We start from the raw sequence: 121,829 nt of genomic DNA on the forward strand, positions 1-121,829 counted from the left end.
CACAGAATTCATTAATGCAACCGTTTAATTTCAGGTTTCGAATCTAAGGCACACAAATATGGGGAAGATGAGGAAACATTTGCTCTGCAACGTGCCGAGACTGGGGATGCTAGAATTAATAGAGATCCTCAGACTCAAGTTGTGAACCAGCAGAAGGAATATCAAAGGCCACAAGGAAGAAGACCGTTGCATAACACTCAAGAGAAGGATATTTTCAAAACATCTTCGAGCTCGAATTTCTTTAATAACAGGAATAATGGCAAAGAAAATGATGAGGACTATGATGATAATGCGAATGTGAACCAAAACAGGGATTATGAGCAGAAACGTAAGTTAGTCAGAAAGCCTGTGCAAAGGAGGCCTGTGCAGCAGACTACTGAAGTCGCTGATACTTATAAACCTACTGAACAGCAAGTTAATACCAGGAGGCCCCAAAGACCTACAGGGTTTGTTAATAACTTTGCTGGCAGCTATAATCCGACAACTGGAAAACCTACTACTAGCACGATTGCACCAACTGTAAATAACAACTTCAGAACAAGGGCGCAAAGACCATTAGTGAGTCAGCAGAGTAACCCTCCAACTCCTTCTTACACTATCAGCACTCCAGCTCCATTCAAGCGAAACAAACCTACAGAAAACTACCCTCAATCAAGACCTGCCAGTAGCGTGAGCTATAATACAAACTATGATGTGCCTAAAGTAACCAATAAGCAACAAACTGAAAACTACCCTTCTAATAACCCTCAATACTCCAAATCCACCACTCCTTTTGTGAATTCTCAATACAATACTGCTGCTTTCGACAAGAAGCCCACAAGTCCAAAGAAAGTTGATAACTACAAGCCGACAACATTCTCCCCTAATGCTAAGCCATTTAGCATCCCTAAAAGCCCCAATGCTCAGCAAAGCACTCTAAATTCCTTCCCTACTACTTTTGCTCCTAGGACTCAACAAGCATTCACTCAAATTGCGCAACAAACCAACACCTATAACACTCAAAATCCCACAACTTTTAATCAAAACCCTTCCACCTTTAACACTTTTGGTCAGCAAAACTTCAACAGTCCTAGCACTACGCAGAGGAGCACTACGTTTACTCACTACACTCCTACAGTGCCGAAAATTACCCCAACTACCCCTGTGAGCAGATCAAATAGATTTGATGAGACTCAGTATGATGATGGCTCCTATGATCCCAAGTATGATTATAATGGAGAAGAGGAGTTTTTGAAGGCGTCTCATAGTCAGAATATTGCTAGTAGTAGGAATGAATTGTTGAGGTCTCAGAAGAAACAGCAGCAGCAGCCTCAAACAACCACTACCACCACTCAAAGGCCTTTTGAAAGTTCTAGGAACAATTATAATACTCCTACAAGGGAACCTGAGAATTATCCTAAATCTTTTCCCTCAACAAATGCTCAAGCGACTCCAAAACCTGCTCCAAAAACCACTCCAGTTCAACAAAAGCCTCAAAGTCCTAAAAAGATCAAAGATGTGAGTTACGATTATGCATACTATGATAATTTGGGACCTGAGCCGGATTATCAAATAGACACTGAAATCAAAAAGGAAAAGGCCAGAAATTAAGTTAAGTTTACCGAAGAGGTTGATTTAAGTTATTTATAAGTAGTTATTTGTAAGTCTGTTATTGCCTTTGGGAAAAATTTAAGCAGTATTTTAGGGAATTTACTTTTCCAGGTATAATTGAAGTCTCTTAAGTTTGTACATATTATCTTTTGTAAAGCGAAATATGATAAATACATAAGAACTGTTAAAGTTTGTAGATTTATTATCATCAAAATTATTTTAAGGAGCACCTAAACTTTGCGCTCTATGACTTTATGCAAATGAGGATTCGAAATCCTCTCTTAGTTTGTGAGATACCTAATCATATTTTTGTGATTTTGAAGGAATTGTGCGATGGAAGCCACTAAAAATGTTCTTCCAAAAATTGATGTCACTCCTTTGAACCACATAAGAAATCTCGAAATTTTTACAAAATTTCCAAAATGTATCTATTTTTTGCCAGTTTTAATCTTTAATGGCTAATATCTCGGGAATACATAGAGAAATTTTCTTAAACTAGCCGTCTTTATGCGTAGCTAGATGCCGCAAATGCTGAAAGTACGACCATAAAACGGATGAATGCAGCAGTATAGATTGATTTAAGCCGTGTTACACATATGGAGAAGAATATAAGGCCTTGGATGGTCGGTAAGAGTGGAAATGTTCTGCGGGTAACAAAGGAGGACCTAGATTGGGAAGCCAAATTCAGAAGGGTTCTCTGCCAAAGCAAGAAAAGCAAATAATACACGCCTACAGTGCAACGAAACAAAATAATTGAAATGTTGCATTAACGAGTAAATGTGTCAAAAGAAACTGATTCTCAAATCTCATAGAGAAAGATAGTAAAAGAAAGATAATATTATAAGATAGTTAGTCAAAGAGATTGGTAGTAGAATTTCGCATGAATTATAGCCCATCAATCTCACTACTGTCATGAGTCGAGTTCTTAAAAAAAATATGAATCATTAGTGAACTTTTTACTTATTTTTGAGGAATCTAAAAGTGATTGAAATCATCAAGAACGCTCCCACAATATGAAGTTGAACCAATTAAAGACGGTATTCTAGGTAATTGAAGGTTTCCAAAATTAAAAAAATATCTCCATACTGAGTAAAAATGAAAAAATATCATGTAAATAATTAATTACTTTTTTCGCTACTTTCTGAACCTTAAAAGCTCGCTGAAATATAGAACAAAACTGATTATGCGATATGAATAATAAAATGTGTGAATAAAGGACAAGATTTTTTTTTAACGTCGTTTAACTTACTTTGAGGGAGGAACGCACCTGTGACTACCAACGCAATGAGCACCACAGCTCCGATTTTTTCTCGCAAAAGAAGAAAAACATTTTTGGTAATACCCACTACAACGTACGATACTAAGTGACAATTATATGACATTCATTTTTAGTCAATTAATGTCAATTACACGGCATCAATTTTCTATCAGTAAATGTCATCAACACAACACCAACGTTCAGTCACTTAATATCAGCTACACTAATAACATACATATCTCACAACTCTTTGGATTACAAGAACATTCGATCCAACGGCTTCAAAACATTTTAAAAACTTCTAAAGCCTTTTTTTGCAAGCGTATGGTTCACTCTTCGAATCACGGTAATGATGCACAATACGAAATAATATACAGTGTGTGCAATAATAGAGTAATAAACAAACATTTAAAAGATGGTAATAATACGTCTCTTTGTTATTTCATTTTGGGGCTGTAAGACAGAGTCAAAAGCTGTCAAATTGCCTATTCGAATCAAAATTAAGTGAATTGTGAACAATTAGTCGCCTTTGTGCTTTATAAATTTGAGTGAAAACGTCTTAGGGAATATATTTTTCCTGCTCAAAAGAAAAGAACATGATTTATTTCTAAGATCGAAAAAACGAATCCTGATTCATTCCAAAATAATGCAACTTTGGATTTTTAGATAGTCCAAGGAAATTTAATTGGTCCTTGTTTTAAACATCGGACAATTGTCATTCTCAGATACTTAGTTAACCAATTCTACATGATTTTTAAAACGATAATGCAGACAAAAACTTTAACAACAGCTCCTAAATGTTCAAAAACATTATCTTACCAAATATCAACGACTGCTGGCCTCAACTAAACTTTTCTCACATGGAACAAATGTATCCACCAAATGTCAAGAACAAGAAACATAAACTTTTTAATATTATTTATTTATAACGTTTTCTGTTAGCAAACTTAGTGTAAAACTAGTGTATTGTCATACTAGTTTATTAAAAAGCTATAAACCAGAATAGGGATATATTATGTTTGCACTAGCTGTCCCAATAGAATTAGATTATTAGACAATTAGACTATTAGATTCGTTTTTTTACATTTTTGACCAAGCACAGCTACAAGCTACATTGCCATCTAAGGTGATGAAGACGAAAGAGGATCAGTCTCTATTGGATACCTCTATTTATGAGGCATTTTCGTATAAAATAAAACAAATTCATAACAATGAGATTTTTTTAATTAAATAATATATTATTCTATGAGTATTATTTATAACAATGTCAAGAGTTAAATTCAGCATTTAGGTCGGTCATAAAAATAGTATTCACTCCATTTATAATCTATTTGCAATTAATACTACGGAAGGGATGTGAGGAAAAGTTGTCTAATTGTCGACAAAGTACAGAAAGATTCAATTAAATCGACGATTTTTTGAGAGTTCACTAGTTTTGGTTAAGTATAAAAGGTTGTCGATTTAAGTGAAACTAAATGTGCATAAAAATCCCTAATCGAGCGAGACTTCTTGTAAATACGTACATGGAGTATTCGAAAATAAATCAAGATTTAATCTAAATATTTGGCTTAAATTCTTGTGATTCATCTTAAATTTGCTGTGCGAGTACGTGAGCTATCGAGAAAACCAACCAGTATTACATATACATATGTAATTTTTAACATTACAGGAGTTAACAGGAACTAAACGGATTACGTCCTGAGTAAAGTTGAAGTGGCACCAGAAATCTCCAAGCAACCAAACATTTTTAATAAAAAATTCTCCAGAAGACCTTTTTCTTTGGATTTCCGATATTTTTTGTTTTGTTCCCACCTCTATCAGCAAAGTCCTTGCAAGATAAATTTAGCGTAAAATTAATTTATTAATTTAGAAATAAAATAGTTTTAAAAAGTTCCTCCTCGGCAGGGTTTCACCCTTAATGCTTCCCAGAAGCTTAGAATAGAGGGTGTAAGTGTGAGAAGAAACCGCTACTTTTAGGCTGAAAAGGGTTAATATAGAGATATTTTTACTATCTTCAAAACACAATTATTTTTCCTCAAAAGCGTCAATATCTTCCTACTAAAGCCCTCAAATTCTTTACATTTTGAGCAACTTTCCCTAGCGGCAAACTTTATACAATAAGTAAACTAAATAAATAATAGTATAGACAATTAGACACACTCTCCAACCCACTTTCGAATTATTTACAAACATTTAGCGGGCTTAACTTTTGTACAAATCAACTTATCCTCATCAAAAAAGGTTCTCTGATCACAAACGTACTTCAAGTCCAATAGTTGATTCTTGCTATACCCTTGAGTACAGTAATGGAACAGCCTACAGTCTCTGGGATCCGCGTAAAATCTGTTCGTCTCTTTTCCGAAACAGTTAAATACGTAGTTCTTTTCCATTTTAGGGGAAAAATGGTTCTTGGAAAGTGGAGTAGTATGAAGAAGCATTTTTGCCAATTCGGATCTGGTTTTGGTAGGGGAGGCACTTTTGAGCAGAGGAGCTTCGGTGGCTCGTCTACTGACTAATTCAGTGTTGAATCTATGCTTGCCCAAGAGGTTTCTTGGATTGCTTTCAGGCCTTCGACGTGGAGGACGAGTCCTTTTTGAAGTGATCGTTGGTATGGTGGTGGTAACTGGAGATGTAGTTGTGGTTTCCAATAATACTTGGAATAAATGACTAGAATTAACTTTTTGAGGAGGACGGTTTGATGGCGATATTGAGGTGGTTTCAAAATATTTCTCGGTAGAAATTGAAGTGACCTCGGTTGAGAGAAGAAACTTGGGTTGTGGAGTGGTGGATTCAACCAAATCATTTATAACATGCGGGTTATTCAGATTTGAGTCCAAAATTGTTACAGGAAAAGAAACGGATTTTTCAATCTCTACAGTAGGTAATAATGTGGTTTCTGTATGGTCTTCCAAAGAAGTTGTAAAAGTTGATTCATTTAAGAGGGTAGTTTTGGTGCTCGGTTCAGTATTAGCTTCTGATAGTTCTGGTACTGCAAAGACATCATCGTATAACCTATAATTCTCGGCTTTAATGGAAGAAGATGAATATGTGCTGTTCAGAGTAGTTGTCTCGAATGTAGTTCCAAAGCTCAATTTATCTTCAAAATTAATCAAAGGAGTTGTAGCGGTTGTATCGTCAATAATACTCTTAGATCCTTCCAAACTATGTTGAACTTTAGAAAGCTTTTCAAGCAAACTTTCTTTATTTTCTGCTTCTTCAGCAAGCAAGGTTTTAGTGGCGAAAATTTCTGATGTAGTCTCCTCTCTGCTGGTAGTGACCGGGGTAACGAAATAGGGAATACTAGTCATATAATTTTCAGTTAGAGGCTCATAAGATACCTTTGGTAGATCAGTAATAGGAGCATAAATAGTGTCAGAATCTGCAAAGTACTTCAAGAGTTTTACTAAGTAGGAAGGATCACTTGAAGTTGAAATTGAGGGCTGTGTACTCTTCGAGAGTGTAGATTCTGTTAACTCTGAAGCTGTAGAGGGGTGTACGAAATCTTCATCATGATGATGATGATGATGATGAACAGATTCTGAAGTTCGAAAGGCAGTTGTGGACTCTAAGGTTGTAGATTGATGTTGTTCTTCTTGATCATGATGATCAATTGATTCTGGAGTTACAATTGTAGATTCAGGGGTTTCAGAGCGATGTTCTTCTGCTTGATAATGATGGTCAATAGATTCTGGAATTGTAGAAATTGTTGTAGACTCAGATTCGGTAGTTTGGTGTGATTCTTCTTGATGATGAATATATTCTGGAATTGGAGAAGCAGTTGTAGATTTCGCGTCTGTAGTATGATGTGGTTCTTCTTGATGGTGAATCAAATCTAGAACTACTGAATCAACTTTTGGATCTACATTTGCAAATTCTGTTTCAGGCAAATCATTATCATTTGAAAAAGTGCTGTTGAAAATTTCAATACCATGAATGGTCGTAGTAAAATTTAATGTTGATGGAGTTACATCATTAGTATCGATAATATATGTAGTGGATTTATCAAGAGTTTTATTTATTTCAAAATCAATATCACGTCCTGAAAAAATATCTACTGGTGGATGGTACATTTCAATTGACTTTTCAGTAGATGTAACTACTTTTGCAACCTGACTTGAAGTCTCAATAACTTCATTTGCCTCAACACCTCTAGGCGATACATCCACATCAATCCTTAACGTGGAAAGAACTTCTGTATTAAACAACTGATGATGCAATGGCACATTCTCAGTAGCACTGGATGTTGTGGAAGAAACTTCTCGAAATCTTGACCTTCCTCTTCCTCTGGTTCTTTTATTACTATCAATGACATTATTAACTTGATTGGAAGTGTAACTAGCTTCTTGATAATTATCTACATGCCTCTGTCTTCCTCTATTTCTTCGTCTGGGGTGACGTGAAGAAGAAACTTCAGTAGTTAAAGAACTTGGTTGAGGACCAATTTCTTCACGAATTTGAGAAATAATATTAATTTCCGTGTGTTTATCAGTTTCACTCGAGTTTTTCTGAGGAATTTGTAATAAATCCAGTTCAGTTGTGGTTATTGGGGGTGTAGTCAGTTGGTTTTTGATGTTAACGTATGTGTATAGCTCATAAGCGCCTATTGGAGCTTGGTTACTCGGTTTAAACCCCTTAGGACTTTCCTTTAATATAACCTTTTCGTCATCATGTTGTTTATAAACTATAGGTTCAAAGTTATCATCTACGTAATCTTCAGGATTAAACCTTTTTAGAGGAGTTCTAGCAAAATCTCCTATATCCATCTTTTCTTCAATTTTAATAGATTTCTCTACAACTTCCTCTGCATGTTTTTGTTCTTTACCTTGTACCCCTTCTGCATTTTTATCAACTGTTCCTTTTTCTTCACTCACAGCAACGTTTTCAGTTTTAGATTTATCATGAACATTTTTACTATCTTCACCAAAATCGTGCCCATTCAGGATATTAAACTTGCTATCAACCTTAAACAACCCACTATTCTTTATTCCTTCAGTTACATCTTCCTTTGAACTAGCAAAATAAACCTCACTGCTCTCTGATTTCTCCAAAGTCTCCTTTATAGGTGGAGCCAATTCATCGTTGATCTTCCTAATGAGGTCCAAAGACACTGGACTAGTAGCCGGAGGCACTGTTGCTGTAGCCTGATGACTCTGATACCAATTAAACAAAAACTTTAATACCTCAACTGCCTCTTTTTCATTCCTGATTACCTCAAAAGGGTTCAATTGCTTCTTATCATCAATACTCCTCTTTTTTCGTTTGATTTTCGGAACATCATGATAGAAGGGATCTAAACTCACATCACTGTCTTTGTATTCATCATAGCTTGTAGGGGGATTATCTAATATTTGAGCTGCTCCAATAGTACCTAGAGAGTAGTTCAGTCTCCTACCACTGGCATCACTAACACTAGCACTAGCGCTGATTATTATTCTTGGGGGAGAGGGATGGTCCTTGGTGTATCTTTTGTTTTCAATGTGATGTTGAAGACTAAAGGGGGCTGGGGAACTGAAAGTTAATGGAGGCAGAGTAGGGAGAACGGGGATGGGGATTTGCACCCTTTGAGGCGTTTTTTCAGTCCTTGGATGATGATTTGCATAATGGCGATGTGGTGATTTCAAGGAGTTTAAATAAATAGTCCGACTGGTGGTATAACTAGGACTAGCTTCCTGGTGATAATTTTGCTTTGGAGTGGTCGATCTAAAGTGATATTGGTTGGCACTAGGAGGAAAACTTTGACTGTGTCTGAAACTATTAGTCTGAATCAAAAACTGCGGTTGTCTCGAATGCTCAGTAGCTCTAAACTCTTCATCGGAAAACCCGAAACTAATGTCACTATTTTCATTGCTATCACTATCTTGTATGGCGAAAATACTTGTGGGGGTGGAAGACGCACTAATACGTGTTCTTTCAGGTTTCTGTAAGCGCACACTTTGCTGCTCATCACTATCAGTCACATCATCGAAGTTGTGATGTGATTGAAAGTGGTTTGTTCTTATATCAGGAGGAGCTCCCGCGTTTAAACTAATGTTAATCTCCTCAGGGTTGAAGCGGATGTCTGGAGTATTCACTGGAAAGTGGTGTCCAGAGATAGCACTAGTTGTAGTGGTAGTTCCCACAAGGCGAGGAGTAGTGAAGTAGTGGGATGGTTTAGCTGTCTTGGTGGTGGTGGTTGGGGCAGTGGTAGTTGATTTAGCCGCATGGGGCTGTTCAGTCTCTTGAGGAACTTCTGGGTTATCTATGGAAAATGATTTTAGGTAAATGAGTAATTAAAGTTCCAGCAGTTTACTTCCGCAATTTTACCTTCAGAATTGGGTGCTGAGTGTTGATACAGCTCCAAATTTAAGCTGTAAAATTGCTCAGATTTTGAGCAATCAACTTCGTCTATTCGTTCGCAAACTCGAGTTTCCTTGAAGAAAAAATATTTGTACGAATTCAGTTTGCTTGAATTGCATGTTACCTGGTCAAAAACGGTTCCATTTAAACACAGAAACCTAATATCCATGCTTTCATCTGCTTGTCCTTTAGTGCAAACGTGAAACATCTGGCAATTTGTTTCTATGTCGGCATAGTATCCTCCGATCACTTTTCCATGGCAGGTAAAATTGGTGTCGGGTAGATTGTCGAAGTCCAAAAACTACGAAAATTTCAATTAAAATGTGCACAATTGAGTTTCGAAATATTAATTAAGCTTCGCTGCTATTGTTCTTTCATTAATTGTCGATATTACCACTGAAATTGATATAGAAATCAAATTAAGAGGAATATTAAGAAAATCGGTTGTTGGGGTTAGTAGAGCAAAAACACGCGAACTATGCTAATACAGTGAAGAAATTATCTGGGCTGTAGTAAGGTGTTGCTTAAAAATAGTTTGGTACAAATTGAATAGTGTGGCAACTCATGGTGATAGGGAGAACATGAAGAACAACAAAACGAAAGTTGCATTTAATTCATTCTATTTAAATAAATTTTCAAAGAGGGTTGCATCTACTCTCTGCACCTTTTAATCGTTTCCGCCACTTGGTCCACTCAATGCTTCGAAAATCTGATCTCAAAGAGGGTATCGCATGTGAAAATAAAAGGGATATTTCCCTGATGGAAATGTTAAGACAAGAGAGCAGAAAATTATTATACAAGGTTAATCAGAAAGACATGAAAATGACGGACAACCGAGGGAACTATTCACCCTGAAATGTAATAGAATGTAAAAAAAATGTAATAGAAAAAATATAATAAAAATAGAAATTTGAATTTATATTATGAGTTAGCTCTTTTTTATTTTTATGTTTTGCTTTTCTCTTACATCTTAATTTCGCATTCCGGTGTGTTACACGGAAAAGTAAATTAGATTTGGAATGTAAACGTACTTGGAACGATTACACCTAAACATGACTTCCTACAATCTTATCTTTTGATTTAGTAAACAATTTAATAAGATTATTATTGATCAGTTATATCATGGCCCATTCGTTTTACCGCCCACTCCCATCAAATACCTTCAAGTCTGAATAACAATTTAATTTGAATTAATTCCATACATGCCCAGTTATAAGGTCAATTGCACATTTATTGACGATTTGATCATATGCCAGAGTTATCGGCCTTTTGACGATCATCGTCGAGAATAGAAACTGTTTTTCCTATATGAGAACTTTTCGAGAAATTTCCCAAAGTTATCATTTCATAAATCATGGAATTTGCAGTCTAAAATCAGATATTATCTCTTTCAGATTTCCTTCATGTGGAACTTCCTGGTTCCCATGCGACTCTTACGAAATGTTAACAACTCGCTAATTATTTCTTTAAGAGGGGTCCTAATATAAGCAGGAATTTTGACACTCATTGTTTCGTCTGTGGTTTTATCCGGTAAATAAGTAGAAAGAAAATTTGGCTAATAATTAATAGTGCAAGTAATGCACTGGTAACAGTTCTTTAGGTACAAATGCGTTGAAACTGTTTGTTTATATTTTATTTTCCATGACGGAAACAATGAATTTATGATTAGCGGGCGTTATCATATTTTTCAGGTCGTAGCTAACGGCAACGGGCCGTAAAGTTACAATAACGTCCGTCACTCTTGGCAACGAGATGTAAAGTAAAAATAACGACCGAACAGTATGAAATGGAGAGAGTTTTCATTTTCTGAAGGTATTAATTGATGATGAGTAAGTCTAAAAATCCTACTTTTTCCTATGGAGCGCTTTACGCATTCAGGTTAATTTATCTATAGAAATTTCTATGCCCATCTTAAATTAGGCTTGCTAAGCCCGACCCTCGTATACCTTGGTTTCCTAAGAAATAGAGTATGTAACAGGGATGTACAAAGGCGCGACTTGGCGCAACCCAATTTACTACATAATGGAAAGAAAGCTTTTTTAATGGGAGTTTCGGCATGATTTGTTTATTATTGATAACTCTGTATATTATTGGTATCATAGACAATTAATTGTCCTAAATTCAAATTTTTGGTCTCAAGCTTCCCTAATGTCCCTTATTAATGCTAATTCCCCTTCTTGTTAGAGAAGGAAACTAAGTCAAGTTGTGAAACAAAATAAAACCTTTCTCTTTTGATAGTAAAGACATTTTTCAGGTAAAATCCAGTAACACGTTATTAAAACATGGCGAAAATCAGGTCATTTAGACATTCACAATACACACTGGCATTTTGTTTAACAACTATCTACCACCTTCAGCGTACCTAATATTTAATACCCCTGTTTAATGATTATTACTGATCCTGCGACAAATAAAAGATAGAAGTACTACTGTATAGCATTTATCTTTTATCTAGCACAAGTGCATAATGATTATTAATTGTTTGTTAGTAAATGTCCAACGTTTTAAACACTATTTGCCCGTGTTGTCTCAGCAGGGACCATATAACCAGGAAACCTGCAGACAGTTACTTTGTAGTCGGTTGCATAATAATGGTTAGTGGCACTAATAAATCTTATTAAATAGATAACAAATTGAACTAAATCTAGATTGTAAACCTAAAAATAGAGTAATTTGCATACACCCAACTTGACACCTATAAGTAGAACAATATATCTATGATTCGCTTAAAAAACTGAACAAAATACTCAATTTATAACAATTTGTGAACTATAAGGAATATATATATATATATAATATATATATATTATATAATATATAATAAATAATAAGGCAAATTCATTTAATAATTTTCGGACTAGTGATGACAAACAAATTCAGAATTTTAATGCACGAAACATTGAACTCTGCCTCTGATTAGCTATTGTAAGAAGAAAGTAATATTTTAAGCAATATGTAGTGACTTGCTGAAACTGATTTTCTGAAGTTCCTGAGTAATCATATCCAAATATATTTTTTAATTTCTTACGTGAGTTTTTGGAATTTTTGAGCAACTTCGAGAAATTATAAGATGTAAATTTGTAAATTTTTCAACAACCTGAGTTCGCAGACTGAGAATTAAGAAAATATTAAACAGAAAAAGAACACTTAAGCAACAAAATGAGATCAATAACACGGAGAAACAAACAAATGTAAATGTTTCATTTTAAAATTCTTTAAGTAGCTGAGTAAAATTCTATTAAGTAATTAAATCTACATAGAATTTAAGCAATCTACTATATTTAAAGTCTTGTACTTACTCCTGCTTCAAGTGACAGCACCATAAACCCATACTGTAAGAGGAACAACCATCGTGCACCTGAAAAAAGAAAAAATATGTATAAAAAAAACATTATATTAAATATACATGTATCCTTAATCAATGAAATATTCATAAGTTTTCTTAAATTTTACACGTATTTTTAGTATTAATCCTGCAGAAACTTTAAATTTAATCCTCGTTTTCACATATTTAAAAACCTTCATATACACTGTTTATGCTAAAAAACAACTTTTCACTTAACTGAGTTTTTTTTCAACGTGGTTTTATTTACTAGAAAACTTCATGTCTAATTTGCTGCTGAAGTAAATTTTTTCCGCCTAAATGAGGAAAAGTTTTAATTAAACATTATTACATTAACAGAATTAATTAAATATAAGTTCAATATTGAACATAAAACCAAACAGTTTGCAAAGGTGCAAAAAGTGCATCAGAATTATTTAGACAAGTCATTTAACATTCATTAAAAAAAAATTAAATTTGCTATAAAAACGAATACGAAAAGAAAAACTATAGAACGTTATTTTCTTTGGTAATTAATTTTCAAGTATAAGATTTTGAATTTGCAATTTATTCTACATCAAATTTACATGCATATTTCAAAGTCTCTTCTTAAAAAATGATTCTGTAGAAATAAGGATCAACTAGATTTTCAATAGTGGCTTAAAAAAACAATGCTGGTATGGCCCTCCAGCACGTCTTCCAATATAAGGTGAAAAATATTTGCTTCTGTATCATTTGCATCACCTTGCAAGTGTTGGGAAAAAATTGTCGATGTATTTAGATTTGCCCACCTTATATTTTGAATTATGAAATATAAGGTCGGCATTGAAATATTATTGAATTCTATAACTGAGTTAAATTGCGAATATTTCCTTAATCTAACCTTTATACTCTGTATCTCTTATAGTTTCGCAAATGATGATTTGGAAGATCCCCATATACTCTGGTAAAGTAGCACCTGTATATTAAGGTACAAAAAAATATACAATAAAAAAATTATCCGGACTATCAAATTAACTCTAAAACAATATGTTATTCCGAAATGGTTACTATTTATAGCGTCCCTGACGATTGATCGTAGGTAACGTTTAACGAGGAAATGTCATGTATACTGCAGTAATCTTACATGGGTTGGGCGGTATATTAATCCTTGATTTTTATGGTAAAGTCATATGGGCGTTCCGCAAATCACTTAAATTCATCTTCACCTCCTGCTTTTATCCAGGTGTCTTTTACATGAATCACAGAAATTTCCTTTTTCATCAAAAGCAATGCGCAGTATAAGTGAAAATTGCAACACCTGCTGCAAATATGGAACGGAAATCTGCTGTTTAGTAAATCGGGTTTTATCTGATAATGCCACATAATATTTTATCTTATTAATGGTAATTCTAGTGATTGTCGGCAATATAGTATAAATTGAACAATGTAATTTTAAATCATTATTACTATAATGATAGGTGGGATATTGAAATTGCCACTGCTGGTGTTTTTAGTGTTACCTGTAGAACCATCAGATACATAAACAAAAATGAAGAAATCACGAAAATAATATGTTCACTGATCAGTATAGCAAAAAGTACTGACGATGTGATAATGATAATTAATAAATTGACGAGTCGTAACACGACTCACTAGTATTCCTCCCTTTACCTACTGTTGATCTCTCTGTGATACCAACACAGTTAACACGAATATCAACTTGATTTAAAATACGATAGCAATCTGATTCAAAAGCTACACACATTTATTTCATACCAACATCGTATTAAGTTCCATTTTACACGGTATTTATCGCCAACCATGACGCACCATAGTGCTCTCTAAGCTGAAGAGCGTGTCGAAAGAGATTGATTATGTTCGTGTTTAAGTTCCAACGGTGAAGGTTAAACTGCAATCACTCTAATTCGATTCTATAAAACCCAAATTTGTTATACTATGCAAAATATTCTAATTCCTTTATTCACATTGCTAGTTTCCTGACATTTTCGCAATTGTGGTGTACAATAATGGTTAAAAGAATGAGAACTAAAATGGACATTTACGTCGCAGTTAATCTGATCGAATAATTTCCACATGAGTGGTTCCAATGTTAACCTAATTAACCACCAAATTATCTAATAATTAATAATTAACGTCTTAGGTGTATTAATTGATATTCAAAATAATTATTGTAGATTAAAATCGTAAAGTCATCTATAATAATTACTAAATAAGACAATAATTTATTTTTTCTGCTCTTAGCTTTAAAATATATGATTATTGGGTATTGGAATGGCTGTAAAATAGATTTTCTCGCCGTTTTATGTAAAACGGTTAAATAGCGAATTAATAATGATACATATATACAAGGTGTTATTTAAGGATGTGGCCAACGTTCAAAGAGTGATTCTTTCAGTGGTTCTAAAAGAAAAAGGTTATATAAATATACGTAGGTTCGGTAATGCTACGTTTTCAAAATACAGGGTATCAAACTTTTTTTTAAATCATTTTTTTATAAAAATTTTAATAACCCTTTAGCCGATTTTAATGAAATTTGGCATTTGTTTATTGTTAAATATTTTTTCATTAAAAAAAATTGCCTGCCATTAGTTTAAATGTAGTTTTAATAAAATGTTTTCCTTGTTTGATTTTTCTTATTTTTAAATTTCTGGCGTTATCCTTATGCATGTCATTAACAAAAGAAGACAAACAATTTCTGAGTTAAAAGATCCATTTGTATTACATTAAAAACTGTTTCAACAAGTTTTAATATCTTCTTGTTATTTAGGAGTTTTTTTTTAAATAACGATAAACGATTTAATAAAAAAGTTTTATATCCTGTATCTTGAAAACGAAGCATTACCGGATCTATGTTTATATAAACTTTTCGCCTTAGAATCACTCCCTTGAAGTTTGGCCACGTACTTAAATATACCCAGTATATGTATCATCATTTACCTAGCAACGTAATTCGCTATTATCTTCATGGTTGTTTTATTTATCATTTCCACGGAAATGATTACCAAAATGTCGCTATGATTGATGCTATGACTCAAGTCGCGTTATTTTTTACTATTTCGGATTGAATTTATGAGGAATTTAGGTAAAGTTTATTGCAATTTTATAAAATTTAGTAGAGGAAAAAACCGTATATACATCGCGATTGTGAAATGTGTATGACCCTAATGTCGTAGAGCGCTTCAGGATTTAAACTTGGTATTCGGCTCAGAATAATATATTTCACAATCTTGGTGTATAATACACTATTATTTCTTAACTTCTGATTTTGACTATTATGCATTTGTCCATAAAATTGATCGAATTCTTGTAAATATACATATAGAAAGAATTTCTTAAAATCACATACATATACGTATTTCTACATAAAATCCTTGCTATAACAACCAACTTGACATTAAAAACCCGAGTTTTAATTAAAACATATTTAATTGCATTTATTATTCATACACGCACTTGACACATCTTTAAGACAAAGACAGTGTCAGGAAGGACATCCCTCGATCTTTAGATAAGGCTAAAAATCCTATAATTAAGTGTATTAACACAATTATTTTTAATAAGTTATATGGGGTTTGAGGTAAAGTACATGTGTGACTAATTTGACTTTGGTAATATTAACTGCTGGGGAAGGTCATGCAAAGGAAGGAAAATGCGATTGTAATCATGATAGTTTTTATTCTTGGTCTAGTCGGAGTAAAGAGTAATCGGATACGAACGTTTGCCGAGTTTGCAAATTTCGGTTCAGGATGTTGAAAAAAAAGTTAACACGTAAACATACTTTTCAAGTAGGTTTTAACACTGTAAATTTCTCGGAATCAGAAAACTCCGATCGTTTTCGGCCTTTGCAAAAAAATATCACGTAATCATCTCTTAATCAATGTTGATATTAGCGAGTTGATACTGGTATTCAAAATGGCGACAAAAGACGCTTTCTTGAAATAATAAAATGGCGCTATGTTTTTGACTGCTCATGTTTATATTAAAATAAAGAAAATTGTGTGCAATTAACTCTCAGTTTACAAGATAGAAAGGTTACTTAAACACCTCTATGATTAAAAAATCCTGTTATATTGTATGTTAATAAAAACATAAGCAATGAAACATTTGGCGTCATCTTGGCATTTTCAAAAAACGTCTTCGGCGGACATTTTGAACCCAAATAATCACCCATGATACATCATTGATCATAGTACCCATTGGATTATGAAAAATTAAAGCTTTCATTTCAATTTCGCGCACTTTGGGGAAAGCTTTTTAGAGAATGATAATGAATTTTATTATACTATATTATAATACTATATTATTTTATTATTTATTTTTGTTATTTCCTATTTTTCCTGCGTTGTTCCAGCGTTCTAACATACAAACAACTGCCATTTAATTCTTTTTTTGGATTAAAAATTTTTTAAAAAACAATAAAAACTGCACAGTTATTGTCGCACAGATTATTAAAAAGCAACCAAATTAATTCAATATACATTCAACAAGCGTTAAAAATTACCTCTTCTGACAAGAAATATTATTCAACATAGGAAAACAAAGCATAACAGTTATTATTACCAAGTAAATGATTAAGCACTTATCAATCACGACGATTCTCAATTTCCAATTCGTGCGTAAAATTTTTAAAATATTTAGCAAACATTAATAAGGAGCGGATCTTAATAATAATCGACTGCGTTAGGTTATTACATAAATGTTCGTGAGTTACAGCAAACATGTACACAGAATCATCCTACTTTTTCAAAATTGAGTGTTATGTAAATCTTTTATACGATACATTCTTTGATGAATTTATGACACATCAATCAATAACAATCTGATGGTTCTAAGTTGCCTGAAATTCTCTAGTTCACAGTTCAATCGGTTAAGGAAAGCAATTCATTACACCTTCCCATTTATCTAGCAACTCAGTGATCTGTAACCGATCTGCACAACGCCTAAAGCTGACATAATCCCAATTAGAAACATGGCCAAACTATGCATTATTCACTGATTTATGGCAAGATGATTTAAAGCTCTAAACTGCAATTCAATGTAAGTTCAAAGACGGTATTTAAATGTCAGAACCTGGTGGAATAGTCCAAACTGTGTAATGATATATCGCAATCGTGTTCCTCATCCATTGGTATTTGAAGATTATTTTGCCGGGGGAATTTTTTTTTAGGTGTGATGGCTTTTTTAGGAATATGAAACACTTCTAACAGGAGAAAGGATTCAATAACTTGTTTAAAAATGAGCTTAAAGGAATTCTTTCCGGTTTCGGACGCGGAAGGTAAAAGTCATTGGTATGCTTGAATGCGGTAGTTCACATAACACGTTAATAAAAATTCCATTTTACTGCTGCCATTGATATTACCATATGACGCAAATGCTCTAAATATCGGCAAGCAATTTTGTTATTTAACGAAATTTTTTTGGTAATGTGTAGGAATGCATATAAGAACCATAGCAATAGCATCAACTTAAGAAGTTTAACGTAAGTATGAAATACTTTATTTGACTTGAAGAGGGAATTACTTGAAAATGCATGCTTGGCTTGGCTTGAATTTTCTAAAACAATGCTTGACCTGGCTTGATTGAGATTTGAGATGTTTTATATCGTACCTCCTAATAATCCTCATACTTTTTTTTTTAATTATGACGAATGAATTCTCCCACTGCAATATTTATAAGTACACTGTCTGATCGAGTAATCGAATTGATTAATGTAACTCAACGAATTTGGATCTATACTAAATAGGAGCTTTTGATATTGGTCCGACTTACTTATCACGCTCATGAGAAAAGCAAAAACAATCCTATAGCGTATAAAATTTATTCTAATTTTGAAGGTGTATTGGAAGAGTGCACCATCGTTTTGAGAGAAATTGAAAGAAAGTCGTAAAATACCTTCTTTTAACACTATTTTAAACATTTTTCACATCTCTGAAAAAAAGGCAAATCACTGAGTTTTAGAAAATTTGGAAACTAAATAATTTGCAACAAGAATGAAGATTTAAAAGCAGACTTTGGAGGTTAGGCGCAGTTCTGTGAGGTGAAGAAGCGAAAATAAAAGAGCAAAAATCGACTTTTTTTTCATTCTTAGTAGCTCTGGGGAATGAGATAAAACAGTGAGTATCACTAAATCTCAAATCTTATAAATTCACATCAGAACTGAAGGTTTAAAAATGGATTTGGAGAATGTATATGGTCTATGTGGAGATGGAAAAAAGTTTAACAGATAAATTTAAATGGTTTCAGTTTAGAGTCCCCTCCTACACCCTGTTCAAAGAAGTTCTTTGCGAGTTTACGCATTATCTAATATAAATTTTTGGAACTCAGCAATAAAGACCTTTCTTAGAACCCTGAGTTTCAGTATATAAACATGATCTTCTTTTATATTATGAAAATATTTTAGGGAATGCAGATTCTCTGTGCTTTTTTAGTTTTGGACGGATGAGATCGAAAATATTGGGGACTCAGGATGATATCTAAGAAGGAGGAGGATATCCAACCAGCTATTAGTTTGTTGACTCGGTTTTATATAATTAGAGCTGATTAAAAATCAGTGCTCAATTTTACATCTCTATAGGACGAATCATCAGTTTACATACGTAAGAGCAATATTGTCCTCTCAATAAAAAAAGCATAAACCAAAGACCCCAAGTAGATAATTTAAATCCAAAAAAATCCTTTACAAACCCGCCTAAACAATCAGTATAGTACGCACCATTAACCGTGATTTCTTTCAACAATCAATTCATTAATTTAAGCAAAGACAACTGCACATTATCCATTACATAATAAGTGGTGCGAGAGCCGTTTCAAAAATGTTATGCAACCGAATTGCACTTAAAAACTGCCGGCTGGATTTATAAATAAAATTCGATTGTAAATAGCAAATCGCACCACTTTCGACTTCTTGTATATCTGCGATCAGATGATGGTTAACTGGGTCTTAGGAAAAGGATTTCGGGGATTAAAAATGTATTCGGAATCCCAGTTGCGTAAAAGCTCGTGTCCAGGAAGCTCCAAGCTGCGTGATTTTGCCATGTTTAAAATGGAGATAAGTTAATGGGCTTGTTTAAGTTATAAATAGATGCTAAAACCACGTTAATGTGCGGGGAAAGTGGAATAATATATCTTAATCTGTCTCTTAAAGCTAAAAGTGCCATAACAGCGTGAGGTACAGTTAAAAAAATAAATCTTATGAAATCAGGGAACCACAGTTTCATTTTTCATGAAAGGATATAAAAACATTGTCACTACCGAGATATCATCAGAAACATTTCGTACTAAATATTTATCAAAACTTTAAACTTATCGATCTCTTGTTTTAAGTTCGATAAGGAATGTTCATGGGAATACTCATGTCACTTGCTGGCCGAATTCTCCGCGAAGTAATGTCTTGGTGTACTCGAAGATGAGGAAAAGAAATCCTCATGTCATCTATTGGGAGTCCGTGAGAGGTAGAAAGTTTTCGAAAACAGGGTGCTTTACTGAGAAAAATATGAAGAAAATAAACTGGGAGAAAATTTTGGAAAATAAAGGTGCCCAGTTGAGTGGAAATGAAAACTATCATAAAACTTGATTATGCTAGTAACAATTATTACATTTTTCTCCTTGAAACTGAAATCCATGTAATAATTTTTCTGAAATGCCAAACCAACCGGTGAAGTCACTAGCAATATGCACACTCTGCTATTAAATAATTATGTTGCATAACTTGTCCTTTATTGACGACTTGATAAGTCCATCTTCAGGTTACGGTAATTATTTCGAAAATCTGCATGTAATTTAGGATTACAAGTACACAGAAATGCGTGAAAGTCTAACATGATACTATATTATGTCCTTCGTCCTTTCATGTAAGTAAATTCCTTCTATGGTTTCTAATGGTGCATAAAATCACCAATATTGCGATTATTGATTTCAGAAGCTGTTTTGAGGTTTTCTCTTGAACTTTTCGTGTCATTGTCAGCAATTCCCCATTCATTAAAAAAACCATAACATTTTTCTTCTGGTAACAAAATAACGATTTCCTAATAAGTAATTCTAGCTTGTATGGGCAGTTTCAATAGAATTACAGCCTGCAAATTGAATTATAACAACGTCAACTAATAATTTGACGGAAATAAGCATGCATTATAGTTAGCACATTGAATTTGCTTAGTATAATAGCGATTGTAAATTATCAATAAGGCCAATAGACCAGCATTTTTTTACATTGAAACAAATTATAGTCTCATTGTTGTCGAGAGGTGCTTTATTCTATATTGCTTTTGTTTAAAATGGCTTATCGGAAATAATAATACGACATTAGTTTCTAATCACATTCTTTGACTACTTTCAAATTGTCGATGGTATTAACGCAACAATGCATATGATTAGACCACACATAGATTCAGACCGTCGGGGAACTATAGGGAAGATTACAACTCACGTAAGATACGTCAACCATCAGTATGTATTATTGAATTATAGTTAACGTCAAACTAAGTCTCGTACATCATCTATGACGAAATAACATGGCCACATTGGTTGTTATCTCAAAAGAAATATACATTGCTGGAAAAAAAATCCGGGCAAGCTTATAACAACAGTTTTAGAAAACAATAATATAAAACATTTTTTGTTTTTTAACATAATCATATTAGAGAAAGTTTAAGAAAAATAAAATACATGCAAAACAAAAAAGAAATCATCTTAATTAAAAATTAACAAAAGAAACCAAATAATAATAAGCTTGTCCGGATTTTTTGTCCAGCAGTGTATATAGAACTTATTTAGTTATCATTATCATACGAAAGCAAAACGTATTAATTATTAAAAATATAATAAAATATGGTCAGAAATTTGAATGTGACATCATTTAGCTAAAATTCGATAATTCCAATGAGATATAGATGTGATCACTGGAAACATTTTAAACAGACAGGGTTGCCGTTAATCGCAAACCCATATTTGTTTATGTGTTGATTATTTTGTAAGGTTATCTTATAATATCGGTGATTGTGTTGAATTTTGCTCTTATATTTTCCTTTCTTTAGAAGCGTTTGTGTTGTAAATTGTTTATAAAAATTATTTAAATTTATAAAATTAATTTTATATAAAATTCGATAAGCCATACCGAGGAAGAAATCATTAGATGGTATGAGAGAGACGAATATTTGATAAAGACGAAATTCATCCTATAATCATTAACTTTAGTGATGACTAAATAATATTTGATTCGTATCAACTTTAGACGATATGTGTGCAATAAAAATATAAGTATTATTATTAGAGAGATAGAGTTTTATTTACTTACACAATAATAAAATTCTATAATTAAAAACATTTTTTTAATAAATCTTACAATTGACTGTCCTGAAACAAATTATGTGCACCGCCTCAAAGATTTGTTCGGAAGTCTGGCAACAGTGTAGGGCAGCACGACATAGAACTTTGATGACGTGCGAGACTTAGTTTGGCGTTTAGTATAGATCAGTATTGGATAGAGATAATCTGGATTAGTATTATTAGAAGTGGTGATATCTTCCAGACTCCTGGTGTTCTACTTCCTCTGGATCAGCGGTGGTAAACATATGATAACATTGCAGGTAACTTTTCGACGAAAAGTTCATATGCCTAAACTAGATTGGCAATTGCTACATTACAGAGAAAAGTACCTAAGTTTCAGATTTCTGCACGGTCATTCGGCTTTTTAAATGTTAAATTGGCATTCTGTACCACGATATATACATACTGTACATATTATGGATAATTGCCGTTGGTTGCCTTTTACCATTCTCCTACTCCATTCCCCTATTCTTTAAATCACCCCAGGAATTCTCGGCTAATTAAAGTGTTTTAAACTAAGTGCCCATTATGGGAATGACAAATTCAATTAAAAAGCAATCACGGATTTACTTTATCGCACCACATACGGCTAATCAATATTTGGTTCTGCAAAATATGTAAGTAGCCACAAATCGCCTCTCACCGCTCGAGGTTGCTGAGAAAATTACAGGTTATTTTGACCTATTACTAATCCTACAATAGGTTTCTTGATGATTTATTGTACAGTTTAGTGTAACTCCCCAGGATTAGTTCCCTGAGGATGCTTCCAAATTAGTTCTCGTCTAGCGTAATTAAAGGTAGATTTAGAATGAAGAAAGGTGTATTATGTATATAAATTTATATATTTAACTCTGTCCCAGATGAAGGGGAACAGCTAAAAGCTTACCTAATTTTGGGTAGCTATAACTCCCACATTTACTGTCGATTTTAGATTTTCATCCCACGACAGAAAACATCGTTGGTCTATACGTCCTTGGGGTTGTTTTTTTTTTTTAATTCATTCTTGTCGTACAGATAAATTACTTTTTGCACCCCACTCAGGTTAATCATTCCTACCAATTTTTTCCATTAAATATTTTTATTATCAAAAAAGCCTCAAAAGCATTCCGAAGTATTTGCTCAACAATTGACCCAATATTAAAAAAAACTCTTTGATGACTGTAAATTTACAATTTGTAAAATGAAAAGGAACTGTAAAAAACCACCCGACACATATAACAAGAATGGCGTTTTCCATTGTTGGCTCCATATCCATCATCGGCTAAGAAGTACCAAAGTTATAGCTATCCAGAGATGGGAATTTTTTGAATTCATCTGACACTTAGTTTACTTGAATTTATGAAATCAGCCTTGATAGACCTTCAATATTTTGCAATAAAGTACTTAAGCCTAGTCGGTCATGACCTTTTACTAACTATCACTTACATAAGAATTGTGTACATTGATCCCGGTATATGAAACACTAATTATTATTGCATGAAGATGGTGTAAACAAAGTAACATTTCTAAAGAAAGTCGATTTTTCAATTACAAAATGTAACCAAACGATATCCTGCTATATACCATCCTTCTTGCACTTAAAAAGAGGAATCGAAATTGTGTCAAAAAAATGGTTGGTATTTATTTATTCACTTTCAAAGATTCAAATTTCTCAAAAAATGGTGGATAATTAATAATCAAATCTTAAGTTTTATTGCCAGAAAATCTGAAATTTTTCGAAGAAAAACCATTGAAGTTCTAAGATTCAAAATCTAATACTAATTCATAATGAATTATTATATCAAAGCAAAAATTCACTATGTATTTTTGATTACCAAAAATAATTATTATTGAAGTCGATTGTGTATATAGACATGTATTTGATCTAATTTATTCATAACATATGGCGCCTTTCATTAAAAAGTAGTTTAATGTTAACAATGTCGCAATCTTATAAATAACATAATCGTAAAGCATGACATAAATCGAGTATGAAAGTTAAGTAGGTAACAGGAGTGTTAAGATTCACAAATTGTAACAATTATTTACGATAAAAAATTGTATATGAACCAGTTTGTTATGAAAAAAATCATTAAAACCTTAAATTACAGTTGTTACTTACCATCTAAAAAAAATCTTTTCATTCTGGTGTGGTTGGGCATTACTAAGAATCTGGAAAAAAAACACAATTCTCATATTTAAGTTATATAAAACATTTCATTAAAGAAGCTAGAAAACACTGGTAATGTAGCACTTTGCATATTTTAATTACCCATGCCTAATAAAAATTAAGTATTACTCAACCCTTTTTGAAACCACAATAATTAGTTAATTAATTTTTTCCAATTACTGAGGAATAATAATTATTACAGCTACCGTAAATCTGCAACTGATTTGTTACAGCTTTGTGCTTGTATATATTCTCTTTGCTTATTGAAGCGTACTCAAATTAGTTATAGACTTGGGGCATATTTGCAGGTGTTTCCTTTAATTATTATAAATCGTTAGAAACATCAAACTGCTGGTATGTTAAAAATTCTGTGTATATCGTTGCTTATCCCCGACTTAACAACGCCTAGAGGCCTTCATAGGAGAAAAATAACAAAAACATGCTAGGGCAAGATTAGAAGTTAAACCGCTTTTAGTGCCTTCAGTAATAATTGATATTCATGTTTTCCTAGTTCATTGTTTTTTTTCTAAACTTGATTTTCTAATTCTTATTGTTGTTTTATTTATTAATTTTCAAAGTGGTCTAGCAAAAAACAAAAAGATTTAAAACTGTATATGCGTATTTATAGATATCCCCTCGTAGCTACTCGTTATATCATGTTGTCAAAGAAACATAAGCAGTAGCGTTCTCATCGTACACTGGAAGAAAATATTTATTTCAATACATCCTCCAGGGTGTTTATTTGAATAATTGCAAGAATATAAATGAAAATTATCATTTTTCATAATACGTGTTAAAGTGTAATTGATGATAAAATTAGATTCACAAGGTAATCAAAGAAATTCTTTATGCTTTAAACTCGATTTCCATAACCCCAGTTTTTAGAGTTTTGTACCACTGTATTGTCCAAAACATTCATAATAAAACCTCAGTTTTGGAAAAATAACTGCATGTGAATAAAAATTATAAATATGTATACATAATAATGAAAAATGGGTGTGTGTGAATAAAAAGTTAAATTCTATTAAATGTCTCTTTGCGGTCCTGTTAAATGTTACGGGATGATGAAAATTCTTCTAAAATCAAGAAATTTTAAGGAATTATATACAGAGTATTCCCGAAAATATGGGCATGCTTTCGAATACATATACAGGGTGTGAAAATAACATGACAAGTTCCTATACAAAAAAATTTTTACAGACCTTCCCTACCCATATATGGGTTAGGGAGGAACTGTTGTAAAGAATTATGTTTCATTGCGATCAAATAAGAAACAGTGCTGGGATTTTGTGGCGGATACAACAATCCTCAACTCATCGTGCACGAGATATATCATATTACAAAGAGCCTATGTTGAACCCGCTTCTGAAATTTTTAATTAAACAGTTAAATTATCAATTCTTCATTTCGATTTCGAAAAAGTTTAATTTAATTAAAAATTCATTTAAGTAATAGGCGTTTTCTAGAAAACGGTTCATTTTATCAATGTCAAATAAGAGTACCTTTTTTTTAGTTTAATCTTTAAGATATCCAAAAATATTTTTCTTGTGTCTTTATCATACAGGCTGTTAAAAATATAAGTATTAATGTGTACAAGCTGGTTTGTTTCTGGCGAATTCAAACAGCAAAATGAGTTTCAAAGACACTATTTTAAGGGGCTTCAACTAATATCTATCATATTAAAAAATTATCAAATTATACCAAGTATTTTAAAAATTATTTAATAAAAACCGATTTATATCCTATATTTTGGTAGGGAAGGTCTGTAGAAACATTTTTTATAGAATCTTGTCATGTTATTTTCACACCCTGTACATGTATCCGACAGCATGCCCACATTTTCTAGGACACTCTGTATGGCCACAACAATCTTTTAAATAACGAAAAACAATCTAATTATGTAGAAATAAAACCAGAATTCCACTTCATGTGTGTAATATAGCCATCCATTGAACTTGACCTGCTACGCAACAATCAATCAAAACCATTTGAAAAATTAGCAGCAAACAATTTAAAGTATTTAAGATTTCAACACATTATTGTTGAAGGAGTAAATGATATACAATCTGATAATTGATGTATTACATTTTGACTAATTTGGGTCAGTAGTCTTATCGAGTACCGCCTTCACTTTTCGCATTTGTATAGTGTGTGAAGTGTAACATTTTTTGTTTAAGTGGAGATCGTTTCGGATTATTATTATTTAATTAACATATACCGATCATGAACCTTTGCGTACCGTTACAATGTTATTTGGATTTTATTTGTTTTTAAATTGAAGTGTAAAATTTTGAATGTTAACAATGATTATGTAAGAGGACAAACTACTCTAGCAAATGGTGTCTAAAACGTCATGAAAATCACAAGAAAAAGAGTGAAATCTGTACATAATACTTGGCTTTATTGGTCTCAAATTAGAAGATTGCTGCATATTGGAAAATGATGTAAAAATGAAAATAATATTCAATAATCACATTTACGTCGCTAAGTAATTCCCACACATTCAAGAATCTACTTTCATATTCTGGCCTTTAATTTGTCTGGACAATGCCTTACGTAAACGAAAAGTATTGTCCGATCTCCTAGTTATTATTACGAGTATCCGAAATTATCAAAACAATAAATCAGCAGATAAAGAGATATTTAATTTAATAAACTGTCTTGTAAGATCAACGAGCCCGACTTGATAAATTTGTTTGTCCATGTAATGGAGATTTTATTGTAGAAAGTGCGCGGAGTAGGTAGGTATTCATTAACGTATAAATGGTGGTTATTGTAGGTGCTTATTAGATCCGCAGAGAAGTTATTTATTTTCGGTTTTATTTATTATATAAAAACTTCACTTGAATTCAAATGACCATCATTACAGAAGGTATTTAGATCATTTACCTAACGCTCTCAACTAGACATTACCTCATTTAAAACTAAGAACAGATAAAGATCTATGTTTTTTGCACCCACGATGTGGGTGAGAACAGGCCTCTATACTTCACATTCACCATTATTATGATAGAAATTCTTACATAACATTTACATAGTTTGTAACTGAGTAATGCATCAGGAATAATATTGTAACTGTTATTATCACTCTCTACACCAAGTGGTCATGGCACTGAAGCGTGTAATGTATGTGTGTGTTTAATTGACGTTTCCAGTTTAGGACTATATGACCGTTCATGTAACATGTAATTAAGCAACTTCACCCTTTCGCCAAATCCTAAATGATATTGTTCCTGATAAGCATTAATATGAAAGTTAAAGATTGAATCATGAATAAGTGTTTGAAATGTCTGCAGAGTTTCTGAGGTAGGGTAAACGATGTAATTATTAGATAATTAAGGAACGTTTTTTATTCTATAACTTGAGGAAAATTTATTTTTTAAACTACAGGTACCACCTAAGCACGAAAGTAACGCAAACAAATGAATATTCAAATATTAATATCCAAAACACAAAACAACATAGAAAAAAAATTATGTTAAAAAAATACAGTTATTGGATAAATTATAACAGTTAATAGACGAAAGAATTACAGTTATCGGACATTTAGTTCCTCAAATTTTATTCATTCGAGTCTTTTTGATCTGTCTCAGAACTTTCTTCACGTGGTTCCTTGTAACATAAATGACACAAATAATCATCTTCATCATTTGGAATGTACTTTCTATGTGACACAGGAACAGACGAACGATGAAAATTTCTCTGACAAGTATCACAAATCAACTCGTTCGATTTTATTAACTTCAAGCATTTACCGCATATTTGCCTGTCTTTTTGACTATTTTGTAATTTAGTTCTCTTCATTAATTTCTCTTGTTTTTTCTCTTCGCGTTTTCTTTTCCTGTCTTCTTTCTCCTTTAACTTTTGGCATTCTGAATATAGTATGTTTCGATGCAAACATTCGCTAAAACTTTTCTGATGTTAAAGCAAAAAGGTATAAGGGGTTTTCTTAGTTTGTCGTTTATTTTTTCATTTTGGAGAATTTGGCCACACTGTAAAAGGGGAAAGAATTTTCTATACTTTTTTTAGTGAATTGTCTGGTTTTGTAGATGTTACCACTAAATCAAAGACCAGTGCAGAAATAGAGGCCGAAAATTGTGATTCTTTAATTGACGACCGAGTGGATGAAAATTGAATTGTAGTTGTTTCGATATTCGAGACTTTTCTTCTGTAGCTGCCTCATTGGTAATTGTGTTCAGTTCAGGTTAGGTTCAAGTTCCACTCATATCGTTTATTTGTACGTTCTCAAGAGATTCTTTAAGGGAAATTATCAAAATTACTGAGTAATACTTTTTGAAAATGTTTCCAAATTGAGTATAATTTGTTGAAATTTTCGTCCTTGATTTCTTGAGACGAATTATTACTTTCAAATTTTGTAATAAAATCTGGGGCTACGACTTTAACAAATTCATCGTAACTGAATATTCTGTCGTCGCTTTATCCATTTTCTTCATTCTGTTTATTTACATTTAGTTTGTCTATTCAAAAAAACATTACAGTAATATTTTCTTTTAAAGAATCTTTCTTGATGTTGTAAACATTTTTTGTTCCCTTTTTGTCCGATTTACAACCTGTAAATGGACACATTTTAAATCCCATTTCGTCTCTGTTATAAACCCGGGAAGGGTCCTCGAGTACATCGATCAAGTTTTAGTCTTCGAAGAATTTTTTGATTTCGATTAACCACTTTCTTATATCCGAGTCGGTCAAATAGGATCTAACCGATGAAACTATCGTGTCTCGTTCTGCCTATCCGCGACTCAAGGATTTCGTCGAAAAAAAACTTTCAACCACTTTATATCGGGATAATTATCTTTGAGAGAATTTGGTCTGGGGTTTGCTTTTAAAAATTTTTGAACAATTGGCATAACATCTTCCATTTTCTTCGAAAATCCTCTTATTCCCAATTCCGAAATCCACAAAACTAAACGGTGTTCTTCATTTGTTAAAAAAGGCAAAGGTCCAAAGTTACTTTTTTCCATGCGGATTTTTGAGTTGGAAGGGAATCGTGAATTTTGGAACCTTATATTTTGTAGAAACGGCTGTGACGCTTGCTCCTTTTTCATGCAACTCTTGCAGTGCCATTTCAAGTTGAACCAAGTTACATTGCGTTTCGGCATTTCCAATGATTCACCTATCTCAAATAAATATCTCTTCAATAACCGTCTGGCGTCGGTGTTCAATAACCGTCTAAATATAATAAAACTCAAAATCAATGATTGGACAGCATGTCCAATAATTGAAAGTTGTACTTGTTGTATTTACAGATGTTGGACAAAGTGACGCAATTCCAAAATATGAGGGTAAACCTGTAAAAATACTAAATTGACAGATCTAAATTATTGTGAAAATATTACAACAGTTCAAATTTCGATTGAAATTCAAAAAAATGTTGTTTTTAACATTGTTACTTCTTATCAAAATCTTATTTTGTACTCACTGCACTATAGACAACAACAATAAACTCACTGTAACTTTTCTTGTAAAGTATTCCTGGTGAATTCCCGATGGTTCTTGGCAGAAATGTCACGAATATCAATTTCTCTCGGTACAATATTCAATAATCACTATATTTGCGTTTATTGCAAATGTTTAAAACGAATCTGTCCAATAACTGTTGATGTCTAATAACTATACCATTCACCTTACATTGAAATTGTTTAAATCACGTGGAATCAATTTTCTAGATCGACTTGCAAACTTCTAACGATATTCTGGAAACTACTGATGAATTTGTTGACATTTAGAATTGAACATGTGTCATTTTACGGCTCTTTTGATTTTATTTCCACGATGCAGAATGATGATCGTTTCCCTTTACCATTCTGAAATATTCAACTTATGCCATTTTCTATTATTTCCACAGGTCAAAATCAAACATTTTTAGCCAAAAAATTACAAATGGGTCATGTGTAAGTTCCTAGAAAACCACCGAAATATTTGTGGTAAGCAAACCAATATTGTATATTACTATTTCTTAACAATTTGCGGTAAGTTTCATTAAAGCTATGACGAAACTCTTCGTTCTTTATTCGTGCAGATCGTAAAGATTTCATATTGAATTAGCTCAATTATAAATCTTTTTCTCATCATTGTTCTCTATATGACAGACTGAAAAATTCCTTTGATTGCGAGCCAAACAGGTTTTTAATTCAGGTTCATATTTTAGACAGCAATTTTTGCATAAGCAAAGCCCGCATCTGGTTAAAATGTATTTTACAGCAAGGTGGTATGACCAATCATAATAATTATTATAGTTATGTGTAGAAAGTACAGAAAATCGATTTTTTCTGCAATCATCGCAAATTAATGAACAGCTGAGGTGATTTAAAGACGCAAAATGTGATTATTTAACAAATAGTTTGAAAACTACTACTTTCCATTAATAAGTTACTGAATATGATATCTTTTCCTACTCATATTAAGAAGTGGAGAGATAGAAAGGACGGATTACGAAGCTTCAAAACTGACAGAACGGACCATATGCTTATGAACATAATATGTTTTGCCATGATTAAATTGAAAATTTCTTAAAGGAATTTCCAAAAAGGTTTACAAAGTATACTTCAAGAAAACAACAACACTACTTATCAGTTTTGCTGTACTCAGATGCTGATAAAATGTCGAAAGTGCTATCCGAAAAAAAATTCTTAATTAAATTTTACGAAACTCAAAAACTGTCTGAAGGTATAAATTTCAAGAAAATAAAAGTGACAATTAGATGTATATTTTTCCAAATTCAGATACCCATAAGATGGCGAATGTTTTATTTGGAAAATCAGCATTTGTCGAATATACTGGTCTTTCAAATTCTTTCTGTATGTGAACGGATATTGATATATTTTTCGTCTTTGGAGGGTCAAGGATATAACAGCAGTAAGCATACCAACTCATAAAAGTGGTCTCTTGGAATGCCTTTTGATGTATTTATATTAATTAACAATTCTACTGAAGTTCTGGTAAAAACTATTATTATTAACGTAATAAATATAATAGAAATCTTCACTGTCGTACAACCATCAAAGATCATCTGACAAGAAATGACTCACCCCAGCAATTTGCACGGTGAATCTTGCTCAACCCAAATGGATTAATAGTTGAAAGACGAGCACTGTCTTCGTATATTAAACGATTACTTAATATAAAGTTGAATGCAGACAAGGTCAAAGAGGTGAAACATTCTACAAACGTAGAAATTCCTTTACCACTTTATTATGTCGACAAATAATGAGAGACTTTAGTTGCAAATCTCGCGTCAAATCCGATTTCTGAAATCATGGCTACTTTAGTTGGTCTTAACAGGATATCTGTAAAGATGGAAACAAAATAATAATATTGAAAATATTTTTCGGAAAATGGAACTTTTTTCATTAAAAAAAACTATATTAACATAATCAAATTTTAATTATTAATTCATCCCCTTCTATATCTTATTTTTATAAATTGAATTATTTTAGTGCCATGTTCCTTAGACTGCACTTGCGTCGCAGGATCCTTGTATGTTGAAAGAGCATTTGTCAAGGACTTTCATACTGCTTTCTAATCATCAAACGACCCGGTGACACTATAACAATAAAATTATAATGCTCATGTTATATCATCGCAATGAGAAGATCGCATTATACCGTTCCACGAAGAGGCTGGTACCTACTTGACGATTGAACGCGATTTTAAATCGATTTTGTTATATTAAGATGCTCTGAAGAGGATCCTTATTCTTTGATTTGTGATGTAGGGATTAGTTTTGGGTTTGGTAAATAACACAATGATCAGCAAAATTATGCAGTTATGTGCGACAAACATGTTAACATGTTTAGTCATGAACTCTATAAGATCTTAATATGCATATTATTTTGTGTAACAATCGAGTGCTTAACCTTGGTCAAAATCAAATATGACGGGATTGTGGAGCAAAAACCCATACACAGCTGACTGTTATAATAAGTACAACGGTTGTCTATTTTTGCTCTCGTTTTTGTCTTACATCATGGGAAAGTCTGCAGGATTTAAACAAAACAGAATATATATATATGTAAGAAAAAATATTCCTTTCTTCGGAAAATAAAAAAAACACAAATTTACGCAAGACTTCTTTATTCGACCAAGATTGGGAATAGAATGCCCCCCCCCCCCCCCCATACAAGGTGTCGGAGTCATCCCCGTGTATCTGTTTATCTTCAAAAAATAAACGCTCAACCTTCCACATTCTTCCCACGCTTACATCCCTTAGTCATTCTCCTCACACCCCCATATGATAAACAGACCCTCTTTATCTTTTAAGGCAACGATCTACTTTAACTAGTACAAGTTTAGTCAATCTCCAATGGGACACTCATAGGTGTCTGTGACATACTACATACATATGCCCAAGGATAAGACATAACACCATCCTTGTAAGATAACAGGTTTATTGCTTTTGCATTAAATGAATTAATAACCAACCCCATATCACTTTCTTTATGAAAGCTCACATATATATATATATATATATATATACATATGGTCTTTGATTTTATTATTCACTTATATACTATCTATATAAGATGTCACAAGTTTAGTGATAAAGTCGTTAAATGAGTGCCTTAAACCTCCTGTCCTTGTGTGGTTAAAAGATGTTGATGATCGCGAATGTTGTAAGGAACTCTTTTATTTTAATCTTGACAACTACTTAAATAAACTAATTTGACAAAAAGTAACTATTCACAAAATACTCTAAAAAATAATAATAATTGGTGGTTTGCCAGACCTACCTATGACAACAACCAGATTATAATACACCTATAATGAACTAATTATTAATAACGTAAAACAGGTACTAACAATTAGCACCTGAACTAAATTACGTGCACCACAATACTCCCCCCCCAATAACGGAGGTATAATGTTAAGGGTATTAATCGTTACAATATAAAAATATAATTTAATTATGATTAATAATTTATACATTAGCAAAACGTACGGTTTTATCTTTCTTCTTTGTATGGTGATGGATGATTGGTTGGTTGATAAGAGAATCGAATTGATTATTAATTTTTGGATCTTGTGAGATTAAAAATGCAGGTTTTAACCTATCCATGGAAATATTCACTTCCTTATCTCTGACAACAATTGTAAAATATTTGTCTTCACGTTTTTTAACAAGAAAGGGACCTTCATACGGAGGTTGAAGAGATCTCTTTATGGTATCATTCCGAAGAAAAACATGTGTACAAGTGTTTAATTCAGGAGTTATAAAAATTTTTCTGTTAGAATGATGAGTAGTTGGAACTGGTTGAAGAGATTGCATTTTTTGTTTGAGGGTTTGTATAAAAGAAGAAGGATGGTCAACGATATTGCTGTCTTGAAAAAATTCACCTGGTAGTCTTAACGTTGTACCGTACAACATTTCAGCAGGAGAAACTCCTATCTCTTCTCGTAAGGTAGAACGTAATCCGAGTAAGATAGTAGGTAAGATTTCTGTCCAGCGTTCAGTTGCATAAGCTTTGATAGCTGCTTTTAATGTTCGATGCCATCTCTCTACTTTGCCATTTGTATTCGGATGGTAAGGAGAAGAACGGGCACGTTTACAGCCTAAAATTTGGGTTAAGGATTGGAAAAGAGAGCTTTCGAATTGACGACCTTGATCTGTAAAAATTTTAATAGGGGTGCCAAAACGACAAATCCAATTGCTATAAAAGCAATTGGCAACGGTTTCTGATGATATATTGGTCATGGGATAAGCCTCTGCCCAACAAGAAAATCTATCAATAATTGTGAGACAATAAGTGAAACCGTTTGAGGGAGGTAAAGGACCTATTATATCAATGTGAATATCATGGAATCTGGAATCCGGAATTTGAATTTGTTTGAATGGGGTAACAGTGTGTTTATGAATTTTGGCTTTTTGACAGTTAATACAACAACGAGTCCATTCTCGGATATTTTTATTCATTGAAGGCCAAACAAAACGGGATGAAATAAGTTTTGTTGTACCTTTAATACCTGGATGAGAAAGATTATGAAATTTATTAAATATAGCTTGTCGAAAATGTTTCGGTATGAATGGGCGAATTCTAGAGTTACTATCGTCGCAGTAAATCAAATTTTGTGTATTAGGAACTTGAAATTGTTTTAAGGTAAGTGATGTAAGTTGAGGATTTCTAAAAATGTGTTGAAATTCTGGGTCTGTTGTTTGAGCTTTTGCTATTTCATCGTAATCTATGGAATTCGGAAAAGAAATGGTTTGAATTCTAGATAGAGTATCTGCTACAATGTTGTTTTTGCCACTTATGTGAAGTATGTTGGTTGAGAATTGTGAAATGAAATCTAAATGTCTCATTTGTCTAGGAGATGCTTTATCAGATTTTTGAATGAATGCATAAATGAGTGGTTTGTGGTCTGTGTAAATTGTGAAAGGTCTTCCTTCAAGAAAATGACGAAAATATTTGATTGCTGAATACAGTGCAAGTAATTCGCGATCGTAAGTACTGTAATTACATTGAGTTTTTGAAAATTTCTTGGAGAAGAAGCTTAAGGGTTTCCATGAGGAATTTACCATTTGTTCTACAACTGCTCCCATAGCAAAATCTGATGCATCCACTGTTAAAGAAAGTGGGGCTGATGAACTGGGGTGATTTAATGTAGCAGCGTTTGCTAAGTCGTGTTTACATTCATTGAAAGCATTCACAGTTTCGTCAGTCCACTTGATTGGTGTTTTTTCATTTTTCTTACAGTTTTTGTGTAAGTCATGAAGAACACTTTGATGATGTGCAGCGTGAGGTAAGCATTTACGATAAAAATTGAGCATTCCTAGAAAACGTCTGAGATCTGAAATTGATTTAGGAAGAGGATAGTTTGAAATGGTGGATACCTTTTCGGGAAGAGGAGAAGAACCTTTTTCAGAAACTTGGTATCCGAGAAATTGAACTTTATGTTCGCCAAAAACACATTTGTTTAGGTTTATTGTCAACCCATATTGGTGGAGACGTTCGAAAATTGTTTTGAGATGCTCTTTGTGCTGAGCTTCGTTTGTTGATGCAATTAGGATATCATCTATATAAGAAAAACAAAAATCCAAATCTCCAAGTACTTCATTGATGAAGCGTTGGAATGATTGTGCTGCGTTTTTCAATCCAAATTGCATCCTTGTAAATTCGAACAATCCAAAAGGTGTGATTATGGCTGTTTTTGGAATGGATTCCTCTTCAACTGGGATTTGATGATAAGCTCTGATGAGGTCAATCGTGGAAAAAATTGTTTTTCCTTCGAGAAAATAAGAAAAGTCATGTAAATTGGGGACTGGGTATTTGTCTACCACAGTAATTGAATTGAGTCTGCGATAGTCTCCAACCGGTCGCCAATCGGAAGAGTTTTTCTTGGGAACCATATGTAGAGGGCTGGCCCAAGGACTATTTGAAGGACGACAAATACCTAAGTTAATGAGGTGTTGAATTTCTTGTTTTGCCAATTTAAGCTTTTCTGCTGAAAGGCGTCTAGGTTTGGAAGAAATAGGAAAACCTTCTGTGAAAATAGTGTGAGAGGTGCTATGTTTTAGTGATAAGGGAGTAGATGAGAATTTTGTAATTTCTGGAAATTGAACCAAAATGTCAAAATATTTGCATGAAGAAGGAATTGCATGAACTGATGATGTAGAAAGACAAGAAATTTTACCATTGTTTGTCAGATTAGTTGTGCTGTCGATAATTCGTTTACTGCCCAAATCTAGTATTATGTTAAAATAGTGGAGAAAATCAATTCCAATAATCGCATGATTTGTTTGTGCCACAATAAAATTCCATGTAAACGTTCTTCGGAGACCTAAACTAACTGTAAGAGTCTTGGTCCCGAAGGTGGAAATACATGTGTTGTTGGCCGCAAATAAGGTGTATTGAGATTGATTTTGTTGTATTTGAAAAGATTTGGGTAACAACGAAACATCAGAACCAGTATCTATAAGGAAATGAATACCAGTTAAAGGGTCTTTGATAACTAACCTGTGACTAATTATATTAATGTTTTTTTGTCTATCTTCGTTGGTGTTCGTGGAGATCTTCACTTGGCAGTCCTTTGTACCCGCGCCGTCTGCTGCCCACGACGACGCGATCGTTAGTTTTCCTTCTTGTAGTCACAAGGAGACACACACTTGCGAGCTTTTTCTTGGTAATTTTGATGGTACCAGCACCATGAAGAATTTTGACGATCTCTGCTGGGTGAATTGCGTCGAAATTTAGAAGATCTTAATTTCGAATGGGATCTGATTTGCCTCTCTAATTTATCCAAACGTTTAGTGATGTGTTTGAATTCTTCTGAAGATGTATTTTTGTTGATTTCATTGGGACTGCTTGTGCATACCTCTGACTTGATTTGAGAAACTTGGGAAAACTCTACATCAGCAATTTTATCTGCTATATTCGCCACTTCTGATAATGGCAAGGAACATGCCGTTAAAATGGTCTGCATATTGTGAGGTAATCTCTGCATCCAAAGGGTTTTCAACATCTCTTCTTGAAGTGAAGAGCCTCCCAAACTGTTCATTTCGGATAGAAGTATGGAAGGTTTTTTGTCTCCAAGTTGAAGTTGCGAAAAAAGTTTCTTATACTTTTTTTCTTGTGATTCTACGAGGGCATCCAATACCTTTTGACGAAGGGTTTGGAACTTGTTGTTCATGGGAGGTTTAATAATTAGATCTCTAACACAAATCAAACTTTCTGTGTCCATAATTCCGATAGTAGTGTGGAATTTCAAGTCGTCTGAAGTCACTCCATTGATAAAAAATTGTGATTCCAATTGAGAAAACCACAATTCTGGATCTGTTCTACTAAATGGTGGAGCTTTAATGAAGATTCGAGCTTCTTGGTCTACAGAGGGTTCGATGATGTTAGCTTCTGGCTGAATGGTTCTAGAACGTGGCATGATTGGATGAGATAGCTTGTGTTCTAGAGGGTTGATGCGTTGAGTTCGGAATCGGGGTCACCAATTGTCCTTGTGTGGTTAAAAGATGTTGATGATCGCGAATGTTGTAAGGAACTCTTTTATTTTAATCTTGACAACTACTTAAATAAACTAATTTGACAAAAAGTAACTATTCACAAAATACTCTAAAAAATAATAATAATTGGTGGTTTGCCAGACCTACCTATGACAACAACCAGATTATAATACACCTATAATGAACTAATTATTAATAACGTAAAACAGGTACTAACAATTAGCACCTGAACTAAATTACGTGCACCACACTCCTTCTTCGTGAATTTTAAAATCTAGGAGTAATTTTAATTACCGGATATACAGGGTGTCTCAAACTCGACGTCCTATCTTATGGAAATGAAAAGTAATATGACAAATTTAAACTATTGGTCTTCAATGAGGTTGAGTGACCTTCATTTCGATCTGAAGTTTATTTCTAAAATGTCGCAGTAACGAGTTATGACGTGATTATTATATTTTTCCTAAGTAAACACCCACATTCTGACGAAATTATGTTGATGCTATTTTTCCACATAATTTTTGTTAAATACATTCTTTCTTTCTTATGTATTATCGTTTAAAAGTTAGAAGCAAAAACGTCTTAGGAATTGTCACAAAAAAATTTAATTTTACAATAAGAACTAAACGAAAAACAAGAAATTAGTTTTTATAAAACTAAATAATTGGAAGGAACAAAACAAATATTATATTTAATTAAACATATTTTATATATGGTATAACTCTTCCCTTCTGCGTGGCATATTTAAAGTCTTTGCCTAATTTCCGTCTCAGTAGCTTTTCTTAATATTTCTTGAGTCAACTCATTACAAACAGTTCTTATTTTCTCCTTTAAGTATTCCAAATTCCCTGAAGTGCTTTTATAAACTTTATTTTTAAGAAACCCTACAAGAAAAAATCCATAGGAGTTAAGTTAGAAGACTTTTCTGGCCTTTGTTCAGGCCTGTTAATGTCAATTTAATTTTGTCCGAACAAGTTATTTAGGTATTGCTGTACAATACGAGCTCTAACAAACTAGATATAGTAATAAATCAAGGCTGGTCTGATATTTCGAAATATATTTTTGCGGTAATTCCTAAGACGTTTTTGCTTATAACATTTAAACGATAACACATGTAAGAATCATTTTCTATAACAAAAGTTGTGTGAAAAAATAGGATCAATATAATTTTATTACAATTTGAGTATGTTTCTGTGAAAAATATCATTGATGACGCCATAATTCGTTACTACAAACTTTTTAGAATTGGACTTCTTCAACTCGAAATGGAGGTGATTCAACACCATTGAAGACCCATAGTTTAAATTTTTTATATTACTTTCGGTTTCCATAAAATATGTATAAGGGTGACAAGTTTGAGACACCCTGTATATTTGAAAACCATTGGAAATTTGAATTTGAATTTCTAAGCGTCAGATTTCTGTGTATAGCATTGATATAATATGTATATAATATGTATGTGTGTCAACTTTCAAGATGGATGAACAGTTATTGTAGATAGTCAAAACAACTTTATTATTAATTTCAGACTTGTTGGTATGTATTTATTGCCACCCATACTAATTTGTTGTCATATAATACTTCCGCGGTTATATTTTTAAAACGTTTCAAACAACTTTCGTTTTCAAACCAACGTTAGCAATCTGACTTGTGATAATTTTTGCTAAATGGTATTCTATAATTGACGTTGATTCCCGCGTAAATTCTTGTTTGGAAAAAATGGTGAACTTTGCAATGAAAAAAATTGTATAAATAGATAATACATAGTATAATAACTTATCCTTCTAGGTCCTCCCTTATAAGAGCTTGTATATCAATATCCTGGCAACATTTCCAAGAAAAAAGAGATATTGTCCAGTGTTATGATTTTATAGTTTCTTTGAAAATTATCTTAATGGCAAAGTTGCCAGGAGGTTTATAAATTGGCACTAAGGACCATCAGATCAAAGTCCTGGCAACTTTATCTGGAAGACAATTTTCATAGAAACCTCGAAACTAACCAATATTTTGCCTTTATTTCAACGTTTCCATGGATTTTATCCTATTGGTAAAATAGCCAAGACTTCGATCTATTGGTCTTAAATCGACTAATAATTAAAATCGAATTTTACTAAATTTTTAGATATTTATATCTGTTCTGTCCATCTCATATTACTTTAGAGATATTTATTTCCTTAATGTTTGATGTGTGCATAAATTTTTCATTTTTGTTTATGGCAAAAATTCTCTCATTTAAATCATCGTCTCAAATATCGGCAGATGATTACTTTTTATCAAAGCTTTGTTCATATAGTAAGTCTGGAACCAACATAATACGATACAATACAATTATGTAGGAAGAAGAAACAATCTGGGATATAGTGGGTATGCACACCGTATCCGTTATATTGAATCATAATCAATATTACGCGTAAATTACAATTGCATAAAAAATATTAATTATTGCATTAGAACTCATGACTCATTGTCTGAAGGAGTCTTTACCGTTGACTTTAAATGGGCAGATTGAAATGGAAGTGTGAAATGTGTTATATGGCCCCAATGAAAGGAGGCAAAAGGTATACAATAAGAACTAATAATTGAGTCATGTAAATAAAATAACAAACATTTATAATAATTTGCATCTTTTTATAGCTTATATTCTATAAATAATTAATAGTTATTGAATTTCATTCATTACCTGTTCTACGCCAAAAACTGCTAAATTGTACTAACAGAAATCGCTATTCAATTTCTGGCAATATCTACCAATCAAAATTTCTTTTAAAAAACGCTTATTTTGTATGCATGATAAATTTGAATGAAAAAAAATCAATGTAAGCAATTTTTCATGCATTTATTACATTACATATGATTATATTTTTAAAGCAATTTTAGGAGCCAAACGTGGGAATAAGGGGAAAAATATGAGTACTAGATACAATTTTGGGATAATAAATATAAAATAAGTATAATAGAGTTTAAAAAAATAAAGTGTCGATATTGATAAAAATAAATAATAAAGATTTATTAAATAATAAATATCTTGGCTTCCAGGTTATAAATTTATTTAAAATATACGATAACTCTGCCTTTATTCGTTGTGAGCATCTCTCTACCAATATTTTATCTCTATTAACGCACTTATCCTATAGCTATAACCAACATTTTCATGATCATTGACATTTCAGTAATACATATTCTGCATTAAAATTGAAGCGAGGAAAATGTTCACGACCTTGAGCTATAAAAACAATTAAAGGCAACATAGGATATTAAATACATTGTCTTAATTAGCTATAGGGAACTTTTTTCAACATTCTCTTTGAAATTAATAATTTTTGTTTTAGTTAAAAATAGAGCTGAGTCAGTTATAGTAGCTACAAAGATATGTGTCCTTCAAAACAATTAGTCAGGGCATATTCTTTGGATTTAATGGATAATATCTGCATAGATATGATTCATGAGTCCAAGATTGACAGTTCATATCTAGAAATTAATCAAGGCAAAATAATTATATGAAATTCTTGACTTGATTTGAAAAGAAAATTTCTGGAAACATATATTCTCGTGTTGATTTTCCCATGGTAATGCTTGACTTGACATCAAGTACATTGTTTAAACTTTATACACGATTAACCAAACCTCACTCACGTAAAATTATTCTTCTATTTTGTATCTCAATGGATAATTAACAAATTAAACTTAACTACGTGTTTTCACAAATCGGCATTAGCTTGTCTTATGCAAAAAGCGAATAAATATTTATTAAGGTGTTTTAAAACGTTTCATGTAAAATGGTTCCCAAAGGCCGGCTGCAGCCAGTGTTTCGGCATAGTGGACTAATTTTGTAATTTCCTGTCACTGTTTTGCATACTGATTATCTCGAAATTTATTTTCATAACGTGTAATGATTTTATTAGATGGGACAAAAATTGGAACATTACAAAATACGAAAAAGGGTGGAAGTAGAAGGTGAAATGCAAGTGAAGCAAAGAATCGGCAAAAAATCATGTAATGCATGATTTTACTATTAGATCTTGTTGCCCCAACATCGAACAAAAACCAAAATATCATTACGCAATTAGTAAATCTACTATTCATGTTAACATTAATAATTTCCGATGTCGTAAATACCATTGCAGTGACATAGTCCTGAAATATTTACGCCTATCTATAGAAAAAAATCTAAGAATTTTGTCAGTGACCTTTCATAACTCCATTGCTGTTTCAATAGCAGTTACTGAGGTTTAGAAATGACAAGAATTTAGGTTTCTATAGTAGTCTTGATGCTTCTTGTTTTTTGCATCGGGGATATAAAAATGTACTACCACGAGATTACGACTTATTATAATCCATGATGTAATCTGAGTAATCTATTAAACGAAAACGAAAGTGTAGCCAAGAAAGAGATAGATGGGAACTTCTTACGAATTCCATATTGTGCAAATATCATGTTGGGGTAATTATCCAAGCTTGATGATGATGTTAAAGGTTAGATGCAGGAAGAGGTCTTATTAGGAGATTTAATTCTTGGGCTGGTATTATTAAAATGTGTTGAATAATAATTGCTGTTACGTGATTGATTTTGGGGAACTATTGTGAATGTGAGTGAAACATTTTTTGTGTTAATTTGGTGGAAGTTGTGAGTTTTATCCAAGGAGACACTTAAGGGCTTTTAAATATTTTCGACAACTAAAAAACCTAGTAGATCATTTAAATTGATTTGACTTGAAGTCAAACTTAAGTCAAGCTTTAATAGGCATTGACCGCAAGAAATTTACGTGTGTTTACGTGTAAAAGTTAAACATTGTGTAACTTTCTTAACGATATAGTACGTTACCTTTAAGATCAGTGTTTCATAAACTGCACTATGCATATGAACCTGTTTATCTTCTTAACGATATGTTAACGACACCTTACGTAACTCTATAAATCGGGCTTTTCATCTCAGATTTTCTGGATCATTCATTCTTTTCTCTGTTATTTGGCAACATTGTACCGTTCATTTGTTGAATCGAGTGACGTCTGCTGTCAACCTGTTGTCCTCGTCGGGTTTTCGGAATGATCCGTGGCTTGAGGGATCTTTAATCAAAATAATTTCACAAACAAAAATCAAGTTAAACATTGAAGAGAATTTAAAGTTTTGGTACTTCCATTTATTATTTTTTATTCTTTTATTATTTTTTTCTTTTATTTATTATTCTTTAGCTGTGCCTTGCGGTCTATAACTCGCCTGTTTCTACTTTTCGATTAAACATCTAATGAGGTAATTCGAAGCTAAAATCTGAAACTGCAGATCACAAAGAGAAATCTGAAATTACTCACCAAAACCTTTGATTAAAAAAAATCGAAAATTTAAACTTACTTTTCGTCAGTTGTCTATAGTATAAAATTTCTCAACTTGAAGAAAAAGAACGTACGCTAATGAAGTTTGTGCAGAATTATCTAGTAACCATAGGAGAGATCATGCAAAACCTTTTTAGCAATTTTCTTATTAAGGGCAGTATTCATTTCCGTATTCTTGGTTTGTTGTCATCAGATATTTAAAAGTTTTCAACTAGAGAAAAAAGGAGCGTATCCTAATGGAGCTTATGTATAATATTTAGTGCCGCCACTGAAAATACATTAAACATATAAACATTTTTTCATATTGTTTCCTATAGTTATTAGATACTTTTGGATAAGCTCCATTGGAATATGTTCCTTTTTCTCTAGTTGAAAATTTTTAAACATCTGATGTCAACAAATCAAGAATACAGAAATTAAACATTAAGATATACAGGGTCTCCCGTAAACTTTCGACAATACTTCGTTTATACAAAGCGTGCATAAGAGCCAAAGGGGGGTCATTTTGAACACTTTCTTTAAGTCTTTTTTGCATTAATTAGTATTATTTAGTATTAATTTTCATTAGTAGCGCAAATAAATGGTATTGTATTGTGATGGAAAACTTATACTTGTATCGTCTAACAGGCCAAACAAATATTTAGTGTATAAAGAATACGTACTTATTATACCATTTCAGAATTTAGAAGAACGGCGCTACTTTTTAAGCCTATGAGTTTCAAGATATATCTGTACATCCTTTGCTACAATAGGGCGCAAAAGTTACATAATAGAAATAGAGTTATAAGGAGTACCTCGAAATAAATATGTTTTTTTAAAATTCGAAGCACATATATAAAATCTTTTGATATGCTTTTAAACTATGACCATTGACGAAACTAATACGAACATTTTGTTTTTCTACAAGGAGTGATGTAACAGTGATAGTACGAAATATCAAGTTATGTCAATTTTTGTCATTTTTGAAAAAAGTGTAAATATCTCGACATCCATGATATTTTCATTAACGTTATTTTTTCATTTTCTGACTTCTCAAGGTTGGGCCTTTCATTAGGCAAAGTATTGTCGAAGGTTTACGGGACACCCTATATATATACGTATATCTTGATTTGTCCAAATTATATTTTTAGCACTTCAAGTTTACAACTTCTAACTTCAGAAACATAAATCTGCGCCATTAGAGTTTACAAATACCTAAAAAGTACATATACGAGATGTTCTAAAAAAAAAAGATCCGTAGTGGGCTTCCAGAGGTTGCGCAAAATTCTGTTTTCTCGGTCTGTCCAAATCACATTTATTATTAATTATTACTCGAAGTTAAAAAATTTTTGAATTCAAAAAAATTTACCTGCGCCAAAGAAGGTTAATCAGAAATATTTAAAAACTGAAGGAAAAGTTCCCCCTTCGTGATCAAACTCAGACTTCTCCTTCTCTCAATCTTCAATTGCAGTGTAATTTCATGAGAATTGGACCCGGAACACCTGACTAACCGATCAGATAAAACTTAACATTTTAGGACCCGCAAGACAAAGAAATCTGTTAGCAATTGTATGCAAATCAAAATTCACTTGCTCTCTTATTTGTACCTACTCCTGTTGTAGTACAAACAGATATTGTTGACTGCTGTGAACTGAATGTTTTCGGTTCAGTAGAGAATAGAAATTAGAAAACCCAGAACGACCTACTTGAAAAAATATTCTGTAGGTATGGATAATGCATGTCACAGATTTACATGGAGAGGGATCATTATTGTAATCACACTAAGAGGTAACTGACATGTAACAAAATCTTGAATGAAGAGTGAATAGGACGTAGGTAATGTTAATAATCTGGTATATTATGCTATAATTTTGGCAATTTCATTTCCAAATTTCAACGGATTAATTAGCATAATGATCGGTCATTAAAATCCCCAAACAGGTGAAAGACTCTTTTATTGGCGAAATTCTTTAGGTTTCTATCATGGAAATCTAGGCTGAAAGAACAATAGCCTGCCACTTATTCGGTTCTACCCCAGTTCTTATATAAGAAAAATGTTCAAAGTGAACAATAATTACAGCATTTAATATAAGCGACTGTTTTTCTGAATTTACAATAGTAGGTTACCCGATTACTCGTACATTATGTTTCCAGTTTCTGGTTAATTTAGCAATTTTAGATTGTAAGTGGCTGTATTTTTTCACATGACCAGTTTTATAACTACTCGTGAAATTAATGGTAAAGAGAGGTATTTCGAGGAATCTTTAAAACAATAACTTATGGTAGTAGTGGTAAAATAGGGGGAGAAAGTGCGATGCCCTAAGATCGGACCCTTAGGGGTCTTTTTTGCTCCGCAATCCACCACTTTTCAAGCCATATGTGTCCTGCTCTATCGTTGGAAGTTCTTTCCGTAGGAGAGAAGTGGCTTCGGAAATCCTATGTTTAAGACGTGACCACGTGTTTATTCTGTAATGACTTGTAAGAACTACATCTAGGTCCCCAATGCTATTACGTAACACGGGCTCTCAGCGACCACTGGAGTTATAAAAACTTCACGCACCGGATAGGAAAAACGGGCTCGGATAGCAAGGATTGCGGAGCCTCTGACACCACGGAACATTGCATTTTCTAGTGCCCGACTTTTCAAGAACAATGTCGAGCTGATTGTTCACGTAGAGACCTCTACTCGGGAATCCCTAATTAACGAAATGCTGTAGAGCAAGTCAAAATAGGACCGCTGCAATGAAGCCATCTTCACAATGGTCAGGGAAAAAGAACAGATGGAACGACCCGTACGAGAAGATTAAAACGTTCTATAACGGAATAGCATAAAACATAAGGAGAGAAATAAACAACCCTCAACAAAGCTCCAAGAAAAAAATAATTCATAGAAGCAAAACAAAAGGAGAACTAACAACTGGGTACAAGAAGGCAACCAACTAATCAAAACCATACACGCCTTCTCGGCTCCGTTGCTTATATTCCTCAGTGGCAGTCCCGTACTGTAGCAGGTTGGGTCAACAGGAATTCCGAGGTTTTTAGTGGGTAGACGCTTCGGTGAATCCCACACTATCAGATCACCAGAACAACTGACCAGGTGTCTTATTGAAGATTTTCCCTGTGAAAAAAAAGGTCCCCAATATATTGCCTATTCCTCCTTAGCATTCATATCTTGAATGTGCCCGGGGGGTCGGGCAAGTTCCTTTTCTTGTCTATATCTCTCTGATTGTATCTAGTTTGTCTTTATTGTTTTCCATGATATGTGTTCAACGCGTAGATGTATCTTTCTGCACCAAATCCGTAAAAGCGTGATTGGAAACCTTTCCTAGCCAAGTCGTCATCAATCATTTGTCTTAAACACCTATGGCCAGAGACCCGGCCTACAATAAACTACTAGTGTCTGTATTGTCAAGATTGACAGATAATCCTGTTTTACTGCATCATTGTTCTACTGTTCCATAAGCAATTTACATTTGATTACAGGCACTGCTCATGAATCTGCCCTTCATCATCACCAACCTCTCGTCAATGTATGCTTTCGTGTGGAATCTCTCGGTCTGAAGCCTCCCCAAAAGACCATTCATCAGGAGGCCGACAAGCCGATTTTCATTGGTTCCGAAGTCAACATATGTTATATGTGTGAACCCAGGGCGTGAATAATGATCCGGTCTCAGCATTTCAAGATAAAAAAAAGAGAGGAGTAAATAGCTCTGATTCACTAGGGGTTTAATAACTTTTTGTAGAAATATACTCCATAACTTACGAGGGACTGTAACTGTATAAATCACCTGCCAGAGTCGATGAAGCCTGCCCGATTTACTAAGTGGGATTTAAGATGAAGAATAGTGCATATAAAGCACGAGTGATTTTTTCTGAACCCAATTACTCTATTGTCCAGATTATCTTATTCCATATTACCGATATTGTCTTAAAACGAATCGATAATTTCCCAACACACATCTATGCAAAAAAATTCATTAGTTTCGGGTATTTAGAATTACGTAAAACATTCATTATATAACTAATATAATTGTGTACGAATGAAGCAATGCCCACTATTAAACTGGCCAAATAGCTAAAAAAATGTTAAATCTTAATGAGAGAAATAAAAATAAAATTTTCCTTTTCACCCATATAGAAAAAACCTATAATTTATGAATAGATTATAATAACCTCTTTTTAGTACTAGTAAAATAAATTCCCACAGCTATATGAAATAATTGATATTATCGTCGATTTAATCGCATTGGCCATCGTAAGGAATTGTATATTCACCAGTAAAAACCCAACTAGCCATCTTAAAGGTTACCTGTAAGAAAATTTAATATTATCTAAAACTGAGCATCTGCCACTATTAGCGATAGTTAATCATCTCGAAAATTATGAGATAATTATTAACGGGATTGACAGCCAATTAACATTATATTTCGTTGAACCTTTAATAGACAATAGCGCTAAAATACATAATTATTGTGAAGCTGAGTCAATGTGTATTTCTTCACTTTGCTTAAAGAAATTAAAAACAACATATTTTAATTTAGGCAAGAGAAATTTTATGAATATTTATCAGTACAATGCAATGTTTTGAAAGAATTTTAACAACCAAAAACAACTACTTTTATTTCATACTATTTGGGTACCTCTGTTTACCCTTTGCTGTACCATGTTGATTTGTAGTTGGTAATTCTAACATTGGAGTATCTGATACTGATAATATTGTCGCTAAACAATCTTATCGCACTTTAAATCTATTACTTAACAAATTGCAGTCGCCTCCATCACTGCTCCCGTATTTAAACATTATTCAGAAAAGAAAAAGATCTGTAAAGAAAATATTTTCTAATTTCTAGAAGAATTCTCTAAATCGGAATTAATTTTGGAAAAAAGAATGCTCAAAAATATTAGATTTTCAACCTCATAAGATTATATTCGGTTCGGCTTAAAGTTAGAATTCCCTGGAAGAAAGTGCTGAAAATTCCTGAAGTTGTTTCAATTTCTAGAATAATTTCGAAAATTAGGATGTGTTTTCTGAAGAAACTACAAAATCCGGAAAAGAAAGTGGAATGGATGTTAGATGACCACAAATCCGGAGAAAAATATGCGGAATGGGAAGAATTCTTATTCATTATTCAACAATCTAAAAGCTTGTTCCCCAAAGTTTTTGGGATTTTCATGAATTCTAGAACAATTCTCTAAAATGTAATTTAAATCTACAAAATTGAATTGCCTTTCCTGAAAAAGCATTTTCAGAACATATTACTAGGACTTATTAAAGTGAGAACTTTCTGACAGGTAAGAAAGTTTTTCAACTGGAACTATAATTCCCTATGAATACAAATGAAACAAAATTTTACTGGAATTTCTGCAAATAAAAATCTTACTCTAAATCAATTATGTTGTTTATTTGAGAAATTCGACTTTCTGAACAATTCTCAATTCTATGACATGTCCCAAAGAAGTCTTTTTTACTTCATTTTTAATATTTTCCGTTTTACGTATTGTACTTAAATTGATATCACACTTTCACATATATTTGTATTTTCAAAGCGATCATCAATCAATCACTTTCGTTCCCTAATGGTTACTGGAATTTGGAGAATATGGCACCTCACTTTTCATTCGTTTTTCAAACGAATTGCACGAGTTTGCAAACGTCGAAAGCAAAATGAAGTTACTAATAACAAAAAGAATTTGTCCTAGATCCGAAGAACATTCCGTATCATCAGGAGCGGAAAGTGACAGCGATATCGCAGCCACAAGGCTCTTTGGGTATTCTTCGATTCTTCGAGCACACCTTACTAGAAATCGCATAATGAGTACTTGTTAATTTTTGCATTTTGTAATAGAATTGTGATGAGACATGTTGTCCGTGTATTCTATCAAAATCGTATAAAAAATGATAAGTGAAACCGTTAGTGGAAAAAAGCTTACATTTTGTTCTCATTCATTGCTTGATTAGATAAATTCTCACTGAATATTAATTAAGCTTTTTTTTGCTAAAACTTATTCCCACGATTCGCCTACAATCAATATTTAATTTATAAATGAAACTCGTTCAAAATCCTAATACATACCGTTAGAAACAACATTATAGGTATAACCTACAAGCCCAGCTTAAGTAATTATAATTCAGAAAAATGCAAACATTATAGGAAATTGCAATTATTAGTCGCATAATTCAATAAAAACGAGCTCTTATGAAATTAAATAGACGTTTGGCCTATAAAATAGTCTATTTGGTCTTTCTAATTGAGGCAAATGATAATAATTAATTGTCTACCCACTATAGTCTACTTTTAAGGAAGTCGAATTTAAATGGACTAATTTGTTTTAATGGTAATAAGGAAGGAACTGCAGTGGGAGAGAAACTTTTCGTTACAATAAAAAAAGTCTAAGAAAATTAAAATAAACATTGAGTTTTTAAGTTAATTAAGACTAATCAAAAGACGTAGGAGAACTTACATCATTTATTAATGTGTTGGTAACATTACCTACAGGGTAATTTCTATAATGTAGAGGCCCGCAAATATATTAAATACATCCTTCAAGGACTCATTGTGTCCATTATCATTTTGCTAATCTGCTATTCAGATTTAACTGAAGCCAGAATTTAATTTCTCCTTTTAAATTTTTTCTTCACTTAAAAAGACAAAAACGTGTAATTTATCAGCTTCATTGAAGCTTAAAGTCTCCATTTTTTTTAACGCGATAAGAGCAATTACATAAAAATACATAAATCCTATTTTTGAAAAGTATGAGGCATAGAAAATTTACAATAAACACATTTGTTGCTGTGATTGTTATCAGTTCAATCTAAATGGCCAACTGGTAAGGTTACAATGGTATAGGTAGACTAATTAATTTCACGCAAATATATTCGAAAGCTTGAAGTTTACAACTTGCAATCGCACACAGTTAAATTTTAACAGTTATTATGTGTGCAGGACATAAATGTAGTCATGTTTCAATATAAGGAAAGCTTTATCACAATAACCCGCTCTCAGTTCTTAAGAAAAAATACAAATATACTATATGAACATTTTCATTGCAAATATCACAATTAAATTACATTAGTTACACACATCGCAAATCATTCTCACACAGGCTCAAATACAATGCTTAGCAGTTTCAAATTTAAAAGTTGCGGAAGCCTATAGTGACAGCACTACTAGATTTCCGCCTTCACAACTTCGCTACCACAGATAAACAAAATAGAACCACTAATTAAAAATTCCTAAAGGTCTAAGTTTGTTTGAAAATTTTTTGAAAACCAAAGCTCGAAATATCTATTGGTTCCAAGTACGCCTTTTTCTAACGACAGGTCAAATGTAGATAGTTCTGTTAATTGATAGCAGTATTTCACACTTCTATGTAAAATCATTGGTGTAACATAAAACTTTCATAGTACAAACATTTTTAAATTTAAATTACACTTCCTTGTTTTAAATGTTAAAAACACAATTTTGTACTCGGACCTCATATGGCTTTGTTTGAGAATAAATTAAAGTGCAAAATTTTTTGCAAGTATACAACAATATTACCTACATCTAAAATGGCACTCGGCACTCATTGGCGCAATTTGAAACTTTCACATATACCATAATTATGAAATTTCAAGTAGGCATGATTTTTGAAGGGTTCGAAGATTGAAATTTCGTAAATTTTGATTGCAGTCTTTTTAACAGCAAGAAACACAATTTCACATTCAGATTCGTACACCTCTATTTAATGATAGATTTAAGTGTAAATTTCATTTTATCTGTTAATTGCAGTCTTCTGTTATGAAAGACACTGGCATACATTTATTGACGTAGTTTCAAATTTTTGGATGTATAAAAATATTTGAACTATTTATTGTTCAAATATATATTTGAATTGTTTTTTTCACAGTCTAAATCATCAATGTTCTTCAAGGGGCGTATCACTCCAGAAAAGTAATCACACTCTAAATTGTCAGTATGATTTGGAATGTCTAATTATGAATACTCTAAAGCTACGTATACACTGAAAATTTAACTCAAATATCTAATATCAAAAATCTAATATTGGTAGGAGCTATAAACAACAAACGAAAATAATGAATTTTCACACTCTGTAATTGAATAAAGCATATCAGTATACAAGTTCAAATAAACTTTTCTTATTATTTTTGCGAGTTCTGTAATGCATTAAATTTTCCCGATTAAAACCTAAATCACCCTGTATATTTACTTAACATTAAATATTTTATCACAATAAAGTAATTTCTTTCGTAGGTTGCACTCGTTTTATAACAATTTAAGTAAACACATTATTTGTAGAACATGAATATGCATACCTAACATGGTTATAGTGTCCCTGAAATTATTGGAATTATTGAAAAACATTCTTGCAATTCTTTAACAATGTTCATTGTCCTTAAAAGAATCATCATCCCCTTGCATCACAATAAATCCACATTCTCGACGTCTGCAATAATCACTACTGTTTATTCATATTAACTAATTAAGGTGCTGGAATTCTATTAAATCAATCAGATGATGACATAAAACTTTCTCTATCGTTGTTATAATCGCATATAGAAACACAATATTCCCTCTTAAAGCATGGTATGGGTGATATTCCATTCATGTTTCACAACAATCGTTAATTACCATAGTAAATGCAAATCTTCAAATAAATTTAGAAAAATACTCTTGGAAGATAATAATAATTATAGAGTACCATCCAGTGTTCTCTTATAGTGCTAATAATAATGCAACAATGTTGAATTATGGCATTCAGATATATTTTGGGTCGATTAAAAAAAATAGTTGAGAGGTATAATTATATAAGAGTTGACTTGAACCTTCAATTTTTTGGAGAGATTTATATAGTAATAGGTATAGGAAGTGTATTGAATGGCAGTACCTGGCCTTAAGATTTGTTTGGGGAGAAGTTCCACTCACCTTTGCGAAAATAGTCCTTGAAAAACAAGTGATCCGAGCATGCCATTATCCTGTTGTTGTCGCGGTCACTACACTGATGCATCACATCCCATGGCAGAAGACGCGCTCTTTACCATAAGTACCATCACCCAATATCGGAACCAATTGCACATCGTTTTGGTCGTACCGTACCGCAGGAAACGCCGAACTAAGTCAGTCTCTTACAACGCCAAAACAGCAGAACGCGGCGGCCTTCTCAGGCATGGTAGTATACCTATGGTAGTACTAATTCTAGGTGCAGAACGTGGAACGACGAAAGATATATATGAAAGTAAGTAGATACAAGGCAGTCGGTAGTCATTGACGGCGAAAGGTGGGTTAATTACTGCGAAATAATGGTAACTGCTTAGGTTTCCAACGATATTGGGTAATATACGCAACCACTGGCCGGTCTTACTTTATCAGTAGGCACAACACATACCCCGATGAAAGTAATGGTGGCAGTAAAGATAATGTTCTTTTATCAGGTGAGATTTCCTTATAAGAATCTCATTAACATAAGCTTTCCGGCTTTATTGCATGAAAATGTGCACTGGGCCACTAATTAACGGTATCAGCGAAATTTATGAGAACAACACGATGTAAACTGACTAACCACGCCACTGTGGCGTCCCTTCGTTTCAGATCTACAGGGCGTTTCCTCGACATACAGAGAAAATTTAAGGAAATATCTTTTGGGCCAAAATTAAAAAAATGTTGCTATAAATACATATCCGGAATCGTTTCATTTCCGAAAAATAGGATGTTAGAAAGACAACTCTGGTGTTTTCGAAATATTATAGTTCTGCAGTTACATAGAAGACTGAATTCACATATTCTAGTTGGAAATAGGCATTTTAAAAATATTTTTGTAGATTTTAAAGTGCTCATTATATTTATTTTAATTTTTTGATTCATCAAGTTTGTTCAGAGATGTGTAAGGTTTGGAGTTTTAATTTTAATTTCGAAAACGAAACGAAGTACGAACAAGTATCAGGGCAAAGAAAAGTTACATTTCTAATTGCTCTATCCGAAATAATTATTGAGAATATTGAAATATATAAAAATTCATTAGGGTACTGGGAATCAGTGTCATCGACACGGTCAGTCAAAATCTATTACTCTCTAAAGTTAATTTACCTATATACTTACATTCATCTCTCTTAATTCTCCGGTAATTATTGATTGTTTTTAATATGATTCTTTTCAATTCCTTGAAACACAATTTTTTTCATCCATTAGACGAAAAAAGCGAGAGAGACAGAGAGAGAGAGAGAAACGTTGGGAGGTGTGGTTTAGCTAAGTCCATGCAAAGACCCCTGTATCCCCTGGATAATCGAATCTTTTCTATGATATACTGTATGTATTTGAATTTTTTCATCCTAAATACCAATCATACGAAGTTCAGTCTGCATATCATGTCATCACCTATAAAATATTCATATAACATAAGCTGTATCTGTTTAAGTAAATTATACACTTGTTAAACCTAAACAATGAAGCTAACATTGAACCTAAACATTGAAGCTACTAATTGTCAATTTATTAATAAGCTTCTATTTTGTTTATCAAAGAACCACTGACAGGTCCTTTTATCTACGGCTTCGATGTATCCGTTTGATTTGGGACTACTGACGATGACTTTTACTTTCTAAGTGTCACGACAGGAAGAACGAGAAGCCAATAAGATGAAGTAGGCGTACATACGTATGATTTACACTTTGTTTGAACGGAAGAATTTGCGGTTTCTTCTCGATGACCGTTTATGCTTCTGGTCTGTGCAGTAGATGAGCTACTTTACGTTAAAACGTAGCAGGTCTCAACAGATGTAATTTGCGTATAAAATTCAGCCATAGTTCCACTCCATTAAGTAAAACAATGATATGCTAATATTCTTTGGAACAAACTCTTATATAACACATATTCGCATAACGGACATGCGATTAGCAGACTACCGCAACTTCGAAAGTAAAGATTAAGACAAAAAAATGTGTTACTTTGCCATTAATATCGCCTATTTAGACAGTCAAAATTGATTTCTTCTTACGAACGTTATAGCATATATGAGTATATCGATATGGCTTATTGATGAATTTTGAAATTCATTTTTTAGGTAAATGTTTCTTCACTTTTGTTGCTAATTTTGGGGGAAATATGTGACTGCTTGTGGGGTTTTAAGGGAACTCATGCTCATGACATACTTTTGGATTGATTGGTATAATTGAACAAAGGTCATGTCTTTCTTAAATATAACTGCAACGATCTTTGGGATTGAGAATTCTGTCTGTTTTCTTATACGAAGACTTCTCCATGAATACTCAACTTTCCGATAATTTTACCAAACTTGGATAATATCAAATGATATTATATTTGTGAAGGAATCAAATCAGTTCGGTTCGATTGGGTATGAAGAAAATTACAAAAAAAGTGTCTTATAGGAGAGATATTCGTCTTATATCGTATTTGTAATTTTTTGGAAAAAAGTATTAGAAGAACGGAAAATAACAAAACTAAAGTGTATCGAATGTGAATATACATATAAAATCTCATTCGCTGAGAAAGAAACACGAAGATTGATTTGAAGGAAAAGATTGGTGTTTTATCATCTTACCTAATTTAACCTCTTTTATTTAGAACTTTATTATCTATGTTAATGATTACTATAAATGATATTTCCTAGTGTTCAGCTTCTTTTTAGATTCCAAGATTGGCCTCTTATTTAAATAAAAGTAATCAAGTGTTATCCATGCCTACTGAACAAGAAGCCACGTAGCGGTCATTATTAAATTAAATATATACAATTTCTTTAGTTTCATGCTACTTTGATAATGATTCCTTGGTAAGGATGCGAGCATGGTTTCGTTTCATTCCGTGACTATTATCAACGACCTGCTGGTATATATTGATATACATAAATATTTATATGAGTGAGAACAATTAATATGCAATCAACACAATTTCAATATCGATAAGATATTGAACAATGTCTTATCCACGTTGAACATAAAACAACATAAACATGTTTTATGGAAAAATAATTATCCTAGAAGACATATTATATACCAAGCTTGTGAAGTCCGTTATTATAGCCCGAACTGTGCATTCGCATAATGTATCTTTAACATATTGTTACGAAGTTGCATGTTGCATGATGCAGTTTAGAGAACATGTATCTATCATTAAAGTTAACATAATTATATTGTTAACCCTTACCTGGTCGAGCATCAATTTCTTCACACTAGTAATTGCCTTAGTCTTTAAAACTACTTCTAACGAGGAGTGGCCGAATAAGTAACAAAAGTTAAAAAGTACTTTATTATAGTCTGAAAATCGAATTTAACCCTTAACGAACGAGTGCATTTTTTTAGAACAATAACCAGTTGATCGAATTTTAACAAATTAATTGCTATATTACTAGGCAAGAAAAGTGCACCATTAATATCGCTTTTATGGAATTTTATGGAAATTTTCAGTAATAACAGGTGTGAAATGAATATACATATGTATACGTCACATATGAGCGTATATGAACATACGGGGTGTTTCCTAAATACGGTTGATAACTTCAAGACATAATTTCTTAGGGTATTTAAAGCAAAAAAGGTTCCTATAACCATGTGTTCAGGAACGCTTACACCCCGAGATACATAACGCTGAAAATTAAAACAACATACAGGGTAACGCATTTCACCTCCCATCTTCCATAGCTCGGTTATCATTAAAAGTAAGATTTTAGTATTGTGTATACTTTACCTGTGTTTTAGGGTATATTCCAGGAAAATATTTCTAATTATATAGGTTGTCCCAAAAAACGAAGATACCGAACTATATTTTTTAATGGAACACCCTATATATATTTATCATATTTAAATGTTTTCTATGATTGTCTACATATTCTTAAAATTTTGTTGAAATCGGTTAAATGATACCGGCGAACAAAAATTAAAACTAAAAAAAATTACATTTCCACCTCTAGTTTGAAAAATTAAGAAAAAATAGAAATAATGCCTATTTAAAGAAACTATTCAAAATGCTTATTAAGCATGGTTTAATAGTTTTATCAAAAAAGTTTCAATAATCGATATTGTATGTTACAACGATTACAAATCTAAAGTATGTATTCGGAATATCTTCCGTTCCCTTAAAGACACAAATTAGACGATTATGGAAAGACGTATTGCGTAAGGTTGCAAGATTACAAGGCATTTCCATAATCGTCTTAATTTGTATCTTTAAGGAAACGGAAAACATTTCAAACACATACTTTAGATTTGTGATAAATGTAAGATAATTGAAATTATAAAATAAATTCTATGAAACATTTTTTTGTCACATCCACCTTAGTTTTCTATTCGGTTTAATTACTATTGGAATGGTTTTCGGCGAATAACTTTTGACGCGTTAGAAATTGCGATAGACATATAATTAGAAAAATGTTTGTTTTTGAATTTTGCATCGAAATAGATTAAAACATACGAGGATCCCAATTTAAAATTAAAAAAAAAAACTTTAAAGTTTGAGCAATTTGACGCTAAGTTTTGGACACCCTGTGCAGTATAGATCATCGAAACTTTTTAAATAAAACTATTAAACCATAAGCATTTTGAGTAGTTTCTTTAAATAGGCGTTATTTCTATGTTTTATTAATTTTTCAAATCAGAGGTGCAAATGTTATTTTTTTTAGTTTTTAATTTTTTTCGTCCATATTATCCAATCGATTTCAACAAAGTTTTAGGAATATGTAAACAATTATAGAATGCATTTAAATGTGAAAAAAATGGGGGTGTTCCATTAAAAAATTATAATTCGGTATCTTCACGTTTTTTGGGACACCTTGTATATTTAAAAATATTTTCCTGGAATATATCCTAAGATACAGGTAAAATATACATAATACTAAAATCCTACTTTTAATGATAACCGAGCTATGGAAGACGGGAGGTGAAATGCGCCACCCTGTATATTATTATTTGAAACAAATTTAGTATCATTAGCGCTAGGTTCTTAAAATTTTGCAGTTATTTTATGTTAATATAAGCTGCATTTTTAGTATAAAGTCAATTTTTATCTACCATCATTGACATAGTCAATCGACATTTTCGACATAAAATGTAGAAGAGATGTTTAAACATGTTCATTATTTTCGAACTCTCCTAATATTTTACGACAAAAAATCCCACAATTTTTTTATCTAATATTAATCTATTTTTGGGAAAATGAAATTCTTCCATTTTGTGTCGAAACTTATTATTTCCGTGATTGTTGTTTGTAATGGTCAGCCATTTGTCTAATAGATTAGTATTAGGTAAAAAAATCAAGAGAATTTTTTTGTTGTAAAATGTTAAGAGAGCCCGAAAATAATAAAAATGTGAAAAAATCCATTAGCCTTTACATTTTATAACAAAAATGTCGACCGACTCATACTCAACTATGCCACGGGGGACACATAAATGGTTACTTTATACTAAAAATACGATTCTTTACCAACGCACAATAACTACAAAATGTTAAAGACCTAACATTGACGATTCTAAATTTACTTTAAATAATAATATATATTTTTTAAGTTCAACACCCTCTATCTCGGAATCTAAGAATAAGCGTTTCCGGTCTCATATTTATAGGACCTTTCTTTTTTAAATACCATAAGAAATTGTGTCCTAAAGTTATGGTCGGTACTTAGGAAACACCCTGTAGATATATGAATATTTATAATGTCGCGACTATGGCAGCCTTGGTTCGCTATGGGTAAAGTTCTGAAGTATACAGCACTGAGTGATTGTAAGATATGAGGGGTATACGTATGACACAACCGTGATGCATATATGATTTTTGTCACTACTACATTTAAATAGGTTTGATGAAATTAAAGTAAACTTGCCTAAATTAGGTAGAATTTCAATCTGAAGCACAAAAAAACAGCGCGTTTTAAACCATAACATCAATGGTGACGTTTCATTTGACATTTTCTTCTATAGTAACCATAAATAAAACAATGTGAATGATGACAATAATGTGACTGATTAGCTCACTAGATATACAGTACTGTTCTAAATTGTACCCCCTCTGTTAACTTTTTAAGGGATGATTTTTTTCAAAATTCCAAAAAAGGTCTTAAACAAGACAAAAAGGACTATATTTTGACAATGTTTCTGCATAAAAATTATTTACCGTGTCGCCGCTAGGCCAAAATGGCCATTTTTTTTAATGGCACTATGGGTCCAGCGACATCTCATTCGAAAGATATTTTAAAACTATGAACAAAAATGAAGTTTTTTTTGAAATTGGCCGATTAGTTTTTTAGAAAAAAAATTTATTTCCCAAAAATTAAATTTGAAAAAAAATTCTCAATCTATGCATTTATCAAAATTTCTGTTCAGTAAAATACAATTAGACAAAAAATTTGTTTATTGATACACTGACAATTCAGGAGATCAGTAAAGAATGTTTGATGTTAGTACAAAATTGAAATCTGTCTATCTACTTATCAATAATCAATAATCAATAAACAAATTTTTTGTCTAATTGTATTTGACTGAACAGAAATGTTGTTAAATGCATAGAATAAGAATTTTTTTTTTCAAATTTTAATTTTAAGAAATAAATTTTTTTTCTAAAAAACTAATCGGCCAATTTCAAAAAAACTTCATTTTTTTTCACAGTTTTAAAATACCTTTCGAATGTGGTATCGCTGGACCCATGGTGCCATTAAGAAAAAATGGCCCTTTTGACCTAACGGCGACACAGTAAATAATTTTTATGCAAAAACATTGTCAAAATATAGTCCTTTTTGTCTTATTTAAGGCCTTTTTTAGAATTTTGAAAAAAATCGTCCGTTAAAAAGTTAACAGAGGAGGGGATAATTTAGAACAGTACTGTATGAGCCATGTATATGTCATTCTTAACCTGTTACTCAACTGTTTTAGAAAAAATGTGAAAAATCGAACTTCATTTGTTCAACACAACTAATAATGATTTTTAAAAGTTAGTAGTGAAAATGTCTGTGTATGCCATATGTAAAAGCTATACAGGGTTATTCACCCAACCCGTTCATTAGAAGTTTACTGGGATCTAAAAGTGATACGAATTTGAAAATTTGGAGTTAAGTTAAGTTCGACATATATTATTTTTTTTAAATATTTTCAACTTGCTGTCACTTCCGGTTTAACCGGAAATAGCTGTAACTTGCTTATTTCAAATGGAACCCCCAGTATATTATTTTATTTTTAGATTCTACATAATATTTTAGGTACATTTTCTGTATAATGTTCTATACTTAGTTCTTACCGTTTTTGAGATATTTGATCTTGAATTAAAAACATGCCTCTAATGATCAATTTTAAAATTGCATATCTCTGTAGCTATTAAAGACATAATATCCATATTTTTCAGAATGTCAATACATAGTCTTAGGTTCACTCTTTCATTATTTACATGGCTTAGTATTATACAGGGTGTCCAAAATTCAGCTCCTGACATTTACATTTTTGAAGTTGCAAAAGTCGTTTTTTTTTAATGGGACACCCTATAACTTTAAGCAGTATCAAGTAGAAAATGTAATTCTCTATCGAACTATATTAGGGTTACCTATACCTATTCCAAACCATTTTCGAGATAATTAAGTTTATGTCAAACTAATAGTACATATTCATTCTGGTAAATTTTTATTATTCGCGTAGTTGGCCGTGGAAAAGAAATAATGACAGTTATTTGTTAATAATGACAGTTATTGTACGTTTTTGTTTTTCGGTGGCTGTTAGTAGCAAAATTAAAGTGAAACTTTGAATCAAAATGGAAGAATACGCCAATTCTGATATTCTCAATTTTGATGCAAGAATACACAAACGCTGATTCAAAGTTTCACTTTAATTTTGCTACTAACAGCCACCGAAAAACAAAAACGTACAACGCAAGTAATATCTGTCATTATTTCTCTTCCATGGCCAAATACGCGAATAATAAAAATTTACCAGAATGAATATGTACTATTAGTTTGACATAAACTTAATTATCTCGAAAATGGTTTGGAATAGGTATAGGTAACCCTAATATAGTTCGATAGAGAATTACATTTTCTACTTGATACTGCTTAAAGTTATAGGGTGTCCCATTTAAAAAAAACGACTTTTGCAACTTCAAAAATGTAAATGTCAGGAGCTGAATTTTGGACACCCTGTATAATACTAAGCCATGTAAATAATGAAAGAGTGAACCTAAGACTATGTATTGACATTCTGAAAAATATGGATATTATGTCTTTAATAGCTACAGAGATATGCAATTTTAAAATTGATCATTACAGAGGCATGTTTTTAATTCAAGATCAAATATCTCAAAAACGGTAAGAACTAAGTATAGAACATTATACAGAAAATGTACCTAAAATATTATGTAGAATCTAAAAATAAAATAATATACTGGGGGTTCCATTTGAAATAAGCAAGTTACAGCTATTTCCGGTTAAACCGGAAGTGACAGCAAGTTGAAAATATTTTAAAAAAATAATATATGTCGAACTTAACTTAACTCCAAATTTTCAAATTCGTATCACTTTTAGAACCTAGTAAACTTCTAATGAACGGGATGGGTGAATAACCCTGTATAGGACCGAATCAAATAATTAGAAAATCAGTTCAGTATTAGAACAGTTTTTAGGGCAGGAAACTTATACAAACTTAATAAAGATTTAAAAGTTACAAAGAGAAAACCGCAAAATGAAGATCAACACACAAAAAATTTAATACAGAAAATTCCTTGCGGATGTGAGAAATTTTATGCACCAAAATTACATTGAAAATGGAGCATTTTGTAGGATGCCTGCACAAACATGTAAAGTAAGGACGTTATATGACTGTGAAGTGCTTCTCTTGTCCTGTTTATAAAATAAGTTAATGACACGTACAATTAGGTCATTACTTATATTCAGTGCGGACGTAAAGCTGGTTGCCATGGAAATTTGGACATTGGAATGTCAAATAAAATGTCATAGTAAGTGTTATGATTCAAGAAGTGCTGCATTTTTGTGTTATCGATATAATTAATTTTTAATTTAGCTACTTTCATTAAATCTAATGATGGAAAGAATCATATATAAAACGCCATTATGAAATGCTTATGACCTCAGCGCCTTATATCCCACGGCGCTAAACGCCTCATGATTTAAATTTGACGTTACGGCAATAACGATGCGCTTCACAACCTTGCTGTACAATAGATTAATAGATCATAAGATCTGTTGCTTTGAAAATAATTGCTGCAGTAAATTTATTTATTATTTTTCAGGAATATTTCCTGTAATCTTAAAGCAAACAACAAAATAACAGCAGAATTTTTTTTTCTTCATACTCTACATAATCTAGAATCGTTAATACATTGTTTCTTGTGCTCTGACGTGAATGACAATGACGACAAATGGCTTGTCTTCCCGCGCGTTGCTGATGGTTGTAAACAAAAATTATAATTATTTATGGGATCTGTAATATTCAACTAACTGGTCCTAATAGATTAATTATATTTATAGTTTTATTTAGTTTCTTTGCACACTTAAGTGAAGAAAATACTGACATTGATTGCTCCAAATGTGCCATACCCACATCAAACATATACCTTATCTTTGAATTACCATTAGAGTTCCATTGAATCAGCCCAGAATGGATGAGCAAGTAAGAAAAAGCGAAACTTATTCGAAACTAGAAGAAAGTTTGAGCAACAATACAGAAATTCCCAAAAACCCGTACCAAGAGCAGATCACACAGTTTACACAAGTCTTTCAGTCTTCTAATAAAGGGGATCAGATGAAAGCATTACAAATCCTGGAATTGTTGCTGGACAAAAATGTGCACTCAATCAACGAAAATGTTTTAATCATTCTTGAGCAGGAAGAGCTAATTAGGAAAATTGAGTGTGGAGTTCTGGCCAGGATAATAGAAAAATGTATGCAGAAATTTTTGAATAAAAAAAATCATAGATGTTTAGCCTCACTTTTTAAGATGTGCCAGAAATATTGTGAGAAATATGGCACACAGGTAAGATAACAATTATTTTGTTTATTATAAAACTAAGTACCTAAAACTTGCATAAAATATCACAGCTCATCTTTTTATATTATTGTTTAGCAGAAACTATAAACTAACCTTCAATTAAAATGAGGCAATGGTATGAAATTTAAAGGATTGTACATGTGATGATGATAACTTACTTATTTTAATTATTTTCACCAGTGCCAAAACAGATTCAAACCTGTTATAGTTACCTTCTTAACCCTGGTTTATCAACTCATGTAATGTATCTTTAACATATTAAGAAGTAGCACTTTTATTTGCATATTGCAGTTTATAAAATACACACACCACACATATGCATATATCATTAAAGTTAAAGTAATTATATTGTTTACCCTTAACTAGTCAAATTACAATTTCTTCGTAATAGCACTGAACATAATCTCTAAGAGTACTCTGATTGCAGAGCCTGAACTAAGTAATAAAATTCATAAAAAGTATTTTCATCTTATCAGTGAAAATAGCTTTTTTTTACAGATAAAAAGTTGAAAACATTTTTTCCAATCAATGCACTATGTAATTGTTTTATAATCAAAATAAAAGTTAGCTTTTCATATTGTTGTTTATTATAACACATAAAAGATATACAAATTTTCAAAGGAAGTGGAAATATGTTAAATATTAAATTTTACATCAATGATATGCCATATATCCAGTTCTGTTACATTAATGGTGTGGTATAATTGGAAATTTTTGTTAAAATATCTAATACATTTTTTATAAGTAAAATTCAGCTTCAATCAAATAACATTGTCAATTGTAGCCTTAGCTTAACTTACTGAATATTTCATATGATCTGCAGATAAAAAATTATTTTTTATTTTCTCTTTTGGACGTTTCAAGTCTTTAATCTCTGTTTTACGCCACAATAAATAAAAAATAGCAAGCATGCAAACAATAAAATACATCTATAACCTCACAACAAGATAGCCAGTTAGCTAAAGCTTTCTTGAAAATTTTGTTAAACTGCTTTGTTTTTGTCTTGGATGATTTGCTATATTTTCATTTGGGGCAACAGACAACCATTCACCTTATATTCCCAATATTTTGCAAAATTCAGATCATTCACATATTTTTATTGTTTAATATTATTCACTACCGAGTCCACTACCGACCCCGATATAGTCTTTTTTTACACCAATGGTGTATATTTCTACATTTTACAAAAAGTTTAAATTCAATAATCTGTTTTTTACGAACCCACTAAATGAATGCAGCACATACATACTATATTCACCATTGTATCAAGAATTGCACATTAAACTAACAAATTTTAGCCCGATGATGAAGGGTTTTAGTCTAAAAACTGTTGAAATAATTATTAATTAAATATTTTGTGCTTATACAAAAACTTATGTAGTATTCGGTAGCTTAATTTATGACTGAAAGCAGTTATATATTTTAGAAATTTTGCCATGTTAAATGGAAAGAAAACTATTCTTGCAAATTCCAACTGAACGTGAATTGCGTTGCAGGAAGACTATCGCTCCTATACACGTTTGAGACTACCTTCGAGCTAGTTGTCTTGCGTGCCCAATTCTAAGCACCAACTGTATGCTCACAAAAAGTCCTAACACTTCCATCCATACGTTCCGTTTAACCTGGATACTTTGAAACTACGCATGCAAATACCAAGTCAAATGAAGCGTGTGTAGGGCCCTTATTAAAAGTGTTCAACTTTTATTTATATGAATATGTTATCTTCTTACATGCAGCTAATGAATATACAGAGTTATTTGCAACGCAACCGACATCCAACAAATGCGTGTAGAGGACCTAAAAACATGTCGATTTTTTATGTGAAGTTTTTTCTGATGCTTACGATTGTTGAGATATTGACTTCAGAAGATGAATAAAAAAATTTGAAAAAATTCAATATTTTTCGAATTCAGGAAAGCCTTAATCCAGAATAACTAAATTTGGCAAATGTTGTTTTATTGAAGTTTTTATTTGCAAAAAATTTGATGTGGTTGAAAGATCAATAAGGGGTGATTCAGGAGTGGGTCACTCTTAAAATAATATGAATTTTTTGAACCCTAATCGAATTAAAAATTAAGGTTGGATAATATGATAGTAAATTTAATTTTACATCTTTTTGTACTCTTACATTTTTCAGGGAAATCGTTTGCTATTGAGAAAAAAATATTTTTTGATTTGGTGTTAAAACCAATCAAATAGAGCAAGAAGAAATTATGTGCCTTAAAGGCTAAAAGTCCATAGTCCAACTGTTCTTCAATTGTTCTGTTGCTAAGATACGATTGTTGTCAAATCTGATGTTATTCAATTTTATGCAGTTTACAAATTTTTCGTGTATTTTATTTTCGTTTGTAGTAATTTTGTAGTCAAAATGGCTGAAATTTAATGAACAAGCTTAACATGCTGTTATTATTGGGGTTTTGTATTGTTCAAAAGTGTAATAGTGGGCCAAAACTAATTAAATCAAGCAACAAAAGTATGTGCTATTATAATAGTAAGCTTGAACTTAATCATAGCTTGTCAATATTCTTATTTAGAAAGATTTTGCAAACGATAACTAAAACGAGGTTTCATTATTAATAATTTATAATTAAATTAAATTAATTCAAAATTGAACACTATTGAAAACTAATTACTACTATAATCAAAAAAATACTAAACATATTGTTCAAAATGGCTACCATTTTTTCTTACATATAGATGCACCCTTTGTAGAAAGTTAAAGTCCACTCTGTTCAATAATTGTCAATTTTTATAATAGAACATTTATTGTTGATGCGGTTTCACAAATTTTCCTCAGTTTCAACTGGCGTTGAATATACAAATTTTTTTAAAGCCCTCTAGAGGAAAAAGTCACATTTATTTAAATCTGGTGATCGCAGTGGTCAGTGTTGACGACAATTGTTTCCACAACGTATCTATAGATTTGGAAAGTGTTGATTTAAAAATTGTTGAACATCCATACTGAAATGCGGAGGTGCCCCATCATGCATAAACCACATTTCATAATGCAGTTTTAAAGGCAAATCTTCCAGTAGCTGAGGAAGAGTATTTTGCAAGAAAAGCAAATAGGCTGAGCCGTTCAATTGGTTTGATAAAATAATCGGCCCAATCAAATACCGTCCTTCAACACTTACCCACACATTTATTTTAAATTATCTTTGGAAATGGTGGGTTATTGCAGCATGTAGATTTTCTTCTGAATATTGGTGACTCTTGTGCAAATTTATAATCCTTCTCCGTGTAAAGCAAGCTTCATCCGCGAAGAAAATGATCTTGTGAAAATAAATGTTCTGGTGTAGAATGAAATTACAAAAAATCACTCTTGGCTCTAAGTCTTGCGGTAATAGTTCTTGAACTTTTTGAACATGTTAAGGATGCAGCAAATTACCTCGTATAATTCGACGGACTGTGGTATATTAAATTGCCGGTATATACAGTGGCGGCCAACAAATTAAAAACGATACAATTTTCAATATTTTATGTTATAATACGTATGGTATATTTTCTATTTATACATAAATATTGTTATCACTTCATTTTAAGTCTGAATATGTAAAAAGACATAGAATTGAAAAATGTTTTGTATCCTATAGTATAAACAATTTATAAATATCTTGGACAACTAAATAAAAACGATTTATTTTTTACCTGTATTTTAGCCATATTTGTCGAATGCAATGTGTAGAAGGTATTTATTATTTAGTTGGTGTCTTGGCTTAGTAGTACATGATTCAAAGAAAACATACGTTATGGGAAAAAAGAAAAATTGTGATTCTGAAAAAAGGCAAATCATTTTAAATTTAATTCGAGAAGGCCATTCTTATAGTAAAGTTGCATCACTTCTAAAGTGTTCCAAGTTTATGGTGTATAATACTATTAAACATTATAAAACCCATGGTACTGTTAAAAATGTTCCTAGGAAAAAAAGGCCTAGAATAACAACGAAAAGAGAAGACCAAATTGTGGTACGTATGGCGAAAAAGTCGCCCCATTTAACAGCAGTAGATATTAGACGTGAAATGTATGTAGAAAACGATCCAAAGCCATCAGTAAGAACGATTCGTCGCCGCCTTAATGAGTTTCAACTATTTGGAAGAGTTTCCAGAAAGAAGCCCCTTGTCTCAAAAAAGAATCGTAAAATCCGATTGCAGTTCGCACGCGACCATTCGAGTTGGACACTTGCTCAATGGAAAAATATACTTTGGTCGGACGAAACAAAGCTTAATCGCATTGGATCAGATGGTCGTACGTACGTACGAAGGCCACCTAATGAAGAATATAATCCACGATACACAAAATTGACTGTTAAACATGGGGGTGGTTCGATCATGATGTGGGGCTGCATGTCATGGTATGGAGTTGGACCAATCTATAAAATAGATGGAATTATGAATCAAGAGAAATACAAATATATATTAGAAAATGTGATGTTGCCATATGCAGAAGAAAAATTGCCCGTTACCTGGAAATATCAGCAAGACAATGACCCTAAACATACGGCACCGTCAGTAAAAAGGTGGTTTGAGCAAAACGTGGTTGATGTAATTGAATGGCCCTCATGTAGTCCAGACCTTAACCCTATAGAAAATCTGTGGAATGATCTTAAAAAAATGATTCAGCCAAAACAATTTAAAAACATGGACGAGTTAGTGAAAGGTATTCAAGAAGCTTGGTATTCCATCCCAGTCAGTCGTTGTCAAAATCTAATTGAGTCTATGCAAAGAAGATGTCTAGCAGTGATAGAAGCTAAAGGCTATCCTACCAAATATTAACTTTGTATTGTAAAAATTAAAATATAGAAATCGTTTTTAATTTGTTGTCCATTGGTTTTTTGAAAACAAAATAAATTTTGTTAAATTCTTTTATAAATGACGTTTGTTTTGGGGTAAAATGTGTTGTACATATCTAACCTTTATAAATAAATATCATATGTAAAATTACAAAATGTAGTTTTCCAGGTAAATTAAATTTTGGATCGTTTTTAAATAGGTGGCCGCCACTGTATATATATATTCGTCGAGTGCTGGTTTGGGGTTGATTTTCAATATTCCCTAAAAGGCGCTCTTCATTTCGTACGCTAACTGTGTTAGCGCGTCCTTCAGCAGTATTTATGCAAAGAAAACCCGTTTCACGAGCTCTTTGTTCAACATTAGCAAATGTTATACGATGTGGGGGATGCGGGATAACACGATTGGGAAATTTTCGGTATTCTTGTACACTTCTTCGGCAATTACTCTGACAGAATCCCAATACTAATAGCACATCAATTTGTTCATCAAATGTGAATTTTCAGCCATTTTGACTATAAAATTACTACAAACGTAAATAAAATACACGAAAAATTTATAAACTGCATAAAATTGAATAACATCAGATTTAACAACAATCGTATCTTAACAACAGAACAATTAAAGAGCAGTTGGAGCATGGTTTTTTAGTCTTTAAAGCACATAATTTCTTCTTGCTCCATTTGATTGGTTTTGACACTAAATCACAAAATATATTTTTCTCAATAACGAACGATTTCTCAAAAAATGTAAGAGTACAAAAAGATGTAAAATTAAATTTACTATCATATTATCCAACCTTAATTTTTAAATTAGGGTTAAAAAAATCATACTATTTTAAGCGTAACCCCCTCCTGAACCACCCCTTATTGATCTTTCAACCACATAAAATGTTTAGCAAATACAGTAGACACTGGATACCGTGAACAAAATAAAAGAAGGCATGTTCACATTAGCGATTTATTTATGTAATCGGGGGTTAATCTAAATAGAGTGGAAAACAGATTATTGGGTGACAAAAAAGTCTGAAATTTTAGTTTGCTTCTTAGGATTTGTAACTTTTTGCATAAGGGCTGTTTCTCTTAGTCTTTTTAAAACTATGAGGTCTGTGAAGTCCACACCACTATATTCTGCCCACTGGATTGCAGTATTTAATGCAGTGATAGCGCTGTCCAGTGACACTTTACTTGACATTTCTTGAAAATTCTCGACTACATGAACTTCACATTCTTTGTCAGCATCATTCCATTCCAATACATCAGTTTCCTTGAATGTGGCCTACAAATATATATAAATTACATATGTAATAACAGATTTAAATTGTAAAGATAAATCCCTTACTTGTGGTGCTAGTGTATTTAGAAGATCACAGAATTTGGAGATTAAGCCTGCCTTATCATCGTCCTATTGACGTTTTAAAACAGAAAGAGGTAATTCATCATCGTCATCCTCAGACATTTCAGTGTTCTCTAAAATATTTCTCCAACATTTTGCAATAATTTGTGAATCAAGTCGATTCCATGCAGCCGTTAAGTTGACAACAGCTTCCTTAATAGTCAAGTTTTTCAATGTATCAGTTATGTTTGAATTACTTGCTATAACATCGGCAAGAAGGCTATTCCTGTAATATAATTTTATAAGCCTAATAACATTTTGATCCATAGGTTGGATAAGCGGCGTAACGTTAGGTGGAAGAAACATTGTTACTATCTGCCCATCTTCGCTTTTAATTCTTCTTCATTTGAATGAGATGGCGCGTTATCTAGCAGAAATAAGACTTTTATCGGGAGCCCTTTATTTGACAAAAAACGTGTAACCTGTAAAGGAATACGTAAATTTATGCTACGATTTCAAGAAAAATACACAACAAAATTTACCTGAGGTACAAAGGAATGCTGGAACCATTTTTTAAAAATCCACACACAGCAGTCATCCACGCTGTCTTGGAGTGTTCATAATCAAGAGGGCAAGTAAAGTTTTTAAATGACCTTGGATTGGCAGCCTTACCGATAACTAATGGTTTTACTTTATGTCTTCCAGTAGCATTTGTGCAAACTAGTAATGTTATTCGTTGTTTTTCAGTCTTTCAATGTTTTGTCCAGTAGAAGTTTCCAGTATAAGCCTGTTTCGTCAGCATTATAAAGTTGATCTAATGTAATTCCAAGTTTTTGCATTTTATTTTTTAACTGCTTTTTGAAAGGGTCAATAAGTTCCGGTTGGGAAGAAAGTTTTTCCCTGAAAATTTTTAAAAACCGAATTCCAAATCTTTTTTTAAACCTCTGTAGCCATCCCTCACTAGCCGTAAATTCCTTATCAGGAATTACATCCTTTATTTCAGAATGTATGGATTTGGCTTTTTGCTTTATCATTTCTCCGCTTACGACAAAATTTTTATTTCGTTGATTTAGAAACCATTTGTATAGCTGTTTTTCCATTTGTGGTAATCCAGACCTTTTAAGTGTTTTTCTTTTACTTGATCCAACATATGTATCTGTTATTACTTTTAAAATGGTTTATTTTCTTTGCTTTATTTTGCAAATCGTAGATTTAGCTATATTGTATTTTCTGGATAAATTTGAAACACTTGCACCTTTACTTAGCTCCTGAATTACAAGAGATTTTTCATGGAGAGTTAAACACTTTGGTTTTTTTAGCGACATTACATATAACAACACGTATTCACTAAACCTTTCGACAACCGTTCAAAAGCAACAGGCAAATGTTGCAATGCAAAAAATGAAACAATAGGGGAAAGTAAAACTGGGGAAATACCGGGCACGACCCGGGGTCGGGCAACCCCGTATTGAGCACGACTGCCAGGGAATCCCCAGAAGTAGTTCCCCCGGTAACGGAAATCATTTGTTCACGTTATACGGTGGTTAATGTGATAGAAAGATGATTCACGTTATCCGGAGGTTTACGTTATCCGATATTCACAGTATCGAGTGTTTACTGTAATGACTTCAATAAAACAACATTTGTCAAATTTGGTTATTTTGTGTTAAGGCTTTCCTGAATTCGAAAAATATTTCATTTTTTCAAATTTTTTTATTAATCTTCTGAAGTCGATGTCTTAGCAACTGTAATCATCAGAAAAAGCTTCATATAAAAAATCGATATGTTTTTCAGTCTTCTACACGCACCTGTTGTGTGTCGGTTGCGTTGTGAATCACCCTGTAGAAAATGTTAAAAAACAGGTTCTTATAATATTCAAAGCTCACAATAAAACTCTGTATACACACCACTCACTGAAAACTCTGCAATGCAATTAAGGAATGAAAGAACTAAGAACTAGAAGATGAATTCAAAAGATGACGTGAGTTTACTTCTTAACTATAATGTTAATGATATATTAAATAAATCTATAAACTAGGGTTTAAATAGTTCAAATTGGTTAAAACCACATTCGACTAAATCCCCCTAAAACCAAAGGGTTGTTCCTCAGAATTGATATAGGAGAAACTTTACAGGTTTTGAACAGGATCATGACACTCGTTAGAAATGGTCTAAACTGATAAATTGGTTTAAACTGCTTTATGTAATATTTGCTAACAAAATGTAACAAATATTTTTTAGCTTTAATAGGATTCCACTCAATTGACATTAAGAATGTGAGACTATCTAGCTATAAAACTCATGAACCATGGAATAATTTGACACTCACATATTTTCGCTTGTACATTTATACAGCTCATACCAAAATCCTATAAATATTCCAATTCTTTGTTTATTTGGTTTCTTATGTATTGTTTATTTCCAGTTTATTCCTATTTTAAAAGAAGTCATTTCGCGGACTGAATATAGCCAGTATTGTGGAGAGATATTGTTTGATGTTCTCCTACCTTTAGTATTCAATAAAGAAGCTTGCGTTTCAATGAATAAGTATTTGTCAAAACCGGGATACATTGATATGCTCATGGAAATTTCCTCTGTAATGTCCAGTTCTGTGTTAAGTGATGATAACTGCAAAGCCTTTGTGGAGAAAGCTCATGAGTAAATACTTATATAGCATCATTAAAAATGTTTTTTTAAACATATTTTTATTTTAGTTATGTGTTAATAATATCTGATTTAAGAAGCAATAATTTCCCTGATTGGGATAAACTCTGGATTATTTTGATACGGTTACTAGGATTAAAATTACACAGATCTATGACGTTAATTAATAAATTTCTGAGAATAGCTGAACATGCATTCAGAAACCCATCTTCTGATGAAAGGATTAAAGGCTACATCTGCTGGAAGGTTTTTTGTAGCCTTGACGGGTTTTCCCAAAAATTAAAATCCGTTTTCTTATAGGAATTAATTGCCAACATCAGCTTAGATGCCAATTACATATCTTCTGAAAAGCAACTTAAACTTCTATTAGCACCTTTGAAAGCCAAATTTTCTAGAAAGGAAGGCGTCATCTATAAAAAGTTTGAAATATACATATTCTTAATGGAAAAGCTGCAGAGCAAGTCTGTGTTAGTGTTAAAAGATTTTCTAGAGTTCTGTTTTGGGAATATGGAAGAGAATACTGACCCCAGTAGATTCGGGTTGGGGAAAACAGTTCCTGAGCTGAGGTTAAGGAGTGCCAAGGTTTTTTTGGCTGTTCTTGGTAAGTTCTTACAGTAAAAAAATCTTTCCTCATTGCGTCCTTTTGTGTCATTGACATACGCTTTGCTTAACTAAGTCTTGTTTAATATAATAAAGGGTACACGTAATAAAGATTAAGAGACTTAAAGTTGTTAAGTTAAGGGTGGTGTAGACAGTAAGCATATGTTAGTGTAAATGGCGCTTAATGCATTAGAGTTACTTCTCTTGTAATTTTGTTGTTATAATAGTATTACAACATTTGACTTGACCATGGCATCACCAATAATATGAATCATTCCTAAAGCTCCTCCCAAGAGGCAGATAGCCACTTTAATATGATGAAGATTAGCATCCAGGAATGCTATCCCAGTCGTTATTCCTTCAGTTTATCTTCACCATTTGGTCTATAGGCTGATTTTGGAATTATTCTTTTTACGTACCACGGGATGGTAGGCTTCAGCTTGGGTTGGTGAAAAGTTTTCTGTTTTGTCTTCCTTATATCTTAATTTGGTTAGGGTGAAATTTCTTACTTGGTGAAGGAATTCGGATTGTACCTCCAGATATGAACAAAAATCAATTTTGGAATCAAAGACGTCTATTAAACCGTTTTATTTTGTATACCTGTATTATTATATCTTTTTTTAGGTCATTGTCATTTGGAAAACCACGATTGTTTGGATACAGAAAGTGAAATAAAATTAAATTCTCCGGTATTAAATAGCGAAAACATTTCTGATATTTACCAGCAAGTCATATATTCTGTAGCTGAGTGCTGCCTACTTCTAAAAGAAGTTGATTTTAGGCAAACCAAAGATCTTGTAAGATCAATTTTTTGATCAATTTATTGCGGTTTGTTAACTTTAAAAATTATTAGGTTTTTCGATGCTTTTGGAGATCATTACTTAGACTTATCCTGGACGAGGGAGTTACTCATACTGAACAGTGTTTCGCACTTATAGGAAAAATTATGGATAAATTTCATAAGGTACAATAATTGCAATTTGGTGATAATACAATGATTTTATTGGAACTGGTTTTAGGATACTATATCAGCAATTATATTTGAGGAAACTGTTAATTCTAATAAACCCAAATCGTTAGATCTCATACTAGATCAAATCGAGAACTTTCTAAGTGTCATATTTTTAGTACCTTTGAATAAACAATGGTGAGTTATCTCCTTCAGAAAAATTCAATTATTAAGATGTTAAAATATGTTTCAGTTATCTTCAAGTTGAAAAGTTTGCTACCATACTTGGAAACTTAAAATCTCCCTCTGTGAAGTCCAAAGTGCAATCTCAGTTATTTAACAGTTTTGTTAATTTCAAAACTTCAGAACCAAATGTAGATTTTGTAGCAGATATATGGATTTTAGTTGCTAATGGAGGTGAAGATTATGCGAAGGCAGGTTCCCTTAATTTTTTATTATGGCCCGTTTTTCATATTCATCAGCTGTCTGAGAAGGTAAAAAAATTGTAAGTGTAATCGAATTTTATTTATTGGGTAATATTATAGACTAAAGAGGTTTCGATTTATGAGCTCTACAAATGCCAGCTCGTGCCTTTTATCGAAAAGTCGAATAGTATTCATTTGGCACTCTTCAAGAGCTTTGAAAAAACCCTAAAAAACAATCCTCTGTTATTAGAAAATATTCTTGACTTGATATCTATGTTCCTCCCAAGAACTGAGAGCAAAGATATAAGTAAGTGTTTAGTTTTATCATTGCAAATTTTGTGATTATGTTTAATTCATATTTCAGCCAACGTAACTCTGGAAATTTTGACAACAATGCTAATAATTCCCTCCTCTAAACAAAAAATAGAGAATCATAAAGTCAACCAGCTCGACTTAATAGACACTTATTTCTGCAAAATACTAGATTCTGATGTATCGAAAACTCAAGACCAATCTATCATCAAAAACCTTTGCAATTGCATTGAGCAACTTTTCAAACTTGGACGTTTTAATTCCTTATCTCAACTAGAACAATCTCTTAAATGTGCCTCTGACCCGGTTAAGGCCACTTTTACCAAGTTTCTTACTTTGAGGTTTTTAATGGATATATTCCAGGAAAAAAACGATCTTCATATCACAGAAAAAATTCACAGAATAATAACAATTTTAAAAAGTGCAAAACCTTCTGATGCTAAAAAAAATATCTCAACAGTCATGCCCTTAGGAGGGCGATCAGCAAAAATTGCCAATTTAATGAAGCAAATGCCTTCAAACCCTAAAAAACCTGAACAGTCTCCATTCAAGCTCTTTGGCAAAGATATAGAGACGCATTCTCCGTTAAATATGGTTGGGAGTCAGATTAAAAATCAGAAATCTACTCCTAAGAAAAGTCTTACATCAAAAGTAACACCATCTAAACTTTTGATAGACGACGAAAGCACAAGCAACTTTGTCGTTATTAATTCAGAAGTCAAAATAGACAAAGAGAAACTCACTGAACATCAAAGAGAAACTTTGAAGAAAAGAAGGGAAGATATTCCTGCTTTGTACCAAGATTTATCGCAAAGTGTAAGTCAAAGTTTTGATTCAAATTATGTTGATGTTAAAACTAAAATGGACACAAGTGATGAACAAAAGGGGGAAGATATTAAAGATAAGAGAGCAAAGAAAGTTCAATTGGAGCTTCAGAAGCTTTCAATGAACATTGTAGGAGCAGAGGAGTTTATTTCTACAGGATCAAAGAGGAAGAGGCACTTAAGGAAAGACTCTGAAAGTGGGGAGACTGAGTCTGATCAAGGAAAAAAGAAGTCAAAAACTCGAAAAAGTGTAGGGAAAAAAACTAAGTTGGAAGAGAGGACAGTGGAGGCTCCCCAGGAAAGCAAACAAGAGCTGACAACAGAGCAACAGTTAAAGAAATCTAAATCTAAAGGAACAAGTCCCGAGAAACCTTCATCATCAATAAACAAGGAAAATGTGTCAAAGAAAATTCTCCTGGAAAGTATGTCAAATCCCCCTGAACCGCAAAGTGCCATTGACTTAGCAGATAAATCAGAATTTAAGAAAAACTTTGTAAATGCAGAAAATAACTCTAAACCGAAAAAAAGGGGCAGAAAGCCGAAGCAGTCTGAGCAAGAAAAACCCACATCTCCAAAGAAAAATTTACCGATAAGAAGCACACTCACCCCCACATTCTTAGTTATGGACTCAAAATCTAGTCCACAATTACCAGCTTCTAATAGCTCACAGGTAGATCTGTGTAGTGAAATACCCGAAGATGCAGAAACAACTTCAAAATTATTGGAAAATTTTAAGGACAAAAAGACACATGAAGCAAGGAAATCTGACGCTGGTTTGAAATGTAAGAAGTCCAATGAAGACTCAATTTGCTCCTCTAAGTCAGATTTATTTAGTGAAACACTTCCGAATAGAGTTACTGCAGAGAGAACAAACTTATTGGAGGACAAAACGGTAAATAAATTAAGGAAATCTGAACCCGAATTGAAATTGAAGAAGTCCAATGAAACTTCTATTACCTCCTCTCACTCAGATGTGTTGAATGAAACACTCCTGGGTAGAGCAGAGACAACGATTTTGTTGGAAGATAAAAAGGTAAATAAAGGGAGAAAATCCGTAGCTGGATTGAAACTGAAGAAATCGAATGAAGCTTCTGTTACCTCCTCCCAGTCAAATCTATTTAATGAAACGCTACTGGATAAAATAGAAACCACATCTTTATCAGAGGGCAAAAAGGGAAATAAAGGAAAACAATCTGGAGCTGGATTGAAACCCAAGAAATCTTTAGATGAAGGCAAAGACAATTCTAAGAGGAAACGGAAAAGAGTGAGCAGTAGTGAAGACGACGATATAATTGAAAGTTCTCAAGAGTCGAATAATTCCAATATTAGTACGTCCATGTTGAAATGGAGCACGTGCAAGCGTCTTAGTATGAATGATAAATGCAACCCTCTAGATGTTCAGCAGACAGATGAGATAGATAATAAAAACGCTGTAAATTTAGCTCTTAATGTTAAAATTGCTAAGGAAAGAAAACTTAAGGACACAATTTTTAGCAATCAATCGCCTACAGAATATGAAAAAAGTATCAATTCCTTTAGCAAGAGGTCAAGAAAAAGTAGTGAGGGACTAGAAAAAAACCCCATAAAGCAAAATTCTCCCGGCGAAGTTATTGAAACCTTAGATAAAAGTGACGTTGCAGTTGCAGATCCATTTGTTACCTCCAGTTCGGCGGATTCAAAATCAAAGCGTCGCAGGTTAAAATGGTCATGCTCTGAAGGGGCCAGGCGTCGAAGCCCCAGATCTCATGACAAGGAAGAATTGTCGAAATGCGATAAAACAGTGACAAAACACAAGTCAGATGCTATCAATGGAACACCACAGGTTTCTCCTCAAATTATCAGTGAAGATACTTCCAACAAACAGGCAGAAAAACAAATTTCTGCAAACACAAATGTAAATTTCTCAATTGAAATTGAAAATAAAAGAACTCAAAGTCAGGATACTCAAACTCAAGGCAGTGAATCTTTGGGAATCGACAGTAACGTCGAACCCAACTTAGATTTACCCCAAACGAAAGTTTTAACTGAATCAGAACAGGAGTTTGCTTCAATGGATACAGCTTCATTGTCACTAGGAGACCTGAATAATTCTAAAGGGTCTCAACAGCTGAGTTCTACGGTAGAAGAAAAAGAATGTACATTAACTGCAGGTGTATGTGAAACTGAAGAATTGTTTAGTGAGGCGGGAGAAGGAAAGGAAGAAGGGGGGGAAGGTGAGAATAGTGTCTATGTTTCTACGGAGGAGAAAATGTGTGAGATTACAGTTGTTGAGGAATTAGATGTAGGGGCAGTTGAGGTTGTTGAAGGTTCTCCATTGAAGTGGTTGCAATCAGATGTAATTCAAGGTAAGTTTTAGGGTAATTTCATAATTATATGTATTTTCTTGTGGTGATAATTTCAAATGTCTAGCGTTCGTTGCTCATTTCGTAATTGTTTCAAGTGTTGTTTTAGAAGAGGTGTATACTAGAAAGGGTTGTAGTAGTGAAAAATTGAGCATTTTTTCTCGTTACTATTCATTCTTCTGGGTAAAGTAGTAGAGAAATACCACTATTATTCCTGTCATACGTCCCCTAACATAATCAACTTCATTTTTTTAAATTGTAAATTATATCTGAGGGTAATTTAAACTACCCACAGACTTGTAATAACAAAATAATTTGAAATTTAAATTGCTGATCAAATGTTTTATTGAAAGTTTTTAAAGGAGTTAACTAAACAGTAAAATATAATCATTTTTTTGCACGTCTTCATGTGATTCAAGGCTCCGCACAGCGACTGCTTTGTCGATTCCTCAAGATTCCACTAAGCGTAGTAGGGATATGTTCCAATGTTAAGACTTTTTTCTTAACCCTAATATTTTCCAAATAGACACCGCGGACACTCTATCGCGAGCCACGTCAGACCTCCCAACTTCGCCCATTACCGGGGACACTCCAAATCGCACTTCTGAGTTGCTCAACAACACTTCGGGCATATCGCCTATAAATTCGAGCAAATCTAGTCCGGAGAGGGACGACAATAATGAAACCACTAGGAAATTCATGCCCGTTGCCCTAAAGTTTGACCACGAAGAAGAAGATCTTGATGGAAAGAAGCAGAAATCCCCGGAGAAAGCAGATGACGCGCCAGAAAAGATTAGTGATAAATCTTCTCCGGATCCGGCGGAAAAGTCGGGGGACGGGTTAGTTGAAGTTTCACCAAAACACAGTGACAAGAACGTGAAAGATCTTCGTCTTTACATTGAGAAAAATAATCACTTTAGTTGGACTAAACATGGATCTCCAGCGGTACATAGGTGTGTATTTCGATTACAAGTTTGGGTGAAAAAATTGTGAAAAAAAAAAGTGTTTTCTTCCAATTAATGATTGTTGTATACTTTTATATAAAATATTAGAAATTGGATATATATTGAATTCGTCAATAATATTTTTTTTTTGTGGCGAGCTATAGCTAATTGTCTAAAAGCACCATTTGAATTTGAAACACCTTATACTCAAATCTAATATATTTGTTTTATCATTTAGACTTCTTTCAAAACGAAGATCCGGTCAAACTTTATCTCCTTCTGCATCGCGCATCAAAAAATTAATGTCCAACGTAAAACCGTCATCGCAAAATGAAGGCATCTATGAAATCGATAAAGAGGACCTATTGACATTTACCCGAGACGTCCCCAGTCCCTTGGCAGTGCCAAAAAGTAGTATTTTAAAGCGAAAACATCCCGATTCTCTTGAGGATGGCATGTCACCATGTGCCAAGGTAAAATATAGAACAATCTCTCTCTTATTAATAATACTTATTCTTAATTGTTATATATAGCGCAAACGTGTCAACTTCAGCGATCCCTGCACAACATCTAAAAAACTATTCATCAAAGAAGAAATCGCCCCTCCAAGCCTCTTCAATCTGATTTCAAATGAAGATATAGACAATCAATTCCTCGAAGTATTAGCTTCTAACCACATCATAGAAAAACCACATGATATGGGCGAAACTCAGCTTGAATCACGAGATGATGTTCCCATTTATCCAGATCTTCTCGACTATGATGAAAGTGTCAGCATTATAGCCAGGAAACTCACTTCTCCCAGGTTCGTTAACGCCTTGCTAAGTGAATTGAACAGAAGCAGTATTAAAACAATAGAGGATTTGCCCAAACAGAACGAGCCAAGTGTTAGTAAATTGCCTTGTAAAATGCCTGATATGGTCACGATGTATCAGGCTTTGGATAGTTATTATAATAAAAACTTCAAGACGAAGAATACTTTGGAAAATTGTAAGATTAATAGGGAAGAGAAGGTGGGAGAGACGGAAAAATCGCCTTTGGCTTTGGCGGAAATTATGTTGCAGAATATGGATGTGAAATTGGAGCTGTCCAAGATAGTTGAGAAGGCTTATAGTGAGGTAAGGTTGCGTGTTCTTTGTGAATAGGTTGTTAATTTCGGAAAGTACCTTCAGTATTGATTATATCCCATTGTATATTAATAACATAACCAAATATTAATGCGACATAAAAGCGCAGTAATTTTTTATTTATTACATTTTTTGCACACTTCGGGCTGCAGTCGAAAAATTAAAAGCTTGAAACTTTTTTAATGACAAATACCGATCACTTGTCAAACAATCGATGGGAAATATATTTTATTTTTGGTCACATAAAATTCAAATAGTCACGCAGTTCCCTTCCTTTTAATTTGTTTCTTAAGCTACGTTTTTCATCATCTTTTCTCATCTAGAACTAACCTTGATTAATTTGTTTGCGGTTAAAAAATATCAATACAGTGTGCTCCATAGGGATTTATGTGTATTCCTCGTATCACTGAAAGTGTTGATAACACATTATTATTATTATTATTATTATTAATAACAGATAAGTAGCGATTGAAACTTTCAAAATGATTGTATGTATTACAATTTAATTTTCATTAATTATGTTGCAACATGACATCAAACAGCATTGCAGTTGAATAAGTTAAATGTATATTCCTTACTTGTAAAATTTATAGGTTCCCATGGGTTTTCTGAAATGAATTTTTGGCAGATTTGCGATTATCAGTAATTTTGAAAAAAGATATGAATGTAGAGAAAATGAGTATTGGTGTCATAATTTCAAAATCATTATGGCAACAAAAATATTAGTGATTTAATTTTTATTCATTATTATTTTGGATTTGTTTCTCTACTCAATTTTTTTTTCTAGAATATATCACTCGATACTCTCTGTTCCGCCATATTGGGATCTGCAAACAAAAAAGATGTGCTCGTTTGGGTAAAATCTCATTTCCACCTCCAACTCCCCGATCTTCTCGAAGAAGATGAGTTTCCTGCAGCCATCAGGAAAATATCCAACACTTTGGGAACTAGAAAATTATTTGAAATTCTTAGAGAATCGTATGAGGAAGAAGTCGAAACTTTTATTAATAGTAGAATAGAGCAAAAACCGTTGCAGACCCTTATTGAAACTCGAACTTTACTAGAGTTGAATACTGCAGTGTGGAGTTACCTAGAAAAGGGGAAATGCAGTAGAGACGAATTGTTACAAACTTTTTTCCTTCCCAACATTAATTCCGTTGATCTAGTCCCCTATTTCAATAGTTTAAGTGTTGTGGAACTTAGTGATGTAGTCACAATGAGGCTACAGGGCGAAGATCGCCCTGAGTTCATGAAAAGAATCCTAAATAGCCCCTCTTGTTCTGAAGAAACCAAAACTAACGTATTAGCTGCATATTCTATTGAAGAACTTACAAGAAATATAGTGGAAAGGGGATCAATTCAGGAAGTAATATCAGCGTGTACCTTCATGTTTTTAACTTCCAATAAAAACAATGAAGACTCGAAAGAAATTTCCAGGCTACTAATTGATTGTCTAACCAGCATATTACCACCCTCACAGCTCATGGATCTTTCGATACAATTTCTAAAAAAGATTCCAATTAAGGACTAGATTTATCCATACTTTAGCACTTGATGTTTATTAGAAAGATAATTGCATAATAAGAATAGCGAACAGAGAAGAATATTACTTTAAAGAAAAAGTCTTGTTTGCAAATTTCAGCACGTGTAGTGTCAGTGAGCACTAATATTTGTTTGCTCGCCGAGCGAAGATAAGAAGAAAATTTTAACTATTAATAAGACTGTTTTAGCTTCATTTATGCAGATTCTCTTTGTTAGTATTGTTATATTTTTGGTCTGTAAATTGTAGCCGGCTTTAGTGTAATGTTGCATAATCTATAATAAAACTTGAATGTATTGAAGTTGCATTGTTATGTGTTATGACACGTCAGAACCAAAAATGTCTTCAAATTTTAAACTAAGCACTTAATATGGTCCAACCTGAATATAAAAAGATTTTGAAATTTTAACTTAATCATTATGCAAACGGGTAAGCCGATATTTCACAGACGAAAACGATTACCTACCGTACTCTCAACGCATCATTGTCGATAACCAAATAGAGAATGGCGTTGTGAACCCAAATACATAAGAGTGGTCAAGTCAGAATGTAGTTACTATGAAAAAGAATAGATTATTAGTTGTGTGTATGTAATATCGCAATTTATTACCATTGGACTACGTATATGATCGGCATATGAATTAACAATTTCAACCAATGTGCGTCTAACTGCAGTGACATATATTTTCGAATACTTAAAAAGAAATAAAATTATTAGGTTTAATTTTTTTACCATACCGATTCACACTAATTGTCCAACAATAACGGCAAAGTATCTTCCAAACGACCAAATCAAAAACACGTAGAAAGATAGTAACGGATTAGTAGTTCAAGAACACTAACACAATCTGTTTTCCATTAACCTTCAGATTTAACCAAAGATATTGCAATACGCAGATGAAGCAGCCTGATCAGGTAATTTATATTTAAAGCAATCAATTATTAACAAAAAAGGCCCTGATAAGTCAGGGCAGATCAGATTACAGCCATAAATTTTAAAGATTACTAGGTACCAAATAATTAAATCACGTCTGAGATAAGCCAATAAAATGAAACTCCCCGTTAACGATCAAAAGCGAAATTGGAACACTACGAACTCACCTAAAATGAGTAAAATTCCGGTAATTTATCCATAATATTATCAACCTCAGAGAAACAAAAAGAAAATTCGTAATAATCTTCCTTAAATGCACGACTTAATTATTTCTGCGACCACCCAAGAAGAGGCCACCTGCAATGTGTACAGGAAATCCTAGCAATGTATTTCGGATGATTTGGACAACTGTAAAAATTATGCACACATGAAATTAATAGACAAGTATAATGATAATATAAATGACAATGACAAATTGGAGCCCAATGCAGCTCAAATCTGGCAAGTTATGAGGCCAAACCTTAAGAACGTCCCATTTGTAAATCGTTTTGCTTCAATTAGGGAGGAAGGAATGTCAACCATTAAGTTTTCAATATTAAGAAAAAGCGCTATTTCGGAATTTTTTCGAATCATCGTTTTAATTATTAGAGGTATAAAAATATTTTAAATCTATTTTTTACAGACAAACAACAAAATTGCCTCATACGCACAAATATGACATACACTGTATCTGAAATTATTCATTCAACTTTGGTCTAGTAAAAAAGGGTTTCAAATAATATGGTATAAAACATTCAAACCACATCACATAACGATTCATATCAATCTTATGCATAGATACTATAACGTGCTAAAATATTAATATCTGCAAAGCTGACAGCAAAATAAACTATCTTCATTTATCAACTAAATATTAAAAGTAGGTAGGTACGATAATTCAATAAAAAACATTTTTAATAAATACATACAACAGACTTCTTACATTTTACTTGAGCATTTTCCTCTTGATAACTAGATAACTAAACTAGAGCATAATATACACGGTGAACCAACCAAAAAAAGCGTCCATATGCAAATTATAAATAAAATCGCACTATTGAATGCGAATATCGGTGGCTGTATAATCCCAGATTTGGGAATATTATAGAAAAGATTATGAATTTATAACTCTTATAGCTTATAAAGCAATTTTCTTTTTGTCTACATTTTTTTCCCTGCGCTGCATTATAATTCCGGCTTAGTCATCCCATTCATTGGTGTAAATACATAATTATCGCAGTCATATTTCTTTATACAAACACATACAATGAAAAAAATACGTACAATTATTGTCCTCAAAAATAATTTTTGTCTATTTACTATGCTAAATTCAATGATTAAATGTCTTTAAGAAAACCTTGATTCTTTCATGTACCTGGGATGTAACACATTGTGGTATGAACTTGATCTAACTAATCCCCCACCAGGGGGAAATTGTCTTGCTTCATCATATCTCCGTCGTTGATATCTATGTGTAGCTTCATCTTGAACAAATTCCTCATTATACCTTCCTGGAACATTAGGCCTATAAAACCCCGCTCCATAGATATCAATTTGTTCTCTAGGCCTGTATTGACCTAAGTGAACGTCAGACTTTCTCCTCCAAGATTCTTTATATCTACTTTCTGCTGGTACTACTTGATGAGTACCTCCATTTTTCTTATTAGAATGAGTAGATGACTGACTAGAGTTCTCTTCCGAAGTTCCCAATCCTAAATCCTTATCAATTTCTCCGTAACTTTTATACATCCTTTTATGGTTATATCGATCAATAGGAACCAATTCTGTGTTCCTTAAAGTCGAGCTTAAATTACCCCCATTTAGGGTGAATTGCGGATGGGGTATGGAGTAGGGGTGCGGCATGGATTTCTCAATGTGAGATAACTTCAAATCATCTTTATTGCTTTTTGACATGCAGGATCCAGGTCCGAAGAGAGATAAGAGGACTGGAAGCAGGAATAATCCATGCATGGCTCCCAAGAAGACCACGAGAAAGATCATTTTGAAGAAGACGCTGAAGATGTAGTTGTTTGCTAGAATTAAGGCCATCATTCCGAGGATTGTACTCACTGAACCTGTGAAAATGGGATTAGTTAAATATTATTTTGTACAAAGTATCTGGAGCGTTGTCGTGTGTTATTTGTAAATGATATTCGTTTTGGAGACATTTGGATTTTTGATTGTGGTATTTTCTTTTACGATATATGAATCTAATAGTTTCAATATTCTGTTAAACCTTATTTGTTTGTCTAATTATGGGCCATCTAAATCGAATATAACTATTTTTATTTTTAAAAATAGATTTGAGGAAAATGGTCTCAATGATGCAAATTTCAAAGGCATTCCCCAAGATTACTAATTGGTATCGTTCCTTTATTGTTAATATGTGGCTTAATTCATGATACTCCAACGAATAAGTTTTGTATATATTAGGTCGTGTAGTATGAAATGAGTAGAATTGAATTGAAACTTTAGTCATTTCTTTTTTCATATGAAATGTTTTTATTGTCAATCGAAATATGCACCACCATTATCAATACACTTCTGCCATTTAACGGGAAGTTCATTGATTCCTCTGCTGTAAAAGCTTGCAGGCCGGGAGTCGATAAACTCTTGGAAGGCAGCTTTGACAGCCTCGTCGGAGTTGAATGTTTTCCCTACCAAGAAGTTATCCAAATTTTGAAAGAAGTGGTAATCAGTGGGTGCTAAGTCGGGTGAATACGGCGGATGATGAAGAGTTTCCAGTTCCAACTCCTGTAGCTTGGCCAAGGTGACTTGTGCGGTGTGTGGCCGAGCGTTGTCGTGCAACAATAGCGGTGCGCTTCAATTGACTAATTTTGGCTGCTTGGCTGGCATCAGTTGCTTCATCATTTCGGTCAGTTGTCGGCAGTAGACATCAGCCGTAATCGATTCACCAGGTTTCATGAAGCTGTGATGGATGACTCCTGCGTTGGACCACCAAACGGACACCATAAGCTTCTTTTGATGAAGATTTTTTTTCGCACAATGTTTTGGTGGTTCATCTTGATCCAACCACTGCGATGAACGTCTGGTATTGTCATATAGGATCCATTTCTCATCACAAGTAACAATCCGATTCAAAAATGGATCGTTATTATACCGGCACAACAAAGAAACACAAGCTTCGAGACGTCGTTCTTTCTGTATGTCGCTCAACTCATGCGGTACCCACTTGTCCAGCTTTTTCACCTTACCAATTTCAGCCAAATGAGTCAATATTGTTTTTTTGGTTACACTGAATATTAACGATAATTCGCTTGCACTTTGACGTGGATTCGCTTCCACCACGGCTTTCAGATAATCGTTATTCACTTGAGTTTCAGGTCGTTCACGTGGTTCATTTGTTCAGGTTAGTTCAGGTCAAAATTGCCAGAACGAAATTTCATGAACCAACGAGATACTGTTTGCTGTGAAGTGACTTCAGTACCAAACACATCATTAATATTGCGAGCCGTCTGAGCTGTTGTGGTTCCACGGTGGAACTCATATTTCATTAACACACGAATTTCACTATTTTGCATGGCTGTACAAAAATTTTTATAAAAATAAAAGTTTTCAATAATTTTTAACACTTTAAACTCTGATCGAAAGAGGAAGAATGTGCCTTTTCCACATAAAAAAAGTCAAGTCCAAATATAGATTTAGAGTGAAGTTATTCGCAGTTGAATGTGGCATTTCGAGAATCTACTCATTTCATACTACACGACCTAATACAATCATACAAGTACACCAAAATGTTTCAATTGCTACTACATTTCCACATATCTACATATACCAACCAACCACCATGTATATTTGAACACACCTTGAAATACTGGTAGTCCCAACGCATACAATGCTTCTTTCATTTTCTCTTTGGAAGTCTTGGCTGTAGAAGACATATAGGCGTAGCAAATATGTGCAGTGAAATCTACACTGAATCCTATGCACATTATGAGATTTATCATGGAAATTGAGTCCAAATTAACCTTCCACAGAGCCATGTAGCCGACTACTCCTAATTCAATGGAGACAATGCTGAAAGCCACCCAGAAACCGCAAAAGATGTTGGGTATGAATATGAAAGAGACTATCATCATTATAACTCCTCCAATTAAGATGTTTTGAAGAGTCAAAGGACGGACTAATTCAAACTAAAATAATGAACACATTAAAGTTTTATTTATTATTAAATTGTGTACCTACCTGATCAAAAAATACAAAGTAAGGGTGGAAAACTGTGGCATTTAAGGGCGAATCTCTGCAAATTTTCCTGAGGGCCCTCACCATTTCCTTCTCGTGTTCTGTGCCAGAAATATTAATCGCCTGGATCAGGAAACGCATGGCGACTATTTTTTCCTGTTTCTCATCGAATCTAACATCTAATGAAAACGGTGTAGAGGGGTCTAACCATTTTCTCTGTAAAGATTTTAATTTAAATTTGATTCTGTATGAATATCTACTACTTACCTCTTCAAGGGCATCCATAAAGTCTTTCTGAGACTTGATAGAAATATTTAAATAATCAGAATTTCTATCTATATATTGTAGAAAACTTCTCAGCCAGGATTCAGTGTAAAGGCTGTTAGTGATGTAGGACGTATTTTCAAAAGTTTGAGTAAGTTTTTCAACTTCTTGTTGGACTTTTGGATCCGAATAATCATATTCTCCGGCAATAATAACCTGAACTCTGGAAATTGAGAAGGTAAAAAATTTTAGAAATCGAAACCAATGAGGAATTACCTATAAGGAAATTCTCTGTAATAATCATCCTCTCTATCAAAAAACTCTATAGCATAAGAGCCATTTTTAGCAACTTTTCTTCTTTCCAGTCCTTCTTCAATTTGAGTGATTCCATATCCTGCCCCAGCGAGGTATACAGCAAAAACCAATAACACCATGAATTTTACGAAACCCAAGCTTAGAAATTCTGTAAATATGAAGATGTTGATGCATGTCAAAATGCAGTCGAGAAGATTTACCTGCAAAGTAATCTCTGAAGAATATCATCACTCCATGTTCTTTGTTATCTTTGGGGTTGTCCATGTCATCGGGATCGACTCCTCCACTGCAGAATATTCTGTAGAGCCAGCATCTGTCAACTAGAAGAAACAGAGGTAAATTAAAAATAATTTTTTAATAATTACGATTTTAATCATTCATCTGCGCAACGACAATTAATGAGTGCAACAGCTTAGATCAAATTTATGTTTGAGTAAAAAATCTAAATACCAGAAAAAGCGATTTTATCTGTTTGGTACTCGTTCGTTCAACTTGAAGAGATATTCATGAAGGAAATCATTTAAGATCTAATAGTATTTTTTATGTCACATATATGAGCGTTTTGTTGATAAATAATAAATTTGTGTCTCAAAGTTGGCTTCCAAAATTTATGAAATACATGGGAGATACAGCGTGGATAAAATTGCAGAAGATTTCTTCGAGAAAAGCTCCATCTTGATCATTCAATAAGTCACCGTTATTAAATTAGTCATGCGATCAAACAAAAACAGTTCGAGGCCGCTTCAAGGACAGACCACTCTTCCTTTGCCAACATAGTGTAATTAAATCGAAGTGGTACTACTTTCTTCGTTTAAAGAGGATTTATATAAGTACCGGTTTTTATTATATAATGATTGAACTGTCCTAGTTTCTAATTCCTATGTGTTTCTCGAAATATTACTGACTTGTGATTAACGGTATCGGTAAAACTTCGAGAGCATCTATTTACTGTGAGTAATGAGATAAGTGTTAGATCTAGCACTAACCTTGATTTACCTACCTGATTTAGACAGAGGATCCACCTTGAAACAGAAAACTGAATGTAGGTTTTTCTGCTCACAATACCCTGAAATGGCCACGCATCCTGCGAAAAATGTGAGGTGCCAAATGAATAGCAATACTGTGGCAGCTCCTAAAATAATAAAAAAAACTAGTAAATTTAGAAAAAAAATCTATTATAGACCTTTACCCGAATATATGCAGAAAATAGTAACTGAAGGAAAAGGGCTAAAAATCCCTATCCAAAAACTGAAAAAATCGGTTACTGATGTTATTGTAATAGAAACTGCAGCTTCACTAAGCATTTGAGCCATTCTTTCAGGTACTGAGCTCTTAATCGAGGTTCTTCTCCATGCTGCCAGCATCACAAACGTATCGTCTATTCCAATTCCTAAATAAACAATTAACGAATCATCAAAATCGGTTTAATTGATTAAAAATTAGTTACCGATCATCAAAAAAGGTGCGGCCAAATTAATTCCAATGAAATCCACCCCTGCGTACATACAGAACCCAAAAGCACACAAAGTGGCCATTGCAGCACTTAAATTGCCCAGCAGCCCTAACCATGGTTTGGATCTGACCCAATCAGTCATCATACAGGTCACTAAAGTAGTAAAATATATTAGAAATCCCCTAAATTTCTTCTTATATATTGTGATTATATATTATGATTCTTGAAGGAAAGTAGACTTTACTTACGAACTGAGAATATTGCCATGACTAAAAATGTTGAAGTAAAGTAGGGAATTACTGATCTGGCATTCTTTTCCAATTCATGGTCCAGGGTTTTTGAAGCAAATCTGGCAATTCTAATGTGTTTGAATCGATTTTCTACATCTTGAACTTGTTCAATTAAATGTAGAAAGGCTTCTTCCCATGCTCCACCTCTGTTGAATCAATATATTCCCAATTAATACAGATTTAGAAAGATTTGATTGGTCATAAAAGCAGCTTTTTGTTACAGGTTTCATTGTTCATTAATTATTTTTTAAGCTATTTCATTACAGAATATCCAGTTATCGATTTTAAAAAAACATGAAAACTTTTAAAACATTTTAAATTACTATCAACCGACTATTTACTAGGCAATAAGACCTATTTCTTTATAACTTTAAATATTGAGATACGCCACTGGCTTTTTAATATAAAAATGCAACTAAAATCATAAAATTTTTAAACTAGTAAGAATAAATTGATGCCCTAAAACAGGTCAGTAGCATGAAACAACAAAGAAAGCTTTTTATGTATGCTTCTAAACCTAGCCTGCGTTTCTGGCTTTCAAGACTTTAAATTAAAATATTCTTTTTTGTAGTTGAATTTTGATTTTTTTAAAACTGCAGTATTTTAAAAATGTATGGCGTAACATGGCTGTATTTTAGAATTGGTTATCAATTTTGGAATTTCAGGGTAACTTGGCTCAAGTCTGTAGCGTAAGAGCAGTATAAGTTAAGTGTTTTATTTTTTATGTTTCTTACTATTTTACGATAATTTTTTAAAATTATTTTGATCTATAATTTTTGACACGATATTTACATATTTCGGTCTATAAATGTTTTTTCTTTTTCTTGTTTTCAAAATAGGCAAAATTGTCCCTAAGCTATCTCTGAGCCTTTTATAGTTCAAAATAATTAAATTATTCTACTCTTATTATGGAATTCAGTCCTGGACGTGCAAGTTTTCGACTTTTCGGTCTGATACCTCCAGTACATTAGAAACCAATGTATTCCTACTATCTTACTGATTTCATAACAAATACAGTTCTAATTAGACCAGAAAAAGTGGCTTATCATTCAATAAAGCAAGCAGCTCGTTAAAGTAACTTATAAATAAAATATTGGTCATGAATTATTGTTATTGTGGTCATGCTTATCATAATCGATTCATCCACCGTTAAGCATTCGATCATTAGGGATAATACTACTTGGCCATAGTTTGGTATTAAATCAACTTACAAAGCATCATATTTCTTGTTATCAGCATTTCCAAAGTATACTAATTGAAGAGAAGGCACGCTGATCACAAATCCATCTTCACTCACTTCAGTCCCTCCGAAGAAGACCGGAAGAGCATGAACGTCGAACGTTACAGTGTTGAGGGTGAGAGGAAAGGTGAGATTTCTTTCCCCTCTTTCAACCTAAAAGACAATTAATTACAAGGTAATTTTGGTTAAATATGATAGTCCTACTTCCTCCATAATGTACTCCAAATTCAGAATGTCGTTCTGAAAACAGTCGTCAAACCATTTGGCACACACATCCGCATAAGTGAAATACTCTTCTTGAAAGTTTACGGTCATATTCTGAATGAGATCGTCCAAATATCGCAGCTCTTTCCAAATTTCTACTCTAAGGAGATTTTTGATGCCATCTTTGGAGGTTATTATAACTCTACCGAATCTACCTAAAAAAGACGAGAACCGCCAAATGAAGAAGTTTATGAATATTCCAAACAAGATATCTGATTTTTTATTAAAGATAAAAAAATGGCAAATCTAAAAATTATAAAACTAGTTTTTCTAATTCCATAGTTTAATGGATGGAAAAAACCTTCATAATATCGGCATTATATTTGAAATTCCAATAAGGTCTGATTTTGTGCGGAATAATATAGGAGTGTTTAGAGGGGTGTTGGATTGTCTCGGTCTTATAAAAATTGGAACAAAATCTGTTAATTATACAGGGTGGCACATTTCACCTCTCGTCTTCCATAGCGCGGTTATTATTAAAAGTAGGATTTTAGTATTTTGTATAGTTTACCTGTGTCTTAGAGTATATTCCAGCAAAATATTTCTATTTATACAGGGTGTCCCAAAAAGTATGAAGATACCGAACTATATTTTTTTAATGAAACACCCTATATTATTTTTCACATTTAAAACTTTCTGTGATTGTCTACATATTCTTAAAAATTTTGTTGAAATCGTTTAGATAATACCGGCGAAAAAAATTATATTTGCACCTCTGGTTTGAAAAATTAATAAAAAATAGAAAAAATGTCTATTTAAAGAAACTACTCAAGATGCTTACTAAGCATGGTTTAATAGTTTTATTAAAAATGTTTCAATGATCGATATTATATGTTATATCTATCACAAATCTAAAGTATGTGTTCGAAATGTCTTCCATTCCCTTAAAGACACAAATTAAGATGATTATGGAAAGACGTATTGCGCAAGGTTGCAAGATTACAAGGCATTTCCATAATCGTCTTAATTTGTATCTTTAAGGAAACGGAAAACATTTCAAACACATACTTTAGATTTGTAATAATTGTAAGATAATTGTAATTATAAAATAAGTTCTATGAAAAATTCTTTGTCACATCCACCTTAGTTTTCTATTCGGTTTAATTACTATTGGAATGGTTTTCGGCGAATAACTTTTGACGCGCTAGAAATTGTGATAGACATGTAATTAGAAAAATGTTTTTTTTTTAAATTCTGCATCGAACTAGATTAAAATATACTTGGATCCCAATTTAAAATAAGGAAAATAAAATACTTTAAAGTTTAAGAAATTTGACGCTACATTTTGGACACCCTGTGCAGTATCAATCATCGAAACTTTTTTAATAAAACTATAAAACCATGCTTAATAAGCATTTTGGGTAGTTTCTTTATATAGGCATTATTTCTATTTTTCATTAATTTTTCAAACCAGAGGTGCAAATGTAATTTTTTTTTAGTTTTTAATTTTTTTCTTCGGTTTTATCCAACCGATTTCAACAAAATTTTAGGAATATATAGACGATCATAGAAAACATTTAAATGTGAAAAAAGATATAGGGAGTTTCATTAAAAATATACTTCGGTATCTTCACGTTTTTTTGGGACACCCTGTATAATTAGAAATAATTTCCTGGAATATACCTTAAGACACAGGTAAAGTACTATACCTATATATACTATACTAAAATACTATTTTTAACGATAACCGAACTATGGAAGACGAGAGGTGACATGCGCCACCCCATGTAAAGAAAAAATGAAGCAAATATTTATAAGATTAAATATCAAAACACAACTTTTCAGATTACTCAGAGTTGTTCAAAATTCGAATCCAAAATGCGAAACCTTCCCCTTCTTTTTATGCAATTTAAACAAAAATGGTCACGATTTATACATCAAATTATTTATAAACTTGTTCTCTGAACTTACTCTTTTTGGTGACTTCAGGTTGCTCAATAATTATGGAACTTTTTCCCTATGTCGCGTTATTCGACTACCTATTCACTTTTTATTAACTTAGAAAAAGCTCCTCAGATCAAACGAAATTGCTCAGAAATTTCAAATTTTTACTGATGTTTCATATTTAAAACCTCAATAGAAATTTCCAGGTATAGTTTTATTTTCCATATTCCAGAACTCTGGTGTAAATATCTGATTTTTTGCCAGTTTAAATTCTCATTTGCTATTATTATTCGCATCAAGCTTTGAGCTAACATTTACTGCTGCGTAGCATTCAACGATCATCTTCTGTTAATATATACAGATAGAGGATGTATCGTTAGTACCAACTGCATCCAGTCGAATAGGTTCATTTTCTGCGAGAAATAGTGTAAGTTTACACAGAATAAGGTACAATGAAAATGAAGGAAGTAATAAAATTGCCAAATGGAAAATTACTTGTAAATTTCAACTTTTAAATTTTCTTTTCTTTATTATACTTCTGCATAATGCTAAAAATCCGAAACTTAAACGTCATCCAGAGTTTGTTGTACTATACTTCGGTCCACATGATGAATGTTATGTATTTTTATTTAAATTCATTGACCCAGTTAGAGCTGATGTAATACCGGACAATCAAGGCAAAGTTTAATTTTCAAATCTATATTCACCTCCACATACAAATTGCTCAAGTACCCAATTTGGTATCATTATTTTCGGTTTCAAATTATATAATATTTAATGAACAGTATTTCTCCTTTTACCTGCTCTAGTGATCCTGGCAACATTAAAACGACTAGAATAATTAACTTTAAAAAACTCCTCCACTACAGATCTCTCATATTTTCCTTGTCCATTTAAAGGACTGAACAGGTACTCTGGATCAATGTTGTTGTGAATTTTTTGATAACCGGTCATCCCTAGGAATGTTATGAGGATGGGAACTATTACGAAGTATCCGGGATGTTTTCCAACCAAAAGGCCCAGCTTGTAAAAGGATTTGTTGAGGCAGTCGTCCACAATTCGTAAGCCAATCATCTGGAATAAATGGAACTATTTATTACATATTAAATATATTTTTTTTAATGTTTCAATTGAGTTCAAGGAAATGTTTTAGGTTTTCTTCGCATGAAAATCTAAATATGGGACATCTAAGCTCAAACCGCAATTTCAATTCAAACAACGTGCATTTCATTGACGAAATAAATACGTAAGTAGGTACCTATTTGCATTCATTTTCAATTTATCTGCTCATTTTTATATGTAATTTTACTAAATCACTACTTCTCGAGTTTTGCTTTAGAAAACACTTATTTCAGGCTTCTCACAAGTCTTCTCACAAGGAAAAAAAATATCTACTAACTAATCAAATAACTACATTTTGATTGAATCCTTCCCACAATTAGATTATTGTGTGATTGGAAAAGTGGGTTAGTTAGAAATCTGCGATCATTATACATTTCAAACAATATTGTCCAGGTTTTTCAAGTGCTTTAATATTCTTTCTTCAGCGTTTTAAGCACCCACAATTCAGCGAAAACACGAAGAGAAAGTATAATTCACCATCGTGTTATTACATTAAATTGCGAAGAAATTAGTAGCGCCATAACGTGCTCAGTGTAATAGTAAGGCAGTAGGTCTGAAAAGTAGAACGATAGGTACCACATGGTATAGGTATATATGGCTCAATATGGCAGCATTATATGTCATTTAGAAATTTATTAAATATCAAAGAAAAACATACAGAAGCTTTTCCATACTCGCTTTCTGGTCTTCAGATCTGAGAAACAGATAAAATAAAAACAAAAATTAAATTCTTGTTAGTACACTATTGTATACCCGCAAAACTGTACAAATTAATCGCCTTTTAATTTTATTGCTACCACAGTGCTTAGTGACGTGTATGTTGGTTATGCTTGTTAATTTCCATTGAAAAGTACTGCCGTTATTCCGCTAAAAATTAAATTCTAAAATTATTATGATGATATGTAGTTTTTCTAAGAGTAGTAGTAGTTAGGCCCTTGGGAGTCATTTTCGTTTTTCAATTCCGCACTCCATGTAGGTCCCCTCCCTCTCCATAATAGGCCCGTTCTCTTTATGGAGGGGAATATCCTATCTCATTTAAAAGACGGCAGTTACTTCTGGAAGAGAAAGGCGGCTTCGAAGACCTTGTGTTCGAATGCTTATTCAACAGGCTCCTTCGACACACACTGAATGTGGAGATACTTTCCTCTTATTTGAAGGCATAAGAAACTCTTCAACCCACGTAACAGAGTAAATACTCTCAAGGAAAACTCTGGTCCTCCGTCATCTCCTCTCCTGCCAATAAGGAAAATCTTAACTTATCATAACCTTATTATCACAGACAATTTTAACTTTATCCCTAAATCTCCTTCCTCCTATGTTTCTCGCCTCAACACCAACTCCCCCGTTTCCATCCCAACTTTGGTAGCATTGTGCTTCTTGGTCTTTTACACTCTTTTTTCTGGACTCCGTTTGCGTGTTCAGTAAAGTTCATTTTTTATCCATTAGCATACCAAACAATTTTACCATATCGGCATAAATAAAATTTGCTTACAGAAATTTTTTCGCGGTAAAATTTTTGTCAGCATCTATTACTGTGGTTATGATCGTTACTTAATAAAGAAATAGCTGATTTTTAGTGCAGAACAGGTAGTGAGTGAAATTTTCAAAATAAAATTTAATTAATTATTATTGATAATTAAAGAAAGAGATTCAAAACAGATAATGCAAGAATAAATTTATAAACGCAAGCGAACATTAATTATGGATAGGAGAAAAAGGTAGAACTAAAACAGACGGTTTCACCTACATATCTCATACATATGTGGTAAAAATAAGAGATTTATTGTATGTATAAAACAAATGCATCAATTTATTGGCTTTTCCTTAAAATTAAGTAACCTTTCAAACTAAAAAGAATCGTGTTTCATGCGAATTCAAAGTTAGGTACGTTATGGTGGCACATAAACACTTCATTAGTTGCAAATTACTTCACAGTTCAAGACCTGAGTTAATCCGTATTATCATTAATGAAAATTGTAACAAAATATGCGTGAGCATTTTGGAAAAATAACTAGCGAAACATTCTAATTATGTACGTATTTAGTAGAAATTATTTTCAACTTTATCCTAATACGACTAGATTTAAATGCATGATAACAGTTTCAAAATATTATTGTTTCATATCTGAGTGATTTAGTTTTAAGTTATTAAAAAAGGATTATGCGCAACAAAGTTGATCGAATAGTTCCGGCATTTAAAAAAGTATTACACACCACAATTAAATAATTTTAGTATCTATCGCGTTCGACCATCTGCTCTTATTATAATTGCACAAACAATTTTGTGGGCATAGAGAACAAAAAATGAATAATACCATAAAAGTATACTTCCATTAAACACTCCAATAATAATTCAAATTTAATGATATTATTTACAGCAATTGCCCTAAATCCCGTAAATTTTAACATTAGTTTCTCGTATAGAGTATTTGTGGTTTTATAATATGATATGGAAATTTTAGGTCTTCTCCTTTGAAATCATATATCCATCGTTTATACTAGGCAGAACGATTTTTTTAAAATGTTATCGTATTTTTATAATTTTTTACTTTACACATAGTTTATATGATAAATACCCCTGCCATTCACAAATTAAATACAACAAACAAAAAGTCATTTAATTTGCCAAACGACCTTCTGAGACGTAATTTCTGTTGTGGTCCAACCAATACTAAACAGTGAAATTACTCCAGCTTTTTGTTGTGGCAATTTTTACGCTTTGTACCTACCTTTATACCTGTTAACTGTTTATGCATATAAATACTGGCGTAACCATATTTTACGCCTCAATACAAGGCTGGTTCTACTATAGCATGAAGAAATCTGATTTGAATATTTTAATATCTAATACAGTTGATGGAGGGTATCCTTTTCCGTTGAAAATTAAAGTAAGTACAAAGACTAATTGGACAGTTGCCAAATTTTAGGAAACAGAAAAAAGAACATTTGTCGAAAATTTAAATTATTTATAATTCAAAAACTATAAACGTGATCAAAATGATTAAGACAGAAAAAGTAATAATAATCGTTATTAAATCAAATGAAGGCATATGTCTTCAATTCGCAATTAATTTAACAAATGGGACCAAAAATACCAATGATTTGCTAAAATAATATAAAATTCTGTAGGTACGGGGTACTTGAATACGATTCACATTTCTGCATTCTTCTTCTGATTTATTTCACTTACACCAAAAGTAGAAAAAATCATGTGTAAAACTCATTACGAAATGTTATTTTGTATATTTCGTGTTATCGGTCATGTCATGTCATTATGGGCTTCGTTTGACTCGCTTGGCCGCAAAATCTCATTCATTACTTAGAAGTATGCATTTGCTAACTACTATAGTTACATAAATAACTATTAAAACGCCGTTCTTGGTCATATTATTCAGCGTAATTTCTTAAAAACTTCTATCATATATATACAAGGTTTCCCGAAATTAAATAGCAGTAATTTAAAGACTAATTCTACGACCAAAAACATTGAGAAAATTTCCTATAAACATAGGGCGACAAATAAACACTAAGGGTGATACAGTTCTTTCAAGGACCGCCCGTAAAGATAGTTTTTCCCCAATATTATCGAAACGATTTGAGGTACAGTAACAAAATATTGTAAGTTTACCAAACATTTTACGTCGAATCCAAAAATCTAAATGAAATTTAAAACAAAATTTCAGAAGTGTATTATATAGGGTTGGCTTAAGGTATTTTTGGGCCCAACTTTTTTACTTGCAAATGTTTTTATGATTTGACTACAGCAGTTGAAAATATGAACTCTTTTTACATAAATAAGGTACTCTTAATTGGCGTCGATAAAGTTTATACCATAATCTCTCTTGTCTATGTACATTTTCAAAAGCAAAATCACGTACTCCGAAAGAAAAGATGTTACTATCGCTACACGAAAGCACTACATAGCATACATTGGCGTCAAAAGGAAACACAAATGAAAAAAAAAGTACGTGATTTTGCTTTTGAAAATGTACGTAGATAATAAGGATTATGGCATATATTGTAATAAGTAATGTCTATTTTATTTGAAAATGGTACGTTTTATCGACGCCAATTAAGAGTACCTTTTCGTGCAAAAAAGTCCATATTTTCAACTGCTGTAGTCAAATCATAAAAACAATTGCAAGCAAAAATGTTGGGGCCAAAAACACCCTAAGCCGACCCTGTGTAATACACTTCTGAAATTTTGTTTTAAATTTCATTTAGATTTTTGGGTTTGACGTAAAATGTTTGGTAAAACTTACAAAATGTTGTTACTGTATCTCAAACAGTTTCAAAAATATTGGGGAAAAACCATCTTCCCGGGCGACCTTTGAAAGAACTGTACCGACTTTAGTGCCCTTTTGCCCTATGTTTATAGGAACTTTTCTTAATATCTTTGGTCGTAGAATTGATCCTTAAATTATAGCTGCTTAATTTCGAGTCACCCTGTGCAGTTGCAGAAATATAGCTGCTCCACATTCTTAACGGGACACTTGTGATTTTTTAAGGGATACCCTGTATAAATCAGGCAAAATACCTCTATTTTTAGACTATAATACGCAACGTCTTCCAATAAATGAAACTTTGTACATAAAAAGGACGTAAAAGACAAAAAAATACGTCACAAACTTTTATATCTTTTAGTTTCTTATGACAAAGTGCGATCACAGGGGTATAAATACATAGCAGCGGAAAAATTAGATCGAACCCATTGTACTAGAATGGCGGCAATAATTGGGTGCGCCTTCTTTTACGTCATCGAAACCACATAATAAAACCATATATATTAGTTGTGTGTACTGTTATATTAAATACTTGAAGATCCGACTCTCAGAGGCAAATAAATGTGTTTAATCTACAAAATGTATATACAGTCAATTATCTTAAAATTTACGATTAAAATTGTAACTTTGTCAACAACAATATTTTACTTTCCCTTCACCTACAGCTCAGGTAAATGGAACGTAGGTTGCTAAATCCGGTCAAAGAGATTGGTACTTGATACTATTGGGGCAAAAAAAAAGTTATTACTCAAGGTAACTATAGGTACAATTATAATATTATTTACAGTTTTTTCTTGTAAGTACAGTATAATAATACCTGATAGTTGGGCTTTATAACTCCCACGATAATATTCTTAATGATCCGTCGACATAGACCAATGCGTTTCCTATACATATAATGCTGTTGTTTAATAATTGGCTAGGGTTAGATAGTGAGATACTAATCGAAATCAGGGAGAAACTAACTCCAGTTCACACCACGTAATTTCTTCTCATTCATATCGATTTAAGTCTGTGTTAACTGGCGCAATGTAAAGGGTGGTTTGAATTCGACAGCAGCTAAAATTCCCTCAGAATCTGTAGGAGATTTTCTCAAAATTTGCTATTCGTAGGAGACCCCGATAGATCGGCACCACATTCCTCAGTCGTTTTTAGTTTTCTCGCTACGGGGGGTTTCTGAAAACTTGTTATTCATAGGAGAGTTCGATAGCTTGAAAAAAATATAGAGTATTCAAAAAAGTTAAAAAAATAAAATATGGACTTTTTTTGCCCACTGTGTATTTATTACTAAACGCTCTAAACTCAATCTTTCACAGCTAGTTTATATTTGTTTAAATGCTACAGAAGCTATGCAGTTTTCCCACAGCATGCATAAAAAATTAAATTTTTTTAAATTTAAGAACTATTCAGCGACAAAATGGGACTTGTCACTACGCTTAAAAGTTACAAGATGGCCCATTCAAAAAAAAAACGCAAGTTATTGTAATATCACGAAAATGAAGAAACCTATGCTTTTACTTTTTTTAGAAATCGAATCTGCTAAAAAAGTGCCTCAAAAAAGCATTAATCATATCTCGTTCCAACCTCGGGTTGTCAAGTTGTCGGGGTCTTCTACGAATTACAAGTTTTCAGAAACCCCATGAGCGAGGAAACTAAAAACGATTGAGGAATGCGGTTTGCATTAATCACTTTTAGTTTAAAATCGAGCTGAGGAAACAAATATTAATTTTTTAATGTCGTATTAAGAGGATTTTAATATCTTCTTTTAGAATATTCTGAGAAAACCTTAAATCCCATTGAATTTGTACCATTCTGTCAAAATTCATGAGTAATAAAAGTGATAAAATTTGACCACCATCGTTACACCACTGTAATCGAAACATGAACCACATTCACCTTCTCCTTCTTAAGTACTGATTTATTGGATAATGCAAATCGAGCACTAAAGGCGGGTTTGCATTGGGCTTGGGTGGCGTGACCAAGCACAAAGCGGTTTCTTGAAAAAAATATATAATGTCAATTAATAGAAATATATGGACATTCTAACGTACATGACGTCAGCTGTAGAGGAAAATTTTACAAGTCATGTGAAAATTTCAATTTAGGTAGTATATAATTTAAGGTGGTATGATTTTGGCGTAAAAGCTTCAACATTGTTTCAGACTACAGATTTTTTGCGGTAATATTCCTTTCACTTAATTACCTTCAAATCAACATTTTTTAAATAAACCTGCCATCTTAATATGAATTTGATTCGCAAAAGCTTTGGCTGATTATTTTTAACATATTCTACAATCTGATTTTTTTCATTTATATTAATTATACTCACGGATAATTAAATTAAAAGCCTTGAAAGATTTTTCACTTCCGTTTCAGTTGATCTAAATCTGACATGTAAACCACCAAGTTATCTATATACATTGTTTTGATATTGAAAGGGCAGAAGTTAAGCAGTATCTAAAATACAGTTTTTTGGAACATTGAACCCAACGAAAAAATTTAAGACTTTTCGTACTGAATTTTTATGCAGGATGTCTAGAAATAATGTATACATAGTATGAGGCTCAATTTCTTTCGTTGCAATAAGAAAGAAAAGTTTCTATGAGGATACTACAGAAGAGTGCTGTAAAAAAATCTTTGAAGACGCCCCTGGTAATTTTTCCATTATATTTTATAGGTTGTTCTACGTGTGCATATATATACTTTTTTCATTACCTGCTTGTAGTTATTTTTATTACGTTCTCGTAAATTTTACATTACGTGTCCGTATATTATTTGTGATGTATCCGTAGAATCTTGTGTAGAAGTTCTTCCATTAAAGGTCTAGTTTTTCATATATTACGTGCCAGATTTTATTTGTAAGGAGCACGTAGTTTTGTCATTACACCCAATTTGTAAAAGTTATTGTATCATTTAAGAAAGACCGAATTCTCACGATTTTTTCAGTTATTTATGAAGGAAATGGTTTTTATAAATCTCGTAATGCAACTTTATGGATTTGTCGGTACCCTAATGGTGTAAGAGTACCTAACGGTACTTAAGTATTACTTTCTACATTTTAGGGTCAGTTGCGTCAGCCGATATTTTTAAACTCACAGTCTTTCCTGTAACTATTACCAGTTAAATCCTTTTTTTTCCTTTTTACTCATAATTAGTACAATAATAAACTTTTAATTGAAAATATGAGTGTTCTGATAGTTCTCTAGCCGTTCCTGACAAAAATTCCGTGCAGTTAAGCACGTTCAAAATATTGACTGATGTCATACAACATTAATCAAGTGAACGGTAATTTTTTAGAAGAAATTAAGCAAAAAAAAAGCTAATAACCAAATATGAAGCTTGTTTGAAATTTCGGAAAAATAAGAAGCTTTTAATTAAAAAGAAGAAAGATTTTTCCTGCAAGAGATATGGCTAGGAGATATGAAGCGCTCTTAAAATATTATAAAACTGAAGAAACCCCGTCTAAATTGTCTTTTCACCTTCAAAAAGGACGAGAAGTTTTCATTCAAATGGGACAACTATGAGGAAATTCGGTCACTTGGAAATTGCTTTCTCTGAAGAAAAAGAAAAATCCGACCGAAAGGTTCCGACGGGACTTATACTTGTGATAATCTAAGACTTCGAAAACAATAAAAAATACTTTTATTACAAAAAAAGGATAAACATTTTTATGAAATGAAAAAGGGCATCTTCCGCATATAAAGAACGAACAAATGGTCTGGACATTAAATATGAAGTATGTCAAAACTTAAAAAGAATGAAAAATCCTGAGAAAGGAGCCTCTTCGCTATTGAGAAGATGTTGCAAGTGTCTATTGTGATGAAAATCAGAATCTACTTTGATGAGTTTACTGTGATGAAAATTAGTTTCTGCATAAAGTTTCCCATTGCATGGAAATCGACCAAGCGGAGGGTAGGACAGAGAAGTATTTAAAAAATTTAAAAAAAATTTAAATCCTGATCGAAAAATATCTATTTACACTACTTCAAATTTAGCCTCAAGTGACATATTATGCATAATAATTCATCTATACAATTTCAAATTGCTCTCTATTTGCGGTTCTACTTTTGTTATTATACCAATTAAACCAATTGCAATGGTGGCTAATTACAGTGAAGTGATTTATAGATTGCTACTTATTGCATCTGCAGGTATCAAAGTAATGACAGTGGTAAATTGAAAATCAATAAAATTATACTTGTGTGATTAATTATTCCCTTTCATTTACAGCTTAAGTTTTAGCGTTAATTCAGAAAATGAGTAAAAATTTGTAAAGAAGTGCAAATTTTGTCAAGTGAATGTTTCTTAAATTGGAATGCACCTAAAGATACGGAGGCCGGCACCATAGAGGAACACCCAAAAACTCTGATTTAAAAAACTATAATGTAGAACTAGACGGTGGATGGTTTTCAATCAACCCTCTTTGCACCTGCTGGCAAACCAAGAGACGTTTTCGTAACAAAAGATTTAAGGGCATCAGAGGCAGGTAGATTTCTCCGAAGTTTCTACCCTTGCAATAAAAATGCTTTTCAGATGTTGAGATCTTTTTGTTCGATTTTAATTTATGGATATTCCACAAAGGAGAAATCACTAGCTAGGTAGGCATAATGAGAAGGAATTTCCAAAATTAATGACAACTGAAATAATAGTTTCTTAACTACTAACCATTTTACAACATATTTTCCAGCGGTGATAATTGCAGTTTTAATGACAAATTCCTAATCACTGATTCAGAGCACGATTCAGTACGTTTCTTAGCCGAAATTGACCTGCAAAATTAAAGGTGGTGCTTACATAATATAGCTGATCGTTTTGTTTATAGAACTTTTTATTAGTGAAACCGAATTAAGGTTAAAACCAATCTGTTGCGTCAGAAAATGAACGACCATTCGGTTGAATATCTAGAACGGACTTTTGAATTCTTGTAATAGTGAAAATGCCGGCCAAATGCGGTAGTTTTGATTACCTAGAATGTCGGTTTGAAGGGTATTAAAAGCGATATTTAATTTCAAGGATTATTTTATGTATTTTTATGATGAGACTCGTCTACTCTTTCCTTAGATTTTGAAGAATTATTTTGGGTACGAGACGCTGTTTCCCCACCTGCAAGTTTTAAGTATCTTGCAGCTTTTCTAAAAATTCTCCATTCTAAAATTCATGAACTTCTACATCAATATTTTAAATTTTAAATTTTTCTCGAATAATTCTACATATTATCCCATGAAGAATTCCGCAACTCTTTCAGTTCCTTACATTTTTACCTAGTAGTAAGCACTTCTTACAAATCCGAGGGTTCAAATTTTACGATTAATCATTTTAAGGGTTTGCATGGGAACCTGTATTTCAATCTGCTTATTACAGCTTGATTATTTTATAGAATGTCCAAGGAACTTTTTTGCTTTAATGATTGCCCAAAGAGGCCAATGCACCTAAATCAACCCGCGACACATTAGCTAACAAAGTGCACTCGTAGATATAAGGAACTTATCATCCATTGCGTTATTTCTTCCGTTTCAGATTCATTAATCTACTTTACATTATTGCACTCTTCCGTTTAGTGTTGAGTGTACTGTTAAGCGGTTACTCTTTACGTGACGCGTTCCAACTAACTTAGGGTTAACACATTAAATAAATTGTTCTAAAATTGGTATGGTTTCCTGTTGTCAATAATAATAATTTTCAAAGTTTATTCACCCAGTTCTCTTTCTCTTGAATTGGTTTTACATGCCACTTTGCCAATGATTTATTATTATGGTACGTGCAGAATAGTTTGCTTCCACATTTTGCACATGGACTTGTGCATGTCTGAGTTTGTTGATAAAAGCATTGCACTTTAGTAGAAACGAGTTTTTTCTTAAACGATAAAAATTGCTATGTGAGCTCCAAAGGAAGCGCGCGATTGCTGAGCTTTCTTTCAAATATTGAACAATACTATGAAGGAGCTCAATTGCTGTAAATATTCAGTCAACTTAAGCAACAATATAAATTGACTTTATTTATTATTCTCTCCATGGCAAGGCTAGTGCCATTATCCATATACACGCCACAAATTGCATATAATTCATATCAGGCAAATGATGAGTAAGTTCTTTATTGTTCTGTGGTTTCATGACCATGATAATGTTTGCGCCTCGTACAATTTTTAGAGCATATTCAGACATACGACTTTTGTTGTGGTAAAACTTTGTCCTTGCAACAAGAACAAGAACTACATTAATCCACATCGCATTACTTAGCTAATATTCTGAGCTCGGTCTTGATTTCAAATTGACTTTCTCCTTTTTTATGCAAAATCTCAAAATACCATATTCATGAAATTTTGTTATTTTCGATGATCCGTCACATTTCAAATGAGCAATAGCGTACCGTCAGAGATGGCATAGAGGCGTTCGTGTTTCAAATATCTCTGGTTGTTATTTTCTTCTTCAATTATTTCTGCATTGTTTCGTACTTTAAATTATCATTTTCTTTGAAAAATATCAGAATAATTTTTTTAAATAGTAATAGATATTTATTGTTCTCTTCCAATCCATTTTTAGCACCAATGAGATATAATTTTTATATGAAAGAGCGTACTTTTCTCTTACTTGTAAATTTCAGTTCTGTAACATTTTTACAAGACAATTCGCAAGTTGATAAGTTAAATATATAAAAAATGGCGAAAAGACGAATTGCTAAGTGATTTGACATTTTGGTTTGTATATTTTCAAATCCATTACTGGCTCTATGGTACAAATTTTACATTATTAAATATCACAGTTTTCTTTATATTTCACGTAAATTTGGTAGCAATCCGCAAATTGGAATTTAAAGAAACCCATTTCCTACTTCCTATTTCAACCTACTGGCAATGTAAGAACATAGGGGAATTGAAACGAAGTTAAAGATGCCTTAGAATGCTAATCAAAGGCTCATTGATTCAGATACATCCTGAATCATAAAGAGTGATGGTTTGATATTAGTCTCAGGATTGGATTAATAAATTTAAAAGAATGACGTGATATTTCTGGAGAATCGAATATCTTCAAGCGTCTGGGAAAAATATCCACAATTAAAATCAATCGGATTTTGTGTATCATATTCAGTTTCTTCGATTTTCATCCACTTTTTAAATAGTTCCCATCAATTTAGCTTTCAAGACTAAGGAAGTGTTACAAGTTATTAGTTATAAAATTATGAAGTTCGAATACAAGTTCAAGTTATTCATGCATAATTCTCTAATCTAATTAAAATATAATGTAAAATAAAATCAATAACAATTTATCATCAGATTAACTAGAATTGGTTTTTTTATTGACAATTTTTTTACGACCTTCCGTTTTTTGGGAAAATTAAACTAGTTTTTGCAAAAACATTTTTTGCATAAACGAACAAATTCTTCTTCAGATGGTTATCTCTGATTTTTCACTGAAACATGTTTATCTTGTCATAAGAAGCTAATTAGGTTTCTTGGCACAACTTCGCAAATTGTTATCATAAAGCCATATTAATAAAACTATTATGTTTTTTAATATAATTTTAAGGAAATGATAAATTAGTTATAAGAAGAGAAATAGTGACAATAGGAAACTTATTTCAGGCTGCTATGACTTTCTCAATTCGAAATTATTGTGAGTATTATTGTTGAGCTTTAATTTTTAGTTCTGAAATATTACGTAAGAAACAGGTAATTTGTCAAGAAAAATTACAAGTCTGTATCTTATAGTATTTTTTTGAAGTTCTATATTTCTCCGATAATCGGGTAATAAGCGGAGAAATGTTTAACATGATTGTCTCATATGTGGTATGAAAAATACATTCTTAAACCGAAGTGCATGCATAAATACAAATACACGTCTACCAAATTGTTATTTACCGAGAAAGGTTAATTTTACTGAAGATTTAAGATGAAATCTTGTTTGAATTGTCAGGGTAAAAAAAGAAAGAAGACTAAAAAAACTGAAATGAAGGTTTTTGAAAAGTTCCAAATATGAGAAGTTCTATATTCGGCTAATCGATTCAGAATAATAATATGGGTTTAAAGGTTTTTTCATAAATAACTAACCAAAACTGGTATAGTAAAAAAAAGACCAGTTTTGGTTTTTCGAATAATCTTCAGTGGGTAATTTGACAGTGCTGCCTTGATCTTTTTCTCGATTTTGGAACTTCATTTTCAATTTCACACGACATTCAGAACGCATAATTTGGCTTGAAGAATAGCTTTACAAATGATTTTCTACCGTAACTTCCAGAGTGCACTGATAGTTTGAAGTGCTATATTAAACAACCACTTTAAAACAGAAAAAAAAAATTCAGAAAATTGCTTTAAACAACAATCGTAACTGTACTTTAAAACCGACACCTTGATTTTTCGAGAATTTAAAAACTTCAAATCTAGTCTAAAATATCTGGAAAATACACTCTCAAATCGCAGCATCATATGCACCTGAAACTGAACATTTTTAAACAGTATTTCCAGCAATATTCTATTTTTTCAGATATGTATTATAATATACAGGGTGTTCCACCCCAGCGAGAACATTCGATAGCTCCCAAACCAATGGAGATATAAAAAAAATTATTTCATAAATTGTGTTTCGATTTAAGTGCTGCACATTCTAAAATTATTTTCAAATATGGCGGACTTCCGTTTATACCGGAAATTGACACTAACTTACTTATTTTAAATGGAACACCCTGTATATTATTACATTTTTGGATTCCTTATTCAAAATGAATATCAGTTCATTAAGCATATGGAAGCATTAATTCGTACCATTCACAAGTTATTAGACAATTTATAATAAAATTGATGTATGCATAACTGAAGAAAAAGTCCAAAATCAAGGAAAGTAAAAGACATAAAATTTTATGGTTTCTTTCATTTCAAAGAGCAGAAAATAGACTACTACAGAAGCTATAATTTTTTTATTTATTGTCTAAAATATCAATTTTCTAATACTTGTCAAATGGAAATATTCAACCACCAACAACTTAAAAAAATTAAAATTAATTAAATTTAATTAATTAAAATTAACAAACAGTTTAATGACAGGGTCCAGTTGTGCGTTGAAAATAACGGTCAACAATTTGAACATTTACTTTGAAATCCCATTGACATTCTTTAGATAACCGTTTATTTTTTGCATCATTTTTGCTGCCCCTTAAAAATATTCTTGTTGCGGATTGATGTAAGAATACTTATTAATAATAGTATATCAAATGAGAGATTTTTTTTTTCTGCGTCGGATAGACAAAAAATAATTATATCATTCCATTTGAAAAACTGAAGTTGTTGGTGGTTGAATATTTCCATTTGACAAGTATCAGAAAAAATAATAACGTATAAACGGTATAAACGGAAGTCCGCCATATTTGAAAATAATTTTAGAATGTGCAGCAATTAAATCGAAACACATTTTATGAAATAATTTTTTTTGTATCTCCATTGGTTTGGGAGCTATCGAACGTTCTAGCTGGGGTGGAACACCCTGTATATCATAAAGAAAACAGAAACATGAATTTTCATCTATATCGGTTATTGAAGAATCGAATTCAAAATGATAATCCTATAGATCTTTGACGTGATCATCTACAGGGTGATTCGTTAACAATGAGACAATCGAAAGCTGGAGACACTACACCTCAAATTGTGACGAATGAAATATGTTTTGTAATTTCCGCGGTGCTATTAAAGGGCGCCACGTACGGTTAATTTTACAGAATTTACAATTACTAACGTTTTATCCTGTATGTTTATCATGAAATTTGATTCAAAAGAGCAAGAGAGCAATAATTTTTTCATTAATTATATATTCCTGTTTCATTTCGATATCTCGATCTGCTTTCGAGAATAATCTATTTTACGAACATTATGTTTAAAGGCTGTGTAAGGTTAAGAGGTCAATTCGACCCCCACAGGCGATCGATCTGAAATTTTTACCAATTGTCCCTATCACTGAAAGGACTTACCACATAAAATTTTCAACTTCCTAAGTCTCCCCGTTCGAGGGTGGAACGGGGTTGAGTGTGAAAACCTTAAAACGCCATATCTCGGGAACTGTTCATCGTACAGCGTGGGACAAAATTGTGCATCCTTTAGTAACCACCTTCTTATTTTCATATATTTGCAGATTTATTGGTTGATGCCAAAGGGCCGAAATCTCAAAAAAAAGTAAGGTGATTTTAAAGAAGTTTGCGCTTTGGTACACTAACCACTTTTGCACACTGTGTAAAGGGCCTGTCGAAGTATCTACTCACGTTGAATCAAATTTGTATCGAATTCAGTACTTGGGTAGTCAGTATTTGGGATATAACGATTCAAAGTACTCGTATACCACGATGCAGAAAAAAATAGTATTTATCGGAATAAATTATTTTTTCTGACTTATCGCCTTAGTATACCTATACACATAGCAATAAATTATTGTGTCCAGTAGTGTGTACTTGGTGTGTATATTTACTTGAAAATTTTCGATTAATTTTTCGCAGTTTTTTAAAATTTATTATTATTTATTTTAAATTATGAAATCTAATGATTCATTACTTTTTACATCAGCGTCGCTGAACGTTAAGTGTGTGAGTTGTTCAAGTGTCTGGAGGAAAGTGCCTGGAAGTCAAAATGTATCAACACGCCTGAAGACGCCCGTTTATACCCAAAAGTATTCTGTGTTGCAGTTCATCAGAATCTCACCATGTGCAAATATTGTCGGATTTACTTTTATAAAAAGTAAAGAATGTTGGTCCCAATTCAGCAAAATGCTGGACTTTCAAATGACATCGCTCAAAATCCTATGGGGGAAGAGTCGATTCGGATTAATATCAGCGAGGATAGCGATGATTAGGAGACAGACGATACACGTGATCCTGAAGTTTAATATAATTTAACATCTAATGAGCAGGTCGAAGAATTGGTTAGTCTGAAAATCGATCGCACCGTTGCAACTCACAAATATTGCATCATTTGTGGTGGTAATACAACTTCCAATTTAATGTTAATTTACGAAAAGGCTCGTTACCAGAGTCATGCGAAAAGAAATTTTTTTATTCCAGCCGGCGATAGATGCTGTCGAAGTCACATCATCTTCGACTCACTTTTTGAGGAAGATTTAATGATGATCAAGGTATTTTCAAATATTTTTTAAATCACATGGAAAGAGCTCTATTGCATGATAGAAAACTTAGTGATTTGTTGTGATAAAGGTATTTTTTATCAAATCACGGATTATTTTATACCCGAAACACAATTAAGACTTTTCACAACGTTGACTTGGGAAAATGTATTGTAATTAAAAGAAATGTTAACTGATCTTAGAAATTCTTGTAACAGAACCACCACACAGGCCATCTTTACCTTTTTATTCAAACTCAAAACCGGTAATTCACATGAACTAATTGCTTCCCATCTCCATTTACCCCATAAAGGGGTGGTCTCCGAGTAACTTAAATAGGTGAGATGTGCTTTTGTCCAAGATATTCTAGCTAAACACTTTGGATGTCAAAATACGACTAGAGAAAAAATTGTACGTGAAACGAGCCCAACTACTCGAACTGTATTTGAAGTTGATAATGAGGATTTAATTCTGATATATAATGGCACTTATGCCCGACATCAGAAAAGTATATGCAATGAATATCAAAGGAGATCGTTTTCCGGCCAAAAGAAGTACCTCTGTGTAAATAATTCACGATATGTACCACTAGTGGTATTGTTGTCGATATGCTTGGGCCGTTTGGCGCAAACGAAAATGATACGCGAATTTTAAGATCAATTCTGGAAGATAATAATGCGGAATTATCCGATTTACTGGAAGTAAGGGATATTTTTGTACTGGACAGAGGATTTCGGGACGTAATAGAATATTTAAACAGTAAAGGGTACAAAACAACTATGCCAGCTCTTAGAGACAAACGTAAACAGTTAGAGAATTTCGAAGCCAATCGCTCAAGACTTGTAACAAAAATCCGATAAGTCGTTGAAGTTGTTCACGGGATTTTGAAACAGAAATATCAATTACTTGACCTGCGATATTTTAAAATCGCGGTTTCTTTACAAAGTTAGTTCGGACAATGGTTTACTTCCGATAAGAACGTTGGAGAAAAAATCATCGCAAGGATACAGGCGCTGGTAGATACACCGTATTACTTGGCGGAAGAAGTGGAAACAGGAAAATGGGTGTAAAAAATTATTTTCAGGTAGATTACTTGAAACGCGATAAAGAATTTCCCTCAATTAACAGAAGCTCAATTAATATTACTTTTCACTAGTACTTATCAATTGGGCCAAGCTAAATCATATTTAGAAGAGATGACTAACAAGGATGGTTTCCTGAATGTTGATTACTTGAAGGAAAACGCAACTATTTTGAGAGTACAATCTCGTTCTAGGCATTGTAATCGGAAAACCTACACCTTTTTCATCGATTATACGCTAAAACGAAATGATGTATCAAGTATATGCCGCTATTGCTGTGATTGCGCAAATGAAAAGCGTACTGTCGGTTGTTGTTCTCATGTGACTGTAATTATTTAGTATTTATCATATGCTCGTTACTTAGTCCGAATTATCAACCCGGCCGAAATTTTGACAAACATGTTTAAGACCACTGGTTTCGTAGGTGTCTAAGAAGACAGTGATACGGACGAAGATGCTGACGTCACCACCTTCCCTGACTAATAACCAGTGTTCTCAAAAACATTGAATTTCTTCCCTTCTGTCTGAATACATAATTGTACTTACTTTTCCATAACTTTAGAGGGCAACTCTAGGGGCTTTATGCCGTGTATATTGTAGAGTGACGTCATTTGGTGTTGGTGCTGTTTTCTGCCGCGTTAGTTATATGAATTATATGGACTTAGACTTATAAATTATTGATACTTATATGCGTATACTTTGAATCGTTATATCCCAAATACTGAATTCAGTACAAATCTGATTCAACGTGAATAGATACTTCGAGAGGCCCGTTACACAGTGTGCAAAAGTGATTAGTGTATCAAAGCGCGAACTTCTTTAAAATCACCTTACTTTTTTTTTGAGATTTCGGCCCTTTGGCATCAACCAATAAATCTGCAAGTATATGAAAATAAGAAGGTGGTTACTAAAGGATGCACAATTTTGCCCCACGCTGTGCCATGAACAGTTCCCATGTATGGCGTTTTAAAGTTTTCATCCTCAACCCTGTCCCATCCTCGAATGGGAAGATTTAGGAAGTTAAAATTTTATGTGGTAAGTCCTTTGAGTGATAGGGACAATTGGTAAAAATTTCAGATTGATCGCCCGTGGGGATTGAATTGGCCCCTTAACCTTACACGGCTTTTGAGAATAAGTTCTCTATTAGCAACGCGGAAGTTGCAAAACATACGTTATTCGTCACCTAAAAAATCAAACTAAACAAATTTTCAAGTATCGAACCTAGATATTTTGAGAAAAATGGCAAAAAAATGAATTAAAATTTTAACTTTCAAGACCTTATATGTATATTAAAAATTATCAATTTTCGAATAAGGCATATTTTCTCCAATTGTGACCACTTGAAGTATAGTACCTCCAGCTTTCGGTTGTCTCATTGTTAGTGAATCACCATGTATATTAGTATAAGTAAGGCATTGACACCGAGATTTTCACCTTTCTTAGTCATAGATTAATATGGATCCATTTCGTGCAGTTACGATTTAAAGAAAGTTATTAAAATCGTGTTTTGAAGTTTAGTAAAATGTATTGAATACATTTAAAACTATCTAAAACAGAGATACTTCGTTAAGACCTTGTATTCCATTGTAGTGAAATTTTGGGTGAGAACAGACTAAAAGTAAAAGCTTATAATTCTATGAATATATTCGCGGTTGCAAGTGGGCAGCAACTGAAATCACCGCATTACTACTTTTGGCCACACTATACTTTCCTCGATAACCACATTTTTCTTATTGGAGATTTTGTAGGCCGACAATTAGGCGAAATTAATACTCACCAATTTGAGAGATTTACATTTATCACTGCGGTATTATTGTTGCATAATTTTGTGCTGCCACATTAATAAACCGTTTATAAAACTAATGAAATTCTCATTCGTTTTCGCCTTTTGTTTTGCTTAAAAATTTTTAAAAAAAGCACGATTTGCAAGTCTAATTAAGGATTTGCAAAAACACAAATATGTGTGCTAAGCGACTGTTTTTGCGACTGTTTCCACGAATTGTTTTCCATATAAATCTTATAACCAACAATTTGAATCCACGTTAAAAAATACATTTTATTTTCTGAAACTGGCACTTAATGTCGTACTCTTGTCGCAATTTAGTGTAAACTTAACGATCACCGAAAGCAATAATCAATGACATAAGACCGAATGTCTATTATTTGACTTCTATATTGCGCTATGTCTAGGTGAAATTTTGCAACTTTTAGTGACAAAAGATAATTACGGCAATTTTACTAGACGATAAGTTTATACGAATGGCGTGCTAACGTCTTCAATAAAATACTTTCTTTTCTTGGCTATCATTTCATTGTCTTTGGTAATTTCCGTAAATTTTCCTATTAAAACTTGCTGCATTCGACGTTTTGTTGATTTTGCTGTCAGCTGCACGGAGTAATTTGATATAATGAGTCGATTATGTACGGACAGGAAATTTTCTATGACAAAATTAATAACTTGCAACCATCAGTTTGATTTCGTTGTTGAGAATTAAAAAAAAAATGTTTTGTAGTCGGGAGTTGAACTAATATTATTTTTTCTTGTACATGAGTATTTGATTATTTTGGACATGTCTAGGCTAAAAAAAGAACAAATATGTATATACCGGGTGTCCTCAGATGTGATCGCCTATACCACAAATGGAACAAATTTGGCGTTTTTCAACAAAAAATCATTCTTCATAAAAGGTTTTGCTTGTTACAGAAACCTCTTTCGTCCAGAGAAAAATATATTTTTTTATATGGGGAATTCAGAATCTTTCAAAACATGGTTTTGATTTAAAAGCAAACCAACTCTTTCTTATTTTTAAGCAAAATGTTACTTGAAGAAGTTGTTTAGAATTACTTCAATAGTCAAAATCCATAATTTCAATTGTTTTTATTTTGAAATTGATGAATAACTTTTAAGCCAACTATACTATAGAGTGTTTCTTAATTCATGGTAAAAAATGAAATGAATGAATCAAAAGTTTATTTTAAGATAAAAACTTCATATAAAGGCATGTCTTAAATTGCTCCCAGTTTTATTTACAGGGTGTTAAATTTTTTTTTTTTCAATTTTCATTCATTTCTCTGTTAGTTGTAAAGATAATAAACACAAAATTGGTAATAACAATTATTTAAAATATTCCATAAGACGTTTCTCTTCTGATGAATCGGCAAGGTAGTGAATGTTGAAGTTAGGTATAGTAAACTGTGGAATTTATATTTATTATTACATATTTATATTTTTATAATTTTTTTGGAGAAATTTATGATTACATATAAAAATTCCACACACACTTATTATGCCTAATTGCAGTATTCGCTACCTTGCTGTTTCATCATATCCTTAGGTCAATCAGGGCGAACATGGTGGATATTTTTCCAAATATCTCTTAAACTATTGTTCCTAATTAAAAAAATAAAGAGGTAAAAAAGTTAATAAAAGACATAAGAAATTAAATGAAATTAATGAATAAAATCTAAAAATGTAATAAAAAGTTCTGATGTAAAATGTTGAGAGCGACCACGAGAAAAGTAACGCCCTGTGGAGTATTTTAAATAATTGTTCTTTCAGTTTGTTTGCCATGCTAAAATTATTGTTATTACCAATTTTAAGTTAATTATCTTTACAACTAATAGAGAAATTAATGAAAATCGAAAAAAAAATGAAACTCCAACACCCTGTAAATAAAACTGGGAGCAATTTAGAGCATGCCTTTATATGAGGTTTTTATCTTAAAATAATTATGATTCATTCATTTCATTTTTTACCATGAATTAAGAAATACCCTGTAGAAATAAAATACTACTACTACTACTATTACTTAGGTAGGTAAGCACCTGACAAGCAGGTTTCTACAGATATTCTAAACAAAATTGTCATCACTCTAAAAACTAAGCTGTACTTACACTTCTTTAATTTTGATGTAGAAATGCTAACTTTAAAACATCAAATTTATTTGATTAAGTACTCTTTGTATTGATGATATTTCTTATTGTCATGCTATTGAAATATTCCACCAAAAATATCCTGAGGTACAAGTCAATCGACAGAACTTAAAAAAACCTTCTACGAAAGTTTTATCGAACAGGTAATGTGAAAAACGTAGAGGCCAAGAAAAACCCACAATGAGATGATGCAGCGACGCTATTAGCTATTGACTCGGTGACACAGAATTCGAAGCTATCACTAAAGAAAAGGTCGGGTCAACTAAATATTAGCAAGACGCATATTCGTGCACTTTTAAAAAGTAAGAACTTTAAAGCATTTAAGTCGAAATTTTTGCATACACTAGAAGATAGCGATGATGCACATGGATATGATTTTTATCCAAAAATTGGGGAAAAAGTATTTATTCTTTTTGGCAATAGCAGTGTCTTACTTTTTTTTTATTTAAGGATTATTATCAATTTCAAAATAAAAACCGTTGAAATTTTAAATTTTGGTTATTAAAGTAATTCTAAGCAACTTCTTCAAGTAACATTTTGTTTGAAAGTGAGAAATAGAGGTATATAAATATAAAAATAGGTAATTTACTCTTAAGTCAAAACCATGGTTTGAAAGATTTTGAAGTCCCTGTATAAGAAAATAATTTTTTCTCAGAATGAAAGGTGTTTTTGGAATAAGTAAAATCATTTATTAAAAGTGACTTTTGTCGAAAAACGCAAAATTCAGTCCAATTGTAGTATAGGCAGCCCCATCTGAGGACACTCAGTATAGTATATGAACTTAATAAATGAATATATTCGAAATGAAAAAGGATAAAATAATGAAGAGAAAGAGTGAGAAAAAATTAAGAGATAATAAATAGTGAGAAATGAAGAATAAGTTGGAAAGAAAGACTGATAGAGGTTTGCCGGAACGCAGATTCAGATAATCATTTACAAAGGTTGGTAAAATGAAGGAACATCACAAGTCACCAGGTAAACGCGAAGATGACCGAACTACAAGGTGTCTGTTCTTTTAGGTATCTTTAAACACATACTCTAAGTTAAAAAAACAATATTAAACTACTACATAAATTGTTTTCCAAACATGCTTTTGGACATTCAGAGATAATTTTTCGCGGCAAAATTTCTATCAATGCCAAAAATTTGCTGACAGAGATTTTTATTCCGATACAATTTCTGTCAATGTTTATTACTGAAGTTACAATTATTATTTCATAATGAAATGCCCGTTTTTACTGTGGAACAAGTAGTGAATGAAATTCTTATAATCAGAGTTAATTCCTCTATCATCAAATAAATTTTTCTGGCCAAATCTAAATCTCCTCAACCCCATGATCCGCGTTAATAGAGCTGTTTTCAGACATGAAGGTTTCTAGTCAAGATGCCACTCAGTTCTTTTAAAACTCCAGAAAAGGAGCATTTTTCGCATTGCTAATGGGTTTCTTTACACGCCTATCTGATTTTGTAAGGAACTCGGAAATGAAAACGATTCATCATTTTACGTACTTTAAATGTATTAATATTTTCATAAATTGATATAAAGAAGCGGATTGTAATGATATTAACAAGCAAGCTTACAATTTAGTAAATAGAGATCTGGAACTGCTTTTCTAGTTCATTTTTTTCTCCTTTTAAAGGATTTCAGTTCGCTAGTAACCACGTAACTAATATCTTATTATTTTAACTCGCACGGAGAGCATGTAATCTGATCCCTACTGCAATTACCAACTGTAATTACCTACTGGCCAAGTAATGTCAACACCTTACATTGACGTTAAATTAATAAGTCCTTAAGACATAAAATATGCATAAATATGCGTAAAATAATATAACAAGTCACGAAAAACTTAACTTTGATAGAGTCTTAGTTAATGATTAAGTGTTTAATTGTGAAAATTGAAGTATTTTGTAGACTTCCTAATTCATTGAATCAGAAGAAATTTCAGGTAATTAGAGTTCGAAAAAGAAAGAAAAGATATAGTTTCTCAGAATTCAATTATAAAACTAAATCACATTAAAGTTTAAAATTCCGTCCAATTAGCCGTTTTTTTATGATGAATTCTTACACGTTTTTTTTAGAGAAATTTCAATATCTTAATAAAATATTAGAGAATTACGTTCTACAATTCATTAAAAAGTTCAAGTTTGAAATAATGTCAGAGACTTCCTCGACCGTAAATTCTGAAAATTTCAGTTACGGAAGTGGAAAGAATTTTTATTTGTTACCACGGATTTTTATTAATTAGTCATCGGAAAAACGAATAATTGTGATATTTAGGATTTTTTTTGTATAATAAACTCTTTTCAAAAAATGTGTGGGTTTTTTGAATACTGTGTGTTTTTAAGGAAGGGAGCTATAATTGAAAAGAACTAATTATATATTTCTCTGTATTATTGTTTCTTATACCAATATCCCTTTCAAAAGTATAAGAAAATCAGTAGCATATGAGCTTTTTTCCGATGTGATTACAAGTTTTTAAAATAAGGAATTTTAAGAATTTTAGAAAATGTAATGAAGCTAGGGATTTCTCAGACTGAGAAATAATGTGTGTTGAAGCCTATTCTAAACGTATTAACCCATTTTTAAAATTAAACTCATTAAGTCAGATTTTATTCTACTTTCTCTGCTGCGATTTTGCAGTGAATTTTGGTGATAGATTCTGGACATCTCAGAGGTTTCAAAGAAAAAAAAATCGTTTGTTAACATGAGTCTATTGAACCAGACATTGAGAACCACTCGGCCTAAAACTTTCAGTACTTTCTATGCCCAGTATTGGCAGCATCTTCAGCATCTTAAGTTAGATCTTTTCTCGCTGTAGCTTCGAAACAAGTCGAATTTGCAACAGAGCCGGATTTAGTAGATTTATTTTACTTGTGATTATAGAAAGTCAGACTGTTTTTGTAGAAAATTTTTCAAGGTATGTTTGCGGATTTTTAATTAAAAAATCGTTCTAAAAATTTTAGTGTGGTTGGTAGAAACAGTCAATTAATTATATCCAACCATCATTAGATAACAATAAATGAAGGTTTATTTCAGTACTAAAATAAATTGTTTAAATTTTTTGATCTTTGAAATTTTACATAATAAATTAAAAAAAAAGAAATCTAGAGTCACATTTTTTAAAATTCGATTTAGTCATTCTAACAATGTATGATGGATGGATGTCCCTTGTAAACAACCGGAAATCTAAGCTGAAAAACCTCAAAGCACTGGCGCTAAAGTGGTTCTGCCGCAATAACAAAACATTTTTATACTAGCAATTTGAGTTATATTTCTCTAGCAAAAATGTAGTTCCATTAAGATCATTAAGATCCCATTTAAGAAATGCGATTGAAGAGCCTGCCCTCGATTATCTGCTACATTTTACATCTGTTCAAATTAGATGGGGCCATTTATGGATTAGAAACCTGACAATTTTTTGGTACCTATTAGGAAAATTTAATGGCGTGAAAAAATATTGATCAAGTGCGGTAAAATTTTTAGAAAATTATTCTGGTCTCTATTGTTTTGCCATTGTTGCCTAAATAAATTGATTTAATAAGAAGTACTTACTGATTTGTCTTTAGAAGTCAAAGAGGGGAATAAAGTCTCTTACAAATTTTTTAAAATCATTTTCTTATTTGCAAAGAGCTTTACTTACAAACGGCTTTATTTTTTAAGCAAACAAATTATAAACTTAGATTAATTTCCTTTTCTGTGTTAGTATTTAGGTATTTTTTTCCATTAGGTTTTGACTAACTATGTAATTTTTTTAACTTTTTAAAATATTATGAATTCTCACTCACCTTAAGAAAAATTAAATTTCCCTCTTACTACGGCCGAATTTTAATCCAGTATCTCGCACCTTTCACAAGAAAAACAACTTAAATACTGTCTCAAATTACAAGGAAAAATCCGCTATCCATTAACACACTCCATGTGAATTAATAAAAAAAAACAAGCACAAAAATGGTTTTGCAAAGTTGAATGGTTCAAATCGCGTTCAAAGCACCACAGTACCAGACGTCGGCACCTACAATGTGCTATAACTATCCGCCGTCCGTGTGCTTTTCTAGTGCTTTTCTCTGACGGTGCTCAACTTGCTGCCGACCGCTGACTAAACCGACGCCGGATAGATAAATGAGAAGTGACAGAAAAGAAAATGGTTTAGGAGGCGTTTGGCTCGATGACGGTACCGAAATGAGTTCCTCAAACGTACCCGAAACGTCTTCGATTGTCATCGAAATCGACCTTTCTGGAAAATTAAAGAATGACCAGTTTCACAATAAATTCCACGAAAAATTGCCTAAAAGGCTTCCTCAGTACTTTTCGGATTAGGTGCAAATTTTAACTCAATCACAGTACCAAAGTAGGGTCTTAAAACGTACCCAAAACGTTCCTGATTTCTCATAAAACCGGTCTTTCTGGAAGATTAGAAAAAGACCGGTTTCACAATTAATTCCACGATAAATTACTCAATCAGCTTCTTCAGTAATCTTCTGATTGGGCAGGAATGTCTCGGAAACGGATGATAAGAGACTTGAAGGCCAGATTTGTTTAAACATCGTTTAGAGCTTATAATATAAACTATAAATAGTCACTAATAGTGTTATTTTCAATTGTAATTTCTCTTCTTATGAATAGAACTCAACTGATACAGAATGAGCTGATGTTTCCATGATTATTAGAGTTAATGAACTCATCATTGTTACTGCAATAAAGCTCCTACTTAAAATATATGATTATTATCCGATTTCTTTTTCTGAACCAGTCAGAAAATGTGAATATCTAAGTTCAGAAAATGCTACTGTTTACAACCCAAAATTAGGTTGTATAGCATATTCGACGACTAAAAATATGGCAAAAAGTTCATTTAAATATAGATTTGCACACGCTTCATTACCGAGATACAGGGTATAAAATGTTTCTTTTATTTCTTCTAAAGTGCGCGAGAGAAAGTTTGTCCAAATTTGGAATATTTTTTGGAATTTGGCATTTAGACATGCATTAGAACTAATGGAGATGATCTCTTTTTACCTGTCAAGCACACTTATCCATGGCGCGCTTTTAAGTTACAGAATTTTAACAGCATTTATATTTCGAAAAAATAAAACATAAAGCTCGTATATAAATATAAGTCTGCAAACGCTTCGTTGCCAAGATATAAGGAAGTCACGATCAGTAGTGCGCTACAAAAAATTAGGAGGCGAGTAAAAGGAGATAAAATAACAGCCTATGGGTTCTCGCGATCAGCTATTTATCCACATATCTAAAAAAGTAAAAATGAAAGGTAAAATTTTAAATTTTTGTTCTGCGTCTCGAAAACAAAGCTTTTTGCCGTATTTTTAGTCACAGTGCTGTTAAAATTATGCAACTCAATTTCCGGTCGCCCTGTATACGGACTTGTAAAGCGAACACAATTTGATGCTTGAATTGGAGCTTAGAAGAGAGACTTCTGAGCAATTGGCATAAACTTGAGCATATTTTGTGTCCTGTGCCTCTAGATTATTATTGTTGCCGGTTTCACAGGGTAACTGAAGTATGAAATGAAATTACGTGCTTTCATTCTGTAACTTGTTATGAAATGAAAGTCGTTTAATCACCGGTTTCCATTTTAAGAACTCTATTAGTCAAAATTAAGGAAATATATATTTGTTTGAAATCAGAAAAGTCAGCTCTTTTCGATTATTGAATAGCATAAAGGATCTAGCATTAAAAAAACGTTGTCTTTGTGAAAATATCGTATTTTCGATCACTTTTTCTTGATCTGACGTTTTGTGAAAATTTAGATCAAAATACGACCATTTTTGACATTTTTTCAAATAAGCCCTATAGTTCATGCCAAAAGTTAAATTATATTATGAATGACTCTGCACAGTTATTTGTAATGCTTAAATCCAAAATTCAATATTGAATCGAACTTCTAAATTCAGAATTTTCCAATGTTTCTCTTTCATTTGGTTTGTTAGCTAGTTCTCACTTTAAAACTGTTATATCTACGTCTTTAATTTGCTCAATTAAAACGTATTCGTGTATATGCTCTCCACTGCACATTTCTGCTGAACCAATAGATCACACATGTCTTTCTTCAGTTACTCATCTTTTTCTACTTGTACTGACCCTACACAATATTATTTCTTTCGACCCAATTTCCTGCCCCTGTTACCGTTAAATTAAGGACATTCCACCGGTCAGCCTATAGGTATAGACTATTATGCTAACTAGTGGCGAGGCTCATTTATTATATCACAAGAGAAAGTGCTTCGGTCCAATTCCAGTGACGGAGCAGCGAATATTAAGAAATTTAAGCTCAATTTCTAGTTCTTCCTTGAAGATCATTGTAAGTCTCCAACTATAACAAATCGTTGAAACCGCAAAAAGTTTCAATTAATGCTTACCCAAAGATGATTCGAATTTACAAGTAAAAGTACATTGTCTACGTCACTGCGGTTGATAATGTTTATTAGAGAGAAACAGGCACGCATCTCTTAAATAATTTATACCAATTAAGCGAGATTTATGTAACCCCTTGATTCGCCACTGTACGCTGGAACCCATCAACATTAATAAACCTGTTTGTGTGGAACCTTCTGATAAGTGATAACTTGCTGCATTTATACACTAGTTATTATGATAATGGTACTGTTGAGGAAAATGGTGAAACAGTAAGAAAAAATTCAGCAGACTTCGACTCATAAAGTGTTCTAGTTTTCATAAATAAATGCTTCCTTAATCTCCATCTCCATAATTCAACCGGATATACATATAAATATTTTTGGTTGCAAAATATGAAATTAATACGAAAGTAACTTCGTTACACATATGCATGAGATTATATCAGAAGTATGGAATTGCTTATGCACTTGGGTAAAAAGTATAGGAATGCATGCCAATTTGGTTATTTACGTACAGCTTAATTTTGTAAGTGAAGAATTGCTGGTTTCGCAATAATAATAATAATAATATTTACTAAATGATTTGCTATGGTTTAGAAAGGCAATTTTTTGCTCAATGATCTGACCCTGACTGCTTCACTGATTCTGGGGATTTTGAAGTGTGTGGGGAGGAAGCGAAAAACACGAATATTTAACCTTCTTTTTTTATAATCGATGGGCGATAGATATTTTTTAACCAAAAATTTGCTTCGGTGAAAAAAACTAAAAATTTGCTTCGGTGAAAAAGATTAAAAATTTGATAGTTCAGTGATGTGGCTTATATAGAAACATTCGAGTAAGAATTTTTACACCTTTTTAATTGCTGTGTTATTTTTTGAGATATTGATAATTTAAGAAAATATAAATTTTTTGCCTATAGTGGGCAACAGGGCTTAGATTAGCTTTGTGCTCAGCGCCCTGGACGTCATAGTCAGGATGGCCGAGCGGTCTAAGGCGCTGCGTTCAGGTCGCAGTCCACTCTGTGGGCGTGGGTTCGAATCCCACTTCTGACAAATTATTTTTACATTTTTTTTCAACGCTATTTAAAACTGCTTCATGTAACTTCTAAGATGTCAAAGAAAACTTAAGTAAGATTATGTTTTTCAAATTTCCCTGTTTTTTAATTAAATCGTACGAATTGATGATAGGTAGCTATCAATGAGATATACAGAATGTTCAGAAATTAATGGACCAAAAAGAAATGTTTGAATTTATGATCTAAAATAAGAAAACAATTTTTATAAATATATACCCAAAAATACCTTTCAAATGAGCTACAGCTCTTTAAAGGAGGAACTACGGCAAATTTGTTTGCAATAATGGTAAAACGGTAGCAGTTAAAATCACCAAATTTGGAATATTAAGATAACTTAACACATTGGAAAAACTGATATATCCCGTTTTACGAAGTGTCTACTAGAGGCGTGCATTTTGGAACGGCCTGAGGAAGATTTTGCTGTAACTTTTTTGGGCACAATTTTATTATCACCAATATTACTTATTACTTTAATGAATTTTCAAAAATATTTCCATTTTCTTAAATGTATAGTTGAACTCGGCTTTGAAAATATCGATACATGAAATGTATTGATATTTTAAACCATAATAATTAGGTATCAAATTGGAAACAAAATTTTTAAATTACGTTAACTCCAAAACGGTGCACCCTAAAGATGTCAATCAAGAATTTTTTTTTCATGAAAAGTAATTTGAAATTTCATGATTCGTCTTTATGTTACTGAAAAAATGGTGTCTAAAAAAGTTACAGCAAAATTTTCCTCAGACCCCCAAAATCCACAGTTCTGGCCGACATTTTGCAAAACGGAATATATCAGCTTCTCAAACGTATCAAGTTAAGTTAATACTCCAAATTTGATGATTTTAACTGCTACCGTTTTACCATTATTGCAAAAAAACTTTTCCATAGCTTCTTCTTTTCAGAAGAACTGTAGCTCCTCTGAAAGGGATTTTTGGTCATATGTTTATAAGCATTTGTTTCTTATTTTCGACCTTCCAATCCACCATTTCTTTTTGATCCATTAATTTCCGGACACTTTGTATAAATCTCACATTCAATAGGTACCGAACGTTTAATTTAAAACTGAAGTAGGAATATATAGGGCATTTAACAAGTATAGAAAATGAATAGAAATTCTAACGTTATCAAAAATACCTCTTATCTTATTTGAATTTTGTATGGAATTCAATCTCACATCTTGTGTCCATCTCAAATCTCACATACATAAAATCAGCTCTAATCCTTTCATTATACATGCGCCATATGTTGCTATTAAGCGTAGAAAGTCTTTAATAGGGGTTGTTTTAGTTTTAATTAATTAAAATTTAATTTTCGTCCAAGAAGTGTGGCAAAAGTTAAGGAATTGAGAGGTTTGAACAAATGCGTCTATAAACGTTTAATTTAAAACAGGACTTTCCAAAAGATTCTTGAATGGTGTGATTACTTTCTATTATTAACTTAATGGTTTGGGAATTTTCATTTACTTGTGATTATCGCGATTATTTACATAGATTAATAGATAGTAGAAGCCAATAACTAAATTCCCGATATTATGGTGAAGGAAATTGTACCTTATAAAGTACAGCAATAACATGAATAGTAAAAATTTAAGATATTAAGATTGGTGTAATGATTGGTGTAATATACAGAATATAAATATTATTGATGTGCACTATTAAGCTACTAGTTTTACTTTTCCGTCTTTGTGTGTTTTATTTTTAAATAAATAAACCAGAATATTTCAGATGAGATACCTATGTATATGTCTAGTTTGTTTAAAACTTTTTATAATTTTTTTTAGTAAATAAGCTTAGATTGACTAGAATTGACACCAGTAGAATTATGTCCAAATTATTGAAGTGCCGGCTACTTTACCAAGTCATTTCCATGAAATAAACAGATATTGATGTCTTTTACGATATGATCGAGCTACAAATTATCAAATTGATGATCCATATCGGTATGACTTGTATTATGAGCATGATAAGGTACTCGTTGGTATTTTAACAATTCCTCTCTTTTTGCTCCAGGTATGCCCATGTAGGAATCTGTTGAATACAGACGTTGATGCTACTTACGTACTTCTGATTAAATCGAAACAAATTAGGACAAAACTTAAGAATAAATATTGTTTTTCCTTAATATTTCTTCCGCCTTTTTGAAACTCAGGGTATATATGGAATTTTCCAACATGAAGACAGGAAAGATTCTATTTCATGAAAAGCATAGCTTTATTGGTAAAGTCACATTTTAATCAAATTTATTTATATTCATAAAATATTTAAAAGAAAATTTATATACAGGGTGATTCTTAACCAATAAGCATTAACTTAGGAAATTATAGCTGAAGACAAATAAGGATTAATAATGAAAAAAAGTTGTAAAACATTTTTAGTTTCGGAAATACCAATTTATTTCAAATAAAAATAAACGAACCTAAATTTCACAAAATTTGGAAATGCATTTAATTTATTATAGAAATTGTTCAGATTCACTTCATAAATCTTTTGTGTCTCAAGTCAACTGTGTATTGAAAAGCACTATGATAAATTAAATGCATTTTCAATTTTATGAAATTCAGGTTCTTTTATTTTTATTTAAAATAAAAATGGGTATTTCCGAAGCTAAAAATGTTTTACTATACTTTTTATTATTAACTTATCACACTTTTTTTCACTATTAATCACTATTTGTCTTTAGCTATAATTTCCCAAGTTTATGCGTAAAGGATTAAGAATCACTCTGTATACATATAGAAGAAGAAATTATGATAAACATATAATACAATATAGCATACAATGAGATCATATTTTACATTTGTAACTGGGAGAACAAAGCAGGAAACCTATCGATATTATATTACTACATTTTCTCTTTCGTATTTATCTCTGTTAATTTTTTATTCCTCAATTGATTAACTTTTTAGTTCGAAGTAAAAAGATTCTTTGACGTATTTTGTGCGAAAAAGT

General features: G+C 32.4%; 4 protein-coding genes, 1 non-coding gene and 1 pseudogene across 8 annotated transcripts in view; 3 read left to right on the forward strand and 3 right to left on the reverse strand.

The window, feature by feature from the left end:
- LOC136413603 (DNA-directed RNA polymerase II subunit RPB1-like) overlaps window positions 1–1,779 on the forward strand; it is a 12,757-nt gene extending 10,978 nt beyond the window's left edge. The window contains exon 4 of the mRNA XM_066397273.1: window positions 35–1,779. Within this exon, the coding sequence (XP_066253370.1) occupies window positions 35–1,590 (1,556 nt within the window). The 3' untranslated portion in view covers window positions 1,591–1,779. The remainder of the gene's footprint in view (window positions 1–34) is intronic.
- Window positions 1,780–4,054: 2,275 nt separating this feature from the next.
- LOC136413594 (mucin-4-like) lies at window positions 4,055–51,791 on the reverse strand. Its single transcript, XM_066397252.1, has 6 exons — window positions 51,184–51,791; window positions 23,935–23,984; window positions 12,484–12,542; window positions 9,309–9,485; window positions 9,152–9,257; window positions 4,055–9,086 (listed from the first exon to the last, which is right to left on the reverse strand). Exons 1-6 carry the CDS (start codon window positions 51,222–51,224, stop codon window positions 5,032–5,034), a joined length of 4,488 nt encoding a protein of 1,495 aa, XP_066253349.1. The 5' UTR covers window positions 51,225–51,791; the 3' UTR covers window positions 4,055–5,031.
- An 8,833-nt stretch (window positions 51,792–60,624) lies between these two features.
- Window positions 60,625–79,395, forward strand: LOC136413593 (telomere-associated protein RIF1-like). Of its 2 annotated transcripts, none has more exons than XM_066397251.1 (15): window positions 60,625–61,226; window positions 69,789–70,021; window positions 70,078–70,273; window positions 70,328–70,628; window positions 71,252–71,424; window positions 71,481–71,591; window positions 71,647–71,774; window positions 71,830–72,070; window positions 72,122–72,308; window positions 72,366–74,029; window positions 74,312–75,482; window positions 76,006–76,432; window positions 76,662–76,896; window positions 76,957–77,541; window positions 78,338–79,395. In XM_066397251.1, the coding sequence occupies exons 1-15, from the start codon at window positions 60,852–60,854 to the stop codon at window positions 79,079–79,081; spliced, it is 6,771 nt and encodes a 2,256-aa protein (XP_066253348.1). In that variant the 5' UTR covers window positions 60,625–60,851; the 3' UTR covers window positions 79,082–79,395. The 2 variants fall into 2 exon arrangements, with proteins under 2 accessions (XP_066253348.1, XP_066253347.1); XM_066397250.1 differs by having other exon boundaries at window positions 60,639–60,676; window positions 60,732–61,226; window positions 72,366–75,482.
- A 1,218-nt stretch (window positions 79,396–80,613) lies between these two features.
- On the reverse strand, window positions 80,614–115,536 carry Ptr (Patched-related). Of its 3 annotated transcripts, XM_066397263.1 has the most exons (14): window positions 115,215–115,535; window positions 90,717–90,990; window positions 87,973–88,187; window positions 87,740–87,921; window positions 86,487–86,674; window positions 86,233–86,391; window positions 85,975–86,175; window positions 85,786–85,917; window positions 84,986–85,105; window positions 84,747–84,933; window positions 84,474–84,693; window positions 84,210–84,422; window positions 83,830–84,157; window positions 80,616–82,078 (listed from the first exon to the last, which is right to left on the reverse strand). In XM_066397263.1, exons 2-14 carry the CDS (start codon window positions 90,988–90,990, stop codon window positions 81,351–81,353), a joined length of 3,147 nt encoding a protein of 1,048 aa, XP_066253360.1. In that variant the 5' UTR covers window positions 115,215–115,535; the 3' UTR covers window positions 80,616–81,350. The 3 variants fall into 3 exon arrangements, with proteins under 3 accessions (XP_066253357.1, XP_066253358.1, XP_066253360.1); XM_066397260.1 differs by having other exon boundaries at window positions 80,614–82,078; window positions 84,210–84,693; window positions 115,215–115,536; XM_066397261.1 differs by lacking the exon at window positions 115,215–115,535 and having other exon boundaries at window positions 80,614–82,078; window positions 84,210–84,693; window positions 90,717–90,994.
- Window positions 82,498–83,707, reverse strand: LOC136413440 (histone-lysine N-methyltransferase SETMAR-like; annotated as a pseudogene).
- Window positions 115,537–118,772: 3,236 nt separating the features above from the next.
- On the forward strand, window positions 118,773–118,855 carry TRNAL-CAG (transfer RNA leucine (anticodon CAG)). Its single transcript has one exon. It is a non-coding gene; the product is annotated as a tRNA-Leu (tRNA).
- Window positions 118,856–121,829: the final 2,974 nt, after the last annotated feature.

The sequence above is a fragment of the Euwallacea similis genome, chromosome 14 (genome assembly GCF_039881205.1).
Source record: "Euwallacea similis isolate ESF13 chromosome 14, ESF131.1, whole genome shotgun sequence".
Lineage (NCBI taxonomy): Eukaryota > Metazoa > Arthropoda > Insecta > Coleoptera > Curculionidae > Euwallacea > Euwallacea similis.

Bases quoted from the DNA above. Each gene is read 5' to 3' on its own strand.
- LOC136413594 (XM_066397252.1), bottom strand. From the start codon at position 51,224: ATGCTCGGATCACTTGTTTTTCAAGGACTATTTTCGCAAAG. The intron at 9,486-12,483 runs GTAAGTACAAGA...AAATTTTCGTAG, and splicing joins TGCTGTCACTTGAAGCAGGA to TTTTTGGACTTCGACAATCT. The intron at 9,258-9,308 runs GTAACATGCAAT...TTTTTCTTCAAG, and splicing joins ATGGAACCGTTTTTGACCAG to GAAACTCGAGTTTGCGAACG.
- LOC136413593 (XM_066397250.1), top strand. From the start codon at position 60,852: ATGGATGAGCAAGTAAGAAAAAGCGAAACTTATTCGAAACTAGAAGAA. The intron at 71,775-71,829 runs GTGAGTTATCTC...AATATGTTTCAG, and splicing joins GTACCTTTGAATAAACAATG to TTATCTTCAAGTTGAAAAGT. The intron at 72,071-72,121 runs GTAAAAAAATTG...GTAATATTATAG, and splicing joins TTCATCAGCTGTCTGAGAAG to ACTAAAGAGGTTTCGATTTA.
- Ptr (XM_066397260.1), bottom strand. From the start codon at position 90,990: ATGATTGGCTTACGAATTGTGGACGACTGCCTCAACAAATCCTTTTAC. The intron at 84,694-84,746 runs GTAATTCCTCAT...CTCAATTTCCAG, and splicing joins TACAGAGAATTTCCTTATAG to AGTTCAGGTTATTATTGCCG. The intron at 84,158-84,209 runs GTAGGTACACAA...TCATTATTTTAG, and splicing joins ACTTTGTATTTTTTGATCAG to TTTGAATTAGTCCGTCCTTT.